The 144,179-nt window shown below is 36.3% G+C and overlaps 2 pseudogenes across 2 annotated transcripts; both read left to right on the top strand.

Annotated features, from left to right (window-relative positions):
- Nucleotides 1-55,144: 55,144 nt before the first annotated feature.
- Nucleotides 55,145-55,993, top strand: LOC309811287 (small ribosomal subunit protein eS1-like; annotated as a pseudogene). Its single transcript has one exon. The product of its transcript is annotated as a small ribosomal subunit protein eS1-like (transcript).
- A 21,147-nt stretch (nucleotides 55,994-77,140) lies between these two features.
- LOC309811193 (activator of 90 kDa heat shock protein ATPase homolog 2-like) lies at nucleotides 77,141-127,717 on the top strand (annotated as a pseudogene). The gene is made up of 4 exons: nucleotides 77,141-77,213; nucleotides 77,538-77,657; nucleotides 82,847-82,925; nucleotides 126,685-127,717. The product of its transcript is annotated as an activator of 90 kDa heat shock protein ATPase homolog 2-like (transcript).
- The last annotated feature ends 16,462 nt before the right edge of the window (nucleotides 127,718-144,179 follow it).

Raw genomic sequence — 144,179 nt, 5'->3', positions numbered from 1 at the left:
AAAAGGGAACGAAATAGTGCCATTTGCAGAGATGTGGATGGACCTAGAGACTGTCATACAGAGTGAAGTAAGTCAGAGAAAGACAAATATCATATAATATTACTTATAGTGGAATCTAGAAAAATGGTACAGATGAACTTATTTGCAAAGCAGAAATACAGTCACAGATGTAGAAAACAAACTTAGGGTTACCAAGGGGGGAGGGGGAGGGGGACGAATTGGGAGATTGGGATTGACATATAGACATTATTATGTATAAAATAGATAACTAAAGAGAACCTACTCTATAGCACAGGGAACTCTACTTAATTCTCTGTGGTGACCTAAATGGGAAGGAAATCTAAAAAAGAGTGGATATATGTACATTTATAATTGACTCACTTTGTTGTACAGCAGAAACTAACACAACATTGTAAAGCAACTATACTCCAATAAAAATTAAAACAAAAAAACACAAACAAACAAAAAACACAGTGCTGGTATGGAAATCCTTATGCATATGTCTTTGCACTTACCAGATTATTTAACTGATACAAGTTCCCATAAGGAGAATTTCAACACATGCCCCTTTCATAATTGTAATATAGTTTCAAATGCCTATTTATGAATTTATGTCAAATAGTGTACTAGTAGTCTATTAAATGGCCTGATTTCCCTCATAATTATCATTATCATTTTATCATTATTATTAGAAAAAACAAAAAAGTTGTTTCTGATAGGCAAAAATGATATCTCATCTTAATTATAATTTTTACCTATTTGGATTACTAATAATGATTATAGGTCATATGTATTTATTTTTAAATTATGTGTGTGTATTTTTTTCTGTTATCTATTAGACAGTATTTTTTTCTTAATGATTTGTAGAACTAGCTCATAGTTGACTGTCAAATGTTGTACATTTCCCCCAGTTTGTCATTTGTCTGTTAAATATGCTGTCATGTTTTTACCACAAGCAGTGTTCATTTTTTAAAATTAATTTTGTGAGGCTTTTTTTCCCCTGGTTTTAGATCAGAATTAGAAAGGTTGTGACACCCACAAGATTTTTTAAATTTAAATTTTCTCCTAGAACTTTTAATAATTCCATTTTCATATTTAATTTAGAAATGAATGTGGAATTTATTCAAGTAGAAGGAATAACATAAAGATTTAACTATTTTTCACAAATGGCTTTTCATTTGTCCTAATGCAGTATATCCCCCACTGCTTTTGAATATAATTTTTATCATATTGTTTTAAAATTTGGCTCTCTGTCTGGACTTAATTCCATTTCAGCAAGGCATATTTCTATTTTTGTTCTAGTTTGAAGGTTTAAAATTACATTAGATTCTTAAAATATCTTAATATTATTGCCAATTGGCATGTTCTGTCCCCATTAATAATTTATTTTTTAATTTGGTGACTTAAAGTCCTCTCTCCCAGAAGACCTGGCTAGCTTGCTTTATTTTTTTTTCTCTTGTATTTGCGTACAGAAGTCCTTGGCCTCCCTTGAGTGCCCTGGACCTTGTGCTTTTTCACAACGTTTGCAGCTTCACGTTCCTATAGACCAGGCCACACATTCCAGTCCAACTTCCACAAAGTGTGTGTAGGGAGTTGTATAGTCTCAGTCCAACTAATAACTTCTTCCATTTCTTAAACTTGTTAACTTTAAAGAATGCAGAGTTATATCAGGAACATCAGAAGGGAGGGATATTGAGCCAAGTTAGAATTCAAGCTTTCCTGTCAGGTGACCTGGTCAAGCTTAGTTATCTCCCAGACCACAGCAACACCCGTTATCTATGGCCATGTGCCACAGGACTGTAACCAAATACCACACAAAAACTCATTTTACTTACATAGTTACCTCCATCATAATATGCCATTTTACTAAATGTTTTTAAGTAGGAATATTTGCTGAATTTTATAAAATACTTTAAATACATCTAGACCAAAAATCATATTTTTGCCTCTTAACATGTGTATGTGAACAATTACAGATTCCCTGATGTTGGACCAAGCATCCTTGCTTTTGCAGAATAAACAAACTATAATCAGTTTATGATCTAGTATCCTTTTAATGCACTGCTGTATTTAATCTATGATCATATAAAAATATATGTAATTATTATACTTACAGTGAAATCATTCATTAGTATCTAACTTATATCTAAGATGTTTCCATGTCTTTCATAAATGAGAAATAATAACACTTAGACATATCTATTGAGTGCCTACTCAGCAGTGCTTGGTCAGCAGTGTTCAAGGCACTTAGGTTTCAGCTGTGTCTTCATGGAATTTACCCTTCAGTGGCCAGAGATGCAAAAAAAAAGCATGTTAAAAAGAAAAAAAATAAGTAAAATAAGTTCACATTGTGATTCAACAAGTAAAATAAAATTGGTTGAATAAGAAAGACAGCAATGCTGGGACAGAACAGCCTTTGAGGGAAAGTTCAGGAGTTGCCATTTGAGCCTGAGTGATGAGAGGGATTCACAGCTTAGGAAGAACATTCCAGGGAGAAGCCAAGAAAGCAAAGTTCCAAGAAAGTGGTTTTAGTGTTTTATGTACTTTTTAGGTTTGGTAATACTAGCATCAAAAAATTATTGGGAGAAACTTTAGAATTTTCTATTTTCTGGACTATGTTTCAGTGGACTAGAGATTATTTACTTGCTGAAGGTGTGATAGCATTTGTCAGAAAAATCAGAAGGAACTGGCTGCATCTGGTTCAGTATTTCTTTGATACTTTTTGTATTTTATATTTTGGGCTATAGGTTAACTCCTAGATTTTCTACCACTTCAGAAAACCAGTTTACTACCTGTTTAAAATAAACACTTGTTTTCAAATTTATTTCCATTGTGTATGGAGTATTTTCTCATGATTTTTAACATACCCACTGCAATTGTAGTTCTTTGTATTCAATAATTACTCTTCTCAGTAATTTTCCTTATTTTGCTCTGAAAGGTTTCCAATGTTTGCTCTTTTTGTTGTTGTTTTTTCTAGTTGTCATCTTTTTATAAAGTATCAGACTATGAATTGTCAGTTCGCTGCTCTTTTGCTTGATCCCTTATTTATTATCTTCTTGTCAATTTTTTAACATCTTAGATCAAATTTTTAAGTAATGAATTGTCTTCCCCATCAAAAAATCTCTGACAACGTATCATTTGATTTTGTAATCAAAGTTTTGTCTTCCCTTTGACATAATATTGAATAAGAGGATCAAATATTTTTAAGTTTACATGGTTCTTATTTTTGCATAGCACATTGGAACCACCAATTAACTTTTACTTGCTTCTTGTTTGGCCTTGCAGTTTGTAGAAATTTCTTCCAAGTGCTAATAATAAGTAGACTTTTTAGCTGAAACTGTCAAAGTTTGTGTAAATCTGTATTCATTTATTTATATCTATAATTATATTAGTGGTAATTTAATAGCAATTTCCTTATGAGGTATTAGACTGATATCACTTTGATCAATTAATTCATTCATTTCTTCATTTAACAGTTATTTACTGAGTCCCTACCTTACACTAGTCATTGCCCCAAGAAATGGGGATAAGGCTGCTGTAAAAGAGAACAAAGATCCTGGCTTTATGTAGCATTATAGATATAATTTATAATGTAGAAAAAGAGAAAAAAATGCCTAACTGGAAAGATACAAAATCATCCACAGTACTTTTCATCAGTGATGAACAGTTACCACGTTTGTGTGTTTATTTCCAGTTTTTCTTACTAAGGTTTAAAAATAAAGATTTGAAAAAGAGATTTCACTCACTTTTAAAACATAAGCCAAATTCTAAAGACAATCACATTAGATTTTAAGGGTCTTAAGGTGGGTCAAATAAGAAACCTGAACCATTTGAACCAATGTCCTCAATCTTTTTGACAACTGGAAATAAGCCAGGCTTTCTTTGTTGCATATTTTCCATTAGCTGTTGCTTAACAGAGAGCATTTTAGATACCTCTCTTTGCATTGCTGTCTTGATTTTCTTTTTTTTCAATTTCAGCAGAGTGGCTCATAAATAAACATGTTCACGGCTCAGGTTGGGAGTGACAGTTTATTCTTACTATTTTGATGGATTGTACAAGATATCTACAGTTCTCTTCTCTAACTAAACTTCCATGCATGGACTGTAAAATTAATCATAACATGGCAGCACGCCTAAGAATTTTGAACTGCTTCTCTCTTGGCGACTCTCAGTGTCAAAGTGAAACTTTCATTTCAGTAATGATAATTAACGTAACCTACTTTTTGGAGATTTACCCTCAAACTGATAATACATACTGCCCTTTCTTTCATCTACAAAGTTCATGTGCTCAGCTGTCTATAGATTCTAATTAATCAAAGTGAACTTCTTCCTTTGGTCACTGAATCATTATTGATGCTTTTAATAGAATCTTGTTGTGATATTTTTCACATATTTGCTGCTGACCTTGATGTCTGTGTACATACACAGTACTGCATCATTAAAGATTGGCATCCAACTGTGGTAATGCCCTTCTGTGAACCCCAGCTGCTCTGCATCTTGAGAACAAGCTTCATCCTAATTGCAAGGGAAATGGGAGGTAAAGGGAAAGCTGTGTATATATTACTTACCCCCAATACAAGGGGATGTCACACTTGTTCAAATGTTTACACTCTTTTTTATTCCTCTTCCAGCTGAGCTCTTTCAGCTCACTGGGAAGGGGCTGGTGCTTGAGATCTGAAGGTCAGGAATTCTATCACACTGGCAGGTTTCATGGATGTGGTTAGCAGATGACTATGATGCCTGTATTCTTTGTATATAGGGTCACAGATCATTAAACATCACTTCCATTAACATCTGCTTCTGTCTTTCAACAATAATGTATGAGCCAATGGAATGTCTTAACAGGGGAAAGGTAAGAAATTTATTGGCCCTGCTTTCCAGGCATATTTGCACACATACACACAGAAGATATTAATGGCTGTACATTATATAATAATAACATGAAAGATTTCTCCCTTGTATGCTATATAAAAATATGTCTGAATGAAGAATTCAAAAAAGTAGAATCCTCTTTCTCAAGACCCTGCTAATGCTGTCTTCATAATGTCCCTCCTCTATTTCACTTCTCTCATGTTCTATTGCATACCCTTCACTGACAGTGCTGGACTATGGCATAATATGTTATCTAATTTTCATCTGTCTAATGTGGTCTAATGTCTCTGTAGCATACTGACCTGTTTATAACACTTCTTTACTCTCCTCAACCTCCTGCTCAAAATCCATCAGTGGCTCCCTATTGACACAAAGCATTCAAATTCCTTAGCCTGATATTCAAAGTTATTTATCATATGAACTAAGCTTCCCTTTTAATTATTACTTTTTACTGCTATACTACATATTCTCTCTTGTTTAGCCAGGTAAGTCACCATGTGAGAGGGTGTTGCACAGTCAATACTTTGGGTATAGAGTTTGAGACCTGTCGTTTTAACACTAGTCTTTTATTTCTTATGATGTATTTCTAAAAATTATTAAATTTCGAGTCTCTTCTTCAAGGGGGACAACCACCAAATTTGTAGGATAATGAACTAATGAAGGTAAAGTGCCTGCATGGAGCTTGAGGCAAGGGAGATATTCTATAAAGAAAGCTGTTAGTAACTGTAATAATGATGGAAAATTCTCCCAGCTAGTAGTTTCCAACCATTTCTATTACTCAAGACTAATCCTTCAATTCAATTACAACAATATTACTTCTTGTCTTATGAGTTTTATTCATGATTATTGTCAAGCTACTGAGATTTCTGTCCTCCCTTACTTCTGCAATCTAATTATCTTCATCATTAATTTGTGTTTTAAATGCTCTTGTTTTATACTCCATATCAAGATTGGAAGCTACTAGAAGGGAAATCTCTTATGTTATATCTATTTTCAGTTCTTTGCTACAGTGGCAATTTCACAAATTTTCAGAGCATTTAATGTATATTTGTTGGTTACTTTATCTACTGATATATTACTGTCAATGTCATACATATAAGGAATATGGTTTTATGACTATATTAAATGGAACTTAGTATTTTTATGTGAACTTTCACTAATAGTCTGAGTTCAACTTTCATTTTAACAGAAGTAAATGCAATTTACTAGTTGATGACAAATTTCAAACTAGCAAAAACTTCACTTCTTTTAATTTTAGCTAAATCTATTGCATAACACAGATCCTTGTTGACCTCAATGACATCATAATTATTTTTATCCAATCAACTTTGTGTCAAGAACATGCTAATCCCCACACAATTCTGAACATGTTATATCATTATTCCCATTTTACAGATGACAGCACTGAAACTCAGAGACAATAAGGATAGTGCCCAAATGTGGAAAGCTACTGTCATTGATTGAAGTATTATTCAGCAAATATTCACTCAAGTCCCTGCCTCCTTCTTGGAATCCAGTATGTTCTATGCCCCATCTTGATTTGGCCATGTACTTTGGCAATAGAATATTCATAATCGGATATTTTGTGAGCAGAGCCTCTAGATGCATTGTGTAGTTTAGCTTGCCTTTGGCCTTTAACTATTTATTATGATAAGAATATACCCTAGGTGGCCACTGATCCATGGGAGATGTACCTAAACCTGACCTGTACTGAAGAATCAGGCCCATCCTGATCACAGATTGAAGCAGAGCTGCCCAGCCAAGCATAGCCTATAGAACCAGACTGCCTTGATCTGTAGACCTATGAGCTAGAAAATTAAATGTCTATTGTTGGGAATGGTTTGTTAGGTAACATTAACACCCCAATAGCTGCCAAATCCACTAATAATTCAATGAACTAAGATTTGAACTCAGATCTGTCAAAATCCATGTACTTTCCACTATACCGTGCTTCATGAGCCAAAATGTACACAGAAGAACCACATTTGAAGTATTACTCAAAATCTCAGCTCATATAATTTCATATTGATCAAAGTAGCATTCTGCTTTCCTTTCAGTGCCACCAGAACACTCCTGTATGTAAAGCACTCTGATTGTCAAAATGAGCATCATTAAAACTCCTTTCTTAATGCCTGAGAATCATTTTTGGCATACTATTTGTATAGTGAGGACATCCAAACCACAGAACCATTGCTTCAAAAGTCTGCTCTCACATATGTACACTACTCCAAACAAATTCTGCTTGAGGTGAATGCATTACAAGACAGTTCTAAATTAAATATAAAGTTTAGGAACTGATTATGTATTCATCAATGGTAAACAGTAATTTTTCAGAGGTAGAGGGTAAGCTACTTACTTTAGAAAGTCACATCAAACTGGAGAACGGGTGATTAACAACATGTTAATTGTCAAATGTGGTAGATAATTGAAAATGTGATAATTGACATATAATTTTGGCTATTAGCACATCATTCACTGATTCTAATATTTGTATGTCCTTCTGATAAAAATTCTGAGTGCCTAGAATAGATTGCTAACACAACTGAGCTAGCTACAATCAGTGGTATTTAATTAACCAGTGCTAACTGGTAGCTGCTAGTTGGCATCTAACTTTGCCAACATCTCAGCCTGTTCTTTCTCATTTTAAAATTTTATTTTGGAGTCTCAGAATTCTTAAATAGCAGCAACCTCATCGAAAAAGTGTTGGTGTTTCACTTGATATCTGAAGTCTCGCACATTGGAAATTCCTGTTAGCCACCACTTCTCTTTCTTAAGTGCTAGTCTGATAGTGATTGCAGGCGACGGCTGCAAAGATGGCTGCCAACAGTTCCTCACGTTCCCCTACATGCTTGTCCTCACCCCCCGCCACAAGGGGGAATCCATTTCCTCTCCTTCAATCTGGGTGACCTTGTAACTTGCTTTGACCGGCAGAATGCTACCAAAATGACTGTGCCAGTTCCAAGTCTGGGCTTTAAGAAACCTGGTTGCTTAATGTTTGCTCTCCTGGCATCCCACTTCCGTGTAAAGAAGGTTGGGCAAGAATTCTGAGTGATAAAGCCTATGAGCAGAGTCTCAGACATCCCTACAGTTCTTCTAGCTATTCTGAGGTGCCAGACGTGTGAGTGAAGCCATCTGTGATCATCAAGCCCCAGTCAAGCCACCTTAGACAATATCATGTAGAGCAAAGATGCCCCCAGTTGCAGAAAGGTGAAAAATAAAAATGGTGGTTGCTGTTTTAAGTCACTAAGTTTTGGAGTGGTTTGTCATACAACAGATAGCTGAAAGAGGGATATAAGATACAATGCAAGATGGGGTCTTTTGCAACACTTCTTAAACTTTCCGATGTATGATCTCGGTTCTAATAAAAGCATTTTCACCAATGAAAATCTTTTTTATTTTCGTTAAAGTCATTAAAAAGTCATGCTTTATTGCATTCTTTTCTCATTTTTGTTCAGTTTGCATCATTGGATAGCTCAACTATCTTTCAATTTTAATTGTTAAATGTATGCGCATACATTTAGCAGAAAAAATTGAAGTTCATATATAAAATATAGATAAGTCATAATATTTACTTCAACAAGTTTTAATTTGGTCTTATAATAATATATATTAAGAATGAGTCATTTCATAGAGTTTTCAGCAGCAGAGGGTAAAAATTACACAAACTTTGGAAAATATTTACTTCAACAGAATATTTTGATGTTCTTTGAATACATATTTTATACCCCCAATCTGTCACAATGTGGAATAGTTAACTACACTTTCATAATGACTGTGTTTAAAGTGAGTTATAATTAAGCACAATTAATTAGCAACTATCAACAGAAAGAATAACAGTTTAAACTTGGCTTTAAACTTACAATGATTTCTTCAAAGTGTAGGTATACACATAATAGAGAAAAAATAATTTTTTTAATTCTGTATAGATAATTACAATAGTAATCTTAGTATATTAATTTTAAATTCATGTTCTTCTGACCACTGTGTCTAACAAATGAAATTGTCCAGAATAAACAGACCACAAGGATGTTGCTGTACATACCAACTCAACTGAGAATCATTTTTACCTCCACTTTCAGGATTAAATAAGTCCCTATTAAGTAGAAAAGTCAGTGACAAAAAGGCAGTAGATCAATACTGAAGCTAATTTAGTCAATGTTTGGATATCACTTTGAATCAAAAGTCAGCATCACTGACATGAAGATTGTAAAGGTGGATTGGAAACAAACTATGTTATAACTCTCCTGATGTAACATGTATGCTGAATGGAAATTGTGGTTCTGGAATTCTTGCCTCAGGTTGCCTAGATGAACATGGAATTTTTGGAATATCTAGAGACATAAAAGGACTAAGGAAAGTAATCAATGTCAAGTTGAGAATCTGAAATATTTAACTCTGACTTTTAACAGAGACAAGCTCAAAAAATTAAATGGCTGGGAATGTCTTGGGATTTCAAAGGATTTATCCTTTTTTCATAATCATGAGAGAAGAAAAGGGCTTAGGAAATGCACCTTTACACTGCATGATGAGAAGAAAAGAGGTAGAACCATAATATGTTTATACGTATTTTAGGCATTAAAATACTCAGAATAGTATTTTATTCTGAGTACTGGGCTGCTTTCAAGCAATCAGAGCCTTGGTCACTGAGTGGAGTTTGAGATTTAATTACTTCAACAGGTGGCTCCAGAATTCTAACTTTAGGAAGAGAACTGTCTTTGGGGAAAATATCTTATTAAGACAATTGGAAGTGGTTGATGAGACTCTGAAAGCATGGTTCTGTGGAATCCATGCTAGTAAAGGTGACTGTAATACTGCCTTGCATTGGATATGAACAGAAATCTTAGGGGGATGTGAGAGAGTAAAGAAAATAGGAGATAGGAGATGGCTGGGCAGCATGGTAGGAAGATAAAGTCAGAACAAAAGAAATGGTTATGAAGCTTTAGGAACATCAGTATTTCCAGTGTGGGCTATTTTTTAAATTGACAACTTTTTAGAGCAGTTTTAAGTTCACAGCAGAAGTACAGAGAGTTCCCATATGCCCCCTGTTTCCACTGCCACCTCCCCAGCCTCTCCCACTAACATCTCACACCACAGTGGTACTTTCTTACAACTGATGAACTTACACTGACACTTCATTATCACTCAAAGACTATCTTTTACATTAGGGTTCACTCTTGGTGTTGTACATCGTGTGGGTTTTGACAAATGTATAATGACATGTACCCACACTATAGTATGAAATAGAGTAGTTTCAATGCCCTAAATATCCTCTATACTCTGGCTATTGATCCTTCCCTTACCTTTACCCACCCAAGGTGGAATTTTAAGTTGAGAACCTTGCTGTGCACTCCTATCCCTCTAACCCTTAATGAAGGTTTATACACAGAGTACACTGAGCTCCTCCTCAGTGTTATAATTTAAAAACAGAATAAGACGATCTAGACACTTAGTTAATCCCTAAATATAAATAAGAGAACTGCTGAAAATCAAAAACATCTTCAGAAATTCATAGAAACCTTGGGGAAGATATTTGATTCTCCATAATCTGTAGATTAGAGGTTTGAAACAATTTCATTAAGATCCAAAGAAACAACTTTTAGCTGATCTCTGGATTAAACGAGTCCCATAATACTTTAAATGCACTTGGTGATAAACAAAAGCAACAGCCTTCAATTTGGTCGTGCTGGGGGTAGCCATTGTAAAATTGAGTAAATTGCCTAGTCTCTTTGTAAGTTCAATCAAAGGACACTCAGATCACCATTTCCTTGGAGTCTAGCAGAGTCCTGCACACATAAACTGGTCAATCAAATCTTAAGTATCTTAGCCTTTAAGGGATACTTTTGCCATTCATAAAGAGCTGACAAGTTTTGACATATGGATTTTTTTTTAAGGTGGGAGGACTCTTTCAAGTAAATGGAAAGGAATTTCAGAGTATTGGTCTCTCCGGGAACATTGTTTAAAAATAAAACGAAACAGCATCAACAACAACAAAAACCTGGATGGATTTTTTTTTCACTCAAGGAATGGACTTTTCTGAAGGAAATTTATTCATTCAAGCCATATATAATAAAAATAAATCAGAGACTAAGTCACATTTTAGGGGGAGAGGATCTTTGATCCAACAGCCTTGGGAGCAGAGATTGAGTGGAAATGCTAGAAGGGAGAGGGTAGGAATAGTTTTATGTTCAAGCTTGGGAAGTGGTGTGAGAAGAGAGAAAATAGAGGGTGCAGACAGTGATCAGAGAAAAGGAAGGAGGACCCTATCAGGTCTGAGTAGATTGTTGCAGGGAGTCTTGTCCCATAGAGAAAATGTTAAAAATACAGGAGAAGGGGGTAAAATGGATACAGTAAAAATATTAATATGTGCAACAAGGATGCAGAGCATTGGAACAATAGTAATAAATGAGTTAATATGCAATAGAAATAATTAAACCAACAAAAGGCATGATACTTAGTGGTTAAGAGGATAGACTCCAGAATCAGTGCATCTGGGTTCAAGTTCTGAAGCCATCCCTACTGGCTGTGTTACCTTGAGAAAGTTACTTAACTACTCTGTGCCTCAGTTCCCCCAACAGTACAATGGAGATACTGACTGCTTTCCTTCCTCTTTGCAAGGACTGAATGAGTTAATCTCTATAAAGTACTTAGAATGGTGCTAAGCATATAGTGAGCATTTAGTACATATTAACTATTACCATTACTAATATGAACTAATATTTCACAATGATAACAAAATATAGTAATAACTTGTATAAGTAAACCCACTGCAATATAAAGTAACTGAAAGAAAAAGACAAGACAATATAATGGCCAGGTGAACAAGTTTGATTCACGAGGACAACTTGTGACACATAAGAAATTAGCTTTAGAGCAAAGGACAAAAAAGGGCTCGAACCTGGAGCTGAGTTCCCGCCTCCAATCCTTAGCCACAAGCCGCACATAAGTAGCCTCAATTCAACTCAAGTTTGTATGTTTCATATAGAGATGTCTGAATTTGTTGTATATAACTAATAAAATGGCTTAGTAAATCAGTATATGCCTTTTTAGCCACCCTGTGCTCACTGAACGAGCTTCAGTTCTGTTTTTGTTTGGGTACAGTTTTCATGTAAAAGTCCTAAGTAGGAAATTTTATGGAAATGATGCCTGGATCATCCTGATACTTCCACAGCACCCAAGGGGATTTGGCACTCCCTTCTTGGGTTTACCCACCACATACATGGGGAGGGTTATCCAGTATCACACATATTAGTTAATTACTGACGGACTTTCTCTATAAATGAAGTTTTCAGCATTATGATTATTCTGTGATCCCAAGTGTGAGATACGACTATTATGTTTTCATAGAATAATAGGAATTTTTAGGTGAGAGAAATCATAAACAATATGTGGTTGTCTCACTTTATAAAATAGGAAAGTACAAGAGTACAGAGAGATTAGGTGGATTTTCTAAGATTGTCCAGCCTAGAAATAAAATGAGGACAAGACATCAGATAACTTTATTCCTATTCCTGCATGCATTTGACAAACCTTTCTTGCTCACAGTGTCCGTTCTCTACTCACAGAGTGATGATGGTTTTCAGAAGCCAGGATAAAAATGACAATACACAGTCATCAAAAAGAATAGGGACAAGACAATGGTTACTTAAGTTACGGAAATCCTTCCATCATGCTGATCATGTAAATGCACAATCAGCACTTAGAAGCAGTATTCCCCTGAATTGTGTAGATTACTGCATCGGCTCAGCGTGTGTGAGCTCATGTGTGTGTGTGTGTGTTTGTGTGTGTGTGTGTGTGTGTGTTTATTCTGTGATTTTAATTTAGCATGCTTCAGCTGAATCCTATTTATTTAGTAACCATATTGGTCTTTTGATCCTGGTTTATTTAGTAACCATTACTTTTTATATGTCTACAATATTCAGGTTTTTTAATGTCTAGATTGCAAGGAACTCTTTCACAAATTATACCTCAAAAAGTTGATTCAAATAATGAGTGGCATCAATAAGAATAAATCGCTCTTTTCTATTCCATTCTTATTTTGTTACTCATATATGTTGAGTGTGTGCATGTGTGTATCATGCATATATAGCATGTCTTTGTCTGTATATCTCTCTGTATCTTGTTTTCTGCGTGTGTTTCTATGTGTTTCTGTGTCTCTCAGTCTTGTTTTCTATCTGTGTTAGTTTACGCAGCTCTGCAATCAACTATTTACATTGCAAGGAAAATACTTTAATAGGTCTGTAGCCCCATGGACTAAGACTAGATAAAATGATAACTCCATATGCAGAGCACACTAATTAACAGATATGAGGCTTGGAGAATGCTCGAGACGACTGGGGAATAGGTCAAGGGCGAAAGGAGAGTACTACAGTCTGGGAGCAAAGCTGAATCCTGGGGGTAAGAGTCAACAAGTGTGAAGATTCCATAGCAGAAGTGGTGAAGAATATTTAAGAAAAACATTTCTTAAAAGTTATTTAAAAAACGTTCTGGTCTCCATGTTCTGAAAACTACCCCCTCCATTTTCCAAAACATGTACGTAATGTTTGTCACACATACATCTATAAGTTGGTGGTGCTTTAGAGAATAAAATAACCTGAGTTATACCTGGGGGAGCCATAATATAGCAATGAACACCATGCCTAGTACACAGTGTAAGCAGAGAAGCAGCTGGAAAATGCCTGGCTGAGAAGTGGAGACAAGACACACTGACCTTGCCCAAATATAGTAGAGGATGTGTACCCTTGAAGTGGGATGCATATAACACGTGACCATTAAGGTTCCCTGCAGAACCAAGTGCTATAACTAAAATGATGTATAATCTCTGTTAATCCCTTCATTTTGCAAGTGTAGACACAGTCTGCAGAGAAATATAATCATTCTCTCATGACTTTCCTATTAGGCATAACTTCCTAAGAACTCCACTGTGAGAGAAGCTTAGTTTATATTTCATGATATTTCATATAATAATAATGTGGTTCCTGTGTAACTGTACCACTAAAAATAGCGCCATGTCTCTGTAATTGCTAGCACAGTTGATAGTCTGTGCACTAAACAGGGATGTGTCTCATTCCATAAATCATTCACAACTGCCACAGTGATCCAACAGTTCATGATCTTAAGCAAATAAAAATGAACATATTCCCTAAACAACTGCACACATACACTGGCCCTCAGCTCTTCTCCAGTTTGATTTTTTTTTTTTTTTTTTTTTTTTTTTTTGGTTAAAGCCAGAAAAACAAGTATGTCTTTTTTGGTAACTTTTAGTCTTCTAGTGTTCCTTTAGATCTTCATCTCCTAACAAAGTGTAAGAGAACTCCAAATGTGTGTAATGTGACTGCCCTAAAGCATGTTAAAATTTGGATCTATTCTATGACATGAATTAACATATCATCCTTGACAAAACCGGATTTGGAAACTTATAACTTCACCTTAGGAATATACTCCCAAGTAAAAATAATCACCATAATGTTTGATCCTTGTGATTATTTTAAGCCCAACCTGGCCTCCCTAGGGTTCTGGTGAAAGAGGCTCCAAGTCATCAAAGAGAGAGAAAGACAAATCAGGACAATGAAGAAGTAACTCTGCTCTTCCCATGACTATGTAGCCAAAGAGGCAGGAGGTGGTACCAGAGTTGATACTGTTACAGTGCCAAACGTGGAGGATCCTAATTTTCAACCATAAAATAATCGCTTTGAAAATATTTTCTATTATAAGCTATTTAAGTATGTTAGTATAACTAACATAATTGTTAAAGCTGTACGCAATTATAAAAATTTTTATGATGCAAAATACTCACTTGGGCTGATTTTGTTTTTCCTCAGAACTAGGGGACTTTGTCCACCGTTACCATTTAATCAGCCCTCTTGTGCTGCTCTCCCAGGAGCTGAAGAAAACTCTACTAGTTGGTAGAAGAACTGTTCCTAATGACAGCATTGTGCCTGGCACGTCATAGGCATTGAATAAATATTTGTAATAGAAATACGTGTAACGGACACGTAATCTTGGCTGGACCCATTCCAGTCTTCAGCACCCAATTTCACTTTCGGGACTTACTCTTCCTTCACGCTCCGTACTTGTTATTTGAGTGAGACTGATCCTACCTACCCCCCACCCCCAACTTAAAGCACAGACCTATTACCCAGGCCTGGCTCTTCACATATTTTACATATGCCCTTTCCTGGTCAAAATGAATATGCAACTTAAACCAGTATGATAAATGCTCGATTCTAGGATGTCCATTGGAATTTTGGAATAGAAAAAAATCTTGCTTTCTAATAGAAATTCTGGCTATAAAAGTGACATGAGTCTGGAAATGTCAGGTTTCTCCACATCAACACTGCCTGTTTAGGAAAGAGTACAAAACAGGAAAAAACAGAGAGAGTGAAAGAGCGAGAGACAGAAAGACATGATAAATTGGATAAATTCCTATATTCTGCCATGCCTAAATCCAAACACACCTGTAATTTTCAGGTATTGAATAAAATTTTTTTAAATTTACATTTATCTGTATTGGGTTTTGGTTACTAGTAAAAGAAAGAATTCTGATTAACACATTTTCAATTGTTTCATATTTCCCCCAAAGTGAAGAGTGTGTTTCATTCATGAAACAAAAATGTACCAGAGTATGACATGTTTCTAGGATGGAATGGGAGAATTACACATAAATTTCTTTAGGCTGATCAAGTAAAAATACCTTAGAAAATGTTGGTAGTAGACTAAAACAGAAGACATGACTCATTTTTTTTAGCTCTTATTTTCTCTTGAGTGGGAGGGTGTAATACGTGGTCCCTAAGATGACCCCCAGTGATTCCACTCCTGGTATTCCTGCCTTTGATAATCTCCTCCCTTTGACTGTGGGCTGGATTTAGTGACTCACTTCTAACCAATAGAAACCTATGACATCATTTCTGCATTTAGGCTATAAAGAAACAAGTGCTTCCTCTTGAAGCTCTCCTGCTCTTTCGTGAATTTCTCACCATGTCATGTATTGTCCTGTGGAGGAGTCCATGTTAATTAGATTTGAATCAGATCGTCTGCCAGTCATCAAATCTCTAGATTAGACTGCAGCTCCAGATCATAGGTTGACTACAACCTCATGAGTGAGCTGGAGGCATGGACACCGAGATACACAGCACACAGATCCTTAATCCATAGAAAATATGAAATAACAAATGGGTACTATTTTAAGTTGCTAAGCTTTGGAGGAGTATATTACACAGAAATAGATAACAATACATAGAAATAGAATCATGATCAGAACTTATACAACGGGATCAAAGTTGCTATTGTAAAACTGTAGCTATCTCTTGCCACCAATTAGCAAAAAGCAATCTGCTAAGGGAAATTTGGCTTGTTTCAGCTTTATCTGGATCTCCTAGCTGCTACTATCACCGTAAAAGACTTGAATAAAGTTCTCTCTTCTAAGCAAACTCAATATATAATTTCTGGCTTTTCCCCTTATGTTACTGGTCTGCTACGATTGCCTTCTATTTAACACTTTGGACCTTCGGTAGCAGAACTCAATATGATGTTACCTGCAATGACTACCTTTACAACACAAACAGGTTCTGAAATGTAATAGCAAAGAAACTTCACTTCCATGAATGTGAACAAGTGAAATTAGGGCTGGAAAATTAGAGGACTATTCAGATTAAAAATAGCTAAAACTTTCCCCTAGAGGACTTTTATGCACAAATATGCTTGTATACATAAGCTCACTTTTGGAGTTGAAATTTTATAAAGGTCTTGTAAATTTTCTTAAAATCCATGTGTATTGAAATTCTAAACTTTGATTATATATCTTAAGAATTCAAAGCCCTAAGATCTAGCCCTGTAAAAATAAACTATCTCGGGAGCAAGTAAGCAAGTAGTAGTCATAAGTAAATGTCAGAATACACTCTAAATAAAATCAGGCTTTCTTTCTGGCACCATAGAAGCAACTATTTATTTAAATAGACTTTTTCCTAAATTGGTGAATTTAGATTCTCTAGGAAATTTTTTAAAAAGATTAAGTTTACTTTTCCTTCCACATTTCCTATTTACTTATTTAGGTTTTCTTTAAAAGACAAGTCACAGAGCTGTCATTATGAGAGAGTGATTTACATGATTGCACAAATCTTAAGATCTTTTCGAGGAAAAATATTTCAAGATCTCCTGGAATAGAGACCTGGAATTTTTAGAGAATTTCCAAAACACTCCATCTTCCCACACAACCGCTATGTTGGCTGCTATGAAAGAGTCTTAATGTGGACGGTTCTGACAGGAATCAAAGGGAGACTCAAAGGCAGAACATTAGAGTAGACATGACGCCTCTTGAGTTTTCTGGTGAAATCTGAGTTATATCAATTAATAAGCCTGTTTTGTTTAACTTTTGTCATACTGACAGAATTGTTTGGCTATTTAACAACAGGAGTCATGGGCAAACCAGAGTACCAGAAAGCACAGGAGAATGAGAGATAGATCAAAGAGAGAGATGAAGGGTTGGATGGAGAGAGAGACTGGAATTTCCAGATCTGTGTTTCCATACCTGTGTTTTACAAGGCACCACTTCTAGAAGCTACCAGGCTTTTCCCTGTATCACCAATGAGGAAAGTAGCCCCTCCTCTCAAAGGGAAGAGAAAATCAGAGGATTAAATGAGGGACAGGAACCATTAACTCAACACTTCCCTCCTTTTGAAAAAGGCAGAAATCTCCTTTCTGTCGGAGAGTGAAGGAATAACAGATAGTAACAGAACCCTTAACAGATAATTTTTCTCACCTCACGTGTGTCTTCTGTTCTAGAGAGCTATTCTTTTACTCATCCAACAGTACTTCTCAAACTTGAATATGCATACAGATCACACAGAGATCTTGTGAAGTGTGGACTAATTCCATTGTTCTGGGTAAAGTCTGAGATTCCGAATTTCTAACAAGCTCCCCGTGATGTCAGTCTGTGGACTACATTTTAGTAGCAAGAATTAGAATATCTGGTATTTTCCAAGACTCTCACACTCTCTCTCTCTCTTAGTTACTGTGGGAATATATGCAGACACTGTTCTCAAGGAGTGTACAGTATATGCAAAAAGAAAAGTCAATCTGTGTGTAAAAATAGCTCACGCATTAACAAAATTGATGGCAATTAGTGCACTGGGGAGGCAGAGACAGGGCTGGCTTCATGAGCTTATGACCTGTGCAGTCTCGTGGGGCCCCACGCTTAGAAGGGCCCACGCTTGGTTTCATGCTCTGCTGTCACTCTGGAAATTCTTATTTAGTTGTGAACGAGAGGCACTTCATTTTCATTTTGTACTGGATCCCACAAACTAAGTAGCTGGGTACAGATGAGGTCCTATGGGGCATGAAATAGGGTGAAATCACCTCCTGCTGAAAGGAATAAGAAATAGTTTCAAAAGGAAGACGCATGTGAGCTGTTCCTTGAAGAGGAAGAGATTGGAACAGAGATATATGTGGTGAAGTAATTGCGGGGGGGGATCAATCTGGGCGGGGGGTTGGTGCGATCAAAGGAATGAGGACTAGAAACGGTGGCATGTGGGAGGAATAGCAAGTAGTTTAGTGTGACTGGAACATAAAATGCTGAGTGCATAGGATGCACTCAATAAATTTTTGTTGAAGGCAGGTCTGTTGAATGAGTGTCCCAGGGAGCAACGTACTGTCTGTACTGCCAACCTACGAGAGAAACAGTGATACCACTGTATTAAACAGTAGCAAGTAGTGTGGCCTGTACTTTTAAAGGTTCAAAAGTGGAGATGGTTGAAAGTGAAGATTCAAACAAAGTTCGCTAACAGGTATGTTTCTGAGCCCTGCAAAATGGTGGGCTCTTGTCACCAATTGCACCCTAAGAGATTGGGGATGGGATGGTGATTTCCTCTTTGCTAAAACATTATATTTTAATTTTCACTCATCTGGAGAAATGTTGCTTTTTATTTTGGACATTTTAAAGAAAGCACGCATTGAAACAAACAAAAAAGATTGCCTTTGAACAGAATTAGAGACTGAGGTTAAACCATTACTGTAATTTTTAAAACAGACAAAGAGCAATGCTCTACATAGGAACAGCATTCATATTACGTGTGAAGAAACCATGCATAAGAGTGTAAAAGGACTGAAGTAACCCGAAAACAGGGGAAGAGTAGTGCATCATTTCAGTAATTTTTTTTCTTTTTTCGATAAGAATAATGAACATAAGCTTTTATTTGTCTGGTTTCTTTTTTAGGAAGGAGGCTAACATTTTGAGATAGATTCATTTAAGGAGGGCATACAGATTCACTTAAGGAAGGCATACAACTTGATAAGGTTTATCTTTCTGCTTTAAAATTAGTGTTTGGAGTCCAAATTGACAGCTGGGGAAATTTTCATGCCTGACCGCAGTGCAGCTTTGCCCCTTTGCCCTTTAGGCATCTCTTAATTTTCCCAGAGCTTGGTGTCTTTACCTTCCATCCCTGCAGGGACAGAGGAAGTGGGCAGGACAACAGAATGCCATGGGCATAACCATTCAATTAATTCCTGTTTAAGATGCTGAACACACAGGCCAGAATGGTCAGTATGTTGCTCCCAAAATTCCATCTCCAGGGCCAACTCTGTGCCAAAGTTCCCCTTGAAACCAAGAGCAAAAGCCACACTGCAACAAGCACTACCCACGGTGGACTGCACAGCAATGGGATACACCCTTGATCTCTAAATCCCATCTGCTGGCTACCTTAGAACTACTTTTGCATGATGTGATTGGTAATACAGGAGTATTTTATAAATTTCTTACATAAACAAGACCCTGCACTTTGTATATGACATATTAACCCAGTATCTTTTTGCCTTCCATTTTGTAATTGCTATAATTGTAATTAATTTTTCTATCCCTAAAATAACTTCTCAACATAAAACCTTGAAAGGAAATAGAATGCATCAAAAGCTTTTAAGGAGCCTGAAATGTCTAACCTTATAGTTTCTCTCTTTCTTTTGGAGGAAAACAAAGCCAGACAAAAACCCAGCTGAAATAAAGCACTTTTAGAAATTATTCTAGAAACAAGTCTGTCCAGAAATTATGCATCATAAAATGGACATTTATATTTTGCAAATTAGCAGATGAAGTATGCCTGAATTGCAATAAAGATGAAAAAAAGCCTTATTTAAAATGTTTATTTCATCATCTTCAGAGTCTTCAATAAAAAAGCAAATATTGTTTCTGTCTTCTGTCTATTGGTCAGTGTATTATCTACCCAGTCAACCAGACTTTGCTCATGGTGTATAAATGCAGATATAGTGAGTTTCAGAATAAACTACTACAAACTTAGTAACTGGGATCAGCTTTTTCATATATAGTCTGTATTGGTGGTCTTCATTGCTCTCATTAATTGGACACCTTCTAAATACTTGTTCCTTTAGCGTCACAGAGATTAAGTGAAATTTTCCAGTTGAGGAAACAGGTTGGCTTTTTGGTGCTAAGTCTCTCTGGCTTTTAAATAGAAATAAAACAGACCCATTCTGCAATGTTGTTGTTTGGATTGCCTCACTTATGTTCTAAGGTATCTAGGAGAGTCACTCTTCAGAAAGCACGTCCCTTGCTATGGAGACATTTGCATGCACAGAGGACAGGCGAATATCATTGAATTGGCAAGTGTCCACAGTCAGGCTGAAGTGTGAAATGCTGTAATTAATTGGGATGTTTCAGACAGAAACCTATTAGCCAAATAGTTAAGGGAATTGTGGGATAGGGGTTTCTTGCTTGAGTTATTCAATAATTACTCTCAATTTCATTTTGGCTATGAAAATGTGCCAATGATACCAGATTTGTGTCACATTGGTCTGAGTGAACTCGCCGGCACTGTTGCCATGGTGAAAGACTTAGGAAATGTGCACTCAATTGGTTTGTGAAAATAGGGGATTTTGAATTTATCCTTAAATCCCTTACACATGTAAGCACTCTTTTCCTCTCTCAATTAAACCTTTTATATTTTAGTTATTTAGTTACCATTACCAAAAGAAATATGTCTAAATGAAATATGGCTGAGTTTTAAAAAATATATAAAGTGTTAGCGAGACAAAGCGTAATGACATCATAACACATAACATTCATGGTGGCTAATATATTTAATTTAGCTAGTTCAACATTAACCTCTTAATTTCTAGGAACATGTCTAAAGATAGACAAAGATCAGATCATTTTGAAGGTAGTAAGGTACTACAGAAGCAACTTGAAAGAGGCAGCAGATTCATCACTGGAAGTCTGAAATTCTGACACATGAAATATTATACTAGCATCGGGGATTAAGAAAAAAGACATTTAACTTGTGTACACTTTCTATTTAATCATCTACCACACTTCTCCAAAGTAAGAACGTTCCCGTAACTCTAAATGTTTAAACAGCCGATATGCCTGGGTGTTTACCCAATTCCCAATTTCTGGGTAGGACTGGGGAAAGTAGGGGGGCGTGGCTCTTCCTCCACAGGGCTCTGATTTTAGCCCAAACAGTTATACAGACATCAAAGAACACCCCTGGACAACCAGAATACAACAGCTGCAGACTTCCTTTGATCTCTGCTCAATGACCTCTTCATCACATTTAGTATCCTTCTTAGCCTGGGGTATTTTTTTGAATCCCTATTCCTTCTAGGAAAGCTACCTTCCTGCAGACTAACGCTAGATACCAAAGTCTTTTCCACAAGGGAACGAACTGTATTGATAACTGTCTTCCCTGTGGGCTGTGTGTGTTCTCTATGCCTGTTTAGTACTGACATCTATGATTTTTGACTCTGGTCTTTCTGACATAACAACATCCCAATCTGTCGTAATTGGGCTGTAATTAGCAAGAGAACCTTGATAATTCAGGGCTTGTCTTCTATGGGCTGCCCAGGTCTTTTGTTTCCTCAGTATTTAATCATTCCCCTGATGTTGTTCCCTTTATAACATAAATCAGTTGGAAGAAAAAAAATTCTCAAATCAGAAAATTAGCTACCGATTCTAATAAGAAGATTGGTTGAAAAAAAAGCAACAAATAAATAACTCAGTGATTTCAATTTTTCATGTCCCCATGTTCTGTAGGAAAATAATTATAATCGTGGTTAAGATGTTTATACAATTGTGGACCTTCTGTTCAGTATTCAGATGTGTTTTTTGAGATCATTTACTTTAACACTTTTAATATGACTGATCTTATAGACATTTCACTTACCCCCATTGCATTCCATTTTACCCACCAAAAATGTGTTAAATACTGGCTGCAAAACAGACGCTGTGCTAGGGTTCCTGTGGGAAACTTAAAGGGGGGAATAAACAAACACTCAGTAGCAGAGGGTCCTCCAATGGTACAGACTGACAAAACTCTGACACAGAGAGAAAATGGGATATGCAATACATGAAAATAATAATAAAAGATTTATCCAAATTTATGGGTAGAGGGCCGGCTTAATGGAAAAGGTGGGATTTGAGCAGTTCAGTACTTTGTTGCAAAACTACATTATGCAGATAGCATCTTGGACACCTGAATAAATTTATGCATCTACTTATTCCTAAATGTATCTATATGGAACAAAAAAGTACCTGTGGATTTCTCATGCTGTGTCGAATGATTTACCACCTTAGTGCTTTGGGGAACATGTTATGGGAAGAGCTGAATGCACTCCTGTCCGTTAACTTTTTGGTTCATTTGTTTTTTGTTGCCATAAGCACTTATGATAATAGAAGATCATCAGTGAGAGAAATGTGTTATTATACATTAAGCAATGCAATCAAGCAGTAAATATATTTACTTCCTAAGAGTACAGTGCCTTGTTCTAAAAGAGAATTAAAATGTGGATAATTGTTGATCACTTTCTCTTGGGTGAATCACAGGTAGGCTCATAATAATGGATATGGTGCTCGAGAAACTGACACATTATTACGTGAAGTCACTGCTTCTCACTTCTTCCCAGAAGGCTGGCCAGGTAAAGGCTATCATACGTCTCAATGATCCTAGCTCTTCTCCTTTATAGCACACAACACCCTGTGATTCTTGTTCAATGTCTGTTTTCACTGCTAAACTATAAACTCTAACAGGGTAGGGCCTTCCTCACTACTAAATATCCAGAGCTATAGTAGGTAAATATTTACTTACTAAATGGGTAAAGAACTATTTTAGAGGATATAGAGAATGCTTTAAAATTATGGCAAAATGATCTTAGTTTATACTTTAAAAAAACGGATGTATTTCTTCTTTGCTCTAGATCATAAATGTACCTTGTTGACTTCTGTGGAATAACATCCCACATACATGGTTTCACTATGTGTTTACATATCTGTTTCTCTTGTTTGACTTCCAGATCTTGCTCAAGGATATGATGAAAGAGTGTGTTGGAGATGTGCAGTATTTAGAAGGGGGACCTCAGGGCTGGGACCAAGTGAACAAAAAGGAACTTTTACTCAGGATATCTGAAACTTGAAACAGTACAGCCAAGAGGAGAACTTGAAAGGTTGTCTAGAATGTCCACAGTTAGTTATATAAAAAGGGATTATCTTTCAGGTCTAACCTGAAGATAAACTGAAAGCAAGAAATTAGTATAGTAGGGCTCAAGTCTAGAGGATTTCAGAGAGGGAAGAATATGTAAATCAACTGTACTTCAATTAAAAATCATAAATGAAAAATAAAAGAGGGAAGAATCAAGAGTAAAAGGAAAGAGGAATAGTAGTGTCCAGCCAGGGCCTTAGTCTGTCAAGGAACATGGAGCTGCCATTTTATTAATACCCAGGAAGCTAGGTTAACTAAAGGATACCATATCTGGCTAGACTATTAACAGCAGGGAACACCTTATCTGTGAATTTCTAGGACTTTGCACGGTTGTCGAGTATATGGTAGATACCAGTATTTATTGAATTAATGGATGAATCACTGACACTTTCATATTCCAGAGAACTTTATCCTTTGGTTCTACTGGATTCTTTTACCTTGCAATGAGTATGTTTCCAAAACAATTTGACACTGTGAGAATCATAAAGATTATTGCCAAAACAATTAATAATTGTGATTTAAATGTCTTGTATGGATAGAAAATAATCACATTAATTTTTCTCTCTCTCTGCAATACATATGTATATATATGTATGTATATATTTATTTATAATTTACTTTCAAGAATAAAATAGTAACATAGCAGTGAATTTATTTACCAAATTAATATTCTAAACTTAAATTTCATCATGTCAACAATATTTTCACTTACTAATGGATATAATCTAATATTAAATATACATATTCACTTTCTGATAATGTAGTGTTTTATTACAAGAGACAAATGAAATGTAGATTAAGCTATATAATTCATGGACCCTGATTAGAAAATGTTATTCATTTTCCTTTGCTCTTTCCAGGCACTCTTAATTCCAGTTACTGTATCATTGATAGTAACATTTGTTTATCATCAATAATATCATCTTTAAATAGTAAAGATTATATAAATCTTATTATATGAACATACATATTTCTATATTTTAATTTTGTGAGGGCTATTATTCTATACTAAAATTGAATTGGTAATTAAGACATTTCTTTTGAAATGTTTGAAAATTTCCTTTTAGAATGTAAATACTTAAGCATTTGCAAAAGGGATATGAAATGTTCCAGACTAGGAGAGACAAGATATCAGGAAGAAGTCTACACAGATTGGACATCACTAGGGCAGAGGAATATTGCAGAAAATGTGCGTTCATGGGATGACCTGACTCCTGGCCAGCTTGAGAAGGGTATCAGACTAGACAACAGCCACAAGACCCTCTCTCTTCCTGTATCAAAGACCTCTCTCTCCTCCTATCACACACTCTCAAAATCTTGAATCCCCATATAAACTACTCAATATTAGATTTGAAACCAAAACAAGCCACAAAGAATGTAATATGAACAAATAAGAATGTAATAATGTGAAGACAGTAGGGAGCACCTTGGATGTGTGTGACCGTTCCTACACAGGGAAGTTTCCAGATAGGGGAGGCCAAAAGGGTGGGATGCAGAAATTCAGGTAGATGCAAATTCTGGTGAGTGGGAGGCCAGGCACCCAGTCAGTGCTCAGACCAGGCTTCACATAACTTCAAAAGTCTATTGTTTCACTTTGCTTAGTCTCCACTCAGAAATAGAAGCAATAAAGAGCAAAATAAGGAGAGAATAAAGAAAACAATAATGTTAATAACAAAAAATGAAAGAAGTAAAAAAGATTGATACAATAAAAGAATTTCTAAAAGATAATAGATAACATTTTTAAGGTCAATGCTAATTTTAATCACAAAATTTCCCTCTCTGGTTAAAATGTACACACTCTGCATCTAGGCAGGTTCTATTTATCACCATTTCTAGGCTTAATCTTTTAAGCTTATTACTAAAATTACTAACTTAGGTTATGCTGAGAGCAATGGTTCCCTGGGCATACCGTCATGTTTGGGACACCAAGCTTTCCTAAAAACAAAACTAACAGATAAGGATTTTTTTTTGAGTGGTGGTTATGGGAATATCCACTATTTACTTTAAAATGTAAGCTATGAAAATATAGGTTTTAGTCTTGGAAAAGATTTCTTTTTTCTATATGCCAAAACCAATACTTACGTACAATTTTATTATATTTTGACTTTGATCCTTAATTGTTAATAATGACTAATTTTTCTAGTAGTAGTTTATACTCTGGTTTGAGTAGACCTCTCTTTCAACAATCTTGAATATTTTAATTAAATTTAAAATGTTTTCAAAGTGCACACACTGCTCTAGGGCTTTAGGCCAATATCCATCAATTGCTTTGCTCTTTCAGTTGAGTGCAAGTCTCATCCATGACAGCTTTCTGTAAATTAGAGATAAAGCCCTACTCTGCCTTTTTAACATTTTCCATGCAGCTTGATAACTTCTGCATCTTTCCTTTTTCAGGGCCAAAAGAGAAGAAAATTTGTGTTAGATTTCCTCCTTTGTTCTCTCTCATCAATTATTTGCCTTGTATTTATATAAAGTCTTCTTCTTATTAGCAATCAGATTAAAGTCACAAATTGTGCTCAGATGCGCACTGTTTTCCATTAGAGGAACATGTGTCTTTTTATAAGACAAATGAGTTTTAAGACCACTTTTAAACATAACAAGATTTAGAAAGGGAGATATACATTGATTTCACCATATGGCTTTTGTCCTAGCTTTGTGAAGCTATTGAAATACGTTATCACATCCTATATCATCATTAGCATATTCTGACTTACTCTTTGTAAGAAAAATACTCTGCAATCATTCAAGGTTACAATTATCTTTGCATTTTAAATTATTGTTACTCTAACGAAACCTAAAAACATAATTTCTGTTCACTTAAATTTGGCTTTGTATCTTTTTCTTTATTCATTAGATCTTCTATTTACTAAGTACGGGAATACAATTTTCACACTAACAGTTTAAAAATACAATAATTAACTTTTATCCTGATGACTTTTACTGTATTTTACATAGAAATGTACATTTCTGTGGCTTTAATTTTCATATTAACTATATTTATTCTTAACTTTTTAAAATTCATTTTGTTTTTCATATTAAGGAAGTGTCAGCTTCCAGTTGCTGTCTTTGGCTCTTGCTATTTTTGTCAAGATAGGTTAACAAAATCAAGTCTTTATTTAGGATGGACTTTGACACTTTGGGCTAAATGAATGAGGGCAGAATCCCCAAAGTGAACCAGGTACTGCTCAGAACATAGGAAGAACACAAATCCTACTTCCCATGACCTTCTAGACTCTGATATATATATATATATACCCCGAGCTCCTTGAGTCCTGTTGTAGGATTTACTTGTACACATATCACATCCCCAGCTCAGCATCATCTGTGAATCATGTACAAACCCCCTCCCATTATTTCCAGTCACTGGAGGAGGTGACACACCAGGCAGACCCACCACCATGACCCATCAGATTCCACGGAGCAGGCTGAGTCCTCCAGGCAGTCCCATGCCAACCATGCCATGCTACAATGCCTTTGCCTTTATGTGTAGTTTCTCATGTGTTTCTCATCTGTTTGGATAGTTATACCTACTAGAAGTATTTTAAAGTGCAATTTCACCAGACACTGTATCAAATGCTTTACCAAAGTGCATGTATTCCATCTACTACATCCTTTTATCTTCTATTCTTGTCTATACTAAAATGTAGGCCCCTCCCAGCTGCCAGATGCTTCTTCTAGATCCCTCTCCTTAGCCAAAAGGAAGTCTGCAATTCTCCAAAGCTGTGGCAGGCTCTCACGGCTCCCCATGCTCATGTCACTGTAGGATCTCTCACTTTTACACTGCCTCCCAGTGAGGAGAAGTCCACTGATATATTCCCCCTTTCAGCTGCACAACTTCCTGGAACAGCTTAACAGTTAAGAAACCTAAAGTTTCCTCCCTCAGCTGCACAATTTAAAATCCTCCCCACCAAAGGCAGACCAGGAACCTACATTTTATCCTAAAGAAGCAGCCTTCCACTCATAGTTAAGAATATGGCGGGGCTTCCCTGGTGGTGCAGTGGTTAAGAATCCACCTGCCAATGCAGAGAACATGGGTTTGAGCCCTTGTCCGGGAAGATCCCACATGCTGCGGAGCAACTAAGCCCGTGCACCACAACTACTGAGCCTGCACTCTAGAGCCCACGAGCCACAACTACTGAGCCCTCGGGCCACAGCTACTGAAGTCTGTGTGCCTAGAGCCTGTGCTCCACAACAAGAGAAGCCACCGCAGTGAGAAGCCTGTGCACCGTGATGAAGAGTAGCCCCTGCTCACTGCAGCTAGAGAAAGCCCGCGTGCAGCAACGAAGACCCAATGCAGCCAAAGAAATTAATTAATTAATTTAAAAAAAAGAAAGAATATGGTGATCCTGGCTAAAAGAAATATGATCACTACATTTGTAAGAAGCCCACAATGCCTCATAAAATATCACCCACTATGTGTTTAATTTAATGTTATAAATTTTTTTAATTGTGGTGAGTATGGGGGGCAGGGAGATACAAATTTGGATAAGTGGTTATATAAGATAATGCATGCTGAGGAAAATATCCGGAATTGCAGTCACATAAACAAAGAGAAGAAATTTGGTTTGAGGGAATAACATGGATGTTGAGTCTAGAAAGGAGACTGTATTGGCACAATCTTTGTGAAGTTCAACCCTTCTCACAGTCATCCACATGTTTCTAAATAGCTGGGTATTTGATATTAGCTGGATATTTGAATCGGGTGGGTATTGTGAACAGTCGCATTTATAGTTCTCCCCAGACTTCTTAAGTGTTCACTGAAAATAAACATAATAAAAATGGTTTTTAAAAAGGGAGATGAGAAATACTGACCAAGTTTAATACTACTACATCTCAGTACAGGTTCCTTTTATCCCTTGAGGGGCTGTGAAATCTGACACTGCTCTGCAGACAAGCTAAAGCAGTGTGTCCAGAATACCATCCAACATCAGAGGACACATGGCTTCAGTCTAAACAACCTTGACAGATGTGCACATCTCCATTATGGAACTAGGGCACATGTATGAGGAGATGCCCTTGCCTTCGGTCCTTTCTGCTTTATAAATGCAAATACCAGTTTAATTAAATGATGGACTCGAATAGGCTTCCCAGACAGAAATGAGGCTCCATTGAAACTATCTGGATTTGAAAATGTGGAGTGGAAAACACATCTATTCAGTTTAAGAAGTATTTAGAAGGTCATGTTGTCAGAAAAACCAGTGACCTGCTGTGAGTCTTTTTCTAATTTTAAGCTGTGATGGATTATCCTTGCACAGGCAGCATGCACTTATAAGCCAAAGTACAGATAGGTTTGATATGATACAGTGATTTTAAACTGTGCTTTAATTTGCAGCTACTTGAACCACTTCTATTTTTTACAGATACTGAAAGTTGGAAATGAGTCAAGCAGTAGCATGTTCCAACATATTGCTCCAAGTAACAGCATATCACTTCACTATGTACAGTAAGAGTCTGAAAATTAATAACCAAGTAAAAGACACTTAGCTAAAAAAAATGACAAAATAAGAGACTGGGACAGGCTTTTATTAAAACCTGATTATTGAGGGGAAAAGTGCTAAATAGATAGAATCCAGCAGTTCTGGCAGTGACAGTTGCTAACTCTGTGACTTTGGTCAAATCCATATTTTCTCTAAGCCTCAGTTACCACTTCTATTAGATGGAAAAAATACCAGCCATTTTTATATAAGCATGGTTAATGTGAGAATCAAATGAGAGAGCATATTTTGAAAATAATAGAGAGCTCTACAATTTCTGGTTTTATTATTATCTTCATAACCATTATTTTTGGCCAGGGCAATGGTATCTTTTCTCATGGAGCTCATATCTGATAGGAGAGACTGACATAAGTAATTGTAAAAACATTGTAAATAGAAATAGAGGCATATAATAGATGTTTATGCTACACTGAGAGAATAATCAACTCACTCTTTTTAGAACACTGAAAAATTACTTCATACTGAGTGTGATGGTTAATTTTATGAGTCAGTTTGGCTGGGCCATTGGGTTCCCAGATACGGTAGTTGATCAAACATTATTCTGGGTGTTTCTGTGAGGGTGTTTTTGGATGAGATGAGTATTAAATCAGTGGACCTGAGTAAAGCAGTTTGTCCTCCCCATTGTGGGTGGGCCTCATCGGGTCAAAGTCCTGAATAGAACAGAAAGACTGACACCCCCTGTCCTCCCCCCAAGTAAGAAAAACGCCTACAATTGACTGCCTCAGTCTTCACTGGTGACATGGCTTCTTCCTGCCTGATGGCCACTGAACTGGAACCACACCTCTCCCTGGGACTCCTGTATTACTGGCCCACTCTGCAGATTTTGGACTTACCAGGCTCCATAACTGCGTGAGCCAATTCCGTGTAAATCATATATTTTAATATATATCATATATATATATATATATATATATGTATGTATGTATGTATGTATATAGATGGTTCTTTCTCTTGAGAGCCCTAATACAGAGTATGCCACTTATCCTAAACATTAAACTCGTGAGCGGGACTTTGAGAAGTGGATGAAGACGTAAAGGACTCATAAGTAGAGAAAGCAGAATGTGAGAAATTAGAATTGGGTTGTGCAGAAACTCCAAGAAGTTCCATTTGGGCCTTCATGGTTGGGAGTTAGAATGGGTGGAAGGTGGGTGCAGGGGCAAGAGGTGAGTTTGGGTGTGAGATCACGGAAGTGCCTTGTATGCCATACAAAAGCATTTGGACTTTAACCTAGAGGAAATGAGAAGCCATTTGAAGGATTTAAACAGGGAAATAAGATGATTAAATTTGCATTTTAAAAGATTACTCTAGTTGCAGTGTCAGGTATGGATTAGAGAGGGTCAAGGCTGCTGGCAGGGAGATTACTGAACCAGTATAAGCCAGGATAATGAGGCCCTGCACTGTCAGTAGTGGTGGAAAAGGAAACCCTATGTATATATAAGATACAAAAGAGATAGAATCAACAGAATTCGGTAAGTGGTTTAGCATGGGGATAAGGGGCAGGTCGGGGGGCGGGGGGTGGGGGTGGTTGGTGGTTAGATAAACTAAATAGGGTGCCCAGCATTCAGACTTGAGGAACTCAATGGGACTGATATTGTAATACAGATGGAAAAAGAGGCTTGGGAAAAATGAGACTTAGTTATATTTCCAACACATGACATTTATGATATATATGTTGTAGCCCCAGAAAAAGATGTCTATTAGGCTATTAGATAAATGGATCAAGAGAAAGATTAAAAGTCAGGACTGGAGTTATAAAGGTAGGGATTTGGGAAACTAGATATAAAAATGATTGGTGTTGATGAGATCCTTCAAGAAATCTGTGAAAAGTAAAAAGGAAGAAGACTGAAACAGAACTCTTGAAGGCTCATGAAAAATGAATCCCCAGTTGCTTGTTAAAGAGATTTCTGATTAGGATTAGGGCAATGTTCAATTAGGGCAATTAGGCAATGTTTATACGATGTTCCTTGAAAGAAAATAGATATTTAAACACTAGTTATGATTTGTGCTATGCAAACGTGGAGTTTGATGCTGCTTTGACACACCATCTTCTATCTTTCGACCTTATAAATTACATCTACAGAGTCAGCATTTTAGTGAGATGCAAACATTTTAGACGTCTTAGAAAAAGAATTGGCACTGATTTAAAATTGATGACTTAGGGACTTCCCTGGTGGTCCAGTGGGTGAGACTTAGCGCTCCCAATGCAGGGGGCCTGGGTTTGATCCCTAGTTGGGGAAATAGATCCTGCATGCATGCCATAACTAAGAGTCCACATGTTGCAACTCAGACCCAGTGCAGCCTAAATAAATAAATATTTAAAATAAATAAATAAATAAAATTGATGACTTAAAACCTATTTTGTGTCTTAATCGAGAATTACAGAAGACAACATATAGTCACTGTTTTCTCTCAGTAAGTTTCCTCATCAGGAAGACAAAACAACGTCAGAAGCATATCAGTGTTAAATGGAATGATCTTAAGGTCATTTCTAGAAATAGTGGCCCATGGTCTTATGGTTAGTATCCTTCCAATGTTCTTATATAAGTGGCTCCTCAAAGCTGCAATATTTTATTGTATGGGAGGAACAATTCAGGCGTTTTAGGAGGGGGAGGATGAAAAAGAGGGGGGGAGAGGAGGGAAGGTAAAAGAAGGAACAGCCCAGTCAGAGACCTTATGTGGCCCATAAAGATCGATCGATCTATCTATCTATCTATATATATATATCCCTTATCCCTTTAGAAAAAATAATCACTGACATCTGCATAGAGAATATATGTATAAACAATATACAAGTCTGAGAGCAAACAGTCGAATTAAAAAACTCTCCAAACAACAAAACAACCCATCACCACCAAAATAAAACTCCTTTATCTAAGTTGACATAAACGACTAGTAATTTATATCTTTTTCTTTTTGCCTACTGTTTCCTTTGTCAAAGTCCTTTGGGGAGCACTGATTTTCATCACCAGAAGCCCAAACTGTTCCAGAGAGATCCTTCCCATTGGAAAAAGCAGTAAGTGCCCTTGTTCATCACAAGCGTTATCACTGGCCTATGAAACAGCCTCATCTCCTCCTCTCTGGTATAGAAACACGATGTCTGATTCATGATTAACTAAATCACCAATTTAGAATTCCAGGACACTTGACATATCAACAAATCTTTAAAAAAAAAAACAACAACATATTTTATACTTTATCTTGGGGCAAAAATTTAAAGAAAAGTGAATTGCTATTCATACTGGTAGGAAGACAAAAGTTCTTTGTAGTGGTACTCTCAGGTTTTTGTTTTGATTTTTTTAAATAGCTGTTTGTTGTTTCTTTTAAATAGTATTCCACCCGCTTTCACATAAGTCTGTTTGTCTTCATCTATTCCTCTGAAAAATTCATCGCCCACACTTCTTACCTGCTCTCTTTGTTTCTTCCCTCCTGATGAAGGAGCGGGGGGTACTAACAGCAACAAAACACAGACACACGGGCACACCTCCACCCCCTCACACACACTTCTTCCTGCTCACACCCCTGTCTATCTGCTTCCCACCATATCCAAGAAATCCATTTTTTTTGTTTAAAAAAAATGGCATAAAGACCTAGCATAAAGACCCTTTATTCTGCTCTTCTGAGAACAGAATATTTCTATGACTAGAATTTTAAAATATTTCTTAGTTTTGAACAGAATAAATCACTATGAGAAAAAATATTTAAGGATCTGTAACAGAACAGAAAATATGGAAACGTCACTGTAAAAAATGGTTGCATACATTCAAAGAAAAAACAAGTATCAAAAGAGATGCAGCGTCCCACTGAACTAAGCAAAACTATATGTCAAAAGGCGTTGCTGTCCTGTTATAAGATAGATAAGTCCTGGGGATGTGATGTACAGCATGGTGACTATAGTTAACAGTACTGTATTGTATATTTGAAAGTTGTCAAGAGAGTAGATCTTAAAAGTTCTCATCACAAGAGAAAAATGTTGTAACTGTGGTAATGGATGTTAACTAAGCTGATTTATGGTAATCATTCTGCAATATATACACATATTCCGTCATTAGGTTGTACACTGAAAATGAATACAATGTTATATATCAATTATATCTCAACTTAAAAAAAAAGCAAAAGGCATTGCTGGATTCCTAAACTCTCATATATGGATCCAGAAAATGAAGTATTTCCTACTTCCCTGATTTCTAATTATTTCACATTCCAGGAAAATTGAATTAGCAGTATTCTTCTGCTTACTTATGATTTTTCTATTAAAGTTCATCTTATCATGTGAAAATATCAGGACCTAGGGAGACACACCCATGCTTCAGCAGAAAGTACAAAGAGCAGCTGAGGAGCAATAATTTTATTTTTCTTAGCCTAATAGACCACTAACCCAATTTGTTGATGCAATTTTGTAAGGTATACACAGGCCACTTGAACAAGGGAAATGAAATTAATCACTGCAACCTCAGTCAGGAGAAACGACCTTCAGCTAATGTCCCTTTTGAAACAGAAAAATTTCAAACTTCTAGAGAATTATAAGAAGCTCAGTGGAGCAAGCACTGCTATGCTTTTCTGAACCCCCAGCGAAGCCTGTGAACGTTACTCAATCCCACTATAGCGAGGTGGATCCTCTTACTGTTTCCACAGCTGCCAGGGTATTAAATTCTGACTGCATCCAATGCTGTGATCATCGTACTGTGTCTAACTGCACACCAGTCAAGTGTTGGAGTGAGTGCTGGCAGAGGACCTCTCCTTCCTGGAGCCTGTCAGGCTCTGATAAGTACAAGGCCTCCTGTTCTCCAGTGATCTGTCCATCAGCCACAAGGGCTCCTCGACAACCACCACTCACCTCTCCTGACTTTCCACATGCACTCCATATGATTTCCTGTTGAGCAATTTTTTTAAAGCATTATTAACTCTGTCATCTAAAAATCAAAGGTTTACTTATTAACAGAAAAAGGAATTTTTTTTTTTAAAGTGGGGGATGACGCTCAGTACTACCTTCAAACCCTAAACAGGTATTAACCAAAAAAAGACAGAGAAAATGAAAATAAATGGCTTGTACCTGTTCTTCACCACACACTGTCTCTTGACCATGATTTCACTTCTGGTCACTTTAAAATACCAGATTATGTCATATATTTCATATTCCCACAGAAAGGCTAATGTATACCGATCACTTACAAGAAATAAAACCATAGATGATACCGCATGTTTTCAAAATATGCCAGTAAGTTAACACCAATCATTATATATATATATATATATATATATATATATATATATATATATATATATATATATATATATATATATATTTTTTTTTTTTTAAAGTTGCCACATTTTGTGATAAATGGTTATGGAAGTTTTTTATGTAGTTATTTCTAAAGAGGTCTCACTGTGTGTATAGGAAAGTGGTGGCTGTTATTAGTTTAAGTAATCTTATAAAACACCTTAAAAATAAATTTTCTGTTGTTTGTAATCTCTTAAAATATTAATGATTCCCAAAGACACATACATAATTTCTTTATATAAATATATATATAAAATTTTCCACATAGTATCTCATTTTTCACAAAAAAATTATCTCCCTAACTTTTATTTCCCAAGAACTGTGGAAATTCAAGGTTTCAGATATGAGTTTGTGTAAATTATAAAAATGTTTTTGATTTCTTCATCAGTAGTTACTGTTTGTGTAGACTTTGAAAGTACACAATAAGAAACTTATTTGTAAGGAATGTATTTTGAGGCCGACAATACAGAAGAATGAAGAGAATAATCATTTGTGAATGACCACCTATTGTCATTTCTTTATAGTCCCAAGATCTTCCTAAGGAATATACCTACCAGATAAAACTTTCAACTTTCTAATAATTAGTTTTATCATAGTTGCAAATTATAGAAAGATAAACTTCACAAAACGACATAAACTAAGGTATTACCAGAGTTAGCATACAAATATTTTAAATACAAATTATGCTGAATTCCCTAGCAAACAATTATTATAACACTTGGAGATACAACGAAGATTTACATTGCCATTAGATGTTATGTTGCACTTTGTGGCATGTAATTTGATGCCATGATTTTTTGCAGTAATTTCTCACAACCGTTCTGTGCTATCCATTAAAATCAATGGTTTCTTTCTAAAGAGAATAGAAGTAAATGCATGACAATGCTTGCTGAAAAGCACGTAGACAATTCCCTGATTGGAGTGGCAGGCAGATTTCATAAGTCTCTAGTTTGTAGCATTACTCATATTTATATAGAGTTGAAAGTGTCTCATCTTAGAAAATGTATAGTGAAAGAACTAAGGAGATTAAGAAGAAATAATATACAATTGAGTTTCAAATGTCTGATAAAAAATACCATATGGCCTTTTAGATTTTCCTTATAAGCAGTTTGAAATAATAATAATAAACATGAGCATTTTTGACTGTTTACTGTGTGCCAGGTAATGTGTTAAGAACATTGTGTGAATTATCTATTTTAATTCTCATAACAATTTAGGAGTAATATTCTTGTCATTCCTCTTTTCCATAAAAGAAAATTGGTCATAGGTTAAGAAATTTCCTTAAAGACATACAGCTATACTGTGACAGTGTTTCTGATGCCAACATATGTGCTTCTAATTACTTCTTTAAATAAAGGTGAAAGTATCAATAACTACTCAGGTGAACAAAACAATATTTGCAATCGAGATAACAAAAAATCCAAAAAGCAAAAGGAATGTTTTCAACATTATCTCTAGAATTAAAATTGTAGCATTACCGCTGATCCCTCCTTTTATTTCACATCCTTTCTTCACCTCATTTAGCTTGACTTTCATAAACACAGGCTATGCATTTTGACTATGCATAGATCTTACCAATTGGAACTTTGTGGTGGTGGGGGAATATTATTAAATTCATTATGTGTATAGCTCTAACACACTTATAAAGATCACGTGTACAGAGTGTGATTATAGGGTTGGAGTGTGCAGGGTGGAAAACAAAATCCTAATATCTAAGAGGTTGCCTTATTCCTCTCTGGGCCTGAGCACCCAGCCCATATATATGCTAGGCTACTTTCAGTTTCACATCATCAGGCTTTGCCTTCTGCCTGGATCCTTTTATTATAGTGTCTACAACACTTAAGTTTTTGAAAATCTGTCTCTCCCTCTACAGTTTAAATTCCCAGAGTAAATAGGCAGATTTTTATTCCTCTCTGTGTCTTCCACTGACATCTTGGTGCTTACCACAAAGAGATACTTTAAAATTTTTCTTTTAATTTAAAGAATAACAATAAATTCGTGATTGGAATATTAGGTAGTGGATTCTTAATTTGAGGGAAATTTGGAATAGATAACTTTGTATGTCCCTTCTGTAATTATGTGTTTAATATTACAGGTCAGTAGAGAAAATAGCGCATGTATTTTGAATTTGGTGTGTAATGTTAAGGATATTGCCTACTCTTTGAATTTACTATAAAAAAGCATAGAATACACAAAAAAGAGAAATAATGTAACACATATTCATGTACTCCCCACTCAGCTTAAGAAATAAAGCATTTTCTTTCTTTTTTTTTTTTTTTTTTTTTTTTGCGGTACACGGGCCTCTCACTGTTGTGGCCTCTCCTGTTGCAGAGCATAGGCTACGGACGCGCAGGCTCAGTGGTCATGGCTGACGGGCCCAGCCGCTCCGTGGCATGTGGGATCTTCCCGGACCAGGGCATGAACCCATGTCCCCTGCATCGGCAGGCGGACTCTCAACCACTGCGCCACCAGGGAAGCCCGAAATAAAGCATTTTCTATAGGATTAAAGACCCCTCTTCTACTCCTGCACAGAACTTGCTTCTACCCCTGAATTACAGATTTGCCATTCCCATACATTTCTTTATTATGTTTTAATCATACCTTAATATATCTATGACAGATTTATTATGTTTGTATTTATATTTATAACATTGTTTTCTGTGCTAAAAAATCTTCTATAAAAGTGATGTCAAACTACACATTCTTCTACCTTTTTTCACCTAGTATTTTGTGGCTCATCAATGTTTTGTGTAGAGCGCTCTAATTCATGACCTTTAACTTTGAAGACATAAAGAAAAATAGCATAGACTTAGTCCTTGAGCACTTGGAAGAGGCCACATGAAAATATGATCAGAAGCAGTCAGGGTTCCTCAGCTATGTTTGGGGTTTGTTCTGGTGTGTGTGTTACGGTTATGGACTGGAACACAGAAAAGAAATCAACTTCATGAAGAGCATGAGGGGCAAGAGGGGAGCTGTTGGGGGTTCAGTGACTCAAAAACAGGGAAAGAGGTTACTTTTCTCTATGATTTAGGAGGTATTGACCCTGGGCTGAAAATGGGGGCACATTGGATGTTAATGAGAAATTAACATCAACGGAGATAAGAAATATCTGTGTGCCCTTGAGGTTAGTGAGCAGAGCTTGAGTGTGATATGTTTGGTGATGAGGAGTCAGTAATTACGTAGGAATCTGAGGGAGAACATTATAATGATCATGAGTGGAATGTATTGGAGAGGATGTAGAATCACGTCAGGGAAGTCAGTCATTAAGAGTGTTCTTTAAATGGGGGATCAGCCATGGAGAGCATATGGCTACAAGGGAAGCTGTGTCAAGGCAAAGAATGATAAAACCAAAAGACGATTGTAGGGGAAAATCACAATTGTAGGCACAGCATCTTGATTAATCTCTCTCGCAAGAGGAGTGAAGAACAGATTAGGGTTTTTACACATTATCAGTGGTCCAAACCTGAAAATGAGCATTTTTTCCTTTTAAACTACAAATTATGTAAATTAGGAAAGCTATCCCAATTGATAGAAAAACTTACTGGTTGATAGAGCATGTAGATGATTGGGAATTAAAGGAAGATGAAAGACTGTTATTTCATCCTCTCAACTCTCTTAGGACTCTGTGAGGGTTTGGGCATTTGTGAGCAGGGGAGAATGAGAATAAACAATGAGGAGGGGAAGAGAGTGAAAGTACAAGGAACTTTCTGGAATGGATTAATTTACTCAAAGGTAAAATCAAAATGTGGAGGAAAAATGAGTTCCCAGCTTCACCCTACCACCACTGGTTCAAATGCTAGCTCATTTGCAACTTTATTTTGCTTTATCTATGGCCAAGCTAGTCCAGTTGCTTCAAGCATGACATTCTTGAGGTCAAAGTCTTGGGTTTGATGCTTCTACAGAGTAATTAACTTTGCTCTAACCTGTGGTCACAGCTCATATCCCAAACCCTGACAAGTTGCCTTTGTTTGCAAGAAGGGATGAGATAAAAGAACAGTACTGTGAGAACAACAACCCCAAGGCACACTCAGCAGACAGGGATCAGTAATGACATATTTGTTTATAAAAGATGAATTTAGACTCCTAATTTTCATTTTGTAGTCTTAAAAAATGAAAACATGAAACTTGCTATAAAGCATAAGGTCAAATTGACTTCTTCTAAATGAGCAAACTCAAAGAATACACTTAAAAATATTATAGCAATTAAAAAATCTTATTTTCCACTGTAACATGACTAGAACATCTTTTAGCTAAATAATATAACTGATCATTACAATAAATAATATAGTTTATACTATGAACTTTTTCCAGAAGGTTAGCATGATTTTTGATATTGAAATTATAGAGTTTTACCTCAGTTTTTATTAAATTTCACTTATTTTCCTTTTATTTAGATCCACAAAGTCATTAGCATTGCTCAAAGAGACTGGAAAATATAATATTCATTCTAAAGTCAATTGGGATTCTTTAAAGATTATTTCACACTTGAAAGCAAGTAAAACAAGTTTTTAAAATATTATATATTTTATTTCTATTCAGAAGTATTATAAGCAGGTTTTTGTTTATTTGTTTTCTTTTTGTGGAAGCTCTTATTCTCGTGGAATTCTTTTTGCTTTCTAATAATATTTTTAAAATATTTCTCTATATTATAATGCTAGAATATTTTGTATATTGCCCTTTATTCTAACGAATGATTTTAGAATATAAAAAATTCAAACATTTTTAATTTAATCTACTTGGCTGTTTTAAAATTACAGTGAAAGGCAATATATAACATCTTTCTGTATTTTCTTTCTTTATCACAATTGCATGCAATTGACTTATAAAATTATTCTTTGGTTTTCATGAAGACAGACTTGTATATTGAATATATTCTTCCTCTTTATAATTTCACCTTTACCCTCTTTTATATTGTGTACCTATCGGATGTGAAGACTAAACATTTTTTTCAAATTAAAAAAAATTGTCATTATCAAACAGCTGTTTTTCATTTGCCTTTTCTCAAGTCTCTAGTGAAGGAAGGAAAACAAACATGGCCTTCATCTTGTTTGTGAACACACTATCTTGTTATCCATGTCACTATAAACTAAGCTGATCAAAAAAAACCTGTATGTTTTAACCATAACTGTGGAAAGCATTTGGGTTAGACACAGTTAAGCATGGCAGAATCAGAGAGGGTCTAGGTCTTGGCTAAACTAGCATAGGGCTCAGCCAAAAAATTTCCGGTTTTTTTTTAATTTAGTTTTTTATTGTAAAAACAAGCACATAGTAAACCTTATACATTTGAAAAATATCTTCATATTACCTTAGAACATTTCCTGAACTTTTATCAATGTATATCCCTGAATTTATATAGTCTTAGTTGGTAAATGTTGGCTCTGCTGACTTAATAGACACATCTTATCATTTACTAACATTGTCTGCATACTTACGGTTCTAAATTATTTTGGGGGGGGTTGATGAATGATTTTTAATTATGCAATGATAATTTTAAATTATTTTTAAATTGCATTAAAAATTTTAAATTGCATATCCTTAAAAGTTAACTTTAGGGATAAAAAAAACAATAAAGGATTTGAATTAACTAACAATCCTGAGAATTTGTCTTTACTAAATTATTCAGCAGAAGACAAAAGCTATGTGCAATTTACCATTATCAATGAAAATTGGAAACAACAAAAATAGTCTGTAATAAGTGCATGGTTAAGAATATGATGATGTATCAGTTTGACCGACTACAGTGTAGTGATTAAAAATAATCGTTATCAGGCCTGATAAATATGGAGTCATATGTAGAGAATTATGAAATGTGTAAGGCTCTGTATAAATATTGGAATAACTGAAAATGAAAACAGTTAAATTAGAGTGGTGGGATTGTGTAGTGTCTTGTCATTTTTATCAAAAACATTTTGAATATTCCTCCATTTAAAAGTGACCTCTTTTAGAATTAATGTGCTGCATCCTAAATATAGTTTGTGAGAGTAAGTTCATTGAAAATAGCATGATCTTGGTGGAAAAAATAGTAGTTTAAAACCAAAAAGAAGCACTGGTTGCATGAAAACATTTAAATAGATGTTATTCCTGGAGGGAGGTTCTTAAAAAAAACTTCCATAAAACAAGAAAGAAAGTAGGCAAATTCCAACTATTGAATGACACTGCATAGCAAATTAATATTAAAAATTGGTATGAAGAAACACTTTTGTAAATGGCATTATAGTGTAGTGACTAGGAGTCAGGTGACTTGATGTTTTTTGCTCAGACTCTGTTAATCAGTCGCTTTATGATCTTAAACACTCTGGACAGAGTTTCTTACTATGAAAAATGAGTGTTTGAACTAAATGACCTTTTAGGTCTCTTTCAACACTGAAATTCTATATTAATTATTAGGGCTTGGACCAATTAAATCAGCTGAGATAAGTGGTGGGAGAGAAGATCAGAATTAGTTCAGTGAAATTTGAAAGCAAGATTTTCAAAAATTGCAGTAAGAATATTTAACACGAGATACATCTTATTTTTAAGTGTACAATAAAGGCTCGTTATTGTGCAACAGATCTCTAGAAGTTTTTAATCTTGCAAAACTAAAACCCTACACCCATTAAACAACAACTCATTTTCCCCTCCCTCCAGTCCTTGGAAACCACCATTCTACATTCTGTTTCTATGAATTTGACTAGTCTATATAGATACCTAATTTAAGTGGAATCATGCATTATTTGTCTTTTTGTGCATAATGTCCTCAAGGTTCATTCGTGTTGTGGTATATGGCAAAATCTCCTTCTTTTTCAAGGCTGAATAATATTCCATTATATGTATATACCACATTTTGTTTATCCATTCATCTATCAAAGAACATTTAGGTTGCTTTCACCTCTTGGCTATTGTGAATATTGTTGCAGTGAACATGGATGTGCAAATATCTCTTTGAGATCCTATTTTCAATTCTTTTAGATATATACCAAAAAGTGGGATTGCTGGATCATATGATAATTATTTTTAATATTTTGAGAAACCTCCATACTGTTTTCCATTGCAGGTGCACCATTTTCCATAGTTTTTAAGAATACATATTATTTTTAGAATAGTCTTAGCTTTATAGAAAAATTGCAGAAAGTATTAAAATTGCAAAAAATTAACATTATAAAAATGAGAGATATTAGAATTCCCATACAACCTACACCTAATCTCCCCAATATCTCATGCTTATTAGTATGGTACATTAATTATAATTAATTAATTGATATTGATAGATTTTATTAACTAAAATTTATACTTTTAGATTTCCTCAGTTTTTACCTAATGTACTTTTGTTGTTTTTCCAGGATCCAATCCACTTTACCACACTGTATTTAATTATCACATCTCCTCAGATGCCTCTTGGCTGTGATAATTTCTCACATTTTTCCTTGTTTTTAATGACTTTCACAGTTGTGATACATACTGGTCAAGTATTTTACAGAATGTCCCATAGTTAAGATTCCTCTGATGTTTTCCCCATGATTTGGCTGTGGTTGTGGTGTTTTGGAGGAAGATCATAGAGATAAAGTGCCATTTTCATCACATCCTATCAAGGGTACATACCATCAACATGACTTATTACTGTTGATGTTGACCTTAATCACTTGGCTATGGTAGTGTATTAATTTGCTATGGCTGCCTAACAAAGTATGACACATCGGGTGCCTTAAACAACAGAAATTTATTGTCTCTAGGTTCTGGAGGCTAGAACTACAAGATCACATGTCCGTCGATTCAGTTCCTTCTGAAGGCTCTGAGGGAGAATCTCTTCCATGAGTTTCTCCTACCTACTGGTGGTTTGCCGGCTATTTTTTGGCATTTCTTGGCTTATAAATGCATCACCCTGATCTCTGCCCTCATTTTCTCCTGTGATATAGAGAGTAGAGCCTGGACACTGACACATCAAATATCAACGTTTTTCTTCTCTGCAGTTAGAAACAATGGTATAAGAGAATCTCACAAATCCCTAATCCCACACCTTCCTGCCATCCTTCCTGTTACTGTATGAACAGTAGTTCTAATCTAAAGCCAGTCTGACTACTTCTCTTTCCTATTCAATGATTTTATTTAAGAAATTTGTTTTCTCTCTCCTGAATCACCAGCCTTTTCCACAGCACTGTCATTTCTTCTTGCTACCATCCTAGCCCAAGTCATCATCATCTCTCTCCTGGGTGACTGCAATAGCCTCCCAACTGGCTTCCCTAGTTCCACCTTTGTCTCCGTATGGTCTAGTTTCAAAGCTGCAAAGAAGATTCTTTAAAAACATGCATCAGATCATGTCTACTCAAAATTCTCTAATAGCTCCTCATTTTACACAGATTAGAAACCATAGACCTATATGTCCCTGCGTGATGGGCTCCTCCTCTTGTTCTCAGACCACATCTCTTCTGCCCTTTCCCTCATTCAGTCTGCTCTCGACAGAGGCCTCCATGCTGTTCCTTGAACACCTCAGGACCTTTGCACTGTGTGTTTTGCATGGCTTACTTCATCAGCTCCTTCAGGTCTTTGTTTGAATTAACTTTCTCAGTTAGGTCTATCCAGTCCACACTGATTAAAAGTATGATCACCTGCTCTTCAGTTCTGCCTCACTTGTATCCATAACATTTATTACTTTTTAACAGGCAATATACCCCTTATTTTTGGTGTACATTTTCTGTCTCTTTCCATTAGAATATGAGCTCCATTAGGCAAAGATTTAAGTCTGTTAATCTTTCCTGTTTTTGCCTAATGGCCAGACCAATGCCTGACACTTGGTAGGCTTTCAACAAATTTTAAAAAGAAATTTATATAATAATAAGATAAATGACCAGCATATTGAATATTTTCTATGTGTTAACTAATCTTAATAGATTCTTTATACATATTAATACATTTAATCCTGAAAACAACTCTATAATGTAGGTACCATTATTTTCCTACATTACAAATTAGGAAACAGGCCAAGTTCCCAAAGCTAATAAGTGGAGGGTCCAAGAAGTGTGGTCATTTTATTTACCTTATTTTTTATTTTTCAAATATTTTGCATTGAGTATGTATTTCCTCCGTAATACCAACAAAATTTTAAAAGTCCTCCAAGTACTCCTTCTACTGTTACCTCACCCAACAATTTCTTACAAGATGTATTAGCTGATATCTGTGATTCTTTTCCTTGACTATTTAAATGTGTATTTTCTATATATTGTTTATCCCTAAAATTAGCTCCTGTGTTGATAACTACTCATTTAAAAATGAATCTCACAGATTTTAATATAGTGCTCATTTATTGATGTCTTAAATGAATATTGGGTGATAAACATTTGGGTTTATCCAACTTTAATAAGAATGTGTATGTTTGTGGGTGTGTATTTTGAAAGTAACAGTCTTTTTGTTTTTGAAAGTAGAGGTTATTAATGCATTTGTTTCAGTTCTTTTACTTTGAATTTGAACTACAGCATACTGAAGGACTTCGGCAAGCTAAAAGATCCTCTAAGCAGCCCCTTAAAACATGTCAATGAAATAATACAGGGTAATTATTTTGTTCTATTTTTAAAGATGGCACATAGAGGTTAAGTAATTTTCTTGAAAGCAGAACATCTACGTACTCTATTTTTAATTATCTTAAATTACCTGTGCAATTTACTCCTAAAATTTTTACGAATGTACATGTGGTTCAAAAGCTAGCAACCTGATGATACAGAAGGCAAAGAGCCAACAATTTTGTGGTAAAAATGAAAAAAATCACCAGCAACCATTACAGTCTCAATCTGGTAAAATGGTCTAGTGATATGTAATTGTAGTCATTATTTAGATAACTGAGTAATGGAGGTAAATTAGAAATCAGCACAGTATAAAGAAAAGTAAAATTTGGGTTAGTTAAAACAGTATTTGGGAATCAAAATTCCATAGCAGATTAATCTCTGAAAATTTATCTAACCAAACTAAATAGAAGTTAAATGTTACATTTTACTTGGTACATGGGCACTTATTAGGGGAGTCATCTGTCATAGTGTTAATCTCTGCCTTCCTGGTGTGTGTGTGTGTGTGTGTAGTCATAAAATGAGGCTCACATACAAGTGGTAGATTTTATAAAACAATAAAAACAAAATGATTTAACAATTGACAGATTGACATAGCATTCAATCACTAACATGATTATTAAAGGCAAGATAGAAATTAATGACAAGGAAGTTAGTAGAGGACAGAGATGATATGTTTTTTGTATGGACTATGTATGGTGCACAGATACAGAGAAGCTTTATGGAAGATCTACTTCTCAAGTTAGCCCATTCTGAGCATTATTCCTTCACTGAATTTTCACACACCTTCCATGGTAGATAGTTTCCAAAATGACTGCCATAATATCCTTCTCTCCCTATATGCATATACTGCTTGTTATTTGCTCCTGGTTTAGCCTTAGTGCACTGTTTATCCAACAGAATGCAGTAGAAGTAATATTCTGGGTCTTACAAGCTTAGTCCAAAAACAGTCTTGCAGCTTCTACTTAGGCCTCTTGAATGCTTGCTTTGGGGATGTTTCTATTTGGAAACCAGCCCCCAGGCAGTGAGAAGTCAGTTGAAACCACATGGAGAGACCATATAGCTGCCCTGGTAGACAACAAAGATGAGTTTCTAGGCAACAGATAGCATCACTGACAATATGTATGAGCTACCTTAGATGTCTGGCCCAGTGGAGTCTTCAGATCACTCCAGCCGTAGCTGCCAACTTACTGTAACTTCATAAGAAATGCAAAAAAAAACAATCAACCAAATGAGATCAGTCAACCTACAAACCCATGGGAAATCACAATAAATGGTTGTTTTAACCCCTGAGTTTTGGAGTACTTTTTTCCCACAGTAATAAATAACTAGAACAAAAAATAGTGCCAGAGGTTGGTTGCTGCCTTCACAAAAACTTAAAACATATGGCCATTCTTTGAAACTGAGAGGCAGACACAAGCTGAAGGGATCTCAAGAGGATTATTATGGTAGATTTGAAAGGCATGAAGGGAATTTTGTTAGAGGATAAAGAAAAGTGACCCATTTTATATTTGTTGTATCAAAATGTTTGACAACACTTGGGATTAAGCAGAAAACAGAAAATACTATAATGGATTTTAAGATTTCCAGAACCATAAAAGTGCAAATGTGTTTTGAAAGCCATGTATGATCAGGTACAGATAGAGAAGGGATGAAAAGTGAATTGTTCATTTTCAAAAATAATTTTGAGCAAATATAACAGAGTCTGGATATTCTAGGTCAAAAATTAAATCATTTCTCATTCTTGGACTTTCACCATGACAAAAAAGCTTTCAAAATAAGGAACAGACTCTGGGCAAAGATCAAATATAAGGTTTTTCCAGTAAAATGAGGCTTCGGGGTAGCAATGATCAGACTGAAGTTGTGGTTATAAGGCCTTTTGTTAAGACTTCAGAAATATTTAAGGCAGTGCTTTGTGTACCATCTCAGCTAAGAAAGAAGACTTCTAAGAATCTTAAGGGTATACTTCCTAGGCATTTTAAGCTGCGAGGTATGATAATGATATATCTTTTAGACTCTCTCTCTAGACAAAAATATTTCTAAAATCTTTATAGCACTGTGTCATGATTCTCAGCTCTAACCAGAATGGGGCTTTTCTCAAAGAAATTTTTGACTATGCCTTCAGTCAAGTAAACTGAACCCTAATAAGATTTATAAGAAATGTGTAACATTTTAGGGATATTGGATGAATAAAAATGTCATCACTTTGGAATAAAAAAGGCAGAGGCAGTTCAAAATGAAAGCCTTCAGGGCCCCCAAACTTCTATGGGCAGAAAGCAAGATGAGAGCTACTTAGCTGCACACACTGGTCATTTGTTATGGATGACTTGGATCTCAGAACCAAGAGTCTGGAAAATGGACTTAAGAGCCATGGAGAATCATTCCTAGAGGGTAGATTTTAAGCTAACCAGGTAACTGGTGATATGTGCAGAGGTGGACTGGTGATGGCTTTGTGCCCCCATCCTCTTCTTCACTTTTGAAATGGGAATATCTATTACAACTTTCTTATCCCTGTATCACCATTTTACACTGGGTTTGAGAAGAAGGCATAGAAGAGGCAGAGACATTATAGTTCACAGATTTTCAGACTGTGAGGAAGAGGATTCATACCTGATAACCTGGAGTTAAACCCAATTTAGATGCTAAGATCCTGGGTTTAAAACTAGTACTGTAATGAGGTGAGCTTCAAGCTCTGATTTGGTGAATAACTGGATGTCCCAAGAGACATGAATTATGGGTCCCATAGGGCAGTCTGTTGAGGATGGTCCTGAAGATACTCATCATCAATTCCTTCCCTTGTTATCCATGTCTACTGCTCCTCACATTAAAGGGTGAAATCCCCTCTCTCCCTAAATCTGGGCTGTCTCTAGTGACTTATTTAACTCATAAAATATGGTGAATGTGACATTCTGGGGCTAAGTTAAAAGGCTTGCACTACACTTGGGCATCTTAAAATGCTGACTCCTAGAACTTATCCTTAATGAAAACCCACCACACTATAAGAAGCACAAGGTACAAAGAATAGCTATTCCATTAAAAAGTCCACTTGAGCTTTAGTCTAGAGCCATAATCCACTATCTGTCATGGGAATGAGCTATATTGGAATTTGAGCCTTCATTTGACTCCAGCCCCAGTCTCCTTTTGACTGCAACTGCATAAAAGTCCTCAAGGATAGCCAAGGTGAGCTTGTCAACAAAGAGAACTATGAACGATTCTAACAAATTAATGGTTTAAACCAATGAGCACTGGGATGGTTTATTTGCAGCAATAGATAACTGGAACACCATCATTGTGACAATTTGGGAGCAGGTTAGGGGAGAGAGAGCTTATCCGTGATGATAGCAAGCAGGAGGTGATTTTTGGAGGTTGGGTGACAGGCCAACATCCTGCACACCTTTGTGCACCTTTCTATTGTATGGAACAAAACCTTAAGCTGCTTGGGGAGGGGTAGCAAACACTCTCATCTATAAGATGTGGATGGAGTAATAAGCAGTAGCATGAGGAATGGAGGCAAAGCTCTACTCTCTTTCCAAGGTTCCTCTCTATGATGAAGTACTAGCCTCTGAGGGAAGGGCAAGTGTTCTTAGGTCTTATATCTTACATGAACACCAAGCAGAGTTTTCCTTCTACTGGAGCAGTGGTAGGAAACTCCCACCTAGTACCAACCACAGATATAAGGTAGGATTTGGCTCCCATGAGGAAATGGATTATCAATGCTAAAATAATCCCACACCAAGGTCCAGATGTATATGGCCTCCCAAAGGCTGAAGTGAGACAAGGATAACATAGAACCTCCTACCCCTAAAACAAAGTTGGTACTTATTAACAAGCAATATCAACCATCGACTGAGGGAAAGACAAGAATTTGGAGAGAGACCCTTTCTGTGGTATGGGCATGCAGAGATGGTGAAAGCTGAATGTGGAACATAAGTGCTCAAAAAAAACTGTGTTGCACCCCAATCTGCCCTCCCATAATGCAATGCTAGTTGACAACCAGAGGAACTGAAGCTTGTAATATACTGACATTAACTGTACAAGCAACAAAACCAAAACCCAGCTAAGTTTCTGATTAGACTGACTGAATAGCCCTCCATTCTAATGGTCTGAATGAAGAAAAACCCATATTCATATTAAATATTATTAATCTCAGTCTCTATAGATCTAAAGCCCATATCTGGAATTCAGTGAAAATTTTAAGATATGCAGAAAAATAAGAAAAACTAGTTACTGTCAAGTGATAAATAATCAATAGAACCAGATTCAAACACAATACAGCCTGCCCTTTGAAACTTTGAAGCCAGGCATTGACTTCTCCTCTCTAGCTATGAAAATTCTAGATGGCATCTTCTTCCAATTGAAGGCTGTTTTGTTTACATTGAAAATCTGTTGTTTAGTGTAGCCACCTTCATGAATTATCTTAGCTAGATCTTCTGGATGACTTGCTGCAGCTTCTACATTAGCACTAGATGCTTTACCCTGCACTTTTACATTATGGAAATGATGTATTTCCTTAAACCTCATAAACCAACCTCTGAAAGCCTCAAACTTTTCTTCTGCAGCTTCCTCACCTCTCTCAACCTTCATAGAATTGAAGACAGTTAGGGCCTTGTGCTGGATTAGGTTTTGGCTTAAGGGAATATTGTGGCTAGTTTGATTTTTCTATCCAAACCACTAAAACTTTCTCCATATCATCAATAAGCCTGTTTTGCTTTCTTATTGTTTGTGTGTTCACTGGAGGAGCACTTTTAATTTCCTTCAAGAACCTTTCCTTTGCATTCACAACTTGGCTAACTGTTTGGCACAGGAGGCCTTTGAGCCTATCTAAGCTTTCAACATAGCTTCCTCACCAAGCTTAATCATTTCTAGCTTTTAATTTAAAGTGAAAGGCATGGGACTCTTTCTTTCTCTAGAGCACTTAGACACCATTTTAGAGTTATTAATTGGCCTAATTTCAATATTGTTGTATCTTAGGGAAGAGGTAGGCCTGAGAAGATGAAGAGAGAGGGGGAATGATCAGTTGCTGGAGCAGTCAGAACAGACACAACATTTATCACTTAAGTTCACCTTCTAATGCAGTGCCTCAAAACAATGACAATAGTAACACTGAAGATCACTGATCACAGATCACCATAACAAATATAATAATGAAAATGTTTGAAATACTGTGAGACTCACTAAAATGTGAAACAGAGACATGAAATGAGCAAATGCTGTTGGAAAAAAGGCACTGATAGATTTGCTTGATGCAAGTTTGTCACAAACCTTCCATTTGTAAAAAATGCAGTACCTTCAAGACACAATAAAGTGAAGCACAATAAAAAGAGGTATGGCTATATTGGAAGAAGTAAAATGTCAACCCACAATTTTATACCCAGTTCAAAGATCTCTCAAAAATGAAAATAGATTGAAGCTTTTTTTTTTTTTTTTTTTGAAGAGAGAGAGAGAATTTCTTTTTAGCAGACCAGCACTACAAGGAATGTTCTTCATTTAGAAAAAATATACCAGAAGAGACTTCTCTACACAAAGGAATGAAGTGCTCAAGAAACAGTAAAATAGAAGGTACATATATGTACCATTATGTGTTGCTATGCACCACTCTAGATCTTTTTTTCTTTCTCTTCTTGAACACCAAATTACACAATGGAGGAATGAGCCCCTAGATAAAGTTTTCTTCTTTTCTTCCAAATCTATATCACAATAACCAATTCTAGAGCTGCCCTATGTTCTTCATTTGGATTCTTTAAGAAAGTAGCTCCAGGTGGAGCAATTAGCCATATTTGATACAAACAGTGATCAGTTTGATAACACATCAAAAAAAAAAAGAAAAGCTTTTTCCTTTCTATCTCCACTCTCCCTTTCATCATTTATAAAAACTGAGGCTATGCATCTTAATGAAATAATAGTGTATGTTTTTACCAATCTCTGCTTTCAGTGGAATTTGGGACAGATGTTGGGATTGGTTAGTTAAACTGCTCAGCATAGTGATACATAGCTGTACATAGACCTGGGTTTTTTCTAGGTTTCTGCTCCACCATCATCAGGTGAGCTTTCTCTTGGTTGCAAGATGCTGTGGATTCCATTCTCATGATAACCTCTCAGTTCAGAAAAAGAGTTTTTATCAGAGTGGAAAATCTGTCCCAAATGACATGCAGCAGAGTTCCCCCATGTAACATTGGCAAGAGCCACGTAGCCTGCCAGGCCTAAACTAATCACTTTAGGGAATTAAGAGCAGTGTGAATGGGAATGAGACCAGTGTGACCCATTTAGACAAATAATGATTCATTCTTGGGCCTGAGGACAGTGGCCATCTGTCATGAAAGATATAAAGGATGTGGTGTGGAATCTAACAGAATCAGTTTGGTTAGGAACTTCTATAGATTGTAATCAGGCAACTGCTTCCCCCTCTGTCCAACTCTTTGTCCAAGAATTATTTCAAACTCTCCTGTTGAAAGTTGACAAAGAATCAAGCATAGAGAAAATAAGCAAAGATTTCTCAGGTTAGAGAGCATTCCTAACTGAATATGCAGCACAAAAGCCATCTAAGCCCTCTGTAAGCATTCATGCCATTGGAGTTTTGCAGTGTGTATTGAGGAGAAGCAAATCTTCTTTGGCAATAACAGTGTGTCTTAAAATGAACACGTAACAAATTTGGAAGTAAAGACTCATGATCTGTATCCTACAAGAGGATGGTGACCAAACCGGGACAGAACAGAATGGAGCATAAATAGTGTGGAAGGAAATAAGAGGATAAGCTAAAGCTGCACAATGAAACAAGAGGAATTCCGACCAAGTCAGAACAATGTTATGCAGTTTTTACCACTTCCTCAGGAATGGATATTAGCAACATGTGAAAACATAAGATTTGTTGAATCTAATTATGCCCAGATTAGTTCTATATTAAATATAATCCTACTCACTAGGAGGTCCAGGCATATTTTTTTCTCTCTCTTTCCCTTTTCTTTACACCTCTCCCTTCCTTTCTCCCTCTCCCAACCCCCACCCCACCCTCTCTGCTTGCATTCTCATTCACACACACACACAGACACACATACACAACCTTTATACTGATAAAATCTGGAATTATACCTGGTAGGTATTTGGACTGAGTGGAAATTATAAGTTTATTAAAAGTGGTCACACCCTTGCAAAATATTTCATTAAAAAGACATATATTCTATTTTTGTGTTTACACATTACAACGGCACATTCCCCTTTGCACAACAACACTGCAATTGTAAAGTGTGCCATAAATTGGCTTTGTGGGTCTACACACATTGCTATGTCCCATAAGCATGCCATTAAGAATTAAGTATGGTCTACTTATTTCTCTGCCAAGACTTCTACTTTTTCTCTTCCATTGACCAAAATTTCTCACTTTTTTATTTCTGTTAAACTTCTGTTCATGTGTATTGTTCACTTATCTTTCTTACTCCAGCTGTTTTTAAATCTGACAGGCTAAAAACCCATTACAGAATTGAAGTTAATATCTCAGAAAAGGGCATGACTTTAGAATTTATACTTTTATTAAAATAATATCTTATGCTTTAATGCATCTAAATATACATGCAGCTTATTCTTAAATAGAAATAAGTTTTAAAAGTGTGCATGCAATAACCAAGGCTTTGAAATCCTCCCAATATTAAATGACAAAAAATTAACTTAATATCTTTATTCCTCCAAAAGCTTTTATGCAATGCCTTGCTGTTATTTATTTTCTTTATGAAACTTTATACTTTGGATATTTAATTATACAATTTCAATAGACTTAATTTTAAAAAGAGTCACTTTCCAATTATCTAAATCATGAGATTAAGGCTACGTTATGATTCTCAGATGAATGATTTAGAAAGAAAATTTATATTAACAACCTCATAATTATTATTAGTCACCATTAAAAATATTTTTTTTATTTCTATCTCTTACATGTTTTTCTTAACAATTATATTATTCTATATAATCAAGGATTAACATGTTTTTCCTACCATTAGAATGTACACCTAGGAGAGTGATACATGAGGCTCTTAAGCCTCAATGTTTAAAGAAGAATAAATGGATGAATAAATAACAAAGATAGGTAAGTGCATCTACTATCTATTAAGTGCTATATACTGTAACTAATACACTTACAGTAAAAGCTTTGCTCTTTGAAACAAACACATCCTTACAGATGGCCAACAAACACATGAAAAGATATTCAACGTTGCTAATTATTAGAGAAATGCAAATCAAACTACAATAAGGTACCACCTCACACCAGTCAGAATGGCCATTATAAAAAGTCGACAATCTGTATATCTTCTTTGGAGAAATGTCTATTTAGGTCTTCTGCCCATTTTTGGATTGGGTTGTTTGTTTTTCTGATATTGAGCTGCATGAGCTGCTTGTAAATTTTGGAGATTAATCCTTTGTCAGTTACTTCATTTGCACATATTTTCTCCCATTGTCAAAGGTGTCTATTCGTCTTGTTTATGGTTTCCTTTGCTGTGCAAAAGCTTTTAAGTTTCATTAGGTCTCATTTGTTGATTTTTATTTCCATTTCTCTAGGACATGTGTCAAAAAGCATTTTGCTGTGATTTATGTCATAGACTGTTCTGCCTATGTTTTCCTCTAAGAGTTTTATAGCGTCTGGCCTTACATTTAGGTCTTTAATCCATTTTGAGTTTATTTTTGAGTATTGTGTTAGGGAGTGTTCTAATTTCATTCTTTTACATGTAGCTGCCCAGTTTTCTCAGCATCACTTATTGAAGAGGCTGTCTTTTCTCCATTTTATATTCTTGCCTCCTTTATCAAAAACAAGGTGACCATATGTGTGTGGGTTTATCTCTGGGCTTTCTATCTTGCTCCATTGATCTATATTTCTGCTTTTCTGCCAGTACCATACCGTCTTGATTTGTAGCATAGTCTGAAGTCAGGGAGCCTGATTCCTCCAGCTCCATTTTTCTTTCTCAAGATTGCTTTGGCTATTTGGGGTCTTTCTTGTTTCCATACAAATCGTGAAATTTTTTGTTCTAGTTCTGTGAAAAATGCCTTTGGTAGTTTGATAGGGATTACACTGAATCTGTAGACTGCTTTGGATAGCATAGTCATTTTCACAATGTTGATTCTTCCAATCCAAGAACATGGTCTATCTCTGCATCTGTTTGTAGCATCTTTAGTTCCTTTCATCAGTGTCTTATATTTTTCTGCATACAGGTCTTTTGTCTCCTTAGGTAGGTTTATTCCTAGGTATTTTATTCTTTTTGTTGCAATGGTAAATGGGAGTGTTTCCTTAAATTCTCTTTCAGATTTTTCACCATTAGTGTATAGGAATGCAAGAGATTTCTGTGCATTAATTTTGTATCCTGCTACATTACCAAATTCATTGATTAGCTCTAGTAGTTTTCTGGTAGCATCTTTAGGATTCTCTATGTATAGTATCATGTCACCTGCAAACAGTGACAGCTTTACTTCTTTTCCAATTTGGATTCCTCTTATTTCTTTTTCTTCTCTGATTGCTGTGGATAAAACTTCCAAAACTATGTTGAATAATACTGGTGAGAGTGGACAACCTTGTCCTGTTCTTGATCTTAGAGGAAATGGTTTCAGTTTTTCACCAGTGAGAACGATGTTGGCTGTGGGTTTGTCATATATGGCCTTTACTATGTTGAGGCAAGTTCCCTCTATGGCTACTTTCTGGAGGGTTTTTATCATAAATGTGTGTTGAATTTTTTCAAAAGCTTTTCCTGCATCTATTGAGGTGATCATATGGTTTTTCTCCTTCAATTTGTTAATATGGTTTATCCAACAAACACATGAAAGGATGCTCAACATCACTAATCATTAGAGAAATGCAAATCAAAACGACAATGAGATATCACCTCACACCAGTCAGCATGGCCATCATCAAAAAATCTACAAAAAATAAATGCTGGAGAGGGTGTGGAGAAAAGGGAACCCTCTTGCACTGTTGGTGGGAATGTAAATTGATACAGCCCACTATGGAGAACAGTATGGAGTTTCCTTTAAAAACTAAAAATAGAACTACCATATGACTCAGCAATCCCACTACTGGGCATATACCCTGAGAAGACCATAATTCAAAAAGAGGCATGTACCACAATGTTCATTTCAGCTCTATTTACCATAGCCAGGACATGGAAGCAACCTAAGTGTCCCTTGACAGATGAATGGATAAAGAAGATCTGGTGCATATATACAATGGAATAGTACTCAGCCATAAAAAGAAACAAAATTGAGTTATTTGTAATGAGGTGGATGGACCTAGAGTCTGTCATACAGAGTGAAGTAAGTCAGAAACAGAAAAACAAATGCCGTATGCTAACACATATATATGGGATCTAAAAAAAAAAAGGTACTGATGAACCTAGGGGCAGGACAAGAATAAAGATGTAGACATAGAGAATGGAGTTGAGGACACAGGGAGGGGGAAGGATAAGCTGGATGAAGTGAGAGAGTGGCATGGACATATATACACTACTAAATGTAAAACAGATAGCTAGTGGGAAGCAGCCACATAGCACAGGGAGATCAGCTCGGTGCTTTGTGTCCACCTAGAGGGGTGGGACAGGGAGGGTGGGAGGGAGACGCAGGAGGGAGGAGATATGGGGATATACGTATATGTAAAGCCAATTCACTTTGTTATAAAGCAGAAACTAACACACCATTGTAAAGCAATTTTACTCCAATAAAGGTGTTAAAAAAAAAGTCTACAAATAATAAATGCTGGAGAGGGTGTGGAGTAAAAGGAACCTTCCTACAGTTTGGTCGGAATGTAAATTAGTGAACCCACTATGGAAAACAATATGTAGATTCCTCCAAAAACTAAAAATAGAGCTACCATATAATCCTGCAATCTCACTCCTGGGCATATATCTGGACAAAACTCTAATTCAAAAGATACATTCACCCCAGTGTTCATAGCAGCACCATTTACAATAGCCAAGACATGGAAGCAATCTAAGTGTCCATCAACAGATGAATGGATAAATAAGATGTGATATATACATATATATTATATATATATAATGGAATATTATTCAGCCATAGAAAAGAATGAAATAATGCCATTTGCAGCAACATGGATGGACCTAGAGATTATCATATTAAGTTAAGTAAATCGGACAAAGACAAATATTATATGATATCCCTTATATGTGGAATCTAAAATATAATAGAAAAATTTATTTACAAAACAGAAACAGACTCACAGATATAGAAAACAAACTTATGGTTATCAAAGGGGAGAGTGGGGGAGGGATAAATTAGGAGTATGGGATCACCAGATACCCATCATTATATATAAAATAGATAGACAACAAGGATTTAATGTATAGCACAGGGAACTATACTCAATACTTTGTAATAACATATAAGGGGAAAGAATCCAGAAAAGAACAGATAGATAGGTAATCTATCTATATCTATATATATCTGAATCACTTTGCTGTATACCTGAAACTAATACAATATTGTAAATCAACTATATGTCAATTAAAAAAAAAAAAGAATAGCACCATGGCGGTCGGAAAGAACAAGCGCCTTACAAAAGGCGGTAAAAAGGGAGCCAAGAAGAAAGTGGTTGACCCATTTTCTAAGAAAGATTGGTATGATGTGAAAGCACCAGCTATGTTCAATATAAGAACTATTGGGAAAACACTAGTCACGAGAACTCAAGGAACCAAAATCGCATCTGATGGCCTCAAGGGTCGTGTGTTTGAAGTGAGCCTTGCTGATCTGCAGAATGATGAAGTTGCATTTAGAAAATTCAAGCTTATTACTGAGGACGTTCAGGGCAAAAACTGCCTGACTAATTTCCATGGCATGGATCTTACCCGTGACAAAATGTGCTCCATGGTCAAAAAATGGCAGACCATGATTGAAGCTCACGTTGATGTCAAGACTACTGATGGTTATTTGCTTCATCTCTTCTGTGTGGGTTTTACTAAAAAAACGCAACAATCAGATTCGGAAGACCTCTTATGACCAGCACCAGCAGGTCCGCCAGATCCGCAAGAAGATGATGGAAATCATGACCCGAGAGGTGCAGACAAATGACTTGAAAGAGGTGGTCAATAAATTGATTCCAGACAGCATTGGAAAAGACGTAGAAAAGGCCTGCCAGTCTATTTATCCACTCCATGATGTCTTTGTTAGAAAAGTAAAAATGCTGAAGAAGCCCAAGTTTGAATTGAGAAAACTCATGGAGTTACATGGTGAAGGTAGTAGTTCTGGAAAAGCTACTGGGGACGAGACAGGTGCTAAAGTTGAACGAGCTGATGGATATGAGCCACCAGTCCAGGAATCTGTTTAAAAATCAGACTTTTATTTATTTATTTATTTATTTATTTATTTATTTATTTATTTATTTATTTTTGCTATACGCGGGCCTCTCACTGCTGTGGCTTCTCCCGTTGCGGAGTCCAGGCTCTGGACGCGCAGGCTCAGCAGCCATGGCCCACGGGCCCAGCCGCTCCACGGCATGTGGGATCCTCCTGGACCAGGGCACGAACCCGTGTCCCCTGCATTGACAGGGGGACTCTCAACCACTGCACCACCAGGGAAGCCCAAAAATCAGACTTTTAATGGTGACAAATAAAAGACCTCATTTGTGATACTTAAAAAAAATAAAAATAAAAATAAACAAGTCCTCCCTCCCCCTGATGCTAAGGGCAGCTTGTATAACTAGGTGGTAAAGTAAAGGTATCTTCCTCCTTTCATCCATGCCTACTGACATTTTGTGCTATGAGATGAAGTCTTAAATGTCCAAGATTTCTTCCTCTCTGAACTGTATACATTTTGCCTCTCTTCTATTTTTATGTTTCATGTATTCCCACCATATTTTCCTTGATATATCACCTCTTCTACCTTTATACTGTGATGGTTAGGTTGCTTAGACTGAAGCAAATCTATACATGTCAACATGTGCTTGGAGATAATGGACAGGATGGATAGAATCTGGGAAAGTTGACTCAACATCTGCATTAGCTCACCCCATGATCATTCTTCAGTTTTTTTGTTTTTGTATCATTACACTTTGCTTCATGAAGGTAAAGAACTGGTTTAATCATGAAGGGTCTACAAACTTTATTGGAAAAAATATCTCTTTGGTAGAATTCCATAGGAATGTCCTGCTGCCCAATGGAGAGTCCCTTTGATTTCAAAACTTTGTTAGAACCAAATTGTAAAATTATTGTTAATAAATATTTCCCACCTGTAGTAAATACCCTCAATTATAATAAAAATTAAATAAATTTCTTTTTCTACAATAAAAATTTTTCTGAAAGTAATAGAAAATAATAAAATTAAGGTAAATGTTATAACTATAATTTTTAACTTAGATACAATTTTATAATTTTTTGTAAATATTCAATTTTCAAAACATTACAGGTGCAAGTGAGGTTTATCTGTTTTATAGCTCTCATCGTTGAGAGGCAGTAATGTACTTATTGAATTTATATTAATATTGCATGAAATTAGCAATCTGTCCTGAGTATTCATTTTTGTGCATATTTACATATGAGTAAAAACATATTGGCACATAATTTATACACAACTAGGCATCTTTACTGTCAAGCTTACCTAAATTAAGATAAAAGAAAAAAATCCTTTTAGTTCACAAAGTTCAAATCCATTTGGTGGATTTGAAGAGAAGTGAATTGGCAATCAGTGAATTAAGAGGAAGAGACTCTCTATTCCAGTGTGCTGAGCCAAGGCATAATTTTATTATTTCTTTAAATGTAAGGGCTGAATAACTTATTTCATTAAAAATGATGGTGCAGTAAGTTTAGAATCTCTATTTGCATATTACTCCTATAGCTATGAATTAACATTTGATGTACTCCCTTTAGTCAATTTGTACACATGCACAGATTTTCATTACATCTACAGCAAGCTGCTGCTTGAGATCCAAAAAAGTCAAGGATCTATCCGCAAATGGTTTAGAAGACATCTTTAAGATTAGTAAAATGTGCTTTCATCCCTCTGGATTTAAGAATTAAAATGAAGAAAGAGAAAATATAAGCAAAGAAAAAAGAAATACATTCACAGTCAGATTCTTCTGCAGTGAGTTTACCCAGCCAACTAAATACTGCTCCAGAGTGCAACATACAAAGCTTGGCAAGTCACTAAAAGTCAATCGACTTTAAATATGAACACATTCTTCAGGAAGCAGTGGTGACCTTCTAAAATGACTTGTTTGAAAACAAACAAAAAACAATACAAAGGGAGTGCTACCACTGCTAAGAGTAAATGCTGTTTTAAAAATACTGTTCCAGTGGAAAACGAGTGATTTCCATAGGCCCAGAGCCTAGCCCTTGCTTGAAGGGTTCAGCTGTTTCTTAAGGAAAATGACCTTTCCTGCCCTGGGAGGCCCAGGCAGAAACTGGGCTGAGTGCTCCCTGAGTCTGCTGAGGGGACTGTCCACACACTGGCTCCCTCCTTACCTGTGAGTAATAGGCTGCTTCATGCATACTTTTTACAGGGAATGTGCACTGGACAGGAAAGATTAAAATAGCTGGTCTTCTAGATTAAAAAATTAAAAATCTATGGTTGATACTGCTGAGACCCAGCTTCTCTCAATGGGACCTTCCTTTGGGAACTTTGCTTTCAGCTCTTTCTCAACAAAGGGCGGAAGTCAGAATTCAGAGTTCCTGTTTAAACAGTGCAGTTCCACAAGTTCAGTAGTTTGGCTTTTCTAATAGTCTACTGAACAACTGGTTAACATGGTAAAGCTACTGTCCTAAGAGGTGACTAAAAATGCTTTTAGTTTGACCATGGTTAAAACACACACATGCACACACACTCCCACACTCATGCATGAATACAAGCCCACTCAAAATCTCCAGGCTTTATATTTTAATTTGTTAAACAAAAACTTGTCTGATTTCTATCATTTGCAAATCTCTACAAGGAAATAAATGCACCACAAAATGACTTAAGTCATTTAGACAGACTGAGGCAAGACAACAGGAGGGAGAGGAGTGAAAAGTCACATTGTGCCAAATCCAGAAGCAGCAGGAAGATAGAAGAGAGTGACCAGGGACAATCAAACTCCTCAAAATGACCATCTCTGCCTTTTAAGAATGGGAGGAGGCATCTGGCAGAAAGATCTGGAAGCAGCAAAATCTGGGTCCTTTCTCTGAACGGATCCATCCAGGAATATTGAGCTAGTTTGCAAATTTCAGGAAAGGCCAGAATATGTCTCAATTTAAAAAAAATGAACATAATGATATGTGGCAGACGATGTGTGTAGGGGTGTTATGATTAGATTAGGTAGCTTTTACATTTTCACATGAAGAATCAGATGACTGAAAGTAGCCAGGAATCACAAGCATGAACATCTTGAAATTGCAAATAGGCCTAATTATTTTTTTAAGTTTGAGGTTTTGCAAGTAAGAGTTGCACTTAATATAATTAGATATTGTAGCTGTTTGAGTTTGTTGAAGCATGTTTCTTACTTTCTTTTATTACTTTTTTTTTTTTTTTTTTTTTTTTTGGTGAGGTTGGGGACAAAAGGATTATGCAGGTTTTGGAGAGGATCTGGGAAAAACACAACAGATCTAAAGTCCTTTCATCTTCATCTTAGTAAATCTCTAGACTGGACAGGACCAAGGAGGATGGCAGCTTTTCTTGCTTGTGAAGAAGTCCTAGCGAACTAACCTGCCACGCATGGCATAAAAAGGCAGGAGCAAAACCCTGTTCTCACTTCAGCCTCACGCTGTTGGAGGCCCTTGAAAGAAATTAATCTGAGCAGATTTAGGACTGAGGGCTTTATGTCCGTATGGACTGGCAGTTGGTGAGATCTCACTATTAATGGTGCACAATTAATAAATAATATGTCTCTGTTTGCTTTGGTAGCTGTTTAAGTATTAAAAAGCTTATAAAAAGATTGCTTAGACAAAAACCTCATATATGGGCAAGGTCTTGATCTATGTTGGACGTCTTCCATTCAGGAATCCCATTTGCACTCTACATGGTACGTCGCCCCCCAAACAACAATTTGTTATTCATTTTACCAAGACAGACCACATGAGTTAGGGATACATTAAAAATTCTAATAAATAAATCAATAAATAGCATTCAAAAATAAAAAAAGGATAAGCATATCCTACAATGGAATAATGTTACTGTTCCAGCATGCAGACAGAGATTGGAATCTAAACAGCTACTACTTACTTACAGGGTGAACCTGTGTCTTCTCAGAGTATTTACATTCTCCTGCTTGCTAAATGAGTCTAAGACACACTTCAGTTCTGATTTCAGAAGCAAATTAAATTTCAAAGTTAATACAAATTTAATTTTAAATGTCCCTTTCATAGCACCTATCTCTAGTAGACCTTACGAAGAAAAACTGCAGGCTCTGTGACCCTAAATGACTTTTGACCTGATTTAGACCCTGGGACTTAAAAAAAAAAAAAAAATGAAGACACCAACTAATGAAGGCATCTGCTAGAATATCTTATGCAGCATAATGCTTAATCATGTCTGAGGACTGCTCTGTGTTTGCAAAATCTTAGTTCAAATTTTATCAAATCCAATCCATAAATGGATACATTTCAATTATTTTTATTATATATTGATTGCAACTGAGTATTGAAATGCTGTCTAAAGAATAATCTGATCACCTTATGCTAAAAGTAACTTTGTAAATGAACTGAAAATAAAATGGAAATGAAAGCACCTAAACCCTATGTCTCCAAAGATTGGCTCACATATCTTGGACATATGTTGACATTGTAGATTATGCATTATAAAAGTATTTTCACTTTCTCTTTCTTCCTATAATTCTTCCAGGTGAGAGTTCATGTCTGAGTTTCCTTTTACTTTAAATTATTGTTATTTTTTTAATTTAAGGGAAATATTACTCTTTTACAAGTAAAACTTTCCAGGAAAGCTTGTATGGCATTGCTGTTACATGAGTGACATTTGCAAATATTGAGCATAATCAGTTTCCTTTGAAATTGGTCACAGTTTTTCTACAAGAAACTCAGTTTAATGGAGAGGTTGACGTGAATATGCAGATAAATCAGGTTATTTTGGATGTACTAAATGAAGTCCCCCATATTCTTTCACTCTATTGTATTATTCTATACTACACACAGTTAAGGCTAGCATATTATTCAAAGTATTACATCGTATTTCCTTTCAAAATTAGTACAATAATCTCATAATTTTGGATGATATATTAAATTTATTCATTGCCATAAAGTCTGGCAAATGAACAAACACATCCATTAAAGAGAAAAAAAAAAAAAACCATCAACCTATGACTTCTTTTTCTGGAATGACCCTTCCTGGGCCTTCAGCAAGCAATTATTGAAAAAGTTGCTGTATTTTCTTGGAAATTACATGGTTGTATGCAAACAAGACTTCATCCAAAAGTTTTAAATGCAGATTTCGAGGAGTAACTTTTCTTCAACTGGGAATGGGAGAAATTACATTTTATATTGTAATGTGGATTTAATGCAACCATGGTAAAATGTGGCAGGTTAGGAATCCTGTCTGTCACTGATTTACTGCTTAACTGTAGGGAAACACAATAAAACAATGCCCCCAGCACTGTCATAAGCCCTTTTTTATTGTCAAGGTGTCAGAATACTATGTCACTAAACTTAAAAGTGATTTATGATTAAAAAACCCAACTAAAGATTTAGCTTAGTTTATCATTTTCAAAACTACATGAAAAGATCTTTTAAATTATTTCCTTTTTTTCTGGTCTGTGCAATATGACCCAAAACAGAGCAGTTAGCTCATAAAAAGAACATACATTATGAGAATGTTCTAAATTTTCACATTTTGTTTATATTTTATGGCTTTTACTTAGGTTAACATGTGGTGCATTTTTACAAAGCCTGATTGTTCACGTATTTAATTTCTATGCCCATAAAGCCATATATTTTTAATATAATCCAACCAGCAGGAAATGATCAGACTCTACTAAATATTTTAATATTAGCCTGAAGTTGTGAAGTTAAATATAAAATAGAAAGTGGTTTTAAAGCCTGTGACATTTCACACTATTCCATCAGTAATAAAGATATATAAATCAACTTTTCTGGAATGTGATTTGGGAATTTTAAAATCCTAATACCAACGCTATGAAATAATTAATGAAATATGATATGTAAAGCCAACAATGAACATAACAGAGTATACGTTTTGTTAGTAACCCCTTTTCCATTTTAATGCAAGAAATTTGCATTTTAAAACACAAGACAGTTATTACACAAACAGAAATTCTGGTGGTTTGCAAACTGGAATCCTGTGTTGTTCTTATACCTGATTTGTAAAATTGCTGATCAATTACGTTTGTCCTAAATTTTAGGCATTTTTAAGAAATCACATCTGTTAAAAAAAAAGCACTCTTTTTAATCTTTTTTTCTTAGCTGTAAATTATTATTTTTTTAAGTTTAGTTCTGTATATATACCAATTACATATTAAAAGAAGGGCTGATGCAACTGTTGTGTGGTAAGCAGGAAATGGTTAAATAAAAACCCCCCAAAAGAGGAATACTAAAGATTTTTAACTCTAATTTCTGAAGTTAGGCCATATTGAGGGACAGAAAAGAGCACTTTTTTTAATAATGAAGAAAAATCATGTTAAGTGGACTCTTCAAATACTCCTCTCTCTCAGATAAGGCCATTAAAAAAGACATTAGTAGACATTTTGTATACAATCTTCAGAGAGGATATTTTGTGAATATATTTACATTGGAGATGAGTCCCATATCCTAAAGTAATTATATGGAATTGGTTTGTACCATAACAAAATAGAAATGGAAAAAAATTACCATTTATAATAAGGAGACTGAATGATATTTGAAACATGATGTTTCAAAGCATTAGAGTCAATTTTTTGAGCAATGTCAGAGAGAGAAGACATTTCAGTGAGTCTCATTTCTTTTCCATGGGTAGAATCTGTGTGGGATGGATAAGGAGGTCAGAGATAAAAGAACCTGGGAGAAGACAGAATAGTAGAATGTGTATCAGAATTTAGAGAGAGGGGTATTTGATAATTGCTACTCTGCTGTTTGAAAGTCTTCAATGTCTTTCTAATTTCCTAGATATAACATATTTAACTGTCAACATTCTGCTTTTAACTACCTCTCTAACTACCCACCACTTCCCAAATATAATGTACACTCACACCTTAATTAACCACTTAAAGATCCCTGAGCACTAGGTGCCTCCACCCTTGCACATGCTTTGCTCCTTGCTTGAAGTGCCCTTTACTTCCTAGCCTGTCAGGAGAACGAATGACTCACCTTTTGAGAGTCAGTTACGGTGTCACCGGTTTGGGGAAATCTCTGACCCACTTTAGATATTTGTCAAAACTTGTGAAGGATTTTTATTATATTTATCAGGGTGTATTGCAAATATTTAAACATATCTTTCCTACCTACTAGGCTTTAAACTCCTTGCCAGAAAGGAAATTAACTTGTTTTTCCTCTACCTCTGGTTCCTAACATAGTGTGTGATATGTGAGAGAGATGTAACTTACTCTTGTTGAATAAATGAATGGATAATGGAAGGGTATTTGCTCAGATACAACTGGTTAGCAACATCACCAAATAACCAATAAAAAAACAGAATTGGGCATTTGTAAATAGAACAGTGCGTTTCAATATTATATTTATTTTCCACTGCTTAAGACATTCATTGGGGGTACTATGAAAGAAATACTAGAGATGATAGAAAAGGGATTAAAATAACAGCTTTGGTAATATATGCATTTTGACCTACTTGCTTATTTTTCTTTTTTAAAGAGCGCAGTAGAGAGTATATTATTTTCTCAAATGCTTTAGTCAACTGGATTGTACTTTTCTCTGCACATCACCTCTCTTTGACTGGACCACTTGAGTTCCTTTACTGTAAAGGTTATCCATTCTGAGCTTTCTGTCTACTCATTCAAAGACATGTACCTAAAGATCGTTAGCAGAAAAGACCCTTAAGATTATAGGAAAACTAAATTGCTATATTAGCTAATTCTGTAAAGCTGTGAGGCTCCCAATCTAACAATACATATATACATAACTTCTTTCTAAAGCAGTTAAAAATTGGTGAGCTCTCACTTTGTGTCAGGCATTGTTATAAATACTTTACATGTACTCTCTTCTTTAATCTCAACAATATATGAAGTACTATTTTAAGCCCATCTTGTAGATGAGGAAAAGGAAGCACAGGAATTTCACATTGCTAATCAGTGAGCATTTAAGAAAACTAAGTCTTTACACATTTACACATTTGTAGTGGTAAAGACCAAACATAATATGCCAAATGCACTTTCATGATTTCTGCTTTTGCTAATGACAGTCCTTCAATTTAGAATCTCATGCTCCTGTGAAATCCTAGTAAACTTTCTATGCTTCACTCAAAAGTTACTTTGTTAAGAGTTTCCTTCCTCTTTGTTGCCAAAGCATTTTGCTTGCCCTTCTATTGTAACACTTATTTCATTCATATCTGTGTTATATGCATGAATACTTTTCTTGTGCTAATTATAAGCTTCTTGAGGTCAGCTACTGTGTAAAAATGTCTCTGTACCCTCAGCAATCCTTCATCATTGTAGTTCAGTAGGCACACAATGAATTTATGTGAAATAAATTATTCTTCATAATTTAATATAAGGTGCTATTTTCCAATTTGGCTTCTGATACTGAATGTCTCAATCTTGTATTCATATAGAAAGGGGATAGGGATACCTGTTATTTGTAACAAGCATGTTTCAGCTAACTAGCTCATTCATTTCTCTCTCATTCTCATGTCTTCTTTCACTAATGATTTTTTTTTGATTTTTTGTAAAGTAATACAATTTGGTAGTGTTTAATTAGCATTCTGGCTTTTCTTGCTGGAAGTTAGGGAGGCAGCTTGCAGGAATTTTTAAAGGTGGTTTTTGGGAAACTTTATATGCAATTCTAGGAGACTTTAGGACCATCAAAGCCTATTTCTAAGAGCAATAAGATTCTTCAAGTTTTAATGGGTTTCTGTAAGAGGCAGAGGGTTTATATTTACTGCTTGGCATTTGCCATGCTATTGGCATAATTCCATCAGTTGCATAAGGTAAATGTACAAAAGAAAGCTTTACGTTCCTTAGCTGAGTCATTTGAGAAATCTGCAATCTATCCCTTAGTGGTAAGATGTGCCATCAAATTCAGTCTTACCATCTTCACTGTACCTATGCTAAGCACTGTGTCAAACAGACATGAAAAAAAAAAGAAAAGAAAAAGAAAGAAACAAATTATCTGGAGTAGCAAGGGATAGTCATTTACAAAAATAATTTTGTTATCTTGGAATCAATTTAGAAACACTAGGCTAGTGTTTAGTGTTCCCTTAAAATTTTTTATAACAAGCAATACACAGCCAGTTTATGCAACATGATATTCAACTAGGACATAGTTTGCCACCAAATCCAGCATTCAATTGAAATATCATATTAAAAACTATTAGGTATAAAATAAGCTACAAGGATATATTGTACAACATGGGGAATATGGTCAATATTTTATAATAACTATAAATGGAGTGTAACCTTTAAAAATTTTGAATCACTGTATTGTACACCTGTAACATATATTATACAGCAACTGTACTTCAATAAAAAAATAAAATAAAATGAAGAAAAGTAAAATGATCCAAAAAAAGCCACCTCCACAGATAAATGGGGGTCCTCAGTAAACTTTACATCAACATAGTCTTTTTATGTTGGAGCATCAAAACTCATGGGCCCAGGGCTGATTATGTTTTCTCACACAGTCTGATTGAGGCCTCTTTGTTGAATTGAACTGAAATCTAAGAAACTCAGAAGATCCACCTAAGCACAGTTATCTCTATAATAGCAGAATGCAAGTTCGCCATGCAAGTTTTATGCCAAATACATTATGACTTCAAATCTACTGTATCAAAGAATTGCTCCTAACTTGAAGTATCTGATTCACCCTGAATTAGTGTCAGACTCTACCTGTTTAAGGACTCAGTCCCACAACACTGCCATCCCCAAGGTACCCACTTCTGTCTGACTTGACTACAAAGTCAGGCTTCCCACAACCCCTCCTACATGCTCAATCATGTGTTACAGACCTCACAGAACTCAGGGAGACATTTTAATTATGTTTACCAATTTATTATAAAGAATACAGATGAACAGCCCACTGAAGAGGAACATAAAGTGAGGTCTGAAAAGGTCCTGAGAACAGGAGTTTCTTTCCCTTTGGAGTTCAGGAGTGCCACCCTCCCAGCACATATGTACCTATGTTCAACAACCTGGAAGCTCTACCAATTCCTTCATTTAAAATTTTTACGGAGGTTCAACTGTGTAGGTATGAGTGATTAAATTATTGACCATTGGTGATTATCTCAGCCCCTCTCCCCTCCCTTGAGGCTCTGGTGTGAGGATGAAACCTACGACATTCTAATCACATAGCTGGTTCTTCTGACAACCAGTTCTCATCCTCGAATGGTCACTTCATTAGCATAAAGTCAGGTATGGCTGAAAGGTCCTTATTATGAATAACAAAAGATTCTATTCTGACCCCTATCACTCAGGAAATTAAGTGTTTTAGAAGGTCTGTATCAGGAACAGGGGATAAACACATTCTCAAGTAAATCAATGATCAAAAAACACCTATAGGAAATTAAACACAACAGTAAAAGAAAAGAATGAGACAGAGAAAACAAATATTTTTGCCATTCATGATTTCAAAGTTGAGTCCACTCGTGATTGTTAACTTGCCACGGTTTTGTGAAAGTCATAGAATTCTCCAAAAGTCTTTTATTTTCTGATTGGGATGGGAATTCCTTTTTTTAGAGCTTTAGATGGGGTGAAAATTAGGTATTGCCAATATTTTCCTTTACTGGTATTGATAGATTTTTACTTCACCTTTTGTTTAGTATTTAGTGCCAGTGAATATTTTCTAAATATTATTTTCCCTAAACATCCTTTATAGTTTTACAAATATCTATTGTTTTCTATACCTTGCTGATATTTTTATAATGATAACTTTTATAGTGTTAATTTCTTTGTTTATTCTTACTATCGATTCCATAGTTTAAAAACTTTCAGGAAAATATGAAAAAGAGGGACTCATCTTACAGTTACATTTTTAGTGAGCTTTAAGGTTAGTTGTGTCTTATTAAATTCAATAATACATCTCAAAATTTTGAAAATAAGGTTATCAAAAATAAAAAATGGTGATTTTAACACTTTTTATAAGTGGGGATATTATACACTAATGTAACACAGAGGTTGAAAAAAATTATTTGCTATGTTTGTTCTTTTCTATACATCTTCTTGGTTCTTGAATTAAATTCGGATAAAAATGATGACTATAAAAAGTTAGAATTTCTGTTAACAATAGAATTATCTGGATATTATCACTAAATAGTTTTCATTATTATCAAATAAGAAATATCTCTCTAAAGTAAAAAAAAAATCATGCCTATATTTAAAAAAAATAGAAATAATGAAGAGACTTCTTCCCATATTCTTTCTTTCCCTGAATAAAAACAGATACACTCTGTGAATACAAAACGGGAAAATTTAACTTATTATTCCTTTCATTCTCATTTTTCACCTAATTATATTATTTTTTACATTATGCTATTCACATTTTTTAGATCGGAATCCCACAGAGAACATCTATTTCAGTTATGTAATGTTACAATCTGGTAACTTCGCAATTCAAAATACTTATACTCAGAAAGTCTCAACATTGAATATGGAATTTCTCAAGAGTCAAATTTCAAAAAATCCATACAACAATGTTTAAGAAATATATACCTCAGAGTTTCCAAAATTCCAAATATTTATACTAGAATGTACACTTATACTTCAGGACTTATCTCCCAATTTTTTTTTTTTTTTAGATTTTTTTTTTTTTTGATGTGGACCACTTTTAAAGCTTTTATTGAATTTGTTACAATATTGATTCTGTTTTATGTTTTGGTTTTTTGGCCATGAGGCATGTGGGATCTTAGCTCCCTGACCAGGGATTGAACCTACACCCTCTGCATTGGAAGGTGAAGTCATAACTACTGGACTGCGAGGGAAGTCCCTATCTCCCAATTTTTGATAGAGACAACTATGGATATGTAATCTCATATATCTAATAGCTTATGGTTATACAACACCTTTCCAGCAATACTTTAATGAAACTGGTATGATAAAGAGTGTTTGATATGTTTCAAAGTCAGGATCATAGTCAGTGGTTTTTCAGTGGGTGAGTGAAGAAAGAGTAGAGAATGAGATCTGATCTCTAACGTGGACAACTAAGTAAAAAGTGATGTTTCTTTGTGATTGAAGGAATAATAGAATACAGTCGTTGCATGTTATCCATGGGAAATTGGTTCCTGGACCCACTATGGATACCCATAGTCAGCCCTCTGTATCCACAGGTTCTTTATCCTCAGGTTCAACTAACCATGTACTTGTAAACGTAGTACAAGATCTGCAGGTCTTTGAATCTGAGGATCCAAACCCACAGATATGGAAAGCCAACTGTATTTTATGAAGAAGGTAATGAACTCATCTTTAACATAGGAATACTGGTGTTTATAGGACACCCGAATGGAAGTATCTAGTAGGATATAAAATACATAGATTTGAGATAAAATCAAGCATTGACATCGTTAGCATTGTGTATATGATAGTGAAGCCATGAAAAAGAGTGAAATCATCTAGGAATAATGTGAGAAGAATCAGAAAATTCTAGAAACTATCAACATAAAAGAGAATCTCATAGATTTTGAGAACTCTTGTCATAGGAGGGGCAGAGATAAGAAACAGTGGTTATTACACAGATAAAAGTGAAAATCATTTCAAGAAGGAAGAAGTGATCAAGATGGAGGAAGTGAATCAGCAGTGTTTGAAGCTGCAGAAAAGACATTTAAGATCAACAATCAAACCTGCCATGGATTTAACATCAAGGATGTCACTACTGCCCACAGTTAGAAGTTTTAGTTGGGATTAAGAGAATAATGGCATCATACATGGGATTTGGAGTTTGAAAGTGGGATAGTATAGAAAATATGCATAGACTATATTTTTACAAATATTGATTTATTGATTGCAAAGTGAAAAAATAGATGGCCAAAGGGCCATGCAATGTTGAGTAAGAAGTTTTCTTTTGAGGAATAATTATTAGAGAGACTTAGGAAAGTTAAATTTTGAGAGAGAGAGAAAATAGACTAGGCAATGGTTTAAAGGTCCCTGAAGGTTTGGTTATACACAAAAAAGGGGGGAGGGTTCTATTTCCTCGGAGAAAGGCTAGAGATGGGATGGAGGAGGAATTAAGAGACCAAAAGATAAGTTTTAGGATAGATAAGCTTTTTGATAATATTTATTAAACAGATATTGCCATTTACTAAAGATGAGGAGGAGAAGGAAGAGGGGGAGGAGGGGGGAGGGGCAGGCATAGGAAGAGGCATAGGTGTCTCTTCACCTAAGCAAAGGAAGAGGGGGAGAAAGAGGTGAAAGCACACTATTGTCAAAGACTTGCTAATTTGTAGACATTCTTAGACGCCATGAACATTGAGCAACGCTGAAGAGTACAATCTAAGCATAAACAGAGCTTTGAAAATTTGCTTTCATTCCACTTAAAAATTGCATTTTGCATGATGTTTATTGTCAACTGCTCAAAAAAGATCCTTAGGTCCAAGGAGAAAATTATTTCAGCTGCCCCTCTCAAGTAGTCGCCTGAATTTCTACTTTTTTTTTTTTCATATATATTATTTCTCCACTCTTGGTTGAGATGTTCTACTTTTTGGTGGTTATTTCATCTTCAAAACTTTTACAGGCATAATTGAGTTAACATGCTTAAAGTCAAGGAAGACATTTAAAGTCAGATGCCTTCGAGGCACTGAAAGTGACAGCTTAATTCCTTGGCTTTCAGCTTCCTCTTTATTTTTGGCCCCTGAGGGAATTCTCTTGATTTATCAAAAGCTAGGCTATACATTTAAAAGGATGTTTGTTATATATTATCCAGAATTTCCTGGTGTTTTGAAGGATGATATTAATGATATCTTATCTGCATATTAGTAGAGTTATAAATCTTAGTCTCTTGCTCCTAATTCTAACAGATTTTCCTTGTATCCTATGAATTCTCCTATCTCTTAACTATTCCTGGATTTTAATTTTAACATGGAGACATCCCTGTCAGAATTAAAACCAATAAGAAATTCTGGAAGGGGAAGGAGAGACTACTAGTCTGAACGTCTGAACATGTCTCCTGTCTTCATCTGATGCTTTGTGAGGAAGGTTTGCTTTCCCTACATGATGCTCTATAGCTGCAGGAGACATCTGTGTGATGCACAGCTCCATTTATTTGGGAGACTGGGTGACCTTGGCTCTCCCTGCTCTTGGACTCCAGTCTTGGCAGTCCCTAAGACTCCTCCTCTCAAGCTTACAGTAATCTTACTGGGTGGAGGCAGGTATGGCTGGGTTAAATCCTTTTTCCTGGAAATATAATTTTCCTCTTGGAGTCAGAGCTCAATACTTTCTTGGAGCAGTACTGTGACATTTTCTGTATAACACCTCTGATGCCCCTATTCCCCACTTTCTGCCTCAGTACTGCCATCTGTATAATACTCTCTCTTCCCATGCTACATAATAGCGAATTTAACCAAGGCCACCATCACATACACAATTACACATTATTGCCATTTGCTGGGGTCTGCTATAGTTTAGCAAGAATCCTAGTTTTCAAATGTTGAGAGAATGTTTTAATCCAAAAATTGGTGTGAGAGGCTGAATAATGGCCCCCAAAGATGTTTGCACCCTAATCCCTAGACCTTGTGAATATATGTCACCTTACATGATAAAGCTAGGATTGTAAACCCAGGATTAAATTAAGGAACTAGAGATGAAGAGATTATCCTGATTATCCCTATATAATCATGAGGGTCCTTCTGAGAGGGAGGCAGTAGAATTACAGTCCAGAGAAGCCTATGTGACAATGACAAGAAGCAGACATTGGAACGATGTGGCCACAAAGCAAAGAATGCTAACAACTTCTAGAAGCTAGAAGATGCAAGGAACAGAGTCTCCCCTGGAGCCTCAAGAAGGAACCAGCCCTGCTAACAACCCTGATTTTAGCCCCGTGAACTTTATTTGGGACTTCTGAACTCTAGAACTGTGAGGAAATAGATCTGTGTTGTTTTAAGCCATTACATTTGTGGTAAGTTTGTTATAACAGCTAATAAAATCGGGAATTTAAATATACATAAGAGCAAACATTTCTTTGTCCCCCAGGATAATCGTAAACATAGACAATGCAGTAATAACAGTAGTTCTAGCAGCTTCCACCTACCAAGATTCCATTATTTACAAGAAATTCTTCTTTGTGACTTACCCACTTTATTTAATTCATATAATGGCACTGCTATTCCCATTTTACAGAAACAATATCATAGAAACCCATTTACCCACTGAGTGAAAGGCAGAGCCACGATGTGAACACAGGGCTTTGTGATATCACTTTAAAAACTGGTACATTGTATAAGCAAAACACAGGTTATGAAGAGAAGAATTTAAACATGGCTGAAAGGAATGTTGAAAACCTGTCAAGGCAGTGTTATCAGTTGAGCTGGATCTCTCAAAAAACGTTATGTGGGAGTCCTAACTGCCATTCCCTTGGAATGTGATCTTATTTGAAGATAGTTTTACAGAGGCAATCAAGTCACAATGAAGTCATTAGGGTGGGTCTTAATCCAATGTGACTGGTATCCTTATCAAAAGGGGAACTTGGGTTAGAAAGACAGACTTGAATGCCATTTGAAGATAAAGGCAGAGATTGGGATGGTGCTTCTACAAGGCAATGAACACCGAAGATTGCTGCTGAGAATGAGAAGAATGACCAGAAGTTAGGGGAGAGGCACAGATTCTTCCTCACAAGGCTCAGAAGGAACCAACCCTGCTGACACCTTGATCTTGGACTTCTGGCCTCCAGAACTGTCAGACAATAAATTTCTGTGGCCTAAGCCACGCAGTTGGCAATACTTTGTTATGGCAGGCCCAGCAGACCAACGCAGGCACCAGTGATGATGAAAATTAGGACGATAACAGCAACTGCAGCTGTTTTTAAAATATCAGTATTCACTCATTATAGTTATAAAATTAAAAAATGTAGCTCTTACACATCCTCTTATTATATATGTTAGTCTAGCACACTTAGCCATCACTTTAAGGAGGCCTCTGAATAAAATTTGATCACTTTTCTAATTAAACACCTATAAACATAAATTGTATTTATAAAGATAATATGTCCTATTTCCTTTAAAAAATACTTCACTTGGGCTTCCCTGGTGGCACAGTGGTTGAGAATCTGCCTGCTAATGGGTTCGAGCCCTGGTCTGGGAGGATCCCATGTGCTGCGGAGCAACTAGGCCCCGTGAGCCACAACTACTGAGCCTGCGCATCTGGAGCCTGTGCTCCTCAACAAGAGAGGCCGTGACAGTGAGAGGCCCTCACACCACAATGAAGAGTGGCCCCCACTTGCCACAACTAGAGAAAGCCCTCGCACAGAAACGAAGACCCAACACAGCCAAAAATAAGTAAATAAATAAATTAAAAAAAAAAAAACTTCACTTGTTTGACAAACAAAATCTTCTTGAGTACTTAAATTCTAATAAATTAAGCTTTTAAAGATGTTGAATCCTGAAGATGATTAAACGTTCTAACACTATATGGAAATGGTAAGATTTCAACTTAAAAACACAAGCCTAAATCAAATACTGAGTTACACATTTAAATTTACTCTTATGGGTTCAATTATCTTAAACCTTTCAAGCACATAAAAAACCAAAACCACACAAACTTCTTAACCCACCTATATAAAAAATTATGGGGTGTAGCACAGGGAGATCAGCTCGGTGCTTTGTGACCGCCTGGAGGGGTGGGATAGGGAGGGTGGGAGGGAGATGCAAAAGGGAGGGGATATGGGAACATATGTATATGTATAACTGATTAAATTTGTTATAAAGCAAAAAAATAAAAAATAAAGAAAGAAAGAAAGAAAAAAAAATTATGGGGTGGATCCTCTCAAACATTCCTATACTGAATCCTAAATCTTTCTCAGGTTGAAAGGTACTTGCAAGGGGACAGAAACAATTTATCATCACACACAAATCTGGGATTACCTTCTCATTTTGCTGAAGTTACCTAAAGAAGAGGAGATAGTGGCTGAGGCATGACTGGGCTCATATCCCTGCACAAGCGGGAATTTTAAGCCTTATTCATGGGCTGCAACAGGGATTTAAGGGAGAAAAATTGCTTCATGTTCCACATGCCTGAGATTTGAGTCAAATTGTTACTCACTTTTCAAACTGAAATACATTCTGTACCCCCTTCCCATGTGGCTACACCAATGGATGGTTTTTGTTTTTCTTTGGCTCTTAAAAAAAAAATAAAAACACTAATATGTTGTTAAAGTATGAAGCACAGGCCTAAGTGCTTTAAGATATATTAACTAATTTAATCTGTGAATTGAGATACTAGGTCCCAGTGGTGGCCTCAGCATCTTATCAGCATCAACAAATGAGGAATGTCTACTTGTATAACCAAAATATCCTATAGCTAGATGGGCAGGTGTAACAGAGTCAACATTTGTTCAATAATCATATCTAGGATCAACACATTACAGTTAATTAGTTTGTATATAACCAACTCTAGTAAGCAGTGAAATGGAATACCCCAGGGCAACAGATCCTGATCAGGGAATAACAGGCTCTTCAGACTGTAACAACTCTATCAACTAGAGCAGCTCATAGCTCAAGGACACTTGCTCACATAGCTGGTTTGCATTTTTATCTCTTAACTCTCTTAACTCTTGAAGATCAAAGTCTCTGGATGGAGCCTCAGGACCTGTTCTTGATGAGGCCTGGTGTAGGATTGATATGCAGTAGGTTTAGGGAGAGAGAAAGCACCCACAATGGTGAGGTAACTAATGGACCATTAAATGCATCCCACCTAAAGTTTAAGGTGTGTGGCCTTTAATACAATTCCTAAAGCATGGGTGTATCTTGTGCTTATTGATTAGAAAGTTTATTCTGAGTAGATTAAATAATTTCATAATGAAAAATATTTATGGTTAATATTCCAAAAATAAATATAAGTTGGACAATGTCTTACATATATCTAATAAGATAACTTACCAAACCCCTGAGTTACCAATTAAGGAAGTGAGTCTTACAGAAAGTAGTAATAAGGCTGGTCAGGAAGAAGCAAAGCTATGATTCAGACCCAGAGCTGTCTGAATCCCGAGCGAGCTCTTGAATCCCCACCCAGTGATTTAAATGGACTTTTAGCCTCTTGCATTTTGTTGAGGAATAAGACCTCTGGCAGACCACTATATTCTGAAATTGTGGATTAAAAGAAAAAGAACATGAGAACTTTGTTAAACCTATTCCTCCTCTCAGTTAATGACAAATGATAAATGAAAAGGATACTCTTTTGAGATTTGTGATGAATAAAAATTATCAAATTGGACAACAAAGAAAAAGAGATATAGCCTTACTATTGTTCTTTCGGATTGGGAGATAGGTTAATTTCAGAAGGGAAATAGGAAAAGGAGGTGTTTCAAGTTGGGCATTTCAAGCTATCAAACCTGAAAAATGGTAAAACTTGCAATCATTATCTCATAATGGTTGCAAATCTTGGTGCAAATCTTCCCATTATTGGAATGGTTTAATACATACAGCATCCAGCAACTTACATTTTAATAAGGTGACAATTTATTGCTGGAAGTAATTTTGTTTAAGCTATTTTTACTTCTTTTCCCCCTCTTGTTAACTCTTAGAAATACTCCTATCAGCATATTCAGCCCTTTCCTTGCTATGGAAGTGTTACAGCTGCTGTAGTTTGTAGCTCTTCTTTTGCTTGGGGTCAGAGAAAATTTTCTGGATATTTCATTTTTATCATTCCCTTTTCTAAGAATTCATGTTCTTTTTTTTTTTTTTTTTTTTTTTTTTTAGCAGTACGCGGGTCTCTCACTGTTGTGGCCTCTCCCATTGCGGAGCACAGGCTCCAGACGCGCAGGCTCAGCGGCCATGGCTCACGGGCCCAGCTGCTCCGCGGCACGCGGGATCCTCCCAGACCGGGGCACAAACCCGTGTCCCCTTCATCGGCAGGCGGACTCTCAACCACTGCGCCACCAGGGAAGCCCCTCATGTTCATTTTTAAAGCAGTAAGCTTTATTTTCTTTTCTGCCAGATAATCTACAAATTATAAACATACCACAAAAAATTTTGGACATAATTCATACCTTTCGCAAACTAAAATCAAAACTTCAGTTTACAACATTTTTCCAAAACAATGATCTCTATGTTTATTCTTTTTAGCTTGTTTATTTTAAAAAATGGTCAGAGTCAACATTTAGCATATTTCAATGCTACACAGACTTAATTTTTCCTTCCTAGCAGCCTCTGATTTGTTTCAATCCAAACTTGAAGCAGAATTAGCATTTTGGTGGATCCTAACTCCATAAGACATTAAACTTTTCACTGAGGACTCCATGGGAAAATTAAGACATTTAATAAGGTTCCCTGGTTGGTGTCCCCATTTCTCCCAAAGATCCCTGTGACTCCCATTAGACATTTATCTCTCCTTTCTCAGACTTAGTGGGACATCCAAATAACACATTAAATGACTTTTTGCAGTAAACAATTTTGAAAGGATTGTTATAACTTTGCTTTTGAAGTTATTTAGCTGGAAGTGACTTTTAAAATTACAATTGACTCTGATTGTGCTGTATTAATCATGTTAACTCAAGGATTCTTGCAAAGTGAAAAGAGGTAACCTAAAATTGTTCTCATACATCATGACTGTTTTTTTATTTTTATTTTATTTTATTTTATTTTATTTTATTTTTTTGTGGTACACGGGCCCCTCACTGTTGTGGCCTCTCCCGTTGCGGAGCACAGGCTCCGGACGCGCAGGCTCAGCGGCCATAGTTCACGGGCCCAGCCGCTCCGTGGCATGTGGGACCTTCCCGGACCGGGGCACGAACCCGTGTCCCCTGCATTGGCAGGCGGACTCTCAACCACTGCGCCACCAGGGAAGCCCATGACTGTTTTTTTAGAATTCAAAATTTAACAATTAATGAAGTTGACATAAGGGTCTACATTGGTAGACATTTAACTAAAAGTTAATATTTGTTTTTCATTATGTAGGTTTTGGGGGGGTTATTGGTTTTTTTTCTGTGATTTGGAACCAATGCTTTCCTCAGATCTGACATATTTTCAGAGGACCCTGTAAAGCCTCAGCATTATGCCTTTGAGTGCTAGTGCAGAAGATGTCTACATGGCTGGGCTAGGAAAAATCCCTTCAGTATTCTCATCCTTTTAGCCCTAGCCCTCAATTAGCATAATGCACTCAGGAAAACAAAAGTTTGATAATTAGCCATCCCTAGCCCCTTTGAAAGCTATCTATCTCTATATATTTACATATAAATGTGTATTTATATATAATGATATATACAGATATACATAAATTGTATGTAATATGTATTTATATATACATTTTATATATTATATAAAAATTATATAATGCTATATTCATTTTATATTATATATTTATGTATAAATTATATATAATGCTATATTTATTTTATATATAAATTATATATAATGCTATATATTTATTTATATATAAATTTAGTTCTCTCAACATCATAAGGAAACACAAATTTGATAAAAGCAAATCTTTTACTTAAGAGGAGGCTACCTCTAAGAAAAAATGGTTTTCCTGGTATGAAATACCTCCTCTTCAACTGGTGAATATTCTCGGCCCTCAGCAAATCTACTTGAGCTGCTTTTCCACAAGATGTGGGACAGACAGTGTGGTGGAGGCTCCCTCTGGCATAGGAGGAAGGGTAAGGTCAGGTCATCACAGCCTGCAGTCTCTACATCTACAACACAGCCAGAACTGGACCAGACCTCATTCCCTTCCCTGCTGTCACCTTCCCCCAAGCCACCAAGTCTCTGGCTGCCCTCAATCAGTGGCCTCTTCCCTGGCCTCCTACTTCAGCTCCTGCTCTCCTTTGGTCACCTCTCAACCCAGCAGCCAGAATGACATTGCCCAAACCGAAGTCAGATCACATCCCTCCTTTGTCATCACCCTCCATCACCTCCACCTCATTCCATGATAAAGCCAAAGTCCTTCCAATGGCCTCACTGGGTCTAGGTCCCCTTGGCTCTCTGACCTCTTCTGCTGTTCTCCCTGGTTCACTCCACTGCAGCTGCACTGGCCCCGGCGCTGCTCCTGGAACAGGAGACTTCTGTTCAGTCTACTGGCTGTCTGGGCACAGCACCCTCTTCTCCCAGTTGTCAACACATCTCCCTCCCTCACATTTTCCTGAGACCACTTCTCAATTTGTTTTGTTCTTTAGCACTTATCACCAATAACGTCTACGACAGTGGTCCCCAACATTTTTGGCACCAGGGACTGGTTTCGTGGAACAGTTTTTCTGCAGACGGGGGGTCGGGGGGATGGTTCAGGCAGTAACACGAGCGATGGGGAGCTATGGGGAGCGGCAGATGAAGCTTCACTCGCTGCCCCGCCATTCATCTCCTGCTGTGCGGCCCGGTTCCTAACAGGCTGCCGCCCGGTACTGGTCCGAGGCCTGGGGGTTAGGGACCCCTGACCTACGACATACCTGACTCATTAATCTTGTCTGTTGTCTTTCCGCACTAGATCTGAGTGCTGCGAGATGGGATTTTCTGTGCCTAGAACAATCCTTTGCTCATTTCACATGATATTTCCATATTTGTTCATTGAGTGGGTTCACAATATGTTCCTTCTTAAAAAGAGTCAATGGGAAGATTGACATATTTAATTACTATCCAGGCCTCTACCAACTCAAGACTCAAAGGTTCTTCCTTTAATCCAACCCCTAATTTATTTTCTTAGGAGTGTTGGCCAACCCAACTGTGATGCCATTTGGGGGAGAATTTTTCCCTTGGACTGGTGACTTCTGTCTGGAGAAGGTTCCTGTCCCCTGCTCCTCACAGGCACTCTCCCGGAAGTTAGGTTAGAGCTGATCCTGTCCTTGTTAGTTAACTCTGTTGTCAGGAATATACTAGAAATAGGATTCAAAAAAAAAAATGGGGATTGGGAGATGTTTTCTTTCTAGCCAACACATTTTAGTACAAGACCTGACTGTTATGAGGCCCGTGATCAAATGATGGGAGGGTATCTGCTTATCCCACTCTACCCTAGACTCTTGCCTTGGTGGAAGACTAAACTTCAAGGATGAATACCACTTCCTGTTAACCAAGTCTGTATCACCACCGTCCAGCTGGCAGATCTTATTCTTTCTAGAAAACACATGTTACCTCCTTATCTTCCCCTTCCTGTTCTCTCAGAACTATGAGAGCTCAGGGAGTCCTTGGTGAAATTTTTGTCAGCAGTATATCCATAGTCCACATAAATTTCTTACACAGTGATCTGAACCCCTCAGGCCAGAATCTTCAGGGGACTCTCATTAACACTTTACACCAGCAGGACTCCTCTCTAAAATTCTCCCGTCTCACAGCCATCCTTTCTCTTTTGCTCATGTAATCTCTGTTGAGGGTTGGCCATCCCTGTGGCTCCTCTAACAAATGATTTAAGCACAACTCAAGTATTTCTTCTGGTCCCTGGTATTTCACTCCCAACACACAGTCTGTCTTTCCCTGTTCCACAATCTGCGTGAGAAAATATTAGCCCCTTCAGTTCTTGTGACTGGTCCAGGCACAACCTGGATATACTATCACATTCTCTCAAGGTTCCTTTTAGACACTAAACAAAAAGTCAAGAATGCCTCCAGATAGTTGTCATGCTGCTAGTGGCTGCTGGATGATTGAATCAGAAAAATTGTGTGTATGTAAAATATATTTATAGTTTGGTCTAGAGAATCATTAATTTATTTAATGATTAATTTGTTATAGTGAGTATACCAGGATCCCCAGTAAAAACATGGTCTACTTAAAATAGAATAATTTGAGACAAGTTTATTTACAAAAAAACAATTTACTGCAGAAATATGATTGTAGTGGTACCCAGAGAATTGTGGAGTAACACAGGGCTAGTAACTGCCAAGTTGTTACCACCCCTCAGCCTGAAACGGGGTGGGGAAGGCAGTTCCAGGAACTTGGAAAGAGTAGAGGTTGGCTGCCTTGCCAGGAGCAGTGACTTCTGTTCTTGTTATAAGGGAGCCAAGGAAAAACATACCCACAATACATTTTCTTCTCTCTCTCATCTTCTGCTGGGATTTCCATTGGCCCTTCACAACTGGACAATCCAGGGCATAGGAGCCTTCCTATTTAGTCCCTTTAGGTCATGCTCCCCCTCCCCCGAGAAGAAGAGGGGGTGGATTTGGAGGGGCAAATACAATGGGCTTGTCTCAATTCTCCACAGTATTGTAATATGCTATTTGAATGTACAAACATATAAAACCAATGTCTATACATTCCTCAGACATTCACATCTCTCAGGGTCGTGCAAGACTGTGTGAGATCTTATGAAAGAGAACTTCCACCTGTGCTTTTGCCATTTAATGAGATTTTTAAAATAAGTGGTTATTATTAAAAGTTATGAAAATATAAGGGAAATTCAAAGAGAGCAAACAGAAAACACCCAACTGAACATTTCTTAAGACTAAAGAATTAAGAAGATAGAAAATCCTACAGAGAATTTCTGAGACTGAAATTTTAAAATGCACTGAAACCATCTGGAGATTGATGTAGGAGTCTATATGCCTGGAATCTTTTTCTTTTAAAACTTCAAGTTTTCAGATGTTGATGCATTGTCTACAGGGAATAAACTGCAATCCACAAGGCAACAGGCTGTACTGCAAAACTCTGCAGATATCCTGACTCTGACCAGATGACCAGATATCCTGACTCTGGATTGGTTAAGAGGATCCTTGTGGAGTTTCTTGCTGAATTGTAGGGTTCTCTTTGCACATTGATACTGAACATGTAGATAACAGAAATAGACTTTTCAATGGTGTGCACATTTTCCGTGTGAAACAATATGTATTAAACAAGTTAAAGTTGTTTTAAAAACAGAAAAATATTTTTTTCCAGAACCACTTCATAGAAACAAAAGAGAATTGCAACCCAGTAATATAATGACAATTTTAACAAAAACTTGGTGAGATTGAAGAGTTGTCGGAAATTAAATAATGGGCATTTGGGGTGTTATTTTTAAAAGCCATTTCTAATTAACAAACACACATAGTATACAAGTGTGTTCCTATTTGCATTAGATTATTTCAGATGAAAGCCACTACAAAAAAGCTGATTTTGTTTTACAGATGCATTTTTAATTTATCTTTATACAAATAAACAGATCTATCTCTAATTTCACAGCATTTCTATTTTGTGTTTTGATGAAAAGATTCAATCCTTTGGCTTTCCTATTAACTGAAGTGCTTTTGTATTAGCCTACTTGTAAAGAAGAAGAAAACAGACCTTATATTCTAGAAAAGAAATTGTTCAGGCCAAGCTTCAGAGTAATGCTTTGAATTTGTAGTGCAGACAGTTTTTATAATAATGTGCCACTCTAATGCATTTGAGATATTTAGAAATGAATAATAGCACTTTTCATTTAACTTTAGGTGTAACTTTGCCAAGATATCTTAGTCATATTCTTTTTTTGCCGAATCTGAAATTGTCTTTGATCTCTTCTACCTATGTCCTATTGGAAGGGGGTGCTTTCAGAATGCACTATTTATCCTTTTGGAAAATACCACTAATGTAGCAGTAATGATTTGTTTGAACTCTCCCTATATTTATGTTTGCTTTTGGTATTAAATTTTAACTTTGTCTATTTAGAATCTAAACTAGTCATTGAAACACATTTAGAGTAATTTTCATGGCTTAGCAATCAATTGTTAATTCCATAGTTTGGTACTATTTTTTGTGAAGAAAATTATTAATGACCTTGGTTTAGGGCTTGGGGAGTGTCTTTGAAACACATGAAGGGAGAGATTGATAAATTTTAATACATTCAAATTAAAACCTCTATACAATAAAAGACATGATTAACTAAATTAAAGCTAGGAATAGACTAGACTGAGAAGATAAATTTTCATTGTATGTAATATACTAAGAGTTACTATCCAGACTATATAAACTACTCCTAAGAAGCAAAATGAAAAATATCAACAATTCAATAGGAAAATAAGAAATGAATATAGGTAATTCAAAAGAGAAAGCAGATTGGCTAAAAACATGAAAAATATTTAATTTCAATGAAAATTAAGGCAATGAAATTTCAATCAAAATAGGGCTTTTAATCTATTGAACTGGCAAAAATAAATATCTGATAATAGTTTCAGTGAAACTGTGGAGAGGCAGTAATCCTCATATACTCCTGGTGGGAACATGCAATGCCACAGAATTAGGCAGAATCTAATAAAATTACAAATGCTATGATTTGTAATTCTAAGATGGCCCTCATGATCACCACCCCTCCCCCTCTGGTGTTATGCTCTGTATAATCCCCTCTGAGTGTGAGTGGGACCTGTCACTTGTGTCTAATCAATAGAAAAGATGATAGAATGTCACTATTGTGATTAGGTTACAATATACAGTCATTGCTTAGCATGGTCCTGATATGCACAAATTTCGTTTACCATACTTTAGATAACTATCACCAGTCCCCCAAATATATCATCCAGATTTCATATATTTACATATTAATTGTATTTGCAAATATACAAATTTTGCTTCTATTTCTTCAGTCTACATATAACTATATAAATAACAGATGCACATCATGATCAGTGACCAATCACTGATTTTCTTTCAAAGTCTGTTCATAGTTGTTCACTACACACGTTAGTCACTTCATGCACTTACAACAAAGCATGTAGTTGTATTATCTCCTTGTGTTGCAATAAAACGTGGCATTTCACAGAAATGGATAAACAATAGAGGGACTTGACTAACAAAGAAATGTAGAGGAAAGAAATGAAAAATGAAAACACTGGGAGTAAAATTTGATTTGATTAGAGTATTTGAATATGGAGACAGCAAAGTGAAAACAGGACAAGACTTATCCCTGCATGAAATTACTTTTTCTAATGGTATTTCAATGATATTGAAAGAGTACCATGAATCTATTAAAAAAAGGGGGGAGAGCAAAGTTGTTTCAATATCTTCAGTTTAAATTGCACTAAGGAATGGAGCTTTTACTGCTACTTTGAAGGCTGTAATAAACACACACAAAATCCCAGTCAGTTTGTATAGATTCAGGTCAAAGCACCGACTTTAGTTGCTTCATTGAAAAAAAAGATAATTACTGAGGATGAAGGAATAATTTTTACTGCCAGTAAAGTTTGGTTTCATTGTTTCAGAAGTAGTATAAATTGATTAAAATTAAGCTGTTTGGTGAAGCTACTAGAGCTGATAAGAATGCAGTTGTAAAATTTGCACCCAAATTCCAAGTATTGGTTAAGGCAGTTATAATAATTGTGAAATATTTAAAGGTGATGAGACAAGTCAATTTTGGAAGGTAATCCTTTTAATAATTTACATCAACAATGGTACAGAATTACAAGTGACCATAAAGGAGATGCACCCTGAAGAACTCAGTAAAAGTGAAATTACCAACATAAATGGAGTGGTTGGGATAGAAAGCATGGAGACGTCCAGAAGAAGATGCTGGTAGAACACTTTACATAAAAGGAACTATTGGAAGCCATCTCATGATATTGAAGGTACAAAAGTTACAGTGTTGGAAGCTAACTCAAACTTAGAAAGGCCTATGACATTTCACCAAGGCATAGAAAAGATGCTCATTCCATTTAATAAGTTATGGGATGAGAAGAAAGTGAGCACTGTTCAAGCTACTCATAATTAGCATTTTTTTCAAAGAAATCAAACACTAATTCTGAATGTTTCTACTGTTTGAAATTACAGTTCTAGATATATTTTAGTTTTACTATTTAAAAATTTTTCTATATATTTTCAGTCTATAATAAGAGAATTTTAAAATGTTTTGACAAAAATTTAAGGCCACAGAAAACAGTAATGAAAATTGTAATGTCTCACTGATTGTTAAGATTGTTCTGCATGGTTTCAGCTTGCACTGTCATTTTTATATCCCCACCATACCCTGCGAAGAGAGGACTGCCTGTAAAAAGTCTCAGCCTTACTAACACACACGCCAGAAGATGCTTACACTGGCCTTGAAGAATTAAGCTGCCATGCTGTGAACTGCCAATGCAGGGGGCCACATGGAAGAGAACTCTCAACCTCAACCCTACAACGGCAAGGAGTCGGACTCTGCCAACAGCTACATTAGCATGTAAGAGAGTCCCACATCTTCAGATGAGGCCACAACCCTCACTGAAACGTTTATTTAAGCCTATAGACTCTGAATAAAGCACTCAGGTTAAGCCATGGAAATTGTGAGACAATAAATAGATACTGTTTAACATTAGACTTCTCAGTGTGTCATTTTAAGCTACATTTCTCTTAAATGTGTGTCGATCGAACTAGAGTTATCTTTATCAACATGAATAGACTAAAAAATATTTTCACTGACAAAATAAGATACCAAAGAGAAACACCCAGTATGATATGGTATCTTTATGTAAATAAAGAAGAACACTCAAAAAGCTATATATATTCTATGAGCAAATATGTATATATAAAGGTAAGGAAAATGAACTAGAAAATTTTTACAATACATCCCAAATAAAGCTTAGCACTTGGGGATAGGAATGGGATATGGGTATGGGACCTGGAGTTCCAAACAATAGGAATTTCAACTTTAGCAGGAAAAAAACTTTTAATAAAGAAAAAAAATTCACAAAAATGTCAAAAGTTAAATGGCAGGTGTTTATTATTTGCAATTTTCTATATTTTTAATTGCTAAAAAGGAAATGCCTGTAAATTCTAATATCTAATATACATTTAAACCCTAATTTCTATCTAGCCATGAAAAGGAAGGGAGGAGGAGTTAGTAAGGAAAATGTTCAAAATGTTTTGTCAAGGGGGGGAGAAATTAAATGTTCAGTCTTAGAGCATAAAACCAAAATTATATAGATTATTCCTTGCTGCTCCAGAATGGCTGCTCCCTGGGTTTTAGAAAAGACTTTTTTCAATCTTTTGCTAACAGCCTGCACTTGCTCCTAGGCAAAAACCAGACTCAGCTGGCTTCCCGTGGGAGGAAGCTTGAAAGCACGTCAGTGTATCTTACCAGGTAGGTTGTAATGATCTGCTTCAGAATCACCCGAGTGCTTGTTAAGGATACGGATGCCTGTACCCACAACACATTTACTGAGTCAGAGTTTGGGGGCATTGTGGCTAAGGATTTTCATTTTTACAGATTTTCTAGGGAACTCTTATGCCTTCTCATTTTAAAGTAATTATTATTATTTTAATAGTAGAGTTCATCAAAATGAGAAAATGTTTGCAAATTTTAATAATTATCATGTACATGAGTAACATTTTATTGAAAACACATTTTTTTAGGGAGATGGACAGAGGGTATTTATAGTGTCTTGATTAAAAATGTCTAACTTTTTTTTTTTGCGGTACACGGGCCTATCACTGTTGTGGTCTCTCCCATTGCAGAGCACAGGCTCCGGATGCTCAGGCTCAGCAGCCATGGCTCACGGGCCCAGCCGCTCCGCGGCATGTGGGATCTTCCCGGACCGGGGCACGAATCCGTATCCCCTTCATCGGCAGGCGGAGTCTCAACCACTGTGCCACCAGGAAAGCCCCCAAAATGTCTAACTTTTGTTTGACCAACTCCACTCCCACCTTTGGGCAATGTACCATAGTACGGTTCAGGATGAACGAAAGGTACCCCACCCCTTTGTTCTTTCAATCTTTCTTTGAACTTTTAATTTTAAAAATTACAAAGGAATTGAAAAGCTACAAGAATGCTTAATAAACTTATTCTCTTCACTCACATTCACCAATTGTTCACTTTTGTCACATTTACTTTGTGCGTGTGTGTATGTACATATTTTTGCTGAACAATTTTAAGAGTAAATTAAAGATATCATAATTGTCTACCCCTAATTGTTTCAGTATGTTTATCTTCTAAAACAACAGGGTATTATTTTATATATAATGCAAATATAAAATAGAGGAATTTTAATATCTTAGAGTACTATGATTTAATATACCACCTATATTCAAATTTTGCCAAGTGTCTTAAAGTCCTGTTAGAATTTCTTCTCATCCAGCCTTCATGTCTCTTTAGTCTCATTTAATCAGGAATGGTTCCTAACCTTTTGCCATCCATGACATTGGCATTTCTTAATAGTAGTAGCCAGAGATTTTGCTGAATGTTCCTGAAATTCTTTTCTGATTGTTGCCTCATAACTAGATACAGGTTATGCTCTTTTGTCAGGAATACAAGTGATTTCTTGTCCTTCTCAGTGCCTCACATCCGGAGACACATGATTTCAATTTACCCCATTATTTGGTGATGTTAACTTGGTGGCATTTGGTATAGCAATGTTGCCAGGCTTCTCCACTAAAAAGTGACCATTTTCTTTGTAATTAATAATCACTTATGACATAAACTGACACTTATAAATAATCTATTTTCCATCAACCCTTTTTAGTTTTAGCATACATTGATGATTTTTTCCCCCAAATCACTTATTTCTATGATTTAAGAAGGGATTTTCTGACTATAATTTATCCATTTTATTATAAGGAAGAGCTTTCTCTTCTCTAGTATCAGCATGGACACAGATTCTTTTTTCTTTTTAATACAGAATTGATTAAAATCACTATTTGTTTTGATGTTCAAACTGTTCAAGATTTAGCCATTAGGAGCCCTTTATCTTTTTGACATGTTTCTGTTGTTTTTTGAGCACTTTAAAAACTTTCTAGCACTATAAAGTACTGTACTTTCCCTCCATGGCCCTTCAAGTAACCATTTCTCCATAGTTCCTTGATTCTTTTTAGTGGGAGATGGTGTGTTGGAGATGAAAATATGCTCAAATGTGCTCACGGCTATGGGTGTTTTTACTTCTCAACTTCCCAGCAAGCACAGCTTGTACTTATTCCTCTAATGTTTCCCTTCAGAATTTTTCTCTCTGTTCCCATTCCCTATTTGTATCTTCCTTCTTTCATGGTGAAAATCCTGGATCCAAATATACAGTCAATTTTGAGAAAGTGCAACTATGGCAATGAAGGACAAACACCACTCAACATATGAAACTTGGTAAGCTGATGGGGATGTATGTTTTCCCCTTGTTCTGTCTTCAGTTACACACTCCAATGCTACCCAATGATGAGAGGATACTACTAACACTGGAATGAGAAATAAGGCATCCTCGCCTTGTGAATGAAGTGTTCTGGGCAATCAGACTTCCTCTCTCTAATCAGGAAGCAGAGTCGGAGTAAAGACAGAGGTTGATGTGTATACCATATTGTATACTTGATTACAGAATTGTAGACTTATATCTGAACCGTAAATGACACTATAGGAGAGTAAGCTAAATACTCTTCTCCACTGTCTGAGAGGATTTTAATAAATATCAGAAAACACATCAAAAAATAAAATAAATTCTATCCCCTTACTGGAAATCTCCATACAGAATTGAAAAGGAAACCTTAATAGCAAAAGTGGGAAGGCATCAATTTTAATGAAAAATATTTTCCTATTTTTATTGTATACTAGTAACAATAAAAATAATTTTATTTATAGCTTGTACTTTTGTTTCTCTTTAAATACAATAATTCCCCCACCACACACACAAGGTCTGTCCACCTGAAGCCAATATATGTTAATATACTAAAATGTGAAAATCAATCATTTTATTTTTTGGAAGTATAGAGAACCAATTTAATGTAGCTCACGTTTACTCCTTATAATTTATGGAAATGTTCCCTTTAATTCATTACTTTCAGACAACCAAATTCTTTTGAATTTGATAGCAAAAAAGAGTAAAATATGATTTCCTATCTTTCATTGTCATATCATCACCATCTAAACATAGAAACATTATATTACACTGGATTTAAAGAACCCATCATCATTAAAAAGCATTTAACAAGATTCAAAAATTACTTGAACGTATAGTGTGTATTCTAGAAGTTCAGCATCAGTGTCAGTCTAGAAATAGTTATCTCAGATTAAATTAAGATGTAATTTTTCTCTATTGTATCATTAAAATATTTCTTGCACTTGTGCTTTAGAGCTTAATTTTTATATACAATTATCATTACATGAAACTCTTACAAATCCACCCTGCTGTTGAAATTACCTTTTCAAATAGCTTCTTCTAACTGGAGTAAATTCTAGCTATCCTTTGTCTTATAGTTCACTTCGTTAGTCACCTGGCTAAGAGAAGGGCAATCGTCGTTTATCAGTCTGGGCTGGGAAACAACCTTAGAATTGTTTGGCCAGGTGGTAAAGTTTATCACTTTGGGTTGCTCCCCAGGTCTGGGGAGTCTTTTCCTCAGTACTTCCTGAGAGAGGAGGAGTCTTTATGCTCCATTCTGCTTTAAATGTAAAATATCACCTTTAGAAAAATTTCCAAGGCAAATTATAAGGCTTCATTATAAATTATCAAAAAAGAAAATGAGTTAGGACCCCTATTCAGTTCTTTGGGTTTCTACTTTACAGTCTATGAAGAAATTATTATGAAGAATGATAATACTTTTGCATATTATATTAGACACATAGAAACATTTTTATTTCAACGTAAAGATAATGGGAACTGGCTCTCTTCTGTATGAGTGTGGCATAAATAAGCTTTATTTTTATATTTTTAATTAAGGAAGAGAAATTCTTACTTAAAACAATGTAACGTGGAAAACAAGGAACACATGCTGAGGAGTCAATTCTGTATCATTGTTAACCACAGATGATGATGATGATGCTGATGACAGCTATAATACATACCTCACCTAGTCTTACCATGTACCATGCACAATTCTAAGCACTGTATAAAGTTTTTTACATTTTACATGTATGTACATACACATGTATGTGTGTAGATATATACACTATATAGTTACATATATAGTATATATATATATAACTATGAGTTAGTACCATTTTTATCTTCATTTTACAGTTTCATAGGTTGGGAAAATGAAATTCAGGGGTTCAGCAATATTCCCAAGATCATTCAGCTATATTAAAGATCTAGGAACTTATATGAAGATTTAATGACTGCTGAATTAGCCCAAAACTACCTCAGAACTAGTCTTAGATATAGTAGCTGTGAGCAACATGGAACTTATCTTTAAAGAACTATGTTGCCATATGAAAATGGGCTTAGAAAAGAGTAGGACAAAGACCAGTATATGGAATGTGAAGAATGGAGTTTAAAAATTCAATGTAAAAGCTTCCTTACACAGTTAGGGTCACTCTTGAAATTTATTTTACTATACCAGAGGCAGGCAGAAAGTACAGTTAATAGAACATGGCTTTGGAAGTAGATGCATGTGGGTTTGAAGCTCAGCTTTCCTATCCCCCTTTTTTTTTCCTACTTGAATAACCAAGGACAAATTATTATCTTGTCTAAAATTCTGGTTACTCATTAATGCACTGTACACGCTTCTTTGTGAGATATGAGAGGATTTTATGAGAATCCTGTGCAAGGGAACCTACTACAGATGGTTGGTTCAGGAAAGCTATTTTAGGGCAGTTTTCCTTCTTGCATCATTGTCTTGTACTATGCCGTGTGCATTTCCTACATTTTAATCTCCTGGTCCTTTCCTCCCTTCCTTCTTACTCTCAGCAAATTATCCTGCCTTCTGCATCACAGAGAAGTATCTAGCAGGTGTAAACTTCATCAGTTTAACTTCCTCTAGTTGGAAGGACAGATATTAAACTAATAAAGACTCAAAAGTTCTTTAGTTATAATTATGTATTCTTAAGCAGAAATACAATTCTGAAGATGTATAACCTGTTACTATTTTGAAGGTACAACATACCACCTGGATAACTGATTCTTAAACTGTGGTTCCTAGGCTAACTCCATCAAAGTAAATGAGTGTCTAATAAAATAAAGACTTTTGTTCCGATTCTAGAAGTTCTGAATCAGTATCTCTGGGAATTGGACATTATAATATAAATGCTCAGCAAGCTTACCAGGTGTTTTTCATGACCCAAAATTTGAGGGTAACTATCAACACATTTAAAGACCAGGATTATGTATTTTTCACCCACCAGGAGACTGATATAATGCTGGGTGCATGGATACCTTTCAAAAATTTGAATGAAAAGCTAGCTGAGACAAATGGAAATCAGAAAGACATTTTTATTAAATTTACTCAAATTGCATAGCTAGGCTTTGGTATTCACTCTTAGCATGTCTGTGTGCTCCAGACAGTGGCAGAACAGATGGGTTTTGCAGGGAGACTCCTGTCCAGTGCACACGGCGCTACCTGATCCAGCTTCTCTTTGCTACGCTGACCTCCTCTCTTTCTGCTCTGCCCCAGCTCCACAGGCCTCCCTGCCTCACACCCAAGGCTCACTCCTCTCAGGACTTTTGAACTCGCTCGTGTCTTCCTGGAACCTTCTTCTGTTAGAAACTCACAGGCTTGCACTCTAACCTTCTATCTTTACTTAAGCGGCACTTCCTAATGAGAACTTTCTTGGGCTGGCCTGTTTAAAATTGCAAATATGTCCTTACCCAGAGTTCTCCATCACCTTCCCTGGTTTATTTCTATCCAAAGCACTTATTACTTTTTAATATGAAAAAATAATTTATTTTATTACATGTCTCCTCAAACTGGATTATAACCTCCATGACAGCAGGGCTTTAGTTGGTTTTGCTCATGCTATAGCTCTAGTGTCTAGAACAGTACCTAAAACATAAGTGCTCAATAAACTCTTTTTGACTAACCTAATATGGAGGTTTTTAACCTTCTATTATCTGTATTTGGCATCCTATAGAATACATCTGAATGTATGTATTACTCATGTAATTTCTCTCTTAGAATTTGAATTATTAGGTGATAAAAAATAACATATTTAGTTCTTCATCTTTAGATAAAGTTTACATGCAAATCATGACACCATGGTCCACGTAAACAGCAATGGGGGAACATGATTACAAATAAGAGTGTAAACATAAAATGTTGGGACTTAGTAATTGCACCATCAAAGTTGACAATCTTTTATTCTTGTCAGCCATGGAAGAATGGGTTATCCAAATATTATAAGTTAAAAAAAAATTAAATCAGAAGAATAGCATTGAAGAAGTCTTTCCAAAGCTCTTAAGAAATACAAGAAAGTTTCCTTATATATATTAGTAAGAGGATGCTTTTTCTTCCTGATATGGTAGATTTCAATTTAAATATGTTTAAACACATAAAATAAGTAAATAGTGAAGAAGTGGGGGGAGCATTCATTTTTTTTAGTTCAGATGTATGGTACAATGTTAGACATTTCCTCCCTCTGTCTCCCCTTCTCTATCACTGTGGACCTCCATCTACTCTTTCATTTCTCACTATCTCCTCTGTTGCCATTATAGGGCAAACCACTTCATCTTTCTTCTAGAAAATCTTTACACATTATACAAACTTAATGTCATAATTTAAAAATTGTTACAGAGTTTTTTCTCTTTTGCCTTTCTGTTTACATGACTTTCGTCCTAGTGTTCTGGAAGCACCAGTCTTCCTCAGGATCTAGGGAGTGGTCTGTGTAGATTAGGATTTGACGCAGAATGAAGAATGAGAAATATGGAAACTATATTCCTCTTCTCATCTTCATAAGGGGATTTTGCAGCAAAACAGTTGCTTGCTAGTGAATTTTGTTGAGAAAGAATCATCTGAATTCCTTCACATTTATCTTTATATGGGGTAAGGGTTTAGGGCTCTTTTTACAGTCTTTCCTATTGTTGAAAAAAACTCCCCTTCCATGTGTGGCAATGAGTGCTGCTTCCTGGTATTAGGAAGGTTTGACAGAGGGGAAGTAACTTGAAAACTTGCTCCTTTCTGATCTGGGGAATTGGGCATAGATTGTAGGGGTGCAGGAGGGAAGAAGAATCCACAGAAAGAGGATACTCTGAAAATCACATCACTTTTTCCTCCATTTCCCACCCCCATGATAGCACCCAGCTATCCTGCACCTTGGAAATACCCAAAAGACACCTTAGGGAGAGAGTCAGGTAGTGGAGAGGGAAGCCTGATGAGAGACATGGTGTTTTATCCAAGAAAGATTAAACATCAAAGGAACTATCACGTCTGATTAATCTTTATGTAAAATCAAGAATTTAGTTATTTCCACCCCATGCTGATCCATGGGTAAGAGATAGGAGGAAATTAAAGACAAATATGAGAACCTATAAACAAGCAACATAATCCATATGTTTTTATGCACATTTGTAATGTTGTTTTAATTAAATTGTGATCCTGCTATAACTAAACCAAATGACCTCAATCCCATGATTAAAACCCTTAATATCTTTCCCTTACTATAACGTACCCATTTTTAATATGCTAGGCCTAAAGTCTACAGAGTCTGGCCATTGCTTATTTTAAATGATATCATCTTGCTCTAGTTTCTGCCTGAGTCACAAGGTTCCAACAGATATTTCAATTCCTTAAATGTACTAAACACTTTGCAGTAGAGGGTCTGCCTAGCACACTCCCCTTTTTTTCACCTGTCTATTCTAACTTACCCTCCAATGCTTACCTATAATGCTATTTTCTATGAGTTTTTCTATAATATCTCAATCTTAGTTCATTATTATTTCTCTCAGTATTCTTTCCTTCCTAGCACTATAAAATGCTGTAATTTTATACTTATTTGTGTAAATCTGTTTCATGTCTGTAAGCTCCATGTGTTTGGAGACTATACCCATTTTATTTACACTACCTACTAGGGTCTGGCACATAGTAGACATTCCATATTTTTTCTCATGCAAGCTAGACATAAATTGTTTTCAAGGTAGCTTTGATATCTGCTCTATCATGTCCCTTTAATTACAACATCAACATTTTGTAGTTATTTATATTCTTTAGCACCATTAATCTTGTTGGGTCTAGTTTGAGCCCAAGTGATTTTAACCTCTAATAAAGTGTCTTACGTGAACTGAATTATTAAATTTATATAAAGTCTTCTTTGGAATGGGAGTAAAAGAAAGAAGTTATGAACTACAGCTAAATGGAAGCTATTTTCATTCTCATCACTGACTCACTTGTATCATTGAGATTTTAAAACACCAATAAACTACTGTTTTAGAGGTTTTCTTAAATCCCAGGAGGAAAAAAGGAGATGTAGATAAAAAGGAGACAAGTTAGCAAGTTTTCTGTTACATTAACATGACGATTGGTGTCTGAAGAAGTGAAAAAGAGTGCATTTTGATGCATTGGAAGGTAATTGGTCAAAGTGTGGATGGGTTAATTGAATATTATGGTGAGATTACAAGTATAGATTCACCCAACACCTTAATGGTAAATTTTTGTCATCAAGGTCACAATGCCTCTGAAGGTGGCTCTGGAATTTAGCAGAAAATTTATCAGCTGTGGGGTGACAGAGATTTCCTGTTTGCCTCATCCCCTCAATAGCTCTGTAAACTCAGGTAATTTGCTTAATTCTCTGAACTTTGGAGTCATCTGTTGTAAAATAGGTACACCCAAGACTGGTTTCGAAAATTGCTAATACATATGAAGCACTAAACACTGTCTGCACACAGTAGGTACTCAACTAATGGCAGCTGTTTTAAAGCATAGAGCAGCTCTTGGCACACAGTGAGTGCATAATCACTGTGTGAGAAGGAACCCAGCCTCTGAGTTTTTATGTGGCCTGTAGAAATAAACAGAATTAGGAGATCTCTTTCTTTTAACTTTTCATTATTTGGAGCATCAAGTGAAAACTGGTTTTATTTTTATCTCTCCCCAACACTACAGAATAACAAGTAAACTGTTAACGCATTGATAAATGACTATCTCTTGGGCACATCTACCTACAAGGGTAAAGAACTCATTACTGACCTGGGGTCAATCATGGCATTCTGCATACACCAGATGCTCAATACACATTTGTTAGTCAGTTAGCTGTCACCTTTTAATAAACATTTATTTCTCAGATTTTAGCCTTTTAACTTTTCTCTTGAGGTTCTCTATTTCTCTTATACACTTTATTGCCTGTGCTTATTTTTTTCCATTTAAAAACTTTAATGGTTTCTGATTCAACTCTATTTCAGAATCATCCCTGTTGTTCAGACATATATTAAAGATAGCTCAATATCCTTTCATTCAAATTATGCCAAAGAAACAAGGTATAATGATTCTGTACACAAATACATATTAAACCACTATTTTATATTTGAATAACCTAAGAGATCTTTAACTAATTAGTAACATAGTAATTGTCCATCACCTGGGGATGCCATCAGTATGAACTTGCTGGTCACCTCAGTTGAGAAATCATTCTATATAGAAGTACATGAATGTGATAACATTGCTGACATTCATAATTTGGAATTTAAAAATACAGTCAACAGTTTAATCAAACACTGTTAGTAATAACAGAAAATTCATACATACAATAAAGAAGTATTAGAGCCTTTTCTCAATGTATATACTGCAACTTTAAAATCTTTGTAACTGTTTCTTACTATGTCAAGAAGAGCCCTGTGTAAAGTTTTGGTTTATTTCTTTGAGTTTTCATTCTGAGGCTAGAAGCTGTTTGATCTCTAACAAACACACAAAGTCTCCAGGCAAAAGTATTGCTAAATGTGAATCTTTATATTAAAGAACCTGCTTAAAAATCTTCTCTCTGAATATTAGTGATATTGGAAAAGGAAGGTTACATAAAGACAGTTGTTTGGCAATTATAAAAAGAAAATAACCAGCAACCAGAGAATCATTCCATGTCCTTATTGGATCTATTAAAATTATTTACAGGAAGTCCTCAGTTTCTTTTCTCTTCAATTCTGAATAAAAGATTTATGACCTGTCACTTTTCTATTTACTTAAACTTTCTTCTGTGATCCTGATAACTTTTAAAGAAATTACACCAAATTTTAAAAATTAAAGAAAAGTTACACATAATTTGTTTCTTGGTAAAACATCAAGATAAACAACTGAGCTTTTGGTTTTCCATACTTTTTTGACTACTGTAAAATGAAGCTACAAAATAAGGCCCTAGTAGGGTAAACACATAGACACTTTGCTGATCTTATGTAAATAGCAGACAGACTACATTGGAGGGTAAATCATGTGAGCTAAACACAAATAAGACAGTGGTCATATTTCCCAAAAGCAAGCCCTGAGAAATGTTTTACTAGAAGCTGATTCAAAGATGAATTTTTGAAAGTGTAGATTTCCCCAAGAAATCAAAAGAAGCTTCAAGTAGAGCACCTATGAAAGTCTATTTCAAAGTGAACATTAAGTATTTCCTTCAACTCACTTTTATGTTAAGGTAGTTAATATCATCTTGTAATGTTCTAGGATTATCCTTAATCTTAGCAGGATTTTTGAATTGGGAGTGGGTGGGCTAACACACAGAGACCCTTTGGAAAAGTAGGTTCCTGAAGGTCTTCGAGGGCCGCCCTAGAATTTCAGAAGGTGAGTTTCAAGAGCTAATGCTCATTTACAGGGACACAAACAGGTGATACTTCAGCGCACAACACTGTTTTATCATGTCAGTTTTATCACTGAGACTTGGTTATCAGGCCTTTCCAAGGTAATTTATACGAAGCACCTCTCTAACAGCGCTAGTCATCAAAGCTGAGTGGAACAAATATGCAATCAAACTTTATTTATTCAGCTCGAATCTATGAATTAGTTCCTGCTGTTTTAACAAGCATCCAACTGGCATTTGTTAGAATTAAATGATGATCTCCCAGGGAGAAATATAGTATGTTGGCAATCATTAGCATTTTATTGACCAATTTGGAATCACTGAATAAAACTGAAATCAAACAAACGGCTGTTTGTATAGTAAATAAGAATAAGAAAAAAAAATCTTTCCCCTCTGGCACTGTTAATTCTTTTCAAATGATTAATGAGGAAATATTAATGGGAAGTCAAAAACAACCTCACCTATCAGATTTAGCACTAGCCCTCAAAGGGCACAGAACAGAGACTCAATTATTGAAGTTCTTACAGTTTTCCAACTCCTGTTTTATACTTGGGAAATGGTGTCCTTAAAATTAACAGAATTGAAAAAAAATTAACAGAATTGAAATGTGCAATATTTATGATCTTCATAAAACTTGTTTTCATTTTGTTTACATAGCTAATGTTACAAAATTTTGAATATTTGAGTTATTATTTTCCCAAGATGTTTACAATGCTTTAGTAATACTTCCTCTAATAATGTTTTCTGTGTTAAGGGATACTACAAGGACATACAATGGTGTCTCTAGCATTTTTATATTTCCTTAAAGGCAGGGGATTTAGAAGGTTTTGAATTCTTGAGGTGAAGTGGGGACTACAGCAGTACTGTTTTGTAAAATTATACCGAGGCAGGTAAAAGAAAGGGAGAGGAAAGAAAAGAAAGGGAAAGATGGAAGTGGGAATTCATAGAGAGCACTGCTTTCACGGGGAACGTTATACGTGTCCTCTCATTTACTCCTTACATGCAGCATGGAAAAAAAACAATACTCGAATTTTAACAATAAAACAAACAAGGATAAGTGGAGATATAACAAGCAATTCTAATAGAGGAAGGCTTGAACTCAAACCTTTCTTAAGCTACAATACACATTTTCACTACATCCTGGATGACCAATATTTAGCAGCTCCCCCAGACACTGTGTATATGGGAATAGACTGATGATGAAAGTCGGTGCAGATGCATAAAACTAAACTACACATTCCCACCAGGTCTCTTATGATAAGTTAACAGTAGTAGTTGGGAAAAACCAGGGCCCTGAGATGTGACTTGGGTTCAATTAGACAGACACGGATGAGGTTGAGAATTTGAACCCTCAAATCTGCCTGAACATAGCATTCTGATGGAGCAGCCCCTCCTACCATCCTCCCTCTCCAACCACTCATTCCAGCCAGAGAGAACCAGTCCTGTCTCACGTTGAAAACCATAAAACAATGCAAAATGAACAAAAATCTTTAAATCATGTTACCTGGTGCAGATACTTCACAAAGAGATGCTGGTGCTCTTCAGTATCCACTCCCAACATTCCTCATTGACTCCATTCCCCAAATGAGAATCAGATTCAAGCACGACACAGACAAGGGCCTCCACCAGGAGGGAACTGCTTCCATGACAAGACAGTTGTCAACTTGCAGGAAATTCTCTTCACTAATGCACTAAGGAGTCCATGGCTGAGGGGATCACCAGAATTCATGAACAGGGATACGGTGGTTGCTCTCTATGGGCTCAGGAAGACAGTGAGCCTGCTGCCATGGAACTAGGCTCCCTGCAGAAATGATGGATCCCAGCGTGGTGAGGTCAGGTGCTGGCAGGTAACCTTTAGCTATATAGTGGGCCCAATTACCATAATCAGCCACAGAGGTCTACAGCAGTGGCTAATTATTCCCGGGGCTTTGTGAACGAAATAGCTGGGCAACATCTTAATGCGCTGTTTGACTTATAAGCAGAACATTCCAGGCCTGCTGAGCAAAATTAAGGCTTGAAATACCGTATTGAGGTTCACGGCCTCTCGTTAGGTTCTAAAATGTAAACTATCTCATAGACCCAGAATGATTGGCAGGAAGGCCAGCCCTCTTTGAGGAAAAACCCTTGAAAAGGCCCTCAACCCTGTACTGTGAATCTTTCTCCAAGTCCTCTCTGAAGGCTACAATCCCTTAACAATGTGACTGAGAGAAAGCAAATAGCCAGACCTTACATGATTATTACATGCTGGCTCTAAGTGGAAACATGTGGTCCTCTGGTCAATTAGGGGTAATGGAGATCAGGTGAGAGATGCAATCTTGGCAAAGCCAATTTTACACTAAATCCATTGGGATTGTTTCTCCTGTTATTTTCCTAGGCCTGAGATATTTTGGAGTAAATATATATACTTAGTAACTGACAGAGTCCTCACATTGGTCCTCTGAGCTATGGAATGAGGGCTATTATTGTAGAAATGTTCCATATAATTTCCTCTAGTGGTGTTCTCCCTCAAGATACTAAATCAAAAGATACCAAACCAAAAGCAATGCCACATTCCTGGTGGGTACTGCAGACATTATTGTCACCAACCAAGGACTTAAGAGATAATGGAGTGGATGTTTTTATTTTCTACCCATTTAACTTTCCGGTTTGACTACTGCAAAAGTTAGAGGGATCTTGGAGAATGACTGTGGATTATAACAACCTTTATAACCATCAGAAAATATGACAATTTGTATCTGCTGTTCTGGACATGGTGTCTTCACTGGAGCAAGTGAATGGATGCCCTAGACCCAGGTATGCTATCACCCTTCACCCTAAAAAACACTGTTTTTAATGCCCAGCTAATTAACATAATCAGAAACAGATGTCTTCACACATCACAAACAGTAGCACTATTTACCATCTTTTTTATGATCTTTTTTTCTTTTTCAGTTCTATGACAATTCTTTTGCTTTCTGTCATAATCTAGTACAGATGAATCTTCTTTCTTTATCTAGTTGCTTGTGGCACGCTGATCCATTGCATTACGCTAATTGAAATGGGTAAGAAGAAAGTAACAAGCACCATAATTTTGATTCACGCTGGCCTGCAAAATCCATGAAGTTTCTTGGCGTTTCTTAGGTGGGGAATATCTAGGGATACTCTCTTAAAGTAAAAGATAAGTTGCTGCACTTTTCAATACCCTTCCCCCCAAAATAGGCATAATGGTTGATTAACTTCTTTAGATTTTGAAGCAAATAACATAAAATATCTGGGCATGTTGTTTTGATATGTTTACCAAGTGGTCTTTAAGGCTATAGTATTGAGTGGGGCCCAAAGCAAGAGAAGGCTACACAGCAGGTCTAGGCTGCAGTGCACGCTTCCCTGACGTATGGTCCTTAGGAGCCGGCAGGCACAATGGTCCTGCAAGGGGCTGTGGTACACGGAGATACTTTGTGAGATCTCTAGCAAGTGGAAACATGAGAATAGCAGCAGAGACTTCTTGGATTTTAGATTAAATCCATGCCCTATCCTGCCAAATAGCTATACTCGATTTGAAAATTAGCTCCTGGCATACTCTTAGGTCCTGGTAAACTCTTAATGCCTAACCACGGGACACCAAGTGATTTTGTGACTCAAGCTGACCGAAATGGAAAAAAAAAAAAAAAAAAAAAAGACAAGAAGAGATGTTAAGGGGTACAATGCTGAGGGGTTGATTGAAAATTGTGTTGATTTTTCTGTTTGTTCTTCTGGTTCAATTCTTTACTTTTCTACACCCTGTTCTGTTCTCTGAGAGGCTGAAAGTACTGGACTCTCTTGCCCTGTAGCTTCTTGTTGTGTTTGGCCAACAGGATGCAATAAAATGGCAATGGGAAAGATTGATTATTTGTTCATTCCCTACACTTCCTCTCTACTGAGCTGCTGTTTAGCAGCAGCTGTGTCCCTCTGTCTATGGCCACAGCTCCTTTTCCTATGGCCACAGCTCTAAATTCCTGGAGCAGCCTGAGGATATGTTGGCTTCCCTCTGTCACTAGTTCTTGGGATCTTCAACATTCTCTTTTGTTGCTCTTAATCTTTTCGACACCTTTATAAATAGTTCCTTTATTTAACTGTGGGCTATTACTCCTTTGAGCATGCAGTCATTTTTCCCCCAGAATAAATGACAGAACAAAAAGAGGATTCTGGGGAAATATCACAACATATTCTACCACATACTTAAGGATTTTTCTAGTAAGAGACAAATAAAATCGATCTTTTTAAAAGACACTGTTATCTTGGGGCTTTCTATTATATGCAGCCAAGCATAATCTTCAATGAGGCAACTCCTCACTTTGATAACTCCTTGTTCTACTTGTCTGGAAAGTGCTGCTTTACTGACCACATCCCAGCATCCAATGTATCCCTTGGATGCCATTCCTTCCTCTGAATGTTAATAGATTTAGTGCCTTTACCACTTACTTTTTGCTGAGAATGTCTAAATGTATCATTATCTACCATTCTCATACCATCCACTGTCCCTTAACTAAAATGTTGCAAACATGCCCTGAACTCAGAAGTTAATCAATGTATGTTATTGATAAGAATGACGCTTTCCCCATTTATTTCAGAAGAGTCAAATTTCACATCCTTCTAAGTGCAGAAGACTGATAGTTTAAGTATTTTCTTTCTGGGTGCTTGCTCTAAGTCTGTCTTATGACAACTTGTGTTTTTTCTTTTCCCTGAATCTGCCTGTAAAGTAATGTAGAAGAATATGATTGGGGGAGGGGTGCTTTAGTAAAGAGAGAAGAAGGAATACAGCAGGGACCCAGGCCCTGTTTCATCTTGTTCCATGATCGTGAGCTGAGACAGCCTTTGGAGTCAATAACTCCCAAAGACCTCTCTGCAGGGTGTGGTCCTGTCAACAACGGCTCCCTTGACCCCTGTAAAAACTCCTCTTCATCCACACCTGTTCCTCCACAAGCTACAGAGAGGACAGTCAGCCTCTCACTGAGGATTGATTTTTGTCTGTGTGTGTCTGGCATGTACCTCATGAGACTAGAGGCACTAGAAGGGCAAAGATTTTTCCTGTCTCGGGTATTTCTGTATCCTTAGAAGCTAGCATATGCCTAGCTCATAGCAGAAAGTCAAAGAAGTAACTTCAAACAAAGTAGTAAACACATCTTCAAGATAGCACTGGAAATCTAGCACTGTACTCCATGAAATCTTCCTTCCTACTATTTTTCATCACCTTCAAATATGCTGTATCTAATGACGAGATTTTACTCTTCTGTAATTCCATAGTAATTTGTATAAGCTTCTCTTATAGAACTTTTTCATGTTACCTCACAATTCTATGTCTTTCCCACTAGCCTATGTAGTTGTCAAGCACAGCAGCTTTTACAGCTGAGTGTTTTAAACCTTGGGCTCTGAATCTCAGCTCTGCTACTTCATGGTTTTATCATCTTACTTAAGTTACTTAACATCTCTAAGATTCAGTTTCCTTATTTGTAAACTGTATATAATTCATTCATTCATATATGTATTATGTGCCAGGTGCTAATGAAAGTATTGGAGAGAGTTAAGAGGGAGAAAGAAAAAAAAAAGAAAGAAAAGGAAAGGGAAGGAAAGGGAAGAGGAGGAAAGTTCTTGCCCTCATGGAGAGTACATTCTAGCTATGAATGTATTCATATCTATCCATATCTATACCTACAGAACAAACAAACAATAGAAGTTCATACATTTATAGCCACTTTAAAGAAAATAAAGCAAGGTAAGGAAATAGAGCTTGACAGAGCTGGCAAAAAGTCCTGATGTTTATTGGAGAAGCTGGTTTGAGGATTGTAGAAGACCCTCAGAATTTTAGGGCTGCTCACACATATTGTTTCTTCTTGATGTATGATAGGATTACACTTTCTACCATCTTTGGAGTTAGGCATGGCCTAGTGACTTGCCTTGAAAGTTAAAAGTTGACTTGCTTTGACAGCAGGGAGTTGCATGCAGAAACTTTCAGAGGGGCCAATTAAGATTCGCCACAGGGCTTCCCTGGTGGCACAGTGGTTGAGAGTCCACCTGTCGATGCAGGGGACACGGGTTCGTGCCCTGGTCCGGGAAGATCCCACATGCCGTGGAGCAGCTGGGCCCGTGAGCCATGGCCGCTGAACCTGCACGTCCGGAGCCTGTGCTCCGCAACGGGAGAGGCCACAACAGTGAGAGGCCCGCGTACCGCAAAAAAAAAAAAAAAAAAAAAGATTTACCACACCTCCTCTCCCCTGCTGGAAGTACCGAGGAAACATTTATGGAGAAGGGGCCTCCTTCAGCTTAGGCCTTCATGTTGACTCATGCTGGACATCAGAGGTGACTTGGGGATTGTTTTACAAGAGCATGACCTGTCCTAGTCTTACTGATGCAAGCTTTATCATAATGTCTGACACCCAGAAAGTATTTGGTAAATTCTTACTATCATTATTAATTTTATTATAGCAACATTTGTATTGCCACTGTAGAAACATAATAGGGAATCGATATCTTTCTTTTAAATGAGTTTAAGGCATTAAAGTGCAAGTCCTTACATTTTTACTGTGAGCTTGCCTGTCTTATAAATAAAAAACCCAACTAATACAGACTGTGACTTCTCAAATTCTAAACCGTCTTTGCTAGATCTATGATATATTTCAGTTTTGTCTTCTTGCTTATCTAGACACAAGAAATATAGTCAAACTCTTTTAAAAAAACAAACATTATTACATAGTTCATGATAGCACAGGCCATTCCTCTGAAGATAGATACCTGGGCTCTCATACTAGTGTTCTGTTTTCTTTTTAATAAAAAGGTATTTATTGGTTTAAATAAATAAATAAATAAATAAATAAATAAATAAATAAAGTGCAAGTCTTTCGGTCCTACCTTCACAACCAGGAAAAGTAATGTCGAAGTATTTCAAATTACCTGTCAGAGGTTGCAGAGTGTCAGAACTTAGACCCAAAGACGTCCTCTAAGTGGGGAAGATTAAACTTCGTGTTTTTCTATTGATTAGAAATATAAAACTAGATATACACGCTTTAGAAGTCATAGACATAATACATTTAATTATGAGTTCAAGAAACCTTTAAAAAATCAAGTATATAAATAAAAAATGTTAACTCAAGGGAAATATTATTCGGAATAGTAAAATTTGTCTCAAAATGTCAATAGAGACTAACAATGGTTATTTACTTTTAGGCATAAAAATTAAATTTTCAAAGAAATAACTAAGTAGCTTCACTGGACAGAAATGTCCTTTTGAACTGAATTGTAGCTCATTTTCGCTTAAACCTTTGCAAGGGGACCACAGGAAAAAGCTGAAGCATAACTTTCTGTGGTGGCAGAAATTGCTAACAACACCAGAGTAAATCTGCTGGCGGTGAAACACGGAAGGACACATCTGGAGAGGGGCGGGAAATGCAAAACACATCAGAGGCAATTTTTCAGTGGATAAAATTAAATCAAAGGAGAAAGCAAATTTACTGGAACATAAATATAAATGATAAAATGGGAACTACATTTTCTAAAATAAGACTGTGTCTCTTAAATAAGTATTTCAGTGGTATCTACAAAATCAACTCCATGATTTAAAATTCTACAAATGAAATTCTAAATATCCTATTCCTGATGCATACAAAAAACTACTGACGTGAGTGTATTGTTTCTTTTTTAGAACTCACCATCTACCACAAAAATAACTGCAGCAAAATAATTAAATTGAATGTGTATTATATGTTAGTAAGGAATACAGTATAATCACAATGGTTGCTTTAACAGGCTTGGCCGGAAACAATAAGTTTGATTTGAAAATACTCAGGTAATGCTTTTTCCAAGTCATTGAAATAACCAATGCACTTCTCCTGCTCTGGGGCCTGAACAAGAAGAAATTATTCAATAGCCTAGGACACAGAGTTATACTGTACTTTTAATGTTCCTGTTGTTTGAAAATACATGTTAACCTAGATAGAACAGATTTGTAAAATGTGTTCTGGTAAGAATGAGAAATTTTCTTTTACAAATCTGCTTTGCTTCATTTTGAGATTGTTTTTTTAATTCCAAGCTCACAATACTGATTATATGACTATGAAAAGAAGCCTTACCCAATCAGCCAAGTTTTCAGCAAGCAGTCCCTAGGAACCACATTGGTCAATTTCTGTAGGTATTAAAAACTCACACACACACAAATCCATACACAAACTAAATCAATAAAAAAATCTAATTCTTAAATTCTATCAATAAAAGCTTATTTTAATTGACATATACCCATTTCAGTTGATAAGCAGATTTTAGATGTAAGAAGTTGAATATGATAATCTTTTAATCTTTTCAAGTAATAAAACATAAAGAAAAATGATTATTTTCCAAGGGGAAGATACACATATATATTTTATATAAGGTCATACATATATATGTATATATATATATATACACACACACAAACACGTGTGTGTGTATATGTGTGTGTGTAAGGGGGAGCTTAAATTCTTTGATTTGAGTACCATATTGGAAACAAGATGAACAAAGATTGAATTATTTTAAACAGAAACAAAACATATTTTCTTTTGTTCTAAAGTGCAAATACTGATCCTCTCCTTTTCCTGAGTTCACTGAGGTTGCCTCAAGTGACTCGACACTACTGAGCTAGCAGGAGCAGTCAAACTTCCCTGAATTTTTAAAATGTGTTAAAATAAAAGACTCTTCCACTAACAACTTCACTAGAATTATCAAATATTCACCACTGAAGTTTAGTCATTAGGCAGATGGATGGGCTTTTACTCCTCCTATCATTTTTAATTGTCATGGAATTACATTTATCCTCCCTAAACCAGTACAATGTATGCTGTTCTAGGTTCAGTTGAAAGGGATGCACCCTAGAAGAGACAAATTATTCCACTATCACCAAAACATTTATTAAATGTCCATATTTCTAGAAGGCAGTATTGAGTGTTATAAACAGGAATTAATTAAGCTCAATTCCTGCCTCATTGGAGGTTAGAGTGTGAGCTGTCCAGACAGCAATGATGCAGGCATTTTAAGGTCATGCATTAAACAAAGAGAAAGAGATAAGTAAGTTTTTACCATGAACATTTGCACTCTTGAACAAAGTATATCAGTGAACTGGGTGAAAAAGGAGAAACTCAGGAGATGCATGTCACAGTGATTCATGACCACACCACCAATCAGGTACAAAAGACCCCGGCTGAAATCCCAGGACTTGACTGAATGCTGTTCAAATGAAAGCATGATAAGAAGGGGTGGGCACAGTGGAATTTTTCCTAAATCTTCTATATCTCATCTGAGAAATTACTAAAAAGAAGGGATTGCTAGCTTGCATCTGCTTTACATGTTTTTAAAATGCTTTATATACTGTGGGGAAGAGGGTCAAATAGGAAATAAACTACTTACTGGCAAACACAGCAGAGAACCACACTAGAGCAATATATACTTTTCATTCTGGTAGAGTTTTAAGTACATGCTTAGAGAATTACTCCCATTTTATATATCAGAAATCCTTAATACACTGACATATCACTATCTCTCCTTTACTCCGCAACTCTAAATGGTTAACAGTTCTTATTAATTCTGCTATATCTCTACCTCTCAAACTCATCCTTCTTCACCATTTTCAGGACAACCAAATTAGCATGGATTGTTAATCCTTTCTTTCTGGATAATTGTAACAACCTCCTAGCCATTTTTCTTTCTAGTCTGTTTACCAATCCTTTCCATAACAGGTCCACACTGCTGACTTGAGATTAATTTTTTTTCAAAAATACACATCGTATTATACATTTTCCATTTTAAAAATTCAAGAGCTTTCCCACCCCAGTGTTCACAAACTAGTGGTTACCAATGGGGAGAGGGAAGAGAAGAGGGGCAAGATAGGGGTATATGATTAAGAGGTACAAACTACTATGTATAAACTAGATAAGCAACAAGGATACACTGTACAGCACAGGGAATAATAGCCATTATCTTGTGAAAACTTTAATGGAGTATAATCTGTAAAAATACTGAATCACTATGCCATACACCTGAAAGTAATAGAATATTGTAAATCAACCACACTTCAATAATAAATAAATAAATAAATAAACAAATAAATAAATAAAATCCAAGAGTTTCCATCAGTTAGGCAATAAAATCTTGACTCCTTAGACTAACACATGAATGACCCTGATATACCAGTTTTGTTTTCAGCCACCTCTGGCTCACTATCTTCCCATTCCCCCATCTCAGCCACAAGTTTGATGAGTTCATTATGATTTTTCTTGCTTATCTGTAGGGGTACATATTGTTTCCTCTGTTCAGAATACTGTTTTCTTTTGTCTCCACTTGAAGAACCCTTACTTTACCTCCAATATCAAGTCCAAATGTTATCTCTTCTATGTAGCTTTCCGCTATGTTCAAAGGAAGCTGAGAACTCCTTACTGTTTTACCCATGACATTTTATGGGTATGATTTTTCCACTTAAAAGGCAGACACAGGGTGTTGCTCATATATCCTCACTTGCCAGCATACCAGTGAAGTAATAATACCATTTCTCATTACCTGTTGCTTTTGATTTTCATAGTTCTTTCAAGCATATTGTTTCATTTTATACTTTCAATAAGTTTGTAAAGTATTACACAGCAGATACCTTTCCCATATAGCATAAGGAAATTGAGTGTTAAAGTCAATAAATAACTGAGAGTTTTTGTTTTGTTTTAAATATTTGCTTTGTTTTATTTTACTTATACTTTGATGTCTATCTAGTATATCACTGTCTTTATTATTTTTTATAATTGATTTACATATAGTTGAAGTATAGTTGATTTACAATGTTGTGTTACTTTTGGCTGTACAGCAAAGTGATTCAGTTATACATATATATACATTCTTTTTTTTGTATTCTTTTCCATTATGGTTTATAATAGGATATTGAGTATAGATCTCTGTGCTATACAGTAGGACCTTGTTGTTTATAGTCTTTATTATTAACATTACATTTAATCCCATATGTACATGTGTGTACTTCCCTACTGCTGTGGGATAGAAAGAAACATTATCCCTTTGTATATACATGATTTTCTTTGAACATTCATTAAGGATCAGTATATTACAAACCAAAAAATCCCTTAGTTTTCATTTTTTTCATTTTGATTCTACCTCATCATGACATAAACTATGGCTTGACTAATGATCTAACCAAGGTATTATAAAACATTTTAGATAGGTGCTTTAGGATAATGATTTATGAAATAATCATTGAGGTCAACTACTATGAATGGAGCTTTCCAAAAGTCTTAGTACAAAAGTCCTAATAGAGCATATCCTTTGTACACCTTAGGGGAGGTAACCATAAATTTATTTTGATAATGTCTATGTCAGTCAGTATGTTTTATTTCTCTTCTATGCAAAAGACTGAGAATTAATATAAGTGAAAACCTGTGAGTAATACAGCCAAATACAGAAGAAACTAGTCAGTGTTATCCTTACATTTCTGTGTTGAAAATAAACCAGATTTTGTTTTCAGCCTACATGGGAGGGAGAGGGGAAGAATAATATTAACCAAATATACCAACTCAATTTTCTTTCCAGAAACCGTTAAGAGTCTACACAGGGAAAATAATGAGAGGAAGAATACTCAGGCACTTGTAGGACTCTAAAAGGAAAAACAAATGACAAGATAATAGGTTTTATGAGATAATACTATATTTTCCTATATACAAGGTCATTCATGCAGCTTGCAGTGGGCCACATTGTTTTCATTGTTTCCATAGTGGCTGCCACAGTTTTGTCCTGGTTCATTCACATTCTACTGCCCAATCCCTATTTGTGTGTGTAGCCCTGTATTTGTATGCAGATGTCTGGCATCTGTTAGTGACCTTCTTCTGACTAACTGTGTGTGAACAAATATATCTTCTTATCTGAACATTTAGAGCAAAGTCTGGTAAATAGTGCAAGACTCAGGAGGGAAGACAAATCAAAACTAAAATCATAATTTCAACACCTTGAACTCTTGCTATATATTTTGTCATTCTTGGGCTTTACTCAAATGGTTAATGAGACCCAAACTATTTTAAATGCATGTCTCTAAAATCTAAGTGGGATGCAGCCACATTTGAGTAAAGAGCTATTAAAATGATGATATCATTATATTGTACCTAAGGATAAAAGACACTGTAAATATTTAGTCTTTCACAGTCACAAACCACTTAAATGGATGAATATAGTCTATTCATTGGTTTATGGTTCTAATAGCCTCCAGGAAATGTCAAATTCACATGTTGTCCCAGAACACAAGATTTAGCTTTTGGATTTTTAACTTAACTAAAAGATGTGTAAAAGCACACAGTGATCTAGCTTCCTATTGGCTCCACATCTGTGTAGGATTATATGCAAACAATATTTGAGCTATAGCATTGGTCTCACATCGGTTCATAGGCTCACTAGTTTGAATGTAATTAATTTTTTTTAAGAGACAAAAAAAGTGAAGGAAGACAATTTGGAGAAACACTGTTTTCAGCAATAATCTTACATAAGAGGTAAGGCTCCAAGTTGCCAAAATGGAATCTGGAAATAGAGATCCATAGCCTTATGTCTAAAATAAATCATAATTGTTCTGAAAGTGATTAATGCTGGGTGACAGCCAATGTTCCTTTGATAAAACAGTGCTGACTCTGATTCTACAATTGACTAGACAGGAAATGGCTCACCTTTTGGTAATGAATTAACTCTTTCTTAGAGGGCTATAGTAATTCTAAACTATAAGCCACAAAAATGTCTAGGATGCCAGGAAATTAAACAATATCCAGGGGTAGCAGACAATTGCTCTTTTTCTATCACTGTCTCATGCTGCTCTTGCTTTTATTCTTTTCTTATCTGCAGATTTTGGTGGACAATGTACCTATTGCTCAAGGAGTTTCTTAAAAATTGACTCTGCCGATTTGGCTGCATCCAAGAGGAAGTTATTAAACAATGGCAGTACTCCTTGGTGTCTTTTCAGCTTGCAAAAGTTGCGCACGTGCACACACACACACACACACACACAAACACCATATATATATATATATGTCTTATGGAAGGAAACACATTTATTGAGCGTCTGCTACATGTCACACACAACCTATGTGTTTGTTTAATCTGATAATAAATAAATGTAAGGCAGATTTTCCCCCAAATAACCCTTTAATATAAGAGCTTTGCCTTACATTCAGGTCTTACAAAGTTTCCTGTATTATGGATGTTTTCTCAATTATTAATTTATTATTTATTTATTACATTTTTTAAATTTTATTATTTTTTTCTTCCAGTTTTATTGAGATATAATCGACATACAGCACTGTATAAGTTTAAGGTCTACAGAGGTAGTATGCTCTTTAACATAGGTCTTAGTAGTATTTTTGGGGATCTGTCTCCTCAGGCAAGGGAAACAAAAGCAAAAATAAACAAATGAAACTACATCAAACTAAAAAGCTTTTTAGTGAAAGAAACAAAGCAAAAATTCCACCTACTAAATGGGAGAATATACTTGCAAACAATATATCAGATAAAGGGTTAATATCAAAAATACACCGAATAACTCATAAAATTCAACATAAAAAAACAACCTGATTAAAAAATAGGCAGAGAATCTGAACAGACATTTTTCTAAGTTAGACATATTCATTGCCAACAGGGACACAAAATGATGTTCAACATCACTAATCATCAGAGAAATGAAAATCAAACCACAGTGAGATATCCCCTCACACCTGTCAGAATGGCTATTATTAAAAAGACAACAAACAACAAGTGCTGGTGAGGATGTGGAGAAAAGGAAACCCTTCTGCACTTTTAGTGGGAATGTAAATTGGTGCAGCTACTATGGAAAACAGTATGGAGATTCTTCAAAAAATTAAAAATAGAACTACCATAAGATCCAGCAATTCCACTCCTGGGTATTTATCCAAAAAAAAAGGAAAACACTAATTAGAAAAGACATATGTACCCTATGTTCATTGCAGCATTATTTACAACAGCCAAGACATGGGAGCAACCTAAGGGTCCATCAATCGATGAATGGATAAAGATGTGGTATTATATACAATGGAATATTATTCAGTCATAAAAAAAAAGAAATTTGCCATATGCAAAAACATGGATGAACCTAGAGGGTACTATGCTATGTGAAATAAGTCAGACAGAGAAAGACAAATACTATATGATTTCACTTATATGTGGAATCTAAAGACCAAATGAACAAACATAAAACAAAAACAGAATTATAGATACAGAGAACAAACAGGGGGGTGAGGGGGTGAGGGAAATAGGTAAGGGAGATTAAGAGGTACACACTTCCAGTTGCAAAATAAATGAGTCACCAGTATGAAATGTAAGATGTGGGGAATACAGTCAATAATTATGTAATATCTTTGTATGGTGACTGATGGTAACTAGACTTACTGTAATGATTATTTTGAGATGTATGGAAATGTCAAATCACTATGTTGTGTAACAGGAACTAACAGAGTGCTGTACGTCAATTATACTTCAAAAACAACAAACAGGGGCTTTCCTGGTGGCGCAGTGGTTGAAAATCTGCCTGCCAATGCAGGGGACACGGGTTCGAGCCCGGTTCTGGGAAGATCCCACATGCCGCAGGGCAACTAGGCCCGTGAGCCACAACTTCTGAGCCTGCGCATCTGGAGCCTGTGCTCCGCAACAAGAGAGGCCACGATAGTGAGAGGCCCGCGCACCACGATGAAGAGTGGCCCCCGCTTGCTGCAACTAGAGAAAGCCCTCGCACAGAAACGAAGACGCAACACAGCCAAAAATAAATATAATTAATTAATTAATTAACAAAACAACAAACAAACTCATAGAAAAAGAGATCAGATTTGTTACCAGAGGTGGGGGGAAGGGGAAGGGGAATTGGATGAAGGTAGTCAAAAGTTACAGACTTCCTGTTATAAGATAAATAAGTCCTAGGAATGTAACATACAACATGATGAATATAATCAACCGTACTGTATGTTCTATATGAAAGTTGTGAAGAGAGGAAATCCTAAGAGTTCTCCTCTCAAGGAAAACAGTTTTTTCTATTTCTTTAATTTTGTATCTATAAGAGATGATGAATGTTCACTAAACGAAATGTGGTAATCATTTCATGATGTATGTAAGTCAAATCATTTTGCTGTACACAAAATATTTTTAAATACTATGTAATAAGCTGGGACACAGGCAGAGCAAATTCCCATAATTTGTCAAATGTAGTCATTAAAATTGTAATAAGATCTTGAGAGTTCCTGATTCCTGGAATGCAAAAAATCTATGAAGCTAGGTCCCTGTCATCATATGGTATATTTAAATGCCCCTTTTAGACACACATCTCCCCATTCCACACCACACTCCCTATATGCAACATTGCCAAACCCAGGCTCTTTCTCCCCACGGGCATAACTTAAGTCCATCTAGAAAATGATTTGATCTGCAGAATGCAGATCATTTTAAACTGGAAAGAAGAATAAAGCCTTGGAGACAGCACAGAATGTGGTTATAGTAGTCCAAGTTAAAAATGACTAGAGCATCAGCAAGGGATTTCACTGCTAGACTAGTGTGGTTATTAATGGACAAATGTTCTTTCCTCAACTGGGGAACTGCTTCTACTTTTTGTGGTTATGGGAATAGGAAATGGAAGGAGACAACACTTTACTGGCAGACACATTACTGACCCTGCAGAGGCAGCAAGAATAATGAGCAGAGAAGGTTTTAGAGAAGACAGCCCTGCCAAGCAGAATAACTGCTGCAGGAAGTGCAGGATTCCTTGGACATGATGGGACTGGGTTGGGTCACCCTCTATTAGAGTAGGATGGATCAAGCAAAAGGACTGGTGAATAAAATCATCCTAGAATGTTGAAATCACTAGGTAAAAAGCCAAAACATCCTGATTCCTGTCCATTTGTGAGTCATGGTTATTGGAGGGAACCAACCTTTCACTTCACATATGACATGTCTTGACAATTACTTGCTACTCATATATCTGGTATGGTCCTGAGTTCAGATATTCATTCTGTAATCTGAGTATTTTTGATTTTTTGCTGCGATAAATATGGCTATCAAAATAATATAGAATGCAGATTTTAGACTAGTATAACTCTCCAAGATAATGTTTAAAATAAATAAAATGGTCAGGATTTTTTTTTAATTGCAGATTTTAGGAAATAATTTTGTCTGGAAAGAAACAAGTACTAAATGTATGTTTTTAGATTTGATGTTTTGCTTGTTTCACATCTCGAAACTGTTTACTTAGAATCAAATTCTTATGAAAAACATATTTGGAACTAGAGTCAATAAATATAATGCATGAAACAGATAAAGTAGGAATAAATAATGGAAGAACATAAATAAATAAAATTAAATGAGAAAGCAAGTCATGTTACTGTAGGCTAAATAATATCTAGAAGTGGCCCCTCCTTGGGAGACGATAACTCTGCTTAGTGTTTTTCCTTCTCTCTCTTTCACTTTGACTTTGGGAGCCCAGCAAATAGCTTTGCCTGGGAACAAAAATACAATTAAAGGAGTCAGGCAGAGGGACAAACCAGCCCTCACCTCTGCCACTAAGAACTTGAGGCATAAGTGGATAATTTCTGAAGCAAGATGGCTTTTGCAGAACTATGGTTTTGAGATGCTTAAAATTCTTCCACGAGCAATATATTCTTCCACTTTTGATGTATTATTAAATTTTAGAGCAGAAATGTATCAAGGGTTTTGGGGCCTCCACAAAACAATTTGTTTAAATGAAACTGCCCCTGGAAAGGGTCATAACATTATCTGCAGACTCTTGGGCAGTTTTGAAAACCTGGCTTTCTGGAAAGGAAAAATAAGATGATCCTCTAAGCAGCTACGGAAAAAGAAAACTAGGTACCTCAACTGGGAAGCAATGGGCATAGAAAGGAATCAGAAACGGCCTTTCCCTGGATCTCTGTCTTTTCTGCCATTTGCCCCACTCTGCCTACAAAGGGCTCCAGCTCTGGCCACTCCTCCTGATGATATTATTGGCAGTCAGCTGAATGTCTGCACAGAGAACGCCACAGTCACGGCAAGATTGTTTCTGTATTGAAAAAGCAGAAACCAGCTTCTTGGCACTCCTTCAGAAGAGATGTGATTTCCTAACAAAACAGGAATGCTCAATCAGAAGAGTTTTTGGAAATTTTCCATCTGCCATGAAACCTGGTGAATGGTCTGAGTTTTTCCAAAATTACTTGAAATGTAGCTGCTGGGAGGCTGTGCCGATTGTTCCAATTTTCCTTTCAATTTTGCATTTTGTTGGATGCTTCCCTCAAGTCTTCGGTGTAGTTCTATCATTAGTCAGAGCTGGAAGGTTTATTATTTATTTTGACAGTCACCAGCCTATTTTGTCAAGCAGTACACATTACTGCTCCATTTGACAGGTGTTACTCTTAAAATCCTTCAGTTTCTTTTTCCCCCTCGGAGTGAGGCTTCTATATCTGCTGTCTTGTTTACCTTCCCAAAGGAAGCACAGTACATTTTCTGGTTGATAAAAGCTTTGTTTTGTTGTTACTTTTCAGTGACAGATTAAGCAGCCATTGGCCAAAGGGGGAAAAAAAAAATCTTTTTTGATTTAATCTAAATTTTGGTGATGTGCTTAAGCTGGGATCCAACAGGCGATTAAAAAAAAAAGAATAAAAGAAAGGATAGTGAATGTAATGTAAATAGAGGCAAGAAAGTACTGCCGTTTCACCTACAATATATATATTGTGAGATTAGAAAGGTCAAAACGAGCTTTAAGTTTGGGGTAAAAAGAAATAAGCTGTATAAAATGTCCCAACTCTCCCAGAAGAAAATGCGGGTGGCAATGATAATGTAGAAGAGGATACTGGCTCAGGTTAGAGAACTCAGACCTTTCTGAGGAAGATGGTGTACGAACTCATTTTAAAATACAAATAGTAATACAGACAAAAGAAAAGATGGTGAAGAGCCTTCTATATTGATGCCAATATAGAGATGGGAATTTGATTTTGGACATGCCGATTATAACCTGTTATGAAACACGGGGGAATTATTTTTTTCCTGATGTTCATGGTTCCTCACTGTGACCTATCCATTGCTCTAACTTCCTTTTCTGTTCAAATGTCACCTCCTCAGGAAGCCTTCTCTGACCACCCAATGCAAACACTTCTCTACCACCTCCTTGGCAGCTCTCTATCAAGTCCTGTTTTATGACTCTTAATAGAATGCTTCATTTCCTGTCAGGAAGAAAAAGCAAATATTTGTTTCATTACTTATTGTCAGTCTCTTCTCTCTTTTAGCAGTACTGGGTAACACCGTACACTACACGTAGTGGACGAAAACGAAACACATTTATTTTTTATTTTTATTTTTTATTTTTTTGCAGTACGCGGGCCTCACACTGTTGTGGCCTCTCTCGATGTGGAGCACAGGCTCCGGACGCGCAGGCTCAGTGGCCATGGCTCACGGGCCCAGCCACTGCGCGGCATGTGGGATCTTCCCCGACCGGGGCTCGAACACGTGTCCCCTGCACCGGCAGGTGGACTCTCAACCACTGCGCCACCAGGAAAGCCTAAAACACATTTATTAATCATGACTCTGTGATTCAGAAATTTGAGCAGGGTTCCTCGGAGATGACTCCTCTGTGCTCTGTTGTGTCAGTGGCACTCACCCATTCAGATGGTAGCTGGACTGGAGGATCAGAATGGCCTTACTCCCATGCTGGGAGCCTTAGTGCTGGGTTGTTGGCTGGGGCCTCTCTCTCCACGTGGCCTCTTTCTCCAGATGGACAGCCTAGACTTCTTTACCAGGTGGCTCAGGATAGCAAAAGAATAAAAGCAGCAGCTGCCATGTCACATAAAGCCTAGGACCTGAACTAGTACAGCATCACTTTTCCCACATTCTATTGATCAAGTACGTATAACCCGTATTCCAAGGGAGAAAAAATAGGTTCCAATTTTTCATGTGAGGTGTTGCATGCATGCATGCACAGGCACAGGAGGAATTGTTACAGCCCCCATTGCTGACTATTCATCACACCTCCTAGAATTTGAATTTCCAGATGGCATCATTTAGTTGTGTGTAATCAAGAATACACTTGCTCATTTACTATTATTTTTCATTATGTCTACAGTGAAACAATGTTGAATACCATACCCACATCTCCAAGACTGATTTCTTTTTTTAACTAGGATTTTTAATCTCTATCTGATAATGGAATATTTCTTCTTATATGTCCTAGTATTGCTTCAGAAACAATATAGACAAGTAAAGCCATCTCTCCTCCCATGCCAGCTTTTTCTCATAATTCTATTCTATAAATGCTATTATCTCAGACTTTTATTATCTCCAAGGATATAAAATGTGGAGTTACCTTTCTCTCCTCCCTTTGCAGTCAGATAGAAAGAGAACCACATTTGAAACTGGCTCTACCTTTTACTGGCAGTGTGAAAGTGAGTAAATCACATAGCCTTTCTGATCTTATTTATTCATCACTTAAAACTGATATGATACTTTCATCTCAGGGTCATTGTGGAGATTAGTTTTTAAAAAACTTTGAAAAGGCCCGAACACTTTAAGCACACACCAAATGCGAATGTCCAACTTCATGATGATGTCTTTCTCTAGTGCTCACGTGTCCCATACTTACTGCTAACATTTTCGGTATGCACTGCACCTCCACAATTAGAAAGAGTAAACTCCCTGAAGGCAGTGACTCCCCAGATTCTTGACATATGACACACACATCCAGAACTCAGAACGTGATAACATCTGTCCGCTGACTCACATTAACATTAATTAAAAAGTTTAAACACCATTTTGGGGGCAGTAAATGTGAATTCACTGGCTTTTTGGAAAAAGAGGCAATATATATTAAACAGTTTTTCATTGTTTTGTGTTCTATATTATGCTGTGTTCTCTATACAGCAAACTCTACTGAAAAGAAAACTATACAGGAAAATAAGAGGGCTGGTTATTGTATCTTTTGGTTGGAGCATTTAATCCATTTACATTTAAGGTAATTATTAATATGTATGTTCTTATTCTCATTTTCTTAATTGTTTTTGGGTTTGTTATTGTAGGTCTTTTCCTTCTCTTGTGTTTCTTGCCTAGAGAATTTCCTTTAGCATTTGCTGTAAAGCTGGTTTGGTGGTGTTGAACTCTCTCAGCTTTTGCTTGTCTGTAAAGGTTTTAATTTCTCCATCAAATCTGAATGAGATCCTTGCTGGGTAGAGTAATCTTGATTGTAGGTTTTTCTCCTTCATCCTTTAAACATGTCTTGCCACTCCCTTCTGGCTTGCAGAGTTTCTGCTGAAAGATCAGCTGTTAACCTTATGGGGATTCCCTTGTATGTTATTTGTCATTTTTCCCTTGCTGCTTTTAATATGTTTTCTTTGTATTTAATTTTTGATAGTTTGATTAATATGTGTCTTGGCGTGTTTCTCCTTGGGTTTATCCTGTATGGGACTCTCTGTTCTTCCTGGACTTGATTAACTATTTCCTTTCCCCTATTAGGGAAGTTTTCAACTATAATCTCTTCAAATATTTTCTCAGTCTCTTGCTTTTTCTCTTCTTCTTCTGGGACCCCTATAATTCGAATGTTGGTGCATTTAATGTTGTCCCAGAGGTCTCTGAGACCGTCCTCAGTTCTTTTCATTCTTTTTTCTTTATTCTGCTCTGCAGTAGTTATTTCCACTCTTATCTTCCAGGTCACTTATCCATTCTTCTGCCTCAGTTATTTTGCTATTGATCCCTTCTAGAGTATTTTTAATTTCATTTATTGTGTTGTTCATCATTGCTTGTTTCCTCTTTAGTTCTTCTAGGTCTTTGTTAAATGTTTCTTGCATTTTGTCTATTCTATTTCCAAGATTTTGGATCATCTTTACTATCATTATTCTGAATTATTTTTCAGGTAGACTGACTATTTCCTCTTCATTTGTTAGGTCTGGTGGGTTTTTACCTCGCTCCTTCATCTGCTGTGTGTTTTTCTGTCTTTTCACTTTGCTTATCTTACTGTGTTTGGGGTCTCCTTTTCTCAGGCTGCAGGTTCATAGTTCCCATTCTTTTTGGTGTCTGTCCCCAGTGGATAAGGTTGGTTCAGTGGGTTGTTTAGGCTTCCTGGTGGAGGGGACTAGTGCCTGTGTTCTGGTGGATGAGGCTGGATCTTGTCTTTCTGGTGGGCAGGTCCACGTCTGGTGGTGTGTTTTGGGGTGTCTGTGGGCTTATTATGATTTTATGCAGCCTCTCTGCTAATGGATGGGGCTGTGTTCCTGTCTTGCTAGTTGTTTGGCATAGGGTGTCCAGCACTGTACCTTGCTGGTCGTTGAGTGAAGCTGGGTGCTGGTGTTGAGATGGAGATCTCTGGGAGATTTTCGCCATTTGATATTACATGGAGCTGGGAGGTCTCTTGTGGACCAGTGTCCTGAAGTTGGCTCTCACACCTCAGAGGCACAGCCCTGACTCCTGGCTGCAGCACCAAGAGACTGTCCTCCACACGGCTCAGAATAAAAGGGAGAAAAAAATAGAAAGAAAGAAAGAAAGAAAGAAAGAAAGAAAGAAAGAAAGAGGATAAAATAAAATAAAGTTATTAAAATAAAAAATAAAAATAATTATTAAGAAAAAAATGTTTTAAGTAAAAACAACAACAACAAAAAAAACAGACGGACAGAACCCTAGGACAAATGGTGAAAGCAAAGCTATACAGACAAAATCTCACACAGAAGCATACACATACACACTCACAAAAAAGAGGAAAAGGGGAAAAAATAATCTCTCTTCCTCCCAAAGTCCACCTCCTCAATTTGGGATGATTCGTTGTCTATTCATGTATTCCACAGATGCAGGGTACATCAAGTTGACTGTGGAGATTTAATCCGCTGCTCCTTAGGCTGTTGGGAGAGATTTCCCTTTCTCTTCTTTGTTCTTACAGCTCCCGGGGCTCAGCTTTGGAACTGGCCCCGCCTCTGCGTGTAGGTTGCCGGAGGGCGTCTGTTCTTTGCTCAGATAGGACGGAGTTAAAGGAGCAGCTGCTTAGGGGACTCTGACTCACTCAGGCCAGGGGGAGGGAGGGGTACGGAGTGCGGGGCGAGCCTGCAGCGGCAGAGGCCAGCGTGACGTTGCACCAGCCTGAGGCACGCGGTGCGCTCTCCCGGGGAAGTTGTCCATGGATCCCGGCACCCTGGCTGTGGCGGGCTGCACAGGCTCCTGGGAGGGGAGGTGTGGTTAGTGACCTGTGCTCGCACACAGGCTTCTTGGTGGCGGGAGCAGCAGCCTTAGCATCTCAGGCCCGTATCTGGGGTCCGCGCTGATAGCCGCGGCTCACGCCTGTCTCCGGAGCTCCTTTAAGCAGAGGGCTGGTTATTGCAAAGGGGACAACTGATTTTGATGGCCAGAGGAGAGTTTTTCAAAACCTGATGCCAGATGTTGGGTCAATCTTGGGAGTTATATTCATTTTAGCTTTACATTAAGATCTTTATATCTCCTTTTTAAAAGTCCTTAATATGTCAGCAATGATAGTTTTAGGAGAAAACATTTTAGAGACCAAATACTTTTTTTTTCCTTCTCTGAAATATGATTATTTCAATTACTAGTAGCAACAATTAATCACTAAGTGATTCACCAGCCTGCAGCTGGGATTGGAGAGCTGACTTCCTTTCTTTATTCCTATTTTATGTTCTGTGCTCAGCAAGGATTGAGTAAGAGCAAACTAATAACTTTTCCCAACCCTCAGCACCTTTTTCTCATACCAGCAAAGAAGAAAATTTTGAGTTTTTTTCCCCAAGTACATTTTCCCTCACACACTTCTGAACAGAATTGTAGAATTACAAGTGTTAGTCCATTTTGCTATAAGAATAAGGCATTATAGAAAAAGATGGTTCCTTAAGATTTGACCTACGATTCTTTGCTACTTTTCACTAAACAACTCATGTTTGAGGCATGGCTAAATAACTGACTCCAAATGGATAATGGTTTTCTATTTCTTGGCTACCTGGCATTTTGAACTTCATGTGAATGACATGTAAAATGCTAGATTCATGTCCATGGTCAGAGAACAACTATTAGCAAATCCATTAGTTAGATGTTGTATATACTTAAAAAGTTTTCAATAAACTCCCCCCCCGCTACTTCTAATGTATGAAGTCAAAATTAATTTAGAAATGTATCTGATTCATATGACTCCGGATTTACACTATATTAACATATACCCATCTACTCAGTAATGGATCATCTTCAGATGTTCTAGTGTGCTGATTATCAATATGTTTCATTGCCTAGAATTCAGTTAGAGGGTATTGTAACCTGTTATCTCATTCCTAGGAGGTGCTAGCAGGTTGGCCTGGGAGCAGCATACTCACCCTGTACTCCAGAAAAGGAGTAAATTCATTTAGAGCAAGGTTCTCATGTAAACAATCCACAGACTTAGAACCATCTACAAATGTCAAAGCACAATTTGTGTCACTGGGCGTTTTCTATACCCTTCATCAATTTCTCCAACATATTAAAATAAATCCTCTTAGTGGAAATCAGAAGTTCTCTTCAGGACTGTGCTGAATTGCCTTCTATTTAATCACATTCATTTATTCACTTAATTAAAGCCCAGTATGCCTTGAAAATGTTAGCTACAAGATCTATAGACTTAGGATTTTTTTTCTCCTACTCTCCTTAATGTAACTGAAATTATAATTAGTATACATTAGCAATATTATACACATCAAAAACTTAGAAGGGTCTGAGACATACTCTACCTGTGTTCCAAGTTAGCTTGCCGCAGTTTCGTGGGTGCTGGCAGAAGACAGGAGACTGCAGAAATAAAAGACTTTATTACTCACAGCAATAGCAGTTGTCAGCATTTATGCTGGTGCCCCATAGGACAATGTGAAATGAGCCAAGTGCCTGCACATACACAGTGGTTTGTATTCCAGTAGTGGGATTCCAACCTTAGGGAAACTGAATCTTTTATAATGGGCAGTAAACCTGCCTGATCTTTGCCTCCAAGAGAAACACTATCTTTGTCATAGACCTGAGCAATAAACAGGCAAGACCTATGGAGACATGTCTTCTAATGATATCCACCTCTCCATCCAACACTGTCTTGGCATCTGGAAAATTTTTCCTCTGAGCATAGCCCTCTGTCAGCCACATTGATTAATCTGGCTGATAGAGATTAGGGTTAAATATGTTCCATTTGACTCACACTATATTTCATTAAGGCTGATATCAATAGGGTTCTGAGCTGCGGTATGCGGAAATTTGCAGTATTAACACCAACTGTCTCAGACCCAACCAGCTGAGCAGATCTCATAAACCATATGGATCTACCTCAGAAATCTAGGTGTTTTTCTCCTTAAATTTCCACATTGACCTTTCAACTTGGCCTATGGCCTTAGTCTGGTTCAGCAGGAGTTTTAGAGATTATGCAAGACTCTACCTTGGCACTCAAGGAGAAAATTTAAGGGCAATATAATCTATCACAAGCCTGATCACTGAGTTACTACTAATCTGAATACATTCCAGGACTGAGGCAGTGTCTTTGATCACCTCAACTAATATGAAAGACAAATTTTGTTTCACCTTTTCTAGTTGGACAACTCACATTGTAGGGAAAACTGACTGCAAGGTGGGTGCAAGTACAAATCAGTCCCCTTTCTGGAAAGCTTCCCCACGTAATCATTTTGGGAAGATGGCGCAGTCATCTTAGGGCTATGTTATTCTCTAGGGGTATTTCCTTAAAAACTTGGAGGTCTCTTGTGACCGCTCCTAAGGTTATAATCACCATTTGGGGGAGAGAAATAAGCTAATGCTTGGTTTCTACACAAGACATATAGTCCTAAGGGTAGACGTGGTATTCCTAAAAAGAAAGTGCCATTGGGGCCACTGAAGGGGGGGGGGGCTACATCATCCAGTAGCACACGTTGACTCCGCTCCAGTGCGGCCTCATAACCAGCTAGTAGATCTTATGTTTCTCAGTTTAGTTTGAACAATTGAATCTAGTTATTGTTTTTGAAGGTAATGTCTGAGGACAGTCAGTCTGCTCTGTCCTACTTTTCTGCATCATCAGCTGGGTGGCTTTTATCCACTCTGTAGCATCACTGAACTACAGTACTTGGCATAGGGGTGAAGCAGATACTAAAGGTGTTGACAGGAATTGTACTGTGAAGTGTAGGGACCAGGGCCATCATCTGCCCCTTTGATAGGCTACTGGTAATTTTAAGAGAAATGACAATCCAATGATGACCAGAGCTGCCTGGTGGGGGAGAACAGATCCTGAAATCAGTTAAATTTAAGTGCTCATTAGTTTGAGACAGATACATGAGGGTCTTTATCTTGAGGAAGACTCCAGGGATGGTCTGAAAGAAAAAAAAAATTAATGTTCCTTTCTCATCCATGTCTCCCAGAGTGTAAGATGTTCCCTCTCCAGTTCCAGGGTGATGCTCTTCCTCCACTGCCATAAAATATCTGTGTCCCATTACAGTAGCTATAACTTCACCTTTTTCAATTATCTGCTGCTCACACTCAGAAGGGATAGACACAAAAGTGCAAATGTGACAAAGGCAATTTAATAGAACTTACAGAGCTCCCTTATTTCCCTCACTTTGGCCAGTGTGGGCTACTGTAGGGAATCTTGGCAAGCAATGTTCTCAACCAAGTGGCCGTTATCTTTATGATTTAACTATGTCACTGTTGCAAGAGGCATCTCTGGATGTATGGTGCTTCCCTTTGCCAGAGATTCCAATCAGCAATACTATCAGTCACAGAGGTCATTTGTGTAGAGATCATACAAAGCTCACTTGATAGCTTCCAACCCACAGTTTTGATCTGGGTCCCATTCAAAGGATGCATATTTGTGAACTAGCCAATATAATGTTCCAAGTAGAATGCCCACTCGAGACATGTACAGTCTTCAATACTCAAAGAGTTCTATAAATTGTTGGATCTCTCTTTGAGGAGGGACCAAGAGACAGTTTTTCCTTGATTGCCAGAGGAGTTGAGAGCTTTGATATACACTCACATAGTCTCAAGATACTCCTTGGCTTGCACGTCTCTAAATTTTTAGGGGATTTATCAGCCACTCCTGCTGGGAAAAATGTAATAACACTGAAGTCAAGACCATTTACACTGAGGCTTCAAAGTTGCGAACCTCCAGGTTGTCATCTATTCAATGAAGACTTCAGACTTCATAAAGTAGAGAAATTAATGTTACCTAGGCCACCCCCCTGAAGGCAAATGGCAGGGGAGCTTAGGTACCCCCAGGGGAGTACTGCAAATGTATACTGCAGGCCTTGCTGCATGAAGGTACACTGACACCTTGATCCTCAGGTGCCAGTGGGATAGAAAATAAGGTGTTGCCAATGTTTAACACAGCATACCACGTGACATCAGTATGTGTAATGGAAATCATTTGTGGGGCTACAGTAGCAACAACAAGACTCAGTTGCCAATAATCCACTATAAGCCTCCATCTCCCATCATTATTTTTCACTGGCCACGCAGGGCTGTTGTGTTGGTATTGCAACCTATCCTTGCTATCTTTAAGACCTTGAGACTGTGATTTCCACTTGTTGTTCTTGGATTATATATCACTTCTGATGGACCACCTTGGAGAAGAGAGGCAGAGGATCTGGTTTACATGTCCCACTAGCAATTTTCTATATGTGACACTTACTAATTGGGAGAATCCACTCTGAATTCAGTAAACACATATAAATTAATAAAATTGTACATTCAGGAGCAGAAATCACAACAGTACATTGAACTGACCCAAAGGGCCCCATCCACAAGACATATTAGCTCCCCTTCCCTAATGTGTACCCAGCCCAAATCTCATTACCTAAATCTGGGTATCCCTTGAACTACAGAATCAGGAGGGATTGTGACTTGGGACCTTTCTCCAACAGAATTATACACATTTGAATTTTTTCCTTCCTCCAAATTCCCCTGCAAATCTAGATGGACGCATATGGCTTTTGGTTTTTCATGGGGTCAAGGGACACCTAGAACTCATCCAAAATCATCTTTCTCTTTAAAGTGGCTGAAGACAGGTTAATGAAGAGGGAGGAATCAGAGAGCCTGGAGGAATCAGAAAGCAAGTCATGTTTACTTTCCATTGTGAACAGAGTGGTGTCTACATATAGCTCAGCCAAATGAACCTCCAATGTTTTCAGTCCACCCAAAGCCATATATGAGCACCAAGATTATACATACCAACACCAGCTATTTTAGCTTTGGGGAACCTTTGATCCAACTGCCATAGTCACATTGCTTTCTGGTCGAGGCTGTGGATTTATTCCCCTTGGATTGTTTGGATGTGACATATGCAGTGGAGACTTTTTTTATTCCACCTTAATCTAGGACATCTGAAGTTCCATTATCAAAATAACAACTTAAGTTCTTTCCCAGTTTCAATGTAAGGCCTGGCGGAGTTTTCCAAGGTGAAATTGCTTACTGAACACATTTACTAGGCTTCTTTGGGTCCATTTCTTACTCATTAGTGGGTCACTTTCATCAGCATTGTAAAGCTCACCCAGGGCAGTAAGAGCACAAATCCTTATCAATGCTGCATCTTCGGTTTCCCAAAGGAGTTTTCTTTCTCATGGAAATCTACCTGAAAGGGCCAAAGCTCCCTCATAGTAGCTAGGACCCCCTGCACAAAGCCCTGAGACCATTTATTGTCATCTCTGAAAACATCTAGTGTTGGCATGCTAGACTGAAGAAGGGACTAAGTCATAAGACAACCCTTCTATCGCCATTCTTCCTTAATAGGTATTATATCCCCAAGTCAGGCATTATTTCCCATGTCTCATCTACCCAGTCAACTAACCAAAATTCTAATGGTTTGCCTGCTTTCTACTCTCAGTGGTCATGAAGTTCCCTCTACTCTTCCTCAGCACATCTCTTTTTAATGAATGGTGGTAGAACTTTCTGCTACTGAACTCCAGGACAAGTCCTAGTACCAGTTAATGCAAAGAAATAGGCCTGAGGATGATCAGTGGATTAGAGCCTTCAGTTTCCCCTCTTACAAAAGAATTAGCAATACCTAGGGCATCATTTGAAATTGTCTTTACATCTACTTCCTAGTGCTTGGCCTCAAACCATCTCCACAATTCCTCTTGATTAAAAGGAAATAAAATGGAGGACTTTTTATACCCACTTGATCTTCTCATATAAACTTCTCTCTTCTAACTTCCCTCTTCTCCTGTTAATCAACCATGAGACCCTTATCTTTATTCTGCAGAAAGCCATGTCTCCACCAGCATCCCATCTCTCAGGACAATGGAGGGGTTTGAGATTTTACCTGACTAGCAAGTTATTCTGCCTCTCTTTCATAGATACTCAGAGAAGACAAAAAATAAATAAATAAAAAATAACCCCTGGGATAGGAGACAAAGGACTTTATTATTTCCAATGACGGTAATAGCCAGAGTGTCAGTGTTTACACTGGTTCCCCAAGCTCCAATTCCCATAGGGTGGCACGAAGAGGTTCAGCTGACATCTGAACATGTAGTCGGTTACAGTACAAGACACAAAACATGAGTTAGAGAAACCAAATCTTCTGTAATAGGTAGAAAACATGCCTACTTTTTAACCAAAGATAAACATGTTTTCATTATACTGGACAGTGACATAAACAAACAAGAACAACAAAAACAAAGAAACAAAACAAAAAATAAAACTGCCTTTTGCTCCAGAGGCAGAAACTACCTCTATCTCCTGAGGCTGTTTGCTATACTAACATCCTTGAAATAATAGTCCAGAACAAAGGCCTGTGTCTCTGCTCATAAGGCATGCAGAAATGTGAGAAACTCGTGGATAACTGTCTCCCAAAAACGTTCCCCTGTAAAAATGTATTAAAGTGCATTTTCTGTCTGTGTTTTTGTTTCTGTCTCTGTCTCTTTCTCTTACACACACACACACACACACACACACACACATCCCTCCCCCAAACGTTGAAGAAGTGTTTTTGAGGTATCTTATAGCTTTAGAATAATTCCAAGAAGTTTTACAATAAAAATATCAGGATATTCATATAATATGAACGTCAGAATTTCTTTAATAGTTGATAAAATAAAAAACCCTGTTTTTCCAGTAATTATTAAGGGGAAATGGAATGAATTCTAACTATATTAATAACATAGATAAGAAGAATGACTGCAGAGACTGACTTGGGGAAATATCCAAAGTCACAGACTAGGAGCATTATGTGTAGCTAAGCAGGTATCAACCTGGGCAAATTGGCTGGAATGAGAAAGTTTGGCAAATATTTGAAAAAAGAAAACAATTTGAGTTAAATTTATAAATGAAAAGAAATTCAGTCAGTTAAGGTGATGGAGGATGAGTGAGGATGACGCAGTACTGCTTCACTGAGCAAGATAATAGTCTGCTCAGAGTATTCTGGACCCTGGAATTTTAGAGACTAAAGATTTAAGGTGGCTATAAAAGAATGAATTGTAGTGGTTGACATAGGAAGGATGAATAAGGATATCAATTGATGACTACTCAATGTAAGGAAAATCTGGCAATATTTCAGAGATGATGAGAGTCCAAACTATATATGGAAGAAGAAAAAATTCTTATCGGAATGTTTCAGTACAGAAGCCATTTAACTCACGTGGAAGTGAAGGTCTTTGGGACAGCCATCTATTTCACAGGACATAAAGATCTTCTCTAGTGGGAGTTAACAGATTTGGCCCTCCCAGCTCCTGTCTGAAGATATATGCAGCACAAGTTTAGGAAATGCCTATTATTATATTGTTTTTATTGTATCATAAATATTCATAGCATCATACCACAGAGGAAAATTGTGCCAAAGGAGAGATAGAATTCCAGCATCAATGAGCTTATGGAGCAATGTAATATGCAGAAAGAACAGAAGGAGAAATGTAATATACTGACTTTTAATTTTTATTTGAGACTGATGCTCATGGCTATCTAAAGCTAGCCTCATTAGCAGAGGAGCAAAATAAATATACCAGTACAGGAGGGAAGCACACTACAAATTCCAAATTCTAGATTTGACAGACTTATTTATTGCATACATATGATAAAAATGTAACTATTACCATTTATAGTTATGCTTTGCAGTCAGGTTTTGTTTTCCCTTTGTAAAAATGCACATATATAATGTGCAAGAGACATTGGATAAGGACAGTTTAATTATCCTCTCAAGAACAAATATCTTTATATGGTCAAAGGTACCACACAGGGTGTACACGTAAGATGGGCATTTCCTTTTTGATATTCCCATCTGGGCCTGCCTTGAAACTGAAAACTAAAAGGGGCAAATGCAGAAGTTAATACATCAAGACTTAGTCTTCCTAAAATATTTTGCATCTCAAGAATAAACTCATAATGAAATACATTTCATTTCGGCTTAGTTCTCTCAAAAGCCACCTACTCCAATTGCTTCAAATCATGCTGCCTATGCAATCTATCTTGCAACAAAGTCTAAATTAGTTTGTATCTGTATTACAGAAGCTAAACACAGATGAACAGTAGGCCTGTGAGAAGACATTTGTGTACCTTGTCATATACACAACAAAGCAGATCTTCTGGTTTGAATTCCAACTTTGGGATCCAGTTCTATCAGTAGCTTTGTGTAGACATGAGCACACAGTGGAACTGACTGAATTTTAAGAATGTGAGTCCAGTTTGATTATATTTGCAATGTCTCCATGCAAACAACTAGAGGAAGGGGCATTGTCAAAAAAAATATAATAGCTAACATTTATTCATTTTTTCCTACTTATCAGGCATGAGATAAACATTTATATGCAATTTCTTATTTAATTCTCACCCCAGTCCTATGAAGCAGGTACTATTATCTATTATCTCTATTATATACATGAGGGAAAGCAGGCTTAGAAGGTTATGCAACTTTCCCAAACTCATAAACCTGTTAAAAGATAGTATCAGGACTTAGGCCAAGGTCTCTATGACCTTGGAATCCAAGATCTATGAATGACCTTGAGAAACACTTAAGTACAATCTAGGATTCTGCAAAGAAATGAATCTAAAATTGACTAGAGAAAGAAAGATGAGTCATGCAATTTAAACTCAATTTGTTAGAACATATTATTAAAAATGTTTTGTTATACTCTCCCACACTGGGAAGTTATCTTTATCAAGAATCCTGAGTCACAGAGTGCAAATCCAACCTGGCAAAGTGCCCTGCAAATACAAGCTGCTGTAGGTGATTCAGCATGAAATATCATCTTTTTCAGAATCTCACATTCAGTCCATTATTATAATTCCAATGGTAATGTCAATATCTCAATTTTACAGCTGAGTATCTCAACAATACCTTGTTATATAAAATTTTCTTAATTTAAAGAAATACCTTATAAAGGTTTTAAGTTAAATATAGAGTCTATGTTTAGGGCAAATCATTGAGTATAGAGCAGTCTTACTTAGGAATTCAATAAATATTGATCAGAAATAATAGTTTTTTAATCTTGCAAAATGACTTACCCAATAAAATGTTTAAATGATGTTTATAATAAATACAGATTGATGCTGGACAATTACATTATTTAATTGTGCTCTAATATCTGAATTATTTTCCTTTGAAAGTAAAATGAACTCTGATTAAAATTTTAATGGAGTAAATTAATCATCATTTCATATGAAAGTTATAAAAAAGTATTAAAAATAACTATAACTACAATAATTTGTTAATGGATACACAAGATAAAAGATGCAAATTTTAACATCAAAATTATAAAATGTGTGAGTGCATGGGTGGGATAGTAAAAAGGTAAAGCTTTATTATGCATTCAAAGTTAAGTTATTATCAAGCTTAAAATAAATTGTTATAAATATGAGATGTTTTATGTAAGCCTCATGGTAATCACAAAGCAAAAACCTATGTAAATACACAAAAGATAAAGAGAAGGGAATCTAAGCATACCACTACAGAAAATCATCATGTCAAAAGAAGAGAGCAAGGGAAGAAGAAAACAAAAAGGAATTATAAAACAGTCACAGAACAACAAAGAAAATGGAAAAGTAGGTCTTTACCTTTCAACAATTACTCTAAATGTAAGTGGACTAAATTCTCCAACCAAAAGGCATAGAGTGGCTGAATGGGTTAAAAACCACAACATTCAAATATATGCTAATTACAAGAGACCTCAGCTTTAAGGACACACACAGACTGAAACTGAAGGGATGGAAGAAGATATTCCATGAAATGAAACCCCAAAGAGGGTAGGGGTAGCTATACTAATACCAGATAAAATAGTCTGCAATAAGAGACAATGGAGGTTATTATATAATATTAAAGGAGGCAATCCAACAAAAGGATATAACATTTGTAAGTATTTATGTACCCATATTGGACCCCCAAAATATATAAGGCAAATATTAACAGATCTGAAGAGAGAAATAGACAGCAGTACAATAATAGTAGAGGACTTTGATACCCTACTTTCAACAACTGATAGATCATCCAGATGAAAAAAATCAATAAGGAAACATTGGACTTAAACTACACACTAGACCAGATGGACCTAACAGATATATACAAAACATTCCATCCAAAAACAACAGAATAGGCATTCTTCTCAATTGCACATAGAACATTCTCCAGGATATATCATGTGTTGAATCTGAACGAGGCTGTAGCACCTGTGCAGACACGGCCAATTGGGGCTGGGGACCTGCCTTGGATCATGGAGGAGTGGGAGGACAGACCAACACAAACAACTCGCAATGGACAGAGTAGGATGTCACCAGCTGGTCCAAGGGGAAGTTCCATGAGCTATTGGTGGTCACTGTTGTAGAGAATAGGCTGGCTGCTGCAAGATCAGTAAGCTGAAGCAAGTGGAAGGTGAGGTTTTCTGCAGCAGCTGGAAAGGAAAGCATATTTCATTTTATGATTGGAACATCAAACTGGGTTAGAAAGGTATAATTAAATAATCTAGAGCAAAGCACAAGGGATTGATAGAAATATTCAACCTTTCTGAAGAAAATGAAGTAGAAGACATTCAGGCAATGAGTAAAGTGAGTAAAAATAAAGATGGGGACATTATGAAAACTGAAGGCACTGCCAAGAGCAGGGAGGCTTTTTGAGATTGCCTGAAGGCATGTAGGAAGGAATTTAAGATGGGAATGATTTACCAACAAAGCTATGACAACTCAGGAATTGCCATTTGTTAAAAGGAGACTGAGTGAGAATACCTTGCAGTCCTCATCTCCCATGGCATTGGGCATCAAGATTCCCAATGTGGCGGCACTGCACATGATGGAACTATTTGACACATTTGTAGAGAAGCTGTATAGTGTCTTCAATGTGAAAGTTTGGTGCACAAATTTTATTAGGTTCCTGCTGTATTAGAAGATGAAAAGGGAAGGAAATCACAAATCTTTGATGGGAAAATCACCGTAAATATATGGAATTGTTAACAAATGAAAATATAATAATTAAGTGGAGATGTAGGAACTGGCCAGAAGTTGAACTGAATTTTGTGCCCCATCCAAAGTAAGTGAAATTACAATTGAAATGTAAAGGACTTCCTGTTTGTAAAGAAGAAAACATGAGATTCTGTTGGCAGAAGCAGCGTTTTGAAGAAATGAAAGGTTTACTGCAGCTGACCACGCTAGATGGTTGAATTAGTTAGAAGATTTTATAAGGGCATTACTTTTTGTAATCAGAAAGTGTCAAGTTAACATCTTCCCTATTATTACTTTTAAAAACGAAGACAAAAACTTTTAATTCATATTGGGTGAAATCCATGAACTTATACAGAATTTAAAGCATTGTTTGTATCTTTACTATGACTAGACTCTGCATTGAGTTAAAAGCAGCAAGCAACCTGAAATTAGGTATTAACATTACCTCCCATAGACGATCTTCTGGGGATAGATTGAGTCCCTGAGTACAGATAGTTGAAGTTTCCCAAGCTAAAGGTTGTCCTATAAAACTTACTTTCAGCTGTGGTTTTAGCTCAGGAAGACAAAAAAAAAAAAAAATAAATGGCATGTTGATACCATTCCCTTAAAAAACAAACAAAAAATTCTCTTTCTTTTTCCTCTAAAACATATTTGCTTTTTTTCTTTGTGTTTTTGTGTTTTGGTAGATAAGTTCTACCTGACTTCTCATTGTTTACTTGAAAAGAGCAACAATCTTACTACCTGTTTAAATTGTTCTCCTAAGAAGTCAGCAAAAAAAATTAAGCACAGTATTTACTGTACTAGTAGTACTTTAGAACTGAAGAAGTCATTTTTGTTTACATTTTGAAATTGAACCCAGAAAGGAAATATCCCATTCATTATAGGGTTACAATGTTCAAACTACAATTTTTTAACAACTCCTTCATTCTCCCTCTTCTGTGAATACTGGATGGGTATCAATAATATATTAGCTTCGAAAAGGAAAGAGTTAAAAAACTACATAATGGACTGGGCAGGGAAACAAAAGACCCAGGTTTTGCTCCCAGATTACTGCTAGTACTAGTCTGGGCCTCGTTTGTAAGGTCACAGTAATCCTAACAAACCTTTCTCACCTTCCTGCAGTGTGAAGAAACCATACAAATAACTATGAAATAAAGCCCTTGGCTGTTCAGCATTCCAGCATGGTCATGGAATCTCCATCTGTGCATAGACAGGTCTGATGCTCACTAGAGGGTTGGAAATAATCACAGAAGGGGCCAGACTTGGACACAGCTCAGTCAGAAGGCTCTGTATAAAATGAGAAAAAGGGTTTCCTTGAATGTGGGGATCAGTTTAGAATGCTCACAAGCTTCATGAACAAAACCAGATGGTCTCTGAGGTAAACCCTCAAAGTCTCCCAGGAATTCTTGGACTAGGAGTTGTTCATCCATGACTCTACTATAAACTTGCTTGGTCCCTTGGTGGAAATAATTCTTCCAGAATTTTTTTTCAATCTCAAAATATATATCTGTGCAAAATTTTGTGGCTGGGAAAGCTTCTGTGCTGCTGACTCCCTCCCTGAGATACAGGCAACCCACACATACCGAGACATAAGCACTGATCAATTGCCTCTAAATTTCCAGAGAAGAGAGGCCTATTCTCAGCATAAGAAGTCCAATCTCCCAGGGGCCTGTGCAGAAGCAGCCAATCGAGAGGTGCCCAGGCTTTACGTGAAGGAGATTCATATGTTGCCTTGTATCCTGCAAACTTGTTATAATCACTTATTAACTCCATCATTTTTTTTTTTTTGTCCACTCATTTGGATTTTCTAAACAGTTGTCTTCTATGAACAAACACAGTTTTATTTCTTCCTTCCCAAGCTGTATATCTTTTATTTCCTTTTCTTTTCTTATTGCATTAGCTAGTACTTCCAGTACAATGGTGAAAAAGAGTTGGTTAGGGAGGATATCCTTGCCTTTCCTACAAGTGTAGGAAAGGTTTTATGTTAGCTGTAGGTTTATGTTAGGTTTTACGTTAGGTTTTGTTAGCTGTAGGTTTTATGTTAGCTGTAGGATATCCTTGCCTTTCTTACAAGTGTAGGAAAGGTTTTATGTTTGCTGTAGGATTTTTGATGAGAATATTTATCAAACTGGGGAAATTATCCTCTGTTCCTAGTCTGCTGAGAGTTTTTATCATGAATGGGTGTTGGATTTTGCCAAGTGCCTTTCTGCATCTAATGATATAATCATATGATTTTTTTTGTTTATTGATGTAATTGATTACATTATTTAATTTTTGAATGTTGAGCTAACCTGGCGTACCTGGGAAAAATCTCACTTGATCATGGTATATAATTCATTTTATACATTGTGGGATTCAATTTGCAAATATTTTGTTGAGGATTTTTGCATCAATGTTCAAGAGAGAATAGTCTTAGTTTTCTTTTCTGGTAATGTCTTTGTCTGGTTTGGATATTAGGGTAATTCTGGCCTTAAAGAATGAGTTAGATTGTACCTCCCCTGTTTCTATCATCTTTAAAAGATTTTAGAGAATTAGTACAAATTCTTCCTTAAATGTTTGGTAGAATTCACTGGTCTGGTGCTTTCTGTTTTGGAAGGTTATTAATTGTTAATTCAACTTCTGTAATAGGTTTAGACTGACTCAGATTGTTTCTTCTTGGGTGAAAAATTGGGTCATTCAAGGAATTTGTCCATTCCATCTAGGTTATCAAATTTGTGGGCATAGAGTTGTTTACAGTATTCCTTTAACTTTCTTTTAACGTCCAAAGGATCTCTAGTGAGGCCTTTGTTTTCATTTCTGATACAATACTTTTTATCCTCTTTTTTCTTAGCCTGCTAGAGGTGTATACATATTTTTTACTAATCTTTCCAAAGAACAAGATTTTAGTTTCATCAATTTTCTCCATTGATTTTCTGTTTTCAATTTTGTTGACTTCTGCTCTAATTCTAATCATTTATTTTCTTCAACTTACTTTGGATTTAATTTGCTCTTCTTTTTCCAGTTTCCCAAGCTAGAAATGCAGATTATTGATTTAGATCTTTCCACTTTTCTAATATATTTATTCAATGATATTTTCCTCTAAGCACTGCTTTCACTGTATCTCACAAATTTTGATAAGTTGTGTTTTCATTTAGCTCAAAATATTTTAAAATTTCTCGAGAATTTTTTCATTGACCTATGTGTTGTTTAGAAGTGTGTTGTTTAATCTCCACTTATTTGGGGATCTTCCAGTTATCTTTCTCTTACTGATTTCTAGTTTAACCCCACTGTAGTCTGAGAGCAGATAATGTATGAATTCTATTTATTCTCTTACATTTGTTAAAGGGTGTTTTATGGCCCAGAACATGGCATATCTTGGTGAATGTGTATTCTGCTGTTGTTGGTTGAAGCAGTCTATATATGTCAATTTTATCCAGTTGATTGATGGTGTCCTTGAATTCAACTGTGTCCTTACTGATTTGTTTCCTGCTGGATCTTCCACTTCTTATAAATTAGTATTTTTTTAATCCTTGAAATTCACACATTTCACCAGATTATGACTAACTAGATCCCCCCTCCCTCCTTCCTTCCTTCCTTCCTTCACTTTCTGTCTCTTTCTTTCTTTCTACTTTTATTTTTTGTCCAATATTGAAGGGACATTTTTAATCATCAGAATTGATCTTCAATTGGGGTAAATTTGTTGATTTTAATGTATACAAAACATTTTTCATTAAAATGATACATTGGACTGAAATTTCAATATTGTAAAGATCATTTCACACCAAATTAATTTATTTTCAACATATCATTGTACAGAAACACTTTATATTATCGGTATTATTTGTTTGTTAATTTTTTTTCTTCACTGCATGTGATTTACCTTTTAATGTTTTATGGCGTGTGTCATTTTACAGAAGTTTTAAATATTTTTGTAAGCAAAACTGTTACTGTTCTCTAGTTTTTTCCTTCCTAGGGTAAGTATTGTTTATGTCAAGGTTGTAGAAATACTCCCCTACAGACCTCCCAGAAATTCATTTATTTTCCTTTTTATTTAATGCTTCAATCCATCTGGAAACTACTTGTGTGTGTGTGTGTGTGTGTGTGTGTGTATGTGAGTGTTAGATCTCTAACCTGATCTTTTTTTGACACTAATCAATATATAATATATCTTTTCCTCAATGATTTTAAAGATCATGCTCATGATAAGCAAAGTTTGTACATGTACATAAATCTATTGTTATTTCATGCTTCCTATTCGATTTTACTGACCTATTTGCCTATTTCTGTGTATACACTACAATGTTTTGCTTGTTTGGCTTTATAGTATGATTTGACATTTTCCAGACCACTAATTTTCAATATTAAGTTGTTCCATACCACTAGGGAATATTGGGAAGGTGTGGGGGTATTTTATGGTGTCACAATGACTGATGGTGTGCCACTAGTGTTTACCAAGTGAAAGCCAGAGATGTTAAGATATTCCAATAAGTAAAAGAGTCCCATCCAGCAAAGAATTATTTTAACCAAAATGTTAACAATATCTCTATTTGAGAAAACTTGTTTAAGGAAAAGCAAAAATAAAACAAAGCAAAAACCAAAAACTATTAAATGAAAAACAGTTTAGAATCAGTTGGACAAATACAATTAAAAAGTGAATTTGAATTTTTTTTTAAAATTAACTGATTTGGAAATTAAGAATTAGGATTGAAACTCTTCATTCAGGAAAAAAAAATCTTGGTATATTTCATGTCTTCAGGAAATATTCCCCCCCCCCACTTAGGTTTTACACATCCTCGTCAGATTAATCCATAGGAATCTTACAGGTTTTGCTACCACTGTGAATGGAATTTGTCCTTTATTTTACATCATAATTTTATATTATATATTTTCACTGTATTTTCTAGTAGTTGAATCTTGTGTATATGAATGGGAAAGCCATTGACTTTTCTTTATTGGTGTCCTCAATTACTTCTTAGAACTATTTTATTAGGCCTAATTTAAACATTTTGTTCCACTAATTCCCTTGTGTTTTTGAGATAGACGATCATTTTTTTTGCAAGAGTAATTTTTTCCTACCATTGTAATGTCTTATATATGTATTGTTTTGTATAATTACATTACCTAGGAACTCAGTCGGTAGTAATAGTGGCATCTTGCTTCTCACTATAATGGCACTGCCACTAACATTTTAGCATCAAGTATATTGTTGGCTCTGTTCCTACTAGATATGCTTAACCAAATTTTCTTTCTATTCCAGCATATTAACTACTTTTATAAAGAAACTTCCATCTGAAGACAAGTATCAGCTCTGAGAAAAATACTCATTCAATTTTTATGACCTAATTGTTTAACATAAGATGAAAAGTGACATGTAATTGATTAATTTGTTCCAATAGCAGTCCTTAAATTAATTATAGTAACAATTGTCTAAATGCTCTCTTTTCTTTGTATTTACATATTTGTATTTTTTTTTCAAACTTAAAGTGGTTCATACATCTCTACTGCTATTACTACTACTACTAATTAACTAACACCTAAAAGTGCATACTATATGCTGGGTACCACCTGTACCTGTTTTGTGTGTGTTACTCATCTTTTCCTCATGACATCCTCAGAGGTAGATATTATTATCTTCATTTTAGAGATAATGAACCAGTTACAGGAAGGATAAGTGACTTTCTCAAGGTCATACAACTGATAATTGAGCATAATGGAAGATATTAAAAAAAGATGGCATATTAATCAAATGTCTCTTAATATCCCTTTCCCCTTAATCTCAAATAATTAATGCCTCTATTATATTCCTGTGTATCACAACAGAGATTACCTTTAGTTTCTCTTCTGTTTGCTTTGCATTCTTTTTCATGCTTACCAGTGATCTATATTTGGATTTATGTCCTTGGGATTTATCATCTATCACTTCCTGGTGTGTGTAGCAGTGGTAGTGTGCAGCGGCGGATCTGTACCATGGCACCATTGGTACCTAAGGGGCATCCAAACAAGTGCATTTCTTCAACATCATCTCGGCTGCAGTTCCTCCCACAAAGCTTCTGTTGTCTTCTGCCCATTTTTCTAGCAGGTCTTCCATCCTGCCAGTTAATTCTATGAGCTATCCAACATTCCTTCAATAAATTAATTTTCTCCTTTTATTAGCTAGAAGAGCTGTTTTTGCTGCTCACAACGAAGATCCCTAACTGAGAGAGAAATTGTTACCAAGGAATGGGGTGCATCGATAGATACCTGCAAGGGAATATGGGGACCATCAATTGTTTACCTGGCATAGCTGGGTCAGCTAGTCAAAATCTTGCTCAAATGCCAAGATGGGAATTCTTCAGCAGTGAAAATCCTAATCAAATCATTGCCTGTGGTCACCTGGCATCAAGTGTGCAGTGTAGGCATGACTTATGGGAATTGAGTTGCTCTTACCACAGAACAGTAGGATGAGGAATTTATGGACTTAGAAAAGGAGCAGCTGTTTCAAACATAATGGGCAGCTTAAAGAAAGAGAATGACAAGTTAAAATCCTTGAATTCTAGGCTCATAGCACTGATTGAAATCCAGGGAGTTTCTAGGATCAAGATAAAAGAATTTCTTATCTTTTATTGCTGCAGGGACTGAGCTGGGTAAAAAACAAAATGTGGTCTTAGAGATAGTAAAATTAAGACTATCAGTTGAATTCACAGCTTTTCCTTCTCTCTCATGTGGAAATTAAAGAACTGGTAGGAAGCGTATGTTGGCACCCTAAACAATTCCCACCCATAGTCCATTGATACTGAAGAACATGCAAAGAAGCATCCTCATTCCTCTCCCTAAAGAGACCTATAGCCACTTACCAAGGTAAAGGTTCCCTGGTGAAAGGGAAATGCTTATTCAGGCTTTAAGCATATATTAATTCATTGTATCTATTGGAGGATACTCTTTCTTTACAACCTACAGGGCCACTTGTGAATCTTATGGTACAAAATAATACCACAGGAAGTCCAGTTTTCTCCGGTGCTAGTATATCATGTAGACCTTGACAATTGTTTCACATTGCCTTAAGCAAGGACCTATAAGAATTTATGGGAAGTGGCTGCTAGTTTCTGTAAATAATAAGGAATCTCAAAGGATAAGTATTTTGGAGAGGAAGGAGAAGCAGGGAAGAATTTTTTTTGAAATGGGCTTGGAACATAAAGAATATACATGCTCAAAGGACATCTTCACTCATAATAATTAGGTAGACAAGAGAACATGATCTCTCACTGTCAGTCATCTCCCTTCTATAATATCTTCAGAACTTGCCTAATGAACTATGTGGCTATGGTGAACAAGATGGATGCAATTCACAAGTGCAACAACACAGAATTCCCTTTACCAGCGTATGAAGACATTTTTCCAAAAGTAGTAAATATGAACCTATAACATTGTACCATAATACCTCTGAGCAACAGTTGATGATTTTTTTTACTTTTACTTCTTTTGTCGTGGAGAGTTCCTGTGATGTGGATTAGTTACTTATTCTGTATTTGGATTTAGATTTGATTTCCCCATTCATCATGCCTCAAGGCAGCATTATCATGAATGTTGTAATCAACTGAATACCGTATTCAACATGATGATATCGCTCATAATTTCTTCCAAAAAAGGAACTCAATTTCCCATAAAGAAATACGATAATAGGAGTAGTGCTCTTAGGTTACTTTAGTCTTATCATATACCTTATTGAAGAATCAATTATGGCACCAGATCATAGGATGCTACCTATGATTTGAAACATTGACCAGTATATGGTGCTATTTCTTTCATAATAAATATATATATTTCCCCAAACAAAGGAATAAAATTGTAATTAGCACCTCTCATAGTTAAACCTAATCAGCCATTCTCATTTTTAGAAAAATTCTCATCCCTGAGATTGGGAACTACTAGTTTAGACATTAGTAATAACCATGGGAAAAATGTTCTACCAGGGGATTCAGCAATGGTTACATGAAAGTCAACAACACCATCTAGACAATTCAGTCTCATGAAACTGAGCCAGCAGGCAAAAAAAGGGGTTACTGTATTGGATTGGGTCATTAGATTCTGGAAATCAAGAGAAAAGAGAATAATGATGCATCAAGGAGGATGCATTCTTAAATGGTCCCTAAGGAATTTTCATACAAACATATGTACTTGTAAAATACTGGGACTCTGGGCTTCCCTGGTGGTGCAGTGGTTGAGAGTCCACCTGCCAATGCAGGGGACACGGGTTTGTGCCCCGGTCCGGGAAGATCCCACATGCTGCAGAGCGGCTGGGCCCGTGATCCATGGCTGCTGGGCCTGCGTGTCCAGAGCCTGTGCTCCACAACGGGAGAGGCCACAACAGTGAGAGGCCCGCATACCGCAAAAAATAAATAAAGAAATATATATATATATATATATATATACTGGGACTCTGTATAGATAGGACTAGCAAGAAGAACTTGGAACTCCTAGGAATAAATGGTTGATCATTTTACTGGCTAAAGAACTCCACAACAGCTGATGACAAAGGAAATATACAGTTTAGAGAAAAGTAAAAGTGATATTGGGACTTCCCTGGTGGTCCAGTGGTTACACCACACTTCCAATTCAGGGGGCACAGGTTTGATCTCTGGTTGGGGAACTAAGATCCCACATGCCTCGCGGTGCAGACAAAAAAAAATAAAGTGATATATATATATATATATAAACACACACACACATATATACACACTCATATATACATATATGTATATATTATTTTGTGTTCCTTGTAAAAATGAGTATTGGCTCCAATGTATACATCTTTTTCTTGGCAAACCTTTTTATTTAAAATATATATACATAATTGTAACCTCTTTCTCCTTTCAGTTCCTTTTCTTTCAGTCACTACTGCCACAGGAATAAGTGATGGTTAACTTTATAATTTCAGATATATTTTGTTGAATATCAAGACTGGATTCAAGAGAACTAAGGTCAGGACGGATGTTACTGAAGGATCCTAGACTTGGAGCTAGATGCCATGATGGAAGAGACAGAGTTTTCTCTTTTTGAGACACTGGTAAAAATGGACATTTGCTATGAGAGGAAACTGCATTGTGGTAGGAGTTTTTTCTTTCAAAATAGGAAGAACATTTTAAATGAATGTTGGATTGCCAAAGGAACAATTTTTAGTGAGCATATTTCAGGGCCAAAATACAAATGTTTAGTTTATTTGGGAATAAAGTCTCCATTATGTAAATCTTGGAGGGAGGCAAGGTTCAAGGACAGACAAAAGGGTCAAAGACTTTTTTCCTCTGGCACGTAGAGCAGGGCAAGGGACTTATCTTTCACCAACCACATGCCCCCTTACCCCCTTTTCTCAATTTATTTAAGCTGAAAAAAGTTTAGCTATTTCCCCCAACTTCCACTTCCTGCCCTTGGCAACCACCAATCTGTTTTCTGTATCTAGAAGCTTGTGTTTTGCTTGTTTGTTTTTAGTTTTCATATATGAGAGGTCATGTGGTGTTTGTCCTTGTTTTTTTTTTTTGGCTGTGCTGGGTCTTCATTGGGGAGTGCGGGCTTCTCTAGGTGTGGCGTGTGGGCTTAACTCCCCAGCGGCATGTGGGATCTTAGTTCCCTGACCAGGAGTCGAACCCACGTCCCCTGCATTGGAAGGCAGATTCTTAACCACTGGACCACCAGGGAAGTCTCAGTATTTGTCTCTCTATGTCCTTCACTTAGCATAACGCTCTTAATGTCCATCCATGATGTCACAAACACAGATTTCTTTCATTTTTATGGCTGAATGCTATTCCATTGCATATGTATACCACAATTTCTTTATCTATTCATCCATCAATGGACACTTAAGTTGTTTCCATATATTGGATACTGTAAATAATGCTGCAATGAACGTGAGGGTACATATGTATTTTCAAATTTGTGTTTTTGATTTATTTGGATAAATACTCAGAAGTGGAATGTTGGATCATATGGTAGTTCTATTTTTAATTTTTTAAGAAACCTCATATTGTTTTCCATAGCAGCTGTACCAATTTAATCCCACCAACCGTGCTCAAAGGTTCTTTTCTCCACAACCTCATCAACACTTCTGATTTCTTGTATTTTTGGTAACAGCCATTCTAACAGGTGTGAAGTGATATCTCATTATGCTTTTGATTTGCATTTCCATATGATTAACGATGCTGAGCATCTTTTCATGTACCTGTTTGCCATCTGTATGCTTCTTTGGAAAAATATCTATTCAGATCTTCTGCCCCTTTTTTAACTGAAACATTTCATTTTATTTTTTGCTATTCAGTTGTATGGGTTCTTCATATGTTTTGGATATTAGCTTATTATCAGACATATAGTTATATATGTACATAATATATAATAATTTGCAAATATTTTCTCTCATTCAATATGTTGCCTTTTCATTTGGTTGATGGTTTCCTTTGTTGTGCAGAAGCTTTTAAGTTTGATGTAGTTTCACTTGTTTATTTCTGCTTCTGTTACTTTTGCTTTTAGTGTCAGATTCAAAAACTCATTACCAAGACCTATGTCAAGGGGTTTACTGCCTATGTTTTCTTCCAGGAGTTTTATGGTTTCAGATATTACATTCAAGTCTTTAATCCATTTTGAGTTGATTTTTGTTGTGGTCCAATTTAATTCTTTTGCATGTGGCTGTCTAATTTTCCCAATGCTATTTATTGAAGAGATTGTTCCTTCCCCATTGTATTTTTGGCTCTTTTGTCATAAATTAATTGACCATATAAATGTAGGTTTATTTCTGGGCTTGTTATTCTGTTCCTTTGATCTATGTGTCTGCTTTTAATGCCAATACCATACTGTTTTAATCACTATAGCTTTGTAATATAGGTTGAAATCAGAGACCATGATGCCTCCAGCATTGTCCTTTTTTTTTTTTTCTCAAGATTGCTTTGGCTATTTGTACTTGGTTTTGCATTTGTAAATTTGTATTTGGTTCCAAACAAATTTAAAATTGTTTCTTCTATTCCTGTGAAAAATACCATGGGAATTTTGATAGGGTTTGCACTGAATCTATACATTGCTTTGGGTAGTATGGTCCTTATAACAATGTTAATTCTTCCAGTCCATGAACACAGAATATGTTTTCATTTATTTGTGTCTTCTTCAATTTCTTTCATTAATGTTTTGTAGTTCTCAGTATACAGATCTTTAACCTCCTTGGTTAAATTTATTTTTTGGTATTACAATCTTTTAGATGCAGTTGTAAATGGGATTCTTTCTTAATTTCTCTTCCTGATAATTTGTTACTAGTGTATGGAAATGCAACAGATTTTTGCATATTTATTTTGTGTTCTGTAACTTTACTGAATTTGTTTATTAGTTCTAACAGATTCTTGATGAGTTTTAAAATTTTCCTATATATAAAATCATGCCCCTGGCAAATAGTTACAGTTTAATTCTTCCTTTCCAATTTGGATGCTTTATTTTTCTTGACTAATTTAAATGCCACTCTAAAAGTCCCATATTATTACCTTTATCATGGCACTTCGTACATAATATTATAATTGCTTTCTTTGTCATATTAAATGCCCTATTAGAAATAAGACTAAAACTTACCTGCAGTTAAGGCAGACTAGCCTCACACAGGGTCTGGTGTACAGTGAAAATTCTGAAACTGTGTTTTCACTAAAGGAGTGTAGTTGATTTTCTGGCTGTTACCCTATGCTAGTTATTAAGTCATTGCCTCTCAGCCATTGTCTCTCAGCTCAAACTCTCTCTTCTAGAGTGTTCCGTGATGCTGGGGTTGGAAATCTGTCAGCTTTGCAGTTGTCTCTCTGTTTGTGTTGGCCAGTAAGAAGCACAAAAGGGAGCTGTAAGGATGAAGGAGGAAGAGGGACTTGTTTCATCTTGTTTGCTTGCTGTTGGCTTCCTGTCCCTATAAGCATCACTTTGGCCTCTTCTCACCTCTTCCCTTTGGCGCCACTAGTTTGCTTTAGTAAAGTGTTGAATTGAGTTTGCAGTCTTTCAACACTTGCTGGACCAGCCTTGGTGTGTGCCTGCAGAAACTCCAGCACCTTCTGATGTTGTTCAGTATCCCTCTTAAGGGGTCTGGGTCCTAGTCCGGTGACATTTCTCCTCCAAGCTAAGAGATACTAGTTTAGGTCAAGCAGTGGTCCTTTCTCTGAGGGCTGAGTCTCAACTCTGCAAGGCGCCTACTCCAAGTTTATACATTTGCACTCCTTCCCGAAGCTCTAGGACGGTAGCTGCAGCCTGTTGACAGTCCTTCTATAATAACTTAATTTTTCTTTTTGCCTTTTTCATTCTTCAATAACTAACAAACAATTCTTTACATATATTGTTTCTGTTAAGTTAACTAATTTGATTTTGTCTCCTGACTGATACAAACTCCTTCCCAGGTTAACAGATGGAAAATCATGTTTGATAGGACCTAGAACTTCTGTTGTGGCCTATTTAAACCGCAACTGGCTCTGAAAAGTGCATCTTTCTGCATATGTTTCTGTATGTGATATATTGACTCAGGAAACTAGAAAAATCCAGGTGCTAAAGCCAATTTGAATTGTATTTCCAGTATTCACAATCAAAAGATGTAATGAGGATGTTCATGTTTTACTATTTTTCTTTATGTATCGTTTGAATAATCTACAAGAGAATCATGTATCAATCAAGGTCCTGTAGAAAACAGACTACTTATTCAAACTGGGTAATTTTAGATAAATTTAATTAAAGGAAGATTTACAAAAGCTAGCCTAGGGTATAGGGAAACCAGAGAGATAATGCAGTTCCCCAAGTCAAGTTACGTGGAGAGATCTGTTACCACTCTTACATCTGAAAGGACTAAAACACATAGAGAGATCTGTTGGTAAGAATCACATGCCAGGAGCTGTGACCTTTGGCTGAGGTACTCAGTCAACCTGCAGAGAAGGAGCTAGGGAATAAACTCCCCTACCCACTTCTGATCTCCCGCCAGGGATCCGCATTAGCAGAAATCAACTGGAAACTAGAGGGCAAGGAATTGCTCGATGCAGTTCACAGAGGTCAGTCTCCTAGAGGTCTAGCAGGGTAGAGAAAAGGGAACAGAGGATTTGGAGGAGGGAGTGGGGGATACCTTGCACAACTGGGTTAATTTCAAATGAAATGAAAATATTTTTAATAACAGCGACATATTCAGGAAGAAATTCTTTTGAATAAGTGAAGAAAATATACTGAGGGCAGCAAGAAGGTGGGGTGGGAAGCAGAGAGGAATGCATTCGCAAAACATCCCTGGAAACACAGAAATTAAATATAAAAGAGAAACACTGTCATCTGAAAACATGAAAGGAGTTGGAAATATAAGCGTTCTAACTAACATTTTTATTTTTAATGATAAATACAGATTTTTAACAAACTTCCATCTTGATTCTGGAAAGCATTTTAGTGGTAAGTAGCATAAAGGAACACTGAAACAGTTTGACAAATACCTCCACACATATATGACATGTATATATATCTGTTTAACATTTCAAAATATAATATGTGGTAAGTTGCAGAGCATTTATAATTAATAAAGCTATTTTCACAACCCTCTAGAAGAATATTTTTCCAGGATAGCTGACTGCATAATGCTGAGCATGATTTATTTATAGAGTACTAATGAAGACATATCTAATCATCATAATTAATTGGTATTTTTGTGCTTTGAGGCCTAATCACAAAATCTTTCATATGCTGGCTCAAAGTAACCTGGCTATGGGGCAAACATTTAGGACAATCCCTGTTTGTTGTTTCTAATATACAGCTCTATCATACTGATTTATTTATTCAACATTTCTAGCTATTCTTATATGATGGCAGTACAGGAAGCCCGTCTGGTCAATCCTTGTTTTAAAAAGACTTTCTTGAATGAACCAACAAACAAAAAGAAACCAGAGGAATTACATTTGGCATAGCAGATGAAAACTTGAGTTTACATTATTTATTGTGTTGCATTATTATCAGATATTTATAAGAATTTTGATTATATTGAAGTCAAAGCAGACTTTTAAAGGAGCTTAAAATATACATTTCCCCCTTCATATTTACTTGTTAACTTTCCTTTCTCTTTTACTTATATGAAAAGTAATTCAAACACATCATTATAAGACAGATTAGGATTTTATTTATTGTGTCTACCTTGTTATAATTATTGAGCGTTTCTGAGAAAGACCCTCACAGTATTTTCTTTCATGTTTGGATACTGAAATAGGAAGAAATTACACAAAGAATAAACATGGATACCAAGTGTCTCTTTTATTATGAATAAAAGTCAGGTTTAGGACATGCACTATAGTTTCAAAATTAGACTGGTCCTTACCTTCCATTCATAGGCAGCCTCGTGTGGAGACCTGTCCTGGGAGAACAGGGTATAACTCATACTCTCTTTCAGCAGCTTTCCCAGAAGAGGAAGAAGGGCAGAGTGGAGTCACATAGGCCCAGCTATTCTTTGCCAAATTTACAAAGTCCTTAGATCACTCCACTTCCCAAGGACGGAATGAGCAAAGAGAGAGAAAGCAGTTATCGATACTCTAATTGAGCTCCTTTTCAAGGAGAGTTGGGGATAAACGTTTTAGTTCTGTTAAAAAGAAACAAAGAAAAACAATATTTTATACTTGATAACAGCTGTATTCAGATTAAATGATTCTTTGAATATTTTAGGATTAAAATATTCTTAACATTTCTTCTTATATGTCTAGTGCTAATTAATTGATCCAAAATATGGTTACTAAAAGAGGGGATAAACACTTGGCTATTAAGATTCCCTCCCTTTGCTATTCACCCAGGTAAAGTGTGTGGTAAAAGTTAATTATACTGTGGGTCTCATGGAGCAAGAGTTGTGACTGGAGGATGAGCAGATGGCTAGTGTGGTCTTCCACAGTGAACCCGTTTCTTCAAAAGTAGCCAGGTGGTGACCATAGTAGGCAGGTGATCGGGTGTAGACACGGCAGAAAATAGCCAAGGTCATCCCACTGACTTCAACCGGGTCTATGTATTGTATTTTTTCAGGATATTCTGACTCAGGGCATCATTCAGGATGTTCAGAATTTGCCTTTACCCACAGTGTAATGGTAATGGGTAATCCTAAATATCCAGCTGTTGTGAAAACTAAGATGGGCCAACCTGATCCTGCTTGGCTGTAAGGAAGGCAGTCAACAGAGATTTCCAGCAGTCAGCACTTTCAGAATGTGTCTCAACTCCAGTGAGCCACTAAGCTTCCCACAACAGCCTCCATCCAGTGGCTGAGTGAGGTGTGGGTAAAAAGGCCAGGCCATTTTGGCACAAGGCAGGTCAACTTTGATACTCTGATGGGCAAGATGGGTCCAAACTTTGTCAGGTCTGCATCTCAGTCTGACTTCTTTCTCACATTTATATTGAAGCCCTTCTGAGAAACCACTAGAATGACAAGAAAAAGTGAATACTCCATCAACAAAAAGGAATCAAACAAAAATAGAGAGTGATTAATAAAACTGGCCTTAATTAATCTCACAAAATTATTTGAAAATTCAAGTAGTATGAAAATTTGGGGAAAAAGGGGGCATATTTCTAAATTAATGCATCTGTGAATATGTGAATTTGTGAATACAATAAACATGGTATGAATTGTATAACTATAGTCAGTTTTGGCTTCTATAACAAAATACCACTGTGTGGCTTAAACAACAGACATTAATTTCTTATAGTTTTGGAGGATGGGAAGTCCAAGATCAAAGTGCCAGCTGATTTGATTCCTGGTGAGGGCCCTATTCCTGGCTTGCAGATGGCTTTTTCTTTGTGTCTGCACAGGGCAAAGAGAGTGGTGATCTCTCTTCCTCTTCTTATAAAGCTACTGACCTCTTCATGAGGGCCCCACCCCCATGACCTCATTTAACCCTAATTAGTTCCCCAAAGGTCTTATCTCTGAATGCTATTACATTAAAGGTAAGGGATTTAATATATACATTTTGAGGGGACACAATTCAGTCCATAGCACTATTCACACAAAAACATTTTGAGATGAGCAGAAAAATTACTTTCCCAGATTGTGGAGAAATGTTCAGATTTCAGAGGGTATTGTCATAAGAATGCTGAACTGAGAGTAAAGAGACCTGGGGCTGAGTTCCAATCACAGGGCTAAATGCTTGCATGACTTGGCATGAGTTAGGGAATGTCTGCAACTTTGACTTTCTTCAGGAGTACATTGGGGTTTCTGGAGAACTTTCCACAGGGTTGTTGTACATTTCTAAATGAGATAAGGAATATGGTGTATCAAAACAATAATGGAACATTAAAGGTAAAATATCATTAAGATGATTTCATTTTAGAGATTGATATGATATATTAACTAAGTTTTTAAAGCAGTTATGAGAGTGACAAATAGCTTAGAGGAAAGAACAACTTGGAGAAAAGAAGAGTTAGTGTGTAAGAAAGAATTTTCGGGAACTATATTTGAAACTTTCTACCACTTACTATCTTATTAACCTTTCTACAATCCTTGTTGGATATTGTTCTTCCTCAAATGTTATATTTCCTCTCTTTAAAATAGATTCTATGAGATTTTAAAATGTATTTTTTTGCATTCAATTTCTCTAACCCCTTAAACTGAGTTGACTGGTTTCATAAGCAGTGCTGTCAAAACTGATGGGTAATTCGTTAAAGAAAAAAACCAAGAAAACACACACACACATACAGTGTGAGATTGGGAAGAGAGACATGGCATATTAAGAGGCCCTT

Source organism: Mesoplodon mirus (genome assembly GCF_964341445.2).
Source record: "Mesoplodon mirus genome assembly, chromosome: 10".
Classification (NCBI taxonomy): domain Eukaryota; kingdom Metazoa; phylum Chordata; class Mammalia; order Artiodactyla; family Ziphiidae; genus Mesoplodon; species Mesoplodon mirus.
This window is presented reverse-complemented; position numbering and strand designations above follow the sequence as displayed.